The following is a 144,179-nucleotide window of genomic DNA, read 5'->3' as shown; positions in this document are numbered from 1 at the left end:
TACAGCGTCCAAGAATAATCTAGGTATCCACGCATTATGCTGATCTCATGCACTATCTTTTAATCAACTAGGAACCTAATGCATCATACTGATATGCACCATCATGAAATTTCATGCACCATCAAAGCTTTCCAAGCATCATATCAGCGTTTATTATATCATCTAGGCATCTGATGCACCATTATGTTGTGAGCATCACATAAAATACATTTATTTTGCATTCTATGCACCTTTTTTGCAATTCGTGCACCTAACCATGCAACATGTTGATAATTTTTGAATAACGGTGACAACTAATGCAGCTCACAAGCATCATACGCCTTCTCCCAAGCCTTCCATGCACCATTTCGGCATTCATTATACTATCTAGGTAGCTTATGCACCATTATTATGTGGTTTACATTTGAATTGATGCACCATTTTGGCATTTCGCATACAAAATAGTATTCCACGTACATGGAACATGTTGATTTCTGTGCCACATTGAGTTTCCTGCACCTTTGCACGAATTGCAAGTGCACCTTAATATGAAACATGACGAGTACAACAGAATCATGGTGAAGCTAATGCACCATACAGACATCATGCACCACCATGATGTTCACAGAATCATCTAGGCAACATCTCACGCACCATATTTGAATCAAATATGTGTCTAATTGCGAAATAATGCACCATCGTTAAATTTAATGCTTTAGTAATGCTTTTAATGCGTAATCGTGGCGTTCACTATATCATCTAGGCATCTATTGCACCATTATTATTGTATGAAGTTTCGTACATCGAAATAGCATTTCTTGTACGATGTCAACTCTAATGCATCATACTGACATCAAGCACCATCTTTGAATGACATGCTCCATATTAGCATTCAATGCACCATACCAATGAACTCAGTGTTATCAGAAGATCCTATACACCGCGGTGACATCATGCACCTTTATTGCCTCACGCAATTTGATTTTTATGCAGCACCAACATTTATATGTTTACACCATCTCCAAATCTCATGTTTTATCTTAGCATTCTATAAATCAAATTGCAATTACTTGCCACGCATGAATTATCTCGACGTTCCCTTGATCATTAAGGTATATAATGAACCATACTCACATCACACACCTTTTTAAAATTATATACACCTTCTTGGTGTTCATTGTATCATCCACAATTGAATTTATGTACCATTTTGTGATTCGCGCATCAAAATAGCATTCCGTGGATCATTTTGAAAATCACTTTACCAGCTGGAGAAATATCTGGAGTAATCCGTGGAGGCATTCTAAGAGAAATCCGTGGAGAAATTTCTGGGGGAATCCTTGAAGGACTTTCTGGAGGAATCCCTGAAGGCATTACTAAAGAAGTGCTTGAAAGCATTCTTGAAAGAAGCTCTCAAAAACTGGAAGAGTAGTCTAGAAATTCCTGTAGAATTTGCAGGAGGAACTACTAAAGGAATTGCTGGAAAAATTATTGAAAAAACTCCCTGGAGGCATTCCTAAAGGAATCCTTGAAGAATTTCCGGGGGGAATCCGTAGAGGAATTCGTGAAAGAATTCATAGAGGAATCTGTGGAGAAATATTTCGAAAAACTTCCGGACAAATTTCTTGAAGAGTTTCAGCAGGGGTAATTGACGAACCCCTGGAGGATTTCCTGGAGTAAACTCTGGAGGCATTCCTGGAAGAAACCCTGGAGGAATTCATGGAAGAATTTCTGGAGGAATCTCTGAAGGCATTCCTGAAGGAATCCTTGGAAGAATGCCTGGAGGTTTCCTTGTAAGAATTCCTGGAGGAAGCTATGAGAAATTCCTGGAGAAATCCCCGATGTAATCCCTGGAGGAATTCCTGATGGAATCCGTGAAGGAATTACAGGATGAAACACTGGAGGGGTAACAGAAGGAATCCATGAAATAATTCATGGAGGAATTCCAGGAGGAATTGCTGCAGGAACTCCTGAAAGATTTTTTGGAAAAACTCCTGCATGAATTTGTGGAAGAATTACTCGAGGAATTCAATGACGAATCCTTGCAGAAATAACTGGAGAAATCTCTGTAGGAATTTGTGGAGGCATTCTTTCGAGAATTATTGGAAGAATTTCTGGAGGATTTTCAGGAGGAATACTTGGCTGAATCCCTGGAGACATTCATAGAGGAAATCTTAGAGAATGCTTTGGAAAATTCCTGGAGAAATCGCTGCTGAAATCCTAGGAGGAATTCCTGAAGGAATCCTAGAGAAACTTCTGGAAGAATCCCTAGAGGTTTTTCTGGAGAAATTCCTAAAAAAATGTAGGAATTCCTGGAAGAATTTCTGGGGGATTTGCTAAAGGAATTCTTTGAAAAAATTCTATAAAAATATTTGCGGCTTCCTGGAATGATTAAACGAACTCCTCGAGCAAAAGAATTCCTAGAGGGATTTTTGAGAAATTCCTGAAAAATTCCTGGAGAAATTCCTGGCGAAATCCATGGAGGAATACCTGAAAAAATTTTTCGAGGAATTCCTGGAACAGTTCCAGGAGAAGTTTTTTTTTCTGAAGAAATTCATGGATAAATTCTAGAGAAATTCTTAAATTTTCTTAAGGAATCTTTGGAGAAATTCCTGGAGGAATCTATGTTTGCATTCCGGAAGGTATTTCAGGATGAATTCCTGAAGAATTTTTTGGTGGAATATCTAGAGAAATTCCTCGATGAATTCTTTAAGGAATTTTTGGACAAATATTTAAGGCTTTCTGGAGGAATGTCTAGAACAACTCCTCGAGGAATTTGTGAAAGATTTTTTTGAGTAATTTCTGAAGAAACTCATGGATGAACTCCTGGATGAATTCCCGAAGATATTCCTGGAGGAATGCATGGAGAAATCCCTAAAGGAATTCCTAGAGAAACACCCAGAAAAGATCCGGGAAAAAATTCATGCTGTAATCCTCGGAGGGATTCCTGAAGGAATCTGTGAAGGATTTCAAGGATGAATCCCTGGAGAATTCCTAGAGAAATTTCTGGAAGAATCCTTAAACATTTTTCTGGAGAAATTCCTGAAAAAATGAAGGAATTCCTGGAAAAATTTCTGCAGGATTTCCTGAAAGAATTCTTTGAAAAATTTCTGGAAAATATTTGCGGCTTCCTGGAGGAATGATTTAAGGAACTCCTCGAGAAATTTCTGAAATATTTACTAGAGGGATTTCTGAGGAATATCTGAAAAAAATCATTGATGGAATTCCTGGCGAAATCCAAGGAGGAATCCCAGGAGAAATTTTTAGAGGAATTCCTTGAGGAATTCCTGGAACAGTTCCGGGAGAAGTTTTTTCTGGAGAAATCCGTGGATAAACTCTTGGAGGAATACCTAGAGGAATTTTTGGCTGTATCCATGAAGAGTTTTTTTTTAGGATTTTCTGGAGCAAAAACTATAGAAATTTTGATAGTTGTCCCAGGAGAAGTTTCTGGAGCGATTCTTGGAAAAATTCCAGAAAAGAAAATTTTGTAGAAATCCCTGGAAAAAATTCTCGAGGAATTCCTGGAAGAGTTCCGGGAGAAATTTCTTCAGGATTTTCTGGAGAAATCCGAGCAGGAATTCCTTAAGGTATCCTTGCAGAAATTCCTGGAGGAATCCCTGTAGAAATTCAAGATGGAATCGCTGAAGAAATTTTTGAAGGAATGAATGGAGGAATTCTTTCTTTTAGGTATTTTTTGCGAAACATTCCTAGAGGAATTCCTGGAGAAATTCCAGGATGATTTTCTTCAGGAATCTCTGGAGAAATTTCTGGAAGAATCCATGTTTGCATTCCGGGAGGTATTTCTGGATAAATTCCTCCAGAATTTTTTGAAGGAATTCATTTATGAATTCTAAGAGGAATAACTAGAGAAATTCCTGGATGAATTCTTTAAGGTATTTCGGTACAAATATTTAAAGCTTCCTGGAGGAATGTCTGGAGGAACTCCTCGAGGAATTAATGAAGGATTTTTTTTTAGCAATTTCTGAAGAAACTCATGGATGAATTCCCGAAGAAATTTCGGAGGAATCCATGGAGAAATCTCTGGATGAATTCCTAGAGATTCTTTGAGGAATAAATAATAGAAAAAAAATAAAATATAAAATAAAAATAAATAATAATAGAAAAATTCTTTTAGGATTTTCTGGAGGAATAAGTCGAGGAATTTCTGGAAGAATCCCTGGAAACAATATTGGAGGAATTCTGGCAGAAATTCTTAGAGAATTTTCTGTAGGAATTCCGGCAGCAATCCCTGAAGGTATTTCATGAGGATTCCATGGAAGTATTCCTGGAGGAATTCCTAGAAGAGTTCTGGGAGAAATTGATTGAGTATTATGTGGAGGATTCCGTGAAGGATTTCCTGGGAAAATCCCTGGATGAATACCTTGAGAAATTTCTGGTGGAATCCATGGAGGGAGGAATTTCTGAAGGAATTGCTGAAAAAAATCCTGGAGAAATTCCTGGAGGAATCCATGGAGGTATCCCTGAAGGAATTCTTGGAAGGGTTCCGGGAGACATTCCTTTGAGATTGTCTGGAGGAATTCTGACAGAAATTCCTAGAGGATTTTCTGGAGTAATTCCTGGAGGTATTTCTGGATGAAATTTTGAAGAAATTCATGAATAAATCGTTGAAAGAATGAATCCCTGAAGAAGTCCTTGAGAATTTCCCGTAGATTTTCCTGGAGGAATCCATGGATGAATTGCTCGAAAAATTCCAGGAGGAAATCCTGGAAGAGTTCCGGTAGAAATTCCTTTAGGATTTTCTGGAGGAATCTGTAGAGCAATTCCTTGAAGAATCCCTGGAGGAAATATTGAAGAAATTCTGGCAGACATTCCTAGAGGATTTTCTCTAGAAGAAATTTCATGAGGAATCTCTGGAGGAATTCCTGGAGGTAATTCTGAAGAAATTTCTGGAGTATTTACTAGTCCTTGAGAATTTCCTGTAGAATTTCCTGGAGGAATCCATGGAAGAATTGCTCGAGAAATTCCTGGATGAATTCCTGGAAGAGTTACGGGAGAAATTCCTTTATGATTTTCAGGAGAAATCTCTAGAGCAATTCCTTGAAGAATCCCTGGAGGAAATATTGAAGAAATTCTGGTAGACATTCCTAGAGGATTTTTTCTAGAAGAAATTTCATGAGGAATCTCTGAAGGAATTCCTGGGGGTAATTCTGGAGGAATTCCTGGAGGTAATTCTGAAGAAATTTTTGGAGTATTTACTGGAGGAATTCCTGGAGGAATTATTTGGGAAAATTCAGGAGAAATATATGAGGCTTCATGTAGAAATTTCTGAAGGAACTCCTCGAGGAATTTCTGAAGGAATTTCTAGAGGAATTTCTGCAGGATTTTTTTTAAGAATTTCTGAAGAAATTTTTCAACGAATCCATGCAGGAACTACTTGAGAAACTCCTAGAAAAAGTTTTGGAGGAATTCTTTGAGGAATGCAATGAGAAATCCCTGTAGTTTTGGTGAAAATTCCCAGAGGATTTTTTAGAGGAATCCCTGGAGGAGTTCCTGGTAGAATTTCTGGGGCTCTTCCTTAAGAAATTTCTGAAAGAATTGCCGGAGAAATTTTTGCGGAATTTCTGAAGAAATTCATGGATGAATCCTCGGAGGAATTCCTGAAGAAATGCCTCGAGAATTTCCTGGAGGAATCAATGGGGGAATTTTTCGAGGAATTCTAGGAGAAATTCCTGGAACAGTTCCGTTAAAAATTCATCTAGGATTATCTGGAGAAATGCGAGGATCAATTCTTAGAGAAATCCCTAGAAGTTATATTGTAGGAATTCTGACAGTCATTCCAAAAAGAAAATTTCAGAAGGAATCTCTGGAGCAATTATTGTAGTATTTACCAGAGGAATTATTTGAGGAGTTTCTGGTGAAATATATGAGGCTTCCTGGGAAATTAATGGAGGAATGTCTGAAGGAACGTCTCGAGGAGTTTATGAAGGAATATCTGGAGGAATTTCTGAAGACATTCATTATTACATCCCTGGAGGAATTCCTGAAGAAATTTCAGGAAAAAATCCTGGAGAAATTCCTAGGGGGTTTCGTGGAGGATTCCCTGGTGGAATTTCTCGCGGAATCATTCGAGGAACTCCTGTAGGAATTCCTGGAAGAGTTTCGGGTGAATTCACTTTAGGATTTTCTGGTGGAGTTCATGGATGAATTTCGAGGAGAAATCCCTGGAGGCATCTCGGAGGAATTTCTGGAGGAATGTCTGAAGGAACTAATCGAGCAAATTATGAAGGAATACCTGGAGGAATTTTTTGAGGAATTTCTGAAGAAATTTATGAATGAATTCCTGCAAGAATTCTTAGATAAATTGCTGGAAAAAATTCCTGAAGAAATTCCTGAAGGAATCCGTGGAGGATTTCCTGGACAAATTTCTTGCGGAATTCCTCGATAAATTCTTGGAAGGGTTCCGGAAGACATTCTTGGGGAACTCAGACAGAAATTCCTAGAGGAGCTGCTGGAGGAATTTTAGGAGTTCTTCCTCGACAATTTTTTGAAATAATTCCTGGTGGGATTTCTGGAGGATTTTTTGTGGAATTTCTGAAGAAATCCATGGATGGATCCCTGGTGGGATTCCTGATGAAATTGTTTGAGAATTTCCTGGAGGAATCCATGGAAGAATTCTTGGAGAAATTTCTTGAGGAATACCTGGAAGAATTCCGTGAGAAATTCCTTTAGCATGTTATGGAGGCATCCGTGGAGAAAATATTGGGGGAATTCTGACAGACAGACATTCAGGATTTTTCCTTGAAAAATGTCAGGAGGGATCTCTGGAGGAATTTTAGGAGTATTTAGTGGAGGAATTCCTGGAGGATTTATTTGAGGAATTTCTGGAGAAATATATGAGTCTTCCTGGAGAAGGAATTCCTGAATGAATTTCTGGAAAAAGTTTCTGGGGAATTTCTGAAGAAATTCAGTTATGAATCCCTGGAGAAATTCCTGAAGAAATTTCTGGAAAAAATTCAATAGAAATTGCTGGAGGATTCCCTGGTGGTATTCCTGGAAGAGTTCTGGAAGAAATTCCTTTAGGATTTTCTGCAGGAATCCGTGGAGGAAATCCTGAAAGAAATCACTAATTGTTTATTGGAAGAATTTCTAAAGAAATGTCTGAAGGAACCCCTCGAGGATTTTCTAAAGGAATATCTGGAGGAATTTCTGAAGACATTCATTATTGAATCCCTGGAGGAATTCCTGAAAAAAAAATCCTGGAAAAAATCCTGGAGAAATTACTGGAGGAATCTGTGGAGATTCCTCGCAAAATTTTTGGAAGAGTTCCGGGAGACATTCTTTTAGGCATTTCTTTTCTCTGGAGAAATTCTGGCAGAAATTCCAAGAGGATTTTCTGGAGAAATCCCTGGAGGAATGTCATGATGAATTCTTGGAGGATTTTTTTGGGAGGAATTCCTGTAGGAATTTCTGGCGTTATTTTTCGAGAAATTGCTGAAGGAATTTGTAGAGTAATTTGTTGAGGAATTTAAGAAGGATTTTTTGAAATAATTCATGGATTCAGGAATTCCTGATGAAATTCGTTAAGAATTTCCTGGATAATTTTCTGAAGAAACTCCTGGAGGAATTTCTCGAGGAATTCCAGGAAGATATTCTTCAGAAATTCCTTTAGAATTTTCTGGGGAATTCCGTGGAGCAATTTCTAGAGGAATCCCTGGAGGAAATATTGGGGGAATTCTAGCAGACATTCCTAGAGGATTTTTCCTGAAAAAAAATTCAGGAGGAACTCCTGGAGGTAATTTTGGAAGAGTATTTACTGGAAGAATTCTTGGAGGAATTATTTAAGGAATTCCTGGAGAAATATTCGAGACTTCCTGGAGGAATTTCTGAAAGAATTATTGGAAGATTTTTTGGGGGAATTCCTGAAGGAATCATGCACGAATCTTTGGAGAAATCCTGGAGGAATCTCTGTAGATTGCAACAAGGATTCCGATCAAAATGTTCTATCTAGGAATTCTGACATTCTCCAATTCTAGCATCACTAATTGTCCAGGATCAAAATTCTTTCACAACGACAATATTTTTTTTTTCTATAATTGATATTTTTTTCGATATTCTCCATTGTAACTATTTGATACGTTTATAAAATTTTATAAGAGTCGAGATAATGACTTCATATTAAAGTTTCGTAATGCCTTGAAATCATCACCATCCGAAGCCTTCTCCAGAATCCCAATATGAAGTACTTGGCGATGTTAGCACCACAACATGTTGAAACCCCTACTTGGGAATTCATATTGGGTGTAACACCATAATTCTGTTTTGCACCATGATCATACATATGTTGCACCATTATTATGGTGCCCCCCCTAAGCAAGAACCCTGCGCACGCTAGTGCACGGCAGCTGCTGATGGAAAATCTGCAAATACCTAATGTGTTTTGTTTATTCTGCTCAACCGCTGCGCTCCGTTGCCTTGAAGGTTGTTGTTATCAGTCTGACCGTTCCCCAAACAGCATCAGCAGCCAAGCTGACTGGTAACGCAGTGGCACAGTGGATGGAAATCACTGTTTTCAGTAAGTTAGAGATTGAGAAAAAAAACTCAGTTAATCGATCATTGAAAGAAGTTTGTTTTCAAATGGTTGTCCTGTTTCGTGGCAGTAAGTAAAAAAATTTTGTTCGGAACGCAACGCAGGTCTTACGAGATATTTTTCCCGCCAGAAATACTGCTACCCAGTTGAGGACCTGCGGCGTCTCAAGACCTCTGATCTGATCACGATTCACTGAAGAAACCACAACTCTCAATAAATGACTCACTCAGACACACAGACATGGACGTAGGTGTGTGGGTGTCACATGTAATTCGGCAGCACTGCCAATTGTATCTGTCAGAATGCGTGCACCTATCCCACTCTACACCAGCGTTACCAGATCTACGGAAATTTCCGTAGATCTACGGAATTGAGCCTCTTCTAAAGATTTACGGATCCGTAGATTAAATATACGGAAAACCCGGTTTTTCAACGGAAACCTACGGAAAGCTACGAAAAATCTACGGATTTTTCACCTGCATCTGCGGAACGAAAATTCTGAAATTCTCCCCCCCTCCCCGCTCATCACTTTTCATCTACGGAACCACTCGCGAAAAAATCTGACATCACTGCTCTACACAAGTTCTACCTGCTAAAAAAAATCTGTTTTCCGATTCTTCAACGTTTTTCGAAGCGACTTTTGAAAAAAAAAATCAAGAAATTTTCTTAAATCCTGGAAATTCCGTACAAAAGAACATTTTCAAATTAACCAAAAATATCACATGATTTGCGAAATAAATCATTCTAGGTGATTGCCAAGAACTACCGAGTTTGGGCAAATATATATCAGACAGTGTCCGTCAGACACTTAATATATTTGAAAAAAGTCTCGCTGAGACCGGCCCACTATTTACACATTGTCTTAAAAATGCTTAAGGTGGCGATTTTCTGAAAGTCTTTGCCGAAAAAGTAAGGAAAACGCATTTGGTTACTCAAATTGATTTACAAAACTGCACTTAACTTTTGATAGGAGGAAAAGACATCTCTAATTTTATGATGTGTTATGTATAAATGTCTCAGCTTTCAATAGAATCAAAAATTTTGAAAATCGGTGGTTGCCAACACAGCAAAAAAAAAGGTTTTGGTATAAAAATCCAAGATGACGGCCAAAATCAATATGGCCGACCCAACTGTAAATAGTAGCTCTATCTTTCCTCTTTTCAGCAACGTTTCGTTTTAAAGGGGTTTTGGAGACATTTTCGAATTATAACGGTTTAAATGAGCCACCATTTGACCAAAATCGAGGGGTCTGCAAAAAATGTTGTGGCTCTAACTAACGAGAGGTCCATCAATTTGAGTAACCAAATGTATTTTCCTTACTTTTTCGGCAAGGACTTTCAGAAAATCGCCACCTTAAGCATTTTTAAAGACAAGGTGTAATCAGCGGGCCGGCCCGAGCAGAAGAGAATGTCAATAGCATAACCCGGCAAACTTTGTCTTGCCTACTGCGTTTTTTGACGTTTCATGTTTCTAGCCAAGACAAAGTCCTCGGTCAAAATGTGTGGAGAATCGATTTTCAAACTCTCAATTTCTCCATGTTTTTTGGCTCATAAACCTTCCTTGGGTGAAAACTTACAGAACAAAACTTAGTAGACGATCCAAATCGGACCACCCGTTCGCAAGTTATGCGCGGTCCCACGTATGCCACTGCATTTATATGCATTTATATATATATATATATATATATATATATATATATATATATATATATATATATATATATATATATATATATATATATATATATATATATATATATATATATATATATATATATATATATATATATATATATATATATATATATATATAGATTTCACGCCGTCTTCAGCCAGAGGCTGCACAGACTGAACGTATTACTTACACTAGACAACGGACAATACACAGAACACCCAGTGGCCCAGTGATGAATTTTTCGTTTGACGAAAAGTTTTCACCGACTGGAGTGGGAATCGAACCCACACCTCGAGGCTTACGATACGCTTAGACGACTGACGCCGCTAACCGCACGGCCACGAAGCTCACCATATGTTATTTTGGCAAAATAACTGTATAATGGAATTAGTATTTTTTATGTTATTAGCATATCTTATTATGTTATAAACTTGTCTGTCATAAGCGTCAAAATAAGAAAAACCATAACAAAAAATATTGGTTGATTTTCGACCGTCTTGATAATTTATGGGATTTTTTGGCGCTATATCGGTCTTCGGGTTTCTTTAAAAACAACCGGTTAGGTTAAAAGCCGACGTTTCGAATGTTTATTCATTCATCCTCAGGGCAAACTACAAATTTCACATTTAGTCACTTATTAACATATAACATACAGATTATACAAATTACTTACACCAAACAGTTATTTAAAGAAACCCGAAGACCGATATAGCGCCAAAAAATCCCATAAAAAAACATAACAAAAAATGTTCATGTAAGTCCAACTTAACTACATGTTTTGTTAGATTCAATAACAACCTAATAACAACCTAATTTGAGAACTTGTTATTATTGTGTTATAGTTCATCACATATTTGTACATTTTCAATAGTAGAATAATAACAAAACTTAGTCTACAACAAAGCATATTATTGAAATGTTATTTAGTGGATGAATTTCAATAAGGGGCTGTCCATTTATTACATAAGGGGGATTTTGCGATTATTCGACACCCCCTCTCCCCCTTGTAAGATTTTTTGTATGAGAACCCAAATATTTTTGTATGGCGCGTAAGATTTCTCGAACCCCTCCTCCTCCCATAAACCCTTAAGTAATTATTGGACAGCCCCTAACATAATTATAACATAATAAGATTCCCTAATAAAACATGTTTTAAAAAAGTGATACTTTGATAAGTTATTAATAACAAATTATGATATAAAAACAGGCAATGTGATTCTGCTGTTATGAATTTGATATACTCCTCTGCTCGGGGGTCTCAGCGAGAATTACTCATTTACAAAATTTCCCTGATGGATTCCGAAATTTCTTGAAAACTCCGACATTTTTCAAGATAAAATTAAACTCTCTGATCATTTTTTATTTCCTGAGGGTTTCCAAGTAGGGTAATTCGCTAATTGTTGAACATCACCCAAATGTTGAGCAGTTTCTGAAAATTTTATTATAAATCTGACTTAAGTAATTTTCGCTCAACGTAAACGTATGATGTAGATGCGTATACTTGTGTGTCACGATATTGCTCCAGATAAGTTACAAAGTTATACATATTTTACGTCAAAAATATTGACTGCAAATTTTGTACTACTGATGACACGAAAACTGCACAATTCTTAAGATTAATTTTAAGAAATTGCTCTCACGAAATAAGCTTTGCTGCCAAATCGACCACAAATATCAATGTCACACCATAGTTACAAGAAATGAAAGAATGTCCTTAACAGTTTAACATTGTTTAAAATCACATTTTCATAGGAATTTCATTTGTAAAAAATATTTTACTTATCCCACTATCATTATGCACCTAGGATCCAATTGTTGAACACTGACATCCCGAGCAAAGTCTGATAGCAAATTGAAAACTAATTTTGATGTTGTGATATTGCAAATTTTGATAACTCAGGTTGTTGTCATTTTGGTCGTTTTAACGGTTAAAACATCAAAAATGAGAGCAGAAAAATGTTCCTGTGACAGCAAATTGAAAACCATTCCTGCTATCGATGATAGCAAATTGATAACTGTTTTTGTAATCAGCGTAAGAAAATTGAAAAATCGTTAAATGTAGAGTTTTTCGGTTGATATCAAATCCTAAATGCAATAATACCTAAATACACTAATGATATATCCCTAAAATTACTTTAAATAGTTTGATAAAAGATTTAAAACTATTGTAACACTAAATATTTACATTATTTAAAAGGACAGCAAACCGAAAGCAAAATTTGAAATCAAATTAAGTAAAGATAAAATGATATCAGAATGTGATATCAACTTGTTGCTGAATACAAATCATGTTTTCGATTTGCTGTGATTTTGTTGTTGGACTTTGTTCGGGATAACCAACGATGTTAGCATGACTGCCAATTTTTTTCCACTTTACCTAATCGTGCATGTCATGGGGACCCCATGATGGGGTTTCAAGGGCGTTCCAGGGATGTTCCAGGGGTGTTGCAGAGGGCTTCAGGGTGGTTCCAGGGGTTTTCAATGGGTTTCAAGGGCGTACCAGAGGGATTCAGAGTGTTAAGGAGCATTTCAGGGCGATCCAGAAGAATTTAATAGCGATCCACGAGTTTGCTAGGGATTTCAGAGTCGTTGAAGAGGTGTTCTAGGGGGTTGAGTGGGTCCCATGGGTATCCAGGAGTGTTTCAGGGGCTTTCATAGACGTTCTTTTCTTCAATCGTTTTTGTATCTAGTGAAATCTTTTCAGACATTTTTTACATCTAGTCATGTTCAAAACGATTTCAGTCCACTAGAGCTCTTTTCAAATGACAAGCAATTCCCTGTCATTTTAATAAATTGTCAAACACAAATGACTTACTGGCTACAAAACACGAAAAACCCGGAAAAATTCCGCCAGAGTGAAAAATTATCGGATGTCGGGTCAAAGTTGGGTCAAATTTTATCAAATGTTGGACCACTGTTGGACTCACATCGGATAACTATAGGGGTTGGGTTTGGTAGCCAAAACAAAAACAGGTCAATGACAGGTTGATGTCGGGTTATACGTCATCAATTACGAACAAAGCTTGAACCGTTCAACAATTAGCGAGAATCGTCCAACATTAGGATGAGCTAGCTTAAGGAAGCGTTCAACATTTGGGTAACAGACTTCCCATACAAATGTTCTATTTTCTCTAAGAAAATGGAATTTAAGGGAATTTAAATTCAATGGGACGTACATATACGGAATGAGTGGTACTAGACGTTCACTGGATATTTTTCAACTAAAGTGGAATTATGCACGGAAAAATAAACGAAAACAAAAAAGCCAGTACTAACCGTTCAACAATTGGCGAATTACCCTAATCCTGTTTTTTTTTACACAGAAAAGGTACTAAAGATGTGCAAACATTGCTCTTCAATCATGTTTGAAAACAGCGGCATTTGGGTCCCACTTAACCCACTGTGCTGCGCCCTGTAGTCGGAATGTGCTACATTGTGCTTTGTGTGCGGTGCAAGATCTGGAATCCAGCGGAAAATTAATTGCCGGTGTTTACAACTGGAGCTTTCCGAGTTTACCTTATTGCTGCATACGTACATACATGTGCGTGCTCAAGCCAACCGAGATGGATTGGCGAGAAAAATATTTACAAATTCCTGAGGGCTGTGACGACGCGCGGATTGACGTGGCCTGCCGGTTGGTTATTCGGGTGGCGGTAGTGGCGAGCCAAGACAGAGAGATCAAATTCCGGATTTGGGGAGAGCGAGTCGAATGGAAACCAAATTCGGAGACATTTATCATCTAATTAAAGTTATTCTAAATCGTTGGGAACTACAGAGCAAACGTCTTCGTCGACCGGCAGCCGAATAAATCACTCGCAATGGTTGACATTTTCTCGGTTGGAGGGGCCCAAGGCTTCCGTTTTCGCTTTCATCCCGTATCTTGTAACAGTGGAAAACTATAAAGCGTATAAATTGGACGAAGGCAATAAATGCAAAGGGAACTGGCGGAGTAGCGGAAAATGCCTCAAAGGGAGGAGTCGCACATAAAATTAAAATATCATCCGAAACGACAAGTTCTGTAAAGCGGAAACTCTACTTTGCGCTGTCGAAATCGAAGAAGGGAGCTCGTAGAATTTATCTGTAGAATACATATAAAAAATTAAAAATAATGACGATTCTTGAGCATTATTTGCTCATTCTGAATACAACATGACAAATTTATTAAAAAAAATCTTTTCATAAATGTCCAGCATGAGCACTGTATGAGAGTAATTAACTATAAACGTTCAAAATGCTCTATCTCGAAGCATGGTTGGTCTTTTTTATTCCGGTTCTTCTATATAGTATATGGTTTAGTTTAGAAGAGTCTAAACAAATTTAGAAAATGTTTAGTAGTTGTGGAGCGGATCTGGTTGGATGGTTAGAACACTTGACTATCACGCCGAGGACCTGGGATCGAATCCCACTCCCGACAAACTCACAAAATGTGAGTTCTTCCTTCGGAAGGGAAGTAAAACGTGGGTCCCGAGATGAAATAGCCCAGGGCTAAACATCTCGTTAATACAGATAAAAAAAAAGTTTAGTATTATTGAAAATATGGTTCAATGGAATACATCACACAAAATAACAATCTGTCCAAAATGCTACTTTTTAATTTTTTTTTAACGTTACAATAATTTGTAGCGAAAAAAAATTTTACGAAAAAAAATCTGGAAAATAATTATTATTGATAGCAGATATGTACACATCACTCAATACCGACTTTTAAAATTCTTATTTTCGATTGAAAACCCCCCAACAATTAGAAAATAGTCTATCCAAAAAAAAAAACACTTTTTGGTCGAACTGAAAGCTTTGTTTTATATATCTTCAGAGGTCATGAAATTTCGTTCTCTGGTAAAACAACCTCTACAATAAATTTAATCACCATACCCAATGGAAAAAATACGGATTTTTAACTTCATGCATTCTATATTTGCGTAATCGTTCTTTGGAGACGCATAAAAAAGGGTTCCTCAAAAAACGGCCTATTCTTCATATTTAGGAATTGCGCTATAATGCGGAGGATTTTTTTCTTGAAAAAAAAAACATTTTTCCTGTATCATGAGCACTATGGTTAATAATATATTTGCGCAAAAATATGAAAAAAAAAATTAATGTTTTCCCATTGTTTTCGAAATATATTTTTTAGGAGGTGTACACAATTTTAAAAACATATGTGTAATTTTTGAGATAAAAGTCCAAGTTGAATGATTATTTTTGGACAATCGACGTACCCGTCGGGTTCGGGTTGGGTTTCGGGTCTGAAAACCCGAAACCCGATCATCTCTAATGCAAACTTTATGAACTGGTGAGCTCTTTCCATGTATTCTTTATTAGTTTCAATATTTGAAGTTTTATCGATTTGCATCGCCTGAATTAAAAAAAAACTATTGGTGAGCTCGTTCCAAGTACTAGAATAACACAGTTCTATTTCATCCGATTTCATTCAGAAATATAACGTATTTTATTTGGAATGTGCAAACCCAGTTTTTTAGTTGACACACAACCCTTTAGATCGAGGAAAATGCCAGTGCTGTTGGACCGGACTCCGGACCAGTCTCAACGCGCCACCACATGGAAAGCCACCCGAACGTATGGCAATGCTAGTGGTGAATGAAACTTTATGTAAACAGAATATAAATATGATCACTGACAACGGAAACGACGAAAACTGGTGGTGGTGGTGGTGATGGTGGCGGTGATGGTGGCGACCACCGAATCCGCGGTAGGTACGACAACGAGTCAAGAATAAAACCAACAAGGAAATACCAACCAAATGCCACATTTGCCGAGTGGCTGGCGTATACCACATACTCACACATAAGATTATTGTAAATTTATTGAAATTTATGTTTTTTAATTTGAAATGCTTTTCCTGGACGTGCAGTGTCTGTCGGATTCCTCGCTGGTGGCGCCCAGAACGAAGTGGTTTAAATGTTTTTTTTCCTATTCGATTCCGCTTTTTCTCCCGGACAGATAATGTCTTCTACGTTAAAGGGTTTGGAAATTTCTGTAGATTTGGATTGGGAGATGAAAGAGCGAAGAAAGTCATTTCACGTCAAATTTACTATACATAAATTCTGCGTGTGATCGTGTTTCAAAAATATGATGAATTTGAACAACAACAATTTTAATATTTTGTTAATTATACATGTTCGCGCCTTTCGTGAAACAACCAAAGACAAGCCATCTCGTTGATACCTCATTGCTGAAAATCGACTTTTTGGATGTTTAATGTAATAAATATCTTTGCAAGAAGTTTCGGCACAGTAAAGGATGGGTAATTCGCGCAGTACAGATCCCATTGAGATCACTAGCATCTGCCCAGTAACTCCTATCCCCCTACCTCCACGTGGCACTACTGGCCGGGCTGCGAGCAACCTTAGGGAAGATCGGGTAGCCGACCCCGGTGATAACTTTGGTCGTGGGCTGACAGGGAAAGGGGGGGGGGGTTTGCTTCTTCAAACCTGAGCGTCTGTTTTCCAGGAGGTGTGGCTCACAACACCGCCTGAACCTCATGTTAGGGGCGGCTGATCAACGTCCGAGTGCCAGGGAAGGACTCTAAGGTCAACTGTGATCTATGGTCCTCCGGAAAGTAGGGCGTTGGTGTCAGGCTCAGCTGTAAAAAAAAACATTTTAACGGAAAATCAGCAACAGAATAATACGAACCGAAACCAACGGCAACGACCCCGTGCGATCAAAAAGGACTTGGGATTGGAAACTCGGTACGTGGAACTGCCGATTAAAAAGTTCAACGCCCACCAGCTGACGAATGAAAACGGCCTACGATTCATTGAGATCTCCCGCTCCAAAAACATGGCCATACGTAGTACAACAGACGGAATCGCAAATCGACCACGTTCTGATTGACGGGCGGCACTTCTCAGACATTATCGACGTGAAGACCTTTCGTGGCGCCAGCATCGACTCCGACTACTATCTGGTGATGGTCAAACTGTGGCCAAAACATTCCGTCATCAATAATGTACGGTACCGGCAACCGCCATGGTACAACCTTGAGCTACTGAAGCAACCGGATGTTGCCTCAGCATATGCGCAAAATCTTGAGGCAGCGTTGCCAGACGAGGGTGAGCTGGATGTGGCCCCTCTAGAGGGCTGCTGGAGAACAGTAAAAGCAGCCATCATTATCGGGTACGGGGAACGCAGCCGAGAGCATTATCGGGTACGTGGAAAGGAGTCGACGAAACGAATGGTTCGACGAGGAGTGCAGAGCGATTTTGGAGGAGAAGAACGCATCACGGGCGGTAATGCTGCAGCAAGGAACCCGGTAGAACGTGGAACGTTATAAACAGAAGCGGAAACAGCAGAGCCTGGAAGAAGCGGAGTGCGAGGAAATGAAACTGCTGTGCCGTTCCCATGAAACACGGAAGTTTTACGAGTAGCTCAACTCATCCTACAATAGCTTCGTGACGCGAGCCGAAATATGCAGGGATAAGGACGGATTCCTCTTGATGGACGAACGTGAGGTGATCTAAAGGTGGAAGCAGCACTTCGACGAGCACCTGAATGGCGTGGAGAACGTAGGTACGGGAGATCACGACAACGGGGGGAACGACTACGACAATGCAGCAGAGGACGGAAATGAAACAACCCCCACGCTGAGGGATGTTAAGGATGCCATTCCCCAACTCCAAAGCAACAAACCAGCTGGTAAGGATGGTTCGCAGCTGAACTCATCAAGACGGGCCCAGAAAAGTTGGCCACCTGTCTACACCGATTGAAAGTCAGGATCTGCGAAGCCGAACAGCGACCGGAGGAGTGGAAGGAAGGGGTCATCTGCCCCATTCACACGAAATCACTATTTTGACTGCTGCACATAAAGTGCTATCCCAGATAATTTTCCGTCTTCTGTCACCTAAAACGAATGAGCTCGTGGAAAGTCATCAAGCCGGCTTCATCGACGGCAGGTCGACAACGGACCAGATCTTCACCGTACCGCAAATCCTCCAGAAATGCCGTGAATTCCAGGTCCCAACGCATCACCTGTTCATCGAATTCAAAGCGGCATATGACAGTATCGACCACACAAAGCTATGGAAAATCATGGACGAAAACGGCTTTTCTGGGAAGCTGACTAGACTGATCGAAGCAACGATGGACGGCATGCAAAGCTGCGTAAGGGTTTCAGGTGAACTATCCAGTTCATTCGAATCTCGCTGGGGACTGCGACCAGGTGACGAACTCTCATGCCTACTCCTCGACATTACTCTGGAAGGTGTAATTCAACGAGCCGGGCTCAACAGCCGGGGTACGATTTTCACAAAATCCGGTCAATTTGTGTGCTTTGCGGAAGACATGGATATTATCGCCAGAATGTTTGGAACGGAAACAGAACTGTGCACCCGCCTGAAACGGGAAGCAGCAAAGCTCGGACTGTTGGACAATGTGTCCAAAACAAAGTACATGCCGGCAGGTGGAACCGAACACGACTAGGTAGTAATGTGACGATAGACGCAGATGATGGTGGAGGAATTCGTCTACCTCGGATCCTTACTGAATCTTACTTAGAAGTAGCTGCGGTCTAAAAAAATCACCCACGCACCAAGTGCACCATGTACAAAACGCTAATAAGACCGGTGGTCCTCTACGGACACGAAACATGGACCTTGCTCGAAAAGGACCTGCAATTACTCGGAGTTTTCGAGCGGCGCGTGCTAAGGACGATCTTCGGCGGTGTGTGGCGGAGAAGGATGAACCATGAGCTCGCTGCACTCTACGGTGAACCCAACATCCTGAAAGTGGCTAAAGCTGGACGGATACGGTGGGCAGGGCATGTTGCAAGAGTGCCCGACAACATCCCTGCAAAGTTGGTGTTTGCGATTGATCCGGTTGGCACAAGAAGGCGGGGAGCGCAGAGAGCACGATGGGCGGACCAGATGGAGCGTGACTTGGCGAGCATTAGGCGTGACCGAGGATGGAGAGCGGCAGCCACAGACTGAGTATTGTGGCGTACTATTGTTGATTATGTCTTATCTTAAATGTGATGTTGAGCAAATAAATGTATATATGTATGTATTTATCTATGCAAAAAAGTTCCACAGTGAAAACTTCTACTTTGTTTTCCTAATATCAGCCAACGTTGTTCTAACTAATCTCAACATATAACTTTCTAACTGTCCCCGGTTTACTTCCAACATATTCAAACTAATTACTGGCAACAAGTTCCCCATCGATACACAAATTGATCTGCATCATCATCTCTTGGCATCGACCAGCACTCCCCAGTTGTAGCACACTATCTAATTAAGGCCATCAGTCACGGTGTAACATAATTGTACACCCCGTATGCATGTTCAGATGTCTATCTAACTATCGACCGCAGAAGTCGGCAATTAATGCATTATAGGCCCTGCCTGCCTGCACCATGGCACGACACACACCCGCTGGCTGGACGCAATTTGCATGACGGTTTTTTTTTTGCTTTTTCCGAACAATTTCACCACAGCCGCCGCGTGCACGGGGTTATCGGGATGGAGAACATGTTAATCGTGTCCACCGCATGCAACATTTGAAAGTAGCTCCCTACCAGTCAGTGCAAGTAGTGCAGTGCAGGGCAACCCACAAATGAGAGACGCAGTGCAGCAGAATGCAACTCTACGACAGTGCTGAAACCACTACCACCGATTGGCAAAGATCAGCTAGTGCCAGAAGGGAGAAGCGGCAGAGAATTGGAGTTAAACGATTTTCACTAATACTTCCATATTAATACAAATTCCATAATCAATGTACCATCTAAACACGGATCTAAACCTCACTGAATCTTACGAAATCCATTTTTTCAAACTCTGTAAATAAAGTATCCATAAATTAACGCAGAGTCTTTAGCAAATGATGCCTATTTCAGAACTTAACTTCATATGTACGCACATGGCCTTCGGACAGAAGTACATATTAGCACAATCTTATTGATCGACATAAACCTCACCTTACCATAGCTTACTTAAATCGTTGGTGCATTTAACCCACCCCTCCCCTACCAATCACTCGATCACAGTTGCAAGCCGATCTCCGGACATTTCTGATCCAAGTCGTGATCTAATGGTCGTTTAAATGATCATCGCATTAGCTTTCCAACGTTTGCATCTTGCATTGCACCGTTCGTTGGCCGCCATCGTCATCGCCGCCGATCCGTGGATGCAGTTTCTAATGTCGTCATTTGCGGTCCACCAGCAACAAGTTGTGCCCTTCTTGCACATGAACCGTATAAAACAGATACATGGCTAGCTTTGGGGCATTGGCTTTTACCGATCGGGTTCACTGCAAGTTGCACTGAGGATCGCTAAGTTTCATAAGACTTAGGCGCAGAGAAAGTATAACGGAGAAATTGATTGGCAGAAGTTCCCAAACGATCAACGGATTACTTAAGCTACATGGGGCTATTTACGTTGTACAGAAACTTTAATTGTAGCGCAGATTTAAGGCCACAAATTCACAGAAGAGAGGAAGGGGAAATTCACCCAACATGGCAGGTATCATTCTAATTAGTTTCGCAAGAAAACCATGTGTTCGTGCACCTCGAAAGTGCGTCATCTTTTCAAACGGTCGGAGGCCGACCTTTCGTCAAATGTGTGAGGGTATTCCCCCGACTGAACTACAGTCCGACAATGATGACTGATGATATCATCCGACCCTTCGGAAAAGGCAAAATGGAGAATGACGGACTTCCGATCCGTCGATTATAAAAGGCGTCGAGAAACGTTTTAATATCCCCGATCCTGGGGATCATGAAGAAATCTCTAGAAGAAAGCCTAGAAGTATCTTTAGAGCAATTCTTGAAAGAATTTCTCACGATTTTTCTGCAGGACACTGAGAAACTCATAGAGTCATAATGTTGTGAGATTCCTAGAAGAACATCTGGATGATTACCTAAAATAATTTCTAAAGTTCTTTTTGAATGCGCTCTTGTGAAGGACTTCCTGGTCAAACCTTTGGAGGAACTCCTGGAGTTCTCTTTGGTGAAATCTCCAGAGAAGTTTCTTGAAGATTTACTGTAGCAATATCAAAAGGAATTTTTTGAAGAATCTGTTGTAAAAAATTCAAGGTCTATCTGAAATAATTTCTTAAGGGATTATCAATAAAGTTCGAGAAAGAATATCTGAAGTAGTTCCTGGAAGAATTTCTGAAACAATTCGTTGATGAAATTGTGGATGAATCTATTGATAAATTGTGATGAAATTCTGTGAAGAATCTCTGAATGCCCTCCTGAAGAAGCTCCTTGTGAACTCGTTGAAGGAACTCCTGGATGATGTTGATGTGAAATCTCCTGGAGAATTGATGGAGGAAACTCTTGAAGAATCGAATTCCTAGTATTTCCGGAGAAATTCCTGGATTTCTTTTCAATAATTCATAGAGGCATCGTATAAGGAATTTCTATTGGAATCTTTGGAAGAACTCCTTGGTGAAATCTCTAGAGAAGTTCATTGAAGGATTCTTGAAGGAATTCTTTGATAAATCTCTGGAATAGTTCCCCAAGGGATATCTGCAAGATTTATGAAGCGAAGTCGTTGTGGAATTTCTAGATGAATTCCTGGAGGAACCTATGGAGATATTCCTGAATGAAACTCTGGAAAAATTTCTGATGTAGCCTTTAGAACTTTTCCTAGAAGAATCGTTTAAGAATTTTTTGGTGGAATCTCTGTAGGAAATGGAACAATCTCTGCAGCAGATCTTAGAAGGAATTAAGTAGAATTTCTAGCGGATTATCTGAAGAAGCTTTTGGAGGCATCTCTGAAGGATTTTCTGAGGGAATCTTCGGAGAAATTCCTTTATGGAATTCTTATAGAGGATCCTCTGGAAGAATAGTTTAGATTCCAGGTTCTAGACCAGGGCTGCCCACCCTTTTTTCATGTTTCTGGTATTTTCCATCGGCAGGCTCGCAAAAACAATCAAACATGGAATATTTTGGCCTTAAAAGAAAGCGTAGTGTTACATCTACGTCATCCAAATGAAAAAGTTTGAATTTGTTGACAATTTTGAGCTACCCGCGGGCCGGATCAGTTTTTCGACCAAATTGCCACGGTAGCTAAGTGAATAAGTTAACCCTCTAATACCAATTTTTTTTTAATTTGGTCAAAATATCATTTTTGGTCATCTAAAATCGATTTAAACATGTTTTGGTAGTAAAAAGAAAATCGCGTTAAGTACTGCTCCTTTGAATTCCACTAAGAATTTGCATCCTTTGACAGATTTTGACTCGACAGAAGTACAAGACACTGAAGACGACCTTACAGTTGAGGTCGAAATACGTATCTGTCAAAGGATGCAAATTCTTAGTGGAATTCAAAGGAACAGTACTTAACGCGATTTTCTTTTTACTTACACATATTCCCCTAACAAGCCCAGGTTAATCACCATCATGTTTTGGAAGTTTATTCTTTTTAATTTGCGATTTTGGGAATTTTGATTTTTTGATTTTTCTATTTTTCTATTTTTGAACATCCCTACACTTTAATATTTTTCCTTGAAGCATATTTGGTATACCGATTTTTTAAGACGAAACATTTTGAGGTTTTATGATTATTGTTAAAATATTTTTATTTAAAATTTTTGTCATGAAAAATTTTATTTTCCGTGTAACTTCAATTAAAATAACTTTAGATTGTATTCAACTCCCTTAAACTCTTTCATTACAATAGAATGATAGAGGAAAAAATAAAGATATGTTAATTTTTACGATTCTTTTTTTTAAATTTTGGTAATAATAACGTTAGATAGCTACATTCCATCAGCTTATACTCCGAAATGCCCTTGGCTAATTTTTGGTGATGAAAGGTGATTTTTTTTATGTTATTATGAAGAATCTTTTTCTTTCCTCAGCTATCTTAACGTTCTAGCGATCTTCGACTGAGATGGGTACTTTGGAATTACTTTATTTTGGCTTGCAGTCTTGATAAGTTGGCCTACGAATGTATTATCTTGGCTTCAACGTTTCGATCCTAATTTGGATCATCTTCAGGGATCTTATTTTATTTGATATACAGACAGAGACATAGAACATTAATTATCAATAGTGGTTTAACATATAACATAAACTTACATAGAATTATTCGTAGCTGTCCAAAAACATTCAGTCTGTAGTGTTGTCTATGGTTCGTTGTTGCAAGGTCCTATGAAAAGCGTTTGTTTTAAGTGTCATACTATGTGGTTTGCGTCCTACTTTAAATCTCAACTCTATGTCTCTGTCTGTATATCAAATAAAATTAGATCCCTGAAGAAGATCCAAATTGGGATCGAAACGTTGGAGCTAAGATTATACATTCGTAGGCCAACTTATTAAGACTGCAAGCCAGAATAAAGTAATTGCAAAATATCTTAACGTTCTTTTAGTCCAAGGCTAGTCAACCTAGGCCCCACAGTTGCTTCCCTTCCGAAGGTACACTTTGTAAGTTTGTCATGAGCAGGTTCGATCCCATGCCCTCGGCGAAAAAGGCATGCACTTAAAGCATCAAACCAGTTCCGCTCCACATTAAAAGTGGGCTCCAGACCAATCTGGTAGAATTCTTGGAGATGATTTTGTCCATATTTTTAATTAGAATATTTTTCGTATTAAAAGTATATGAATGTTTTGGAAGATTCATAAACAAAATATTGAAGATTACCCTGAAAAAATGTTGATCACAATAGTTTATATTTTTTGAAAAATGTTATAAGAACTTTAAGCAATTTCCAGAAGAGATACTTATCAAATTATCATACACTTTGTTGCTGGATTTCATCACAATTTTTGAAAACAGATTTATTAAAGTTAAGGAATGAAATTTCACTTAGTTTCTACACTCAGAGATCGTCATTCATTTTCTAATGAGATCCGCATACAAATTTTTGACATTCTGTACACTTTATATGAGAATTTTCCTGCATGTTCTCCTATCAATTCCATTAAAAAATCAATCAAAAAACTTTTGCATCTATTTCGTTAAAGGAATATTCCTTCTATTTTTGGAAAGCTTTTATTTGTCTTTTTACATAGTTTTTCATTTTCTTTCAGTTTCCGGCGTGTAAAATTGTTACAAACATAACACTGTGGCAAATGATGTCTAGGGGGAAGCGCCCTATGGAAACACAAGTCACATCGTCATCAGCCAGAGACTGTACAGACTGTGAATTACTAACAATAGACAACTGACAACACACAGGACATCCAGTAGCCCAGTAGAGAATTTTGCGGTATGCTTTTTCGTGTACTGGGAGTTCGTTCCTCTGGGGAGGACCGCAAATGGAGCTTGAGAATTTCCATGACAGGAAAGACACAAATCGATGCAGCGTTTGATGCAGAGTATTCTGTACCGAAGGAGACTGTAAATAAGAAACATTTCACATTTTTGTTTATTTTTTTTTCACTACACTAATGCACTGAGAAGTATATCTTAATTCCTTCCTTCTTTGCAAATAATTACCTGCTTTTTCCGTTTACTTTGTGCGCTTTTTTGGATCGCTTAAAGCCACCAAAATAATGTTTCAATAGAATCAACTAAACTTCAGCTGTGAGAACAAATAATTCGCGAAAACTTGAAGCGAACTGCTTTTGCGACCGATTCCGAAAAATGACGCTTGGAGATTTGCTACTTGTAAGCAAACCGTGGTTGTGTCTTTTCTCATGTAAATTTATGAGACAACGAACTGAATAACACGTTACTTGACAAAGTTTCGTAGGTGCTTGCCCTAAAATCTACTGATAATGTCTGAAATGACATAAAATTAGTTTTGTAGTATTTATTTTCATGAATAGATCATTCAAGCCACAAAAATAGGTCAGTTGGATATTTGTGTCTTTCTAAATTACGTCAGTTTATCCAAATGTGTCACTATGAAAATTGAGATTTTTTTATGTGTATCAATAAGTTTATTTAACGTATTCAGCATGACCATGCTGGGTGTGATGGGTTTGATTCCCAGTCGGTCCAGGAAATTTTCGTTATGGAAATTTCCTTGACTTCCTTAGACATAATGTATCTTCGTGCTTGCCATAGTTAATAACTGTGTATGTGTTCATAGAACACTAAGCTAAGAAGCAGGCTTTGTCTCAGAGGGGACGAAATAGAAACAAGTAGACCCAATGACCATTCGGTCGAATGGCCTGACACCGGCATTGTTAGCTGACTTTGCCTCGATGCCTAGAACACCCTGTATACTCCAAAAGGAATTATTCCCAAATGAATCCCAAATTGCTCCTCCTCTCTATGCGGAATTTTTACGAAAATTTCGTTTCGTTTCGAAAAATACCGTATAAATTCGAATTCCGTATCGATCTCACGAAACCTTTTTGAATTTCGTTTCGTTTCGTATCGCATCGTATCAAAAATTTTGCATATCGTTTCGTTTCGTTTCGCTTTGAAAAAATCCCATACTGCATACCCTTACATTTTTTACCCATTCTTACCTCCAACGACCGTAATGTATAGGCAGGCAATAAAAAGTTAAAAACTCACAATGTTTTGCCTTTCTCGTACACCAAGGTGTACCGAAAGGCTACGTTCACTCCAAAAATGAAATTTTGATAGAACCCCCGGAGGGCCAAGTCTTATATACCAATCGACTCAGCTCGACGAGTTGAGATGATGTCTGTGTGTATATGTTTGTGTGTGCGTGTGTATGTGTGTATGTGTACAAAAATGTCACCTCACTTTTGGATAGTAAATATCATCCGATTTCAACGCTTTTGGTTTCAATCGACGCGGAATATTGTCCAATTGTTTCCTATTGAAAATGGTTTGAATCGGTCCTGCCGTGCCGGAGTTATGGCCATTTAGGTGTTCCGGACCGGTACCCCAGGAAGGGGCCAGATATGAAATTGCAACAAATCCATGCATGCGACCCATCAAACCACAGCATTTTCGATTATCTGATAAAAGGTAAGCAGGAAAATAGTCGCAGACTACATCTGAACCGGTAGTGTTCCGGAACCGGTTCTGGGTGTCCCGCCGGAAGTGGCCAAATATAAAAGTTAACCAAACCCATGCATGCGACACATCAAATTGCAGCTTTTTGTATAACCTGATGAACGGTAGACAGGAAAATAGTCTCGGACCATATCTAAACCGGTAGCATACCGGAACCGGTTCCGCTTTTTCTGTAACCTGATGAATGGTTAACAGGAAAATAGTCTCAGACCATATCTGATCCGGTAGTGTTCCGGAACCGGTTCCGGGTATCCGTCGGACGTGGCCAAATATAAAAGTGAACCAAACCCATGCATGTGACACATAACATCGCAGCTTTTTCTATAACCTGATGAACGGTAAATAGGAAAATAGTCGCAGACTCTATCTAAACCGGTATTGTTGCAGAATTGGTTCCGGGTGTCTCACCGGAAGTGGCCAAATATAAAAGTGAACCAAACCCATGCATGCGACACATCAAATCGCCGCTTTTTCTATAACCTGAGGAACGGTAAGCAGAAAAATAGTCTCAGATCATATCTGAACCGGTAGCATCCCGGAACCGGTTCCTGGTGTCCCGCCGGAAGTGGCCTAATTCATACATGCGACACATCAAATCGTGGCCTTTTCGATAACTTGTACGATCAGCAAGAAAATAAGCTAAGCCCACATTAGAAACTACTGATAGTGTTCCGGAATCGGTTCGAGGTGTCACGCTGAAAGTGGCGAATGTAAAAGAGAACCAAAATAATATTCGCGACACATCAAATGGCTTTTAAGGTATCCTGATGAACGGTTACCAAGAAAAAAATATCTCAGATCATGCTTGGGAAAACTAGTAGTGTCCCGGAATCGGTTCCCGGTGTCCCTCTGGATGTGGTCAAATGTAAAAGGGAACCGAACTCCAAATCGCGGGTTTTTCGATAAGCTGATGAAAGGTTTTGAAGAAAATCAGCTCAGGTTACGTAAAAGACCACCGATAGTATTCCACAACCGGTTTCAGGTGTCCCGCCGGAATTGGTCAAATGTGGACATACATAAAAGTGAATCAACCCCATGCTTGCGGTACATCAAATCGCTTTTTTGTCAGTAACCTGATGCATGGATAATAAGAAAATAGGCATAGTCCACAGAAGTTACTACCGGTAGTGTTTTTAGTTCCGGGTAACCTGATTAACAGTTTTCATAAACTCAGATCACATTTAAATATACCAGTAGTGTTCCGGAATCATTTTCGGGGGTCTCGTAAGCAATACAAAATAGACTCAGACTACATAAGAGGCTACCGGTGGTGTTGCAGAAGCAGCGTTGGGTGCTTTAGTGGAATTACGAAAGTGAACTAAATGAATGCAAGCTATAGATATGTGTAAGAGAACAAAAAACCTAAAAAAAACTAAAGCGATCTCATCAAATCACACCATTTTAGATTCCTGAGACGTAAATTTACAGTAGGATGGATCAACGTTGTATGGAAAAATTAGCCCGGAACATTCTTTTAAATCTTTATTTGCGTCTAAAATTACTGCGCAAAATTGTGATGCGACTGGAGGGCGAGCTCTGTAATGTGGTTGATATTTGAATGTGATATAGCATTGGCAATTCAAATTACTACATTACAAATTCTACATGAATTTTGTAACCAATGATAATAAAGTGTGCAGATAAAACTTTGTCAAAGTGATCTGTGAAAAAAGTTTAATCCTGGCTAGGAATTGTCATTTTGGTATGAATCAGCCTCCAGTGAAGGTGGTCAAGCAGTCAACTGAAAGGACTGATACTTTCAGCTCTGCCCATACGTTGAACATAACGTCGGAATAAGTGCCCCAATTCGATGATGACCTTGATAAAATTCTTGATTTTCTAAATAAAGTATTCTCAGGATTCAGAAATTCTTAGGTGGTACAGTCCCAGATCGCTGTTATGAGCATTTCCTCCTTCCCGTCCGTTACCAAAGCACAGAGATTTAGGGCTGATCACTGACTATAATGCAAGATTGATTGCGTCGACGGAAAGATCATGAGTACATATTCGACGAGAAAGGCACTATCACCACTAGGTGGATAAATCTGGGTTTTTTTATATGTTTATGACAGCACAAAAATCTAACGGTGAAACATCAAGAAATCACATTGCAATTTTACATACAAACCAAGAGGCAAAAACCTGACGAACGAAGCATCGAACTAAGCCGCATTTGTTTATCCTGGCTTTGCTCACTTGCAAAAAGAGGCAGCTTTTCCAAATCGAGAGCATTTGTTTACGACTTTTCAAGATTGGTGCTCTTGAAAACGTGAGTGGGGGACCAAGTCGGTCATTGTGGCAGCCATATTTGTATTCTCAGATTTTTCTCCTTAAAGTTTGAGGAAAATTATGCATGGCCGAAAACAGAATTGAATAACTTTTTCAAAAATGTTGGAGTAACTTCCCGACTAGAAAATTGAATCAAGTTTATAACATATTGTGTTATGATGTTATAAAAAAATTGAATAACTTATTACTTTGTATGTTATAAACTATTATTATGTATGTTATACACTAGATGCAGGATGATGTTAAAATAACTAAAATTGTAACAAAAAGTATTCTTCTATAATCAAGAAAATTACTTGATTATGTGATGTTATAAACAGATCACAATTATAATCAAACGTGATATAAATCTTGGCCTCAAAATAACTAGTTTCTATCATAACTTGATACAATTTTGTAATACAAAATACTATCTGAATGCCAAAGAATCCAAACTAAAGTATTTTACAATGAGTTATTAACAGTTTTTATAACATATTGTGATATAATTGTGTTATAATATTTTATATTCAACAAATATTTCAAACAGAAGTATAATACAATGAGTTATAAATATTAGATTAAGTTGAAATTATGTTACGTTTATGTTAGAAACTTCTAGTCAGGTTGGAGTAACCTTGATGACACCACTGATAAACTGAGAGCTTCCTTTGACAATAGCCAATTTACATATGCATATCGTGTGGCAAGCACGAATATACTCTATGCCCGAGGAAGACAAGGAATTTTCATTTACGAACCGACCGGGAATCGAATCCGTCACCCTCAGCATGGTCATTCTGAATACCCCCGCCTTTACAGCTGTGGCTGTATGACCCCCAATCCTCTATATAAGGCAAAATGCGATTTTCGAACAATTTGAAAACCTTGGAATCAACACTATCATATGTTACAGTTTTCTAAGGTTCAGTCCGTTTTTGCTGTTACGGGGCCCAACCTAATACAGGCCGCCCCGCTAGTGGTACGATCTGGTTGTATAAGGTGTAAGTCAATTTCATGCTGCGGTCGCGCTCTATTGTGGTTGATCAGTCGTCTTTTTGATTAATGATGGCCTGATGCGGGATCACGTGCTATAATAGGCTCACTTGGGGCCACCTCTCAACTCCACTTTCGATAATTGCGTTCCTTTCGAGAGCTGACTGGCCGCGCTGCTGCATCGCCGCTGGTTGTGGTCACACCACTCAGCGGTACCGCCGCGATGCCATCGGTCGTAATTAATATATCTAATTTCGATCTTTCTAATCGATTTAAATTAATCATATTTTACAACATTGCCTTGCCACCATCTAACCTGGCGCTGCCGTTGGCACCATATTGATTAGGTTCGCATATAGGGTACTGTAAACAGGTTATGGCCACCATTTGGATCTCGAGTTCGTCGAACGGTCGAATGGTGGTAAGGTGCTTTGCGTAATCGCATCAGGCGCCTCGCTTTTCGCGCCTCAAGCAGATTACATTCGACGTTGCTTCCTCGTCGTCGTCGTCAACGCGAACAGGAAAAGGGTTTCTCATAAGCTTTCGAGTGCCGAAGGCAGTTTGGTGATGACCTAAGCCATGGTAATAAAAGTGTTTTATTTTTTCTTTTATTTTACAGGCTCCATTAGCTAACTAGTAAGTACGCGATAATCTTTCTCAGCTGCAGAAAAAGGAAAACTGAGTGTTGATGTACGTTATGACTCGAGCAGCAGTCACCATTGGCTGTATAGCTGTAAGTTATCCAGTTTTAAGTTTCATTTAGTCTGTGAAGTTTCTGTCTTGCACTGATGGCCTGATGGTTATGTCTTACTAATGCAATAATGCAACATTTGTTGGGAGAAATGTATTCAAACTTGTCTGAGTTCGTGCTTATTGAATCAAAAAATTAAAATAAACAGTTCAATGCTTTCTCAAGAATTGTACATCGAACGACGTAATAAACCTCCGGGTAAAGTCTCGAATGAATTTCCACTTGGTTTGCCATGATCTGTGTGGCAGGCCTGATAATTGCCTCCAATAAATCATTCCAGTTCATACCTACATAGGAAACCTTCGCACTATCACCCGCATTACGAGGCGCACCCATCCTTCGGAACCTTTAGGAACTAGCGGGCATAGGAATAGGCATCCAGTGTGCCCCGTCCCCACCGTGGTCCCCAGCCAATGACAAACTGTCACACACCGCAAACCAGTTCGAGCGAAACCATCATGAATGGGATTTCGAAAAAGCGGAGCGACCTTTTTATCAAAAACGTGCGGCCTAGCTATGGATGGTGGGGGAAAACGGTGTGAAATGCATCATTGAATCGGAGAAGATCTTCATAGTAATGGAATATACGTATCTCAAACGTTTGTGTGACCAAATACGTGTAACTTTGCATGAACATATTTATTTATTGTTTTTTCTCGAGGACTTCTTTCAAGCCATTCTCTCCTATCCGCATGTGGAGCCCCACCGCTCGAGTGCCACCCGAAAAATAACCTTAGCGTAAATTTTAACGGCTCATAACACCCGAACACAATAGGCCATTAGGAAACGATGGAGGTGACTGCGCGCGAGCCGTATCATCGTGGCTTAAATTATGACGACACGACTACGACCGACCGACCGACCAACCGATGCATTGGATGCTTCTACTTCCTTTCAGGAGTGGTGGGATCTCCCGGTTGCACGCTTGTTGAGGCCTAAATTCCTACCTAAATACAAGAGACCACCGCCGGATGGGAAGAAAGTGCGGGCGTGCCCACCAAGTCATGCATGCATGGGGGCGATGTTGTGGAAAAAATGACACACGTTTCAATGGATTCAGTGGGGGCTATGTGGTGTGCTCAGTTTTTCGATAAGAACTTTTTGAGTTTGGAAAGGGAAACTCAGGGATTGTTTTTGGTAAAAAAAAAACTCACAATTTCTCCTTGTATCACCCGAAAATGAAAGCTGAGATGGTAAAGATGAACACAAACGATACAAGTTAACCTTTCGTACTTTGTCAGTACACGACTTCGCAAAAATAGCCATCTGTTGATAAAATATTAGCACTGATGATGAGAAGAAGGAAGCATTCTACGTGTAGGCGATCTGTACGGTAACCATAAGGGGCTGTCCATAAACCACGTGGTCATGAGGGGGGGGGGGGGGGTCGGCCAATGATCATTTTGTATGGACAAATAAAAAATTTTGTATGGACTAATGACCACGCGGGGGGGGGGGGGGTGGGGTAGTTGAAAAGTCCCAAAAAATGACCACGTGGTTTATGGACAGCCCCTAACTGCGTAAAAATTTCAGGTGATTTTCCAGTTCATGCGAATCTCGCCGTGGACTGCGACAAGGTGAAGTACTCTCATGCTGTCTAGTGCCTAATCTTCAACATCACTCTAGAAGGTGTAATGCAACAAGACGGGCTCAACAGCAAATATCGGACTCGTGGTGAATGGATCAAACACAAAGTACATGAAGGGAACCGAACAGGAAGCAAGATTCATATCTGCATCAAATGTACCATGAACAAAAAGCTAACAAGACCGATGGCCCTATCCGGATACGTGACAGAAACCATGCTCGAAGAGGAGTTTCCGAGTGACGCGTGCAAAGGATGATCTTCGGTGCTGTGCAGGAAAACGTTGTATGGCAGCGAAGGATGAATTACGATCTCGCTGCTCTCTACGACATCCAGAAGATGGCAAATGACGGTAGGGTACGATCCCAAAGTCTCTCAAAGTACTCAGAGGTTCTCTGTGCTTGCTGCTGCCCTTTGTAGCAACTCTCCATGGATTTCTATTGAATAGTTTCCAGTATGTTTCTCAGTGGTCCCAGCATTTCTTCAAGAGTTCTTTCCTGAATAAATACCGAAACTCTTCTCAGGATTTCTCAAGGAGTCCCTTCTGCAATTTCTCCACGACTTTTTTGGGTTTCCTTGGAGTTCCTCTTGCGATTACTCCAGGATTTTTTCTTGCCATTCATGGGAAATTTATTTTAAGAATTTGCCCACAGTTCATCGCAGGATTTCGCACAAAGTTCTATTCGGAGCTGTTCTGGATTTTTTTCGTTAGTCATTGCCGTGAGTTTTCCGGAGTTTCTTTCGAGATATTTTCTGTGATTATATCCGGAATTTTTGGTAAGCAAACAGTGAATTCAAGCAGATTGAAAATAGTATAAATCCAGGAAGACTTTCCAGGTGAAATCGGATAAATCCCGAGGGGAAGAGGAATTCATAGAGAAATTTAATACAATTTTCAGAAAGAACTCTGTGGTGAATCCCCAACAGAGGAATCTGTTGAAAATCTCGGATGGAACAGGGATTCCTTTAGATAATCCACTAGAGACTCAACAGTTTGTCGATGGGGTTTAAAAAAAAACTCTACAGGCATTCCTTCAGCAATTCTTTCAGAGATTGCTTCAGAAATTTCACGACGGATGTAATTAGAAAAAAAACTTCAGATTTTTTTTAGAAAACCTTCTATAGATTTCTTCCTTCAGAAAATTCTACTTGGATTCTTTGAATATGTAATTGCTCCAAGGATTCTTCCAGAAAATCATCCAGCGGTTCCTTCAGAAACTTCATGGTATTCTTAAAGAAATTACTCTTAGTTAAATCCCTAGAATATTTTTTATTTAGATATCTCATCAAGAATTCTATAAGAAAGTTTCCCATGGATTCATTCAGATATTCCTTCAGGGATTCTCTCAACAAGTCTTAGAAGGATATCTTCAGAAAAATCATTCCAGCGGTTCCTTATGAAATTATTCTAAATATTTCCACAAAGTGGTACAAGAATTCTTCCAAAAGTTATCTTGAGAGGCTTTCAGAAAGTTTCACAGGGATTTCTACTGAAATTAGCCCGAACATTTCTCAAGAAATTCATCTATGGATTCCATTAGAATACCCTTAAAGTTTCTTTATGAGTTTTTCCACAAAATCTTTTAGGGATGTAACCGAAAATGTGCATCCTTCAGAAATGTTTACATGAGTTTCTGCAGAAACTCCTCTGAAGTTTCCATCAGAAAACCTTTAAGAGATTTTTCAGAAATGTTTCCACGTATTCTCTTTTATAACTAGTGGGCGATCCCTGCCCAGCACTGGTGAGACCGCCCTCCTTCAACTGCCTCAGGGTCGGCGTACGCGTTTGACTATCGCGGCCAAGGAAACACTTAAACACTTCGATTGAACACAAACCCACTTTATTTCGCTTTCTACACAAACTAGGTACCTTTATTGACTAATCTCACTTTCTTAATTGCCTATCTCCTACCTCACTTTTCCTTTTTCTACGCAGTCTTCGGGGCCCCTTCTTCTCGCTCCGCTACTTCACATTCTCCTTCGTATCTCCATCGGTGTCCTTCGCTGTCGCCTTCCGTTGGGTTGGACGGCCGTTCGACACAGTCCGAGTCGCGACTTATGACGTGGCGCGTGAACTCTGGACTTTACAAAATGGCCGCGCCTGGATATACGGCTTCTAGCCAACAGTGGTCTATTCGGTCGACGGAGCAGCGCTTTGGACGTCTGGGCCAACACCGGACCACGGTCGGTTCTTACAGGAACTTAGTTGCTCGGGTCCTTTTCGGCACTTCCAGGTAAGTACTGGGCTATTTTAAAAAGGTAAGCCCTAGGGGTCCTGTAGGGGGGATTTTAGCGGTCAATGATGGGCTTGGTCGTAATTTGGTAGGTCTTGGATTACCTGGATGATATTTTGCTATCGCTTCTTCCACTGCACGACTTATAACAAAGTCACTTCCTAAATCTTTGCTTAAGCACTATTTCACTTTTAAATTTGGCTTCGCTAATTCACGTCTTGACTACTCAAGATTATCAACGTAATTCCTGGTTAAGCGATGGCGGATCATGCTCCAAGCCTTCTAACGTGCTGTAATCCGCCCATCATATTTCGCCCCATCATGGCCCCCTTTACACCACCCATAATGGTCGCCCAACATATCCTTCTGCGACGCCTAGTGGTGAGTAGCGGAACTGATTACTGCGTTACATCACAGTGGGGGTTGGGTAGTGTACAAGTTCAGACATTTAAGGACTTCCTTGGTTTGACATAACAATACAACGAAACACAAAATCACGAAAATCTCACAAATCTTGGACACTTTAACACACCACTGGTTACAGTTTTTAAAATCTTCCTCGGATTTATCCTAAAATCGTCTCACGAATTCCTTTAAAACTCCTATGTGGATACTTTAAATAAAAATAAATAAATAAAAACATTCCTCGCATCCAGAGTGTAAAAAATTCGAAGATTCAAAATGAAAATTGACATTCTTAATTTTTCATTCGTGTTTCGCCACATTCATTGTCAGCTGAATGCCTCACTTTTTTCATTCAATTCCCTGCCATCAGTATTTTCTTGCATATCGTAAAATAATCAATTTCTGTTAACAAACACAAAATTCGACTTAATCAACAAATGGAACACATGGTTAGTATTAATTACTGTACCCAAGTTTTGTGGTGATCGGAAGTTTAATCGGGAGTTATGGTCTAGTGTTGTTTCTCAGTGCAAAATTGTCAGCGATAGAAAAACGAATGAATAAGTGAAAAATTCATTTACCAAAATGAATTTTATTTTGATTCCTCAGTTGAAAATTTTCAAAATTCACTTTGATTTTACTCATTGAAAATGAAAATTTTAAACTCTGCTCGCATTCCTCCAGAAATTATAAGATGTAACAGATTCCTTCAGATTTAAAAAAAAAAAATCCTAATGGATTCCATCAGAAAATTCACCAAATTTTCAAAAGGATGCGATAACCAGTCCTTCCGGAATTCCTCCTTCCAAGACAAATCTTATGGGGATATGTTTGAAAAATCCATTATAATTCGTTCAGATTTTTCTAGCGGTTTAGATATTTCCAGAAAATCCTCCAAGGATTCTTTCAAAAACCTATCATCAGAGGCTTTCAGAACGTTTTGTGGGGATTTTCCTCGGAATTAGTCTAAGCATTTCTTTAGAGACTTCTTTAAGGATTCCATTAGAATATCTCTCTGGCATTTCTTAAAAATTTCAGTTAAAAGTATTTCTAGGAAATCTTTCGGGAATGTAAGCGAACATTTTCTCCAGGGATTCCTTCTTCTGTGGGCTTCGTGGTCATGCGGTTAGCAGCGTCAGTCGTTTAGGCGTTTCGTAAGCCTCAGAGTGTGGGTTCGATTCCCGCTCCAGTCGAGGAAAACTTTTCGGCAAAGGGAAAATTCTCCACTGGACCACTGGGTGTTTTGTGTGTTATCCGTTGTCTCATGTTAGTGATCGTACAGTATGTGCAACCTCTGGTTGAATACTGTCTAGTGTTTTGATTTAGCTCCTCCAAGGATTCCTTCATAAACGTCTTCATGAATTTCTACAGAAATTCATCCGGTGTTTTCGTCCAAAAATATTCCAGAGATTTTTCAGAGATTTCTTCACGATTTTTTATTTGAAATCTCACAGGTTCTATCTAAAATAGCCCCAAAAACGCTTCTAGAATTTTTTCCAGGGATTCTTAAAAAAAAATCCACACATCTTTTCAGATATCGGTTTCATCAGGAATTCACCCAAGAAATCTTTTATATATTATTCTAAGGACTTCTCTGAAATTCCACCTGATTTCCCAAAGGACGAGATAACCAATCATTCGGAACTTTCTCCTGAGATTCCTTCTGAAATTTTTCCATTCATTCTTTTAGTATTTTGTTCAGAGTTTTCTTCGGAAACCTTTAGGATTTCCTTCAGGTATTTTAACAGATGTCTCTTACGAACTTTTTCAGGAATTTATGTAGGCACTACATTAAAAATTCATGCAGGAATATATCCAGAAATGTCTTCAGTGATTCTTCCATAAATTCCAGCTGGAGTTCCTCCATAGATTTTTTTATCATGATTTTTTCAATGATATCAACAGAAATTCCTGTAGAGTTCAGGATTAATCTCCAATATTTTTCTCAGAAATTTGTCAAGGATTTCATTCGAGGACACCTTTAGAATTTTTTTCAAAAAACCCTCGAGGAATGTTATTAAATAATTTCTTCAGGAATTTTTCTGAACACTTCCCAATCGATTTTTCTGGGAACTCTTCCGGGAGTTTTACAAAGAAGTTTCTTTGGTATTGCTCTAGAAATCAATAATGGTAACAACATAAATTCATCACACATGTGAGTTAAGATGGATTTGTATTGTTTTTTTATCACCTGTTTTAATCCTTTTCAAACTCGTTTGCTACTATTTTGTCGCTAAAAAGCGAACAAAATTGTTCGCTCGATCAGTTGCAACGTCATAAAAAATAAAATTGTTTTCCTATGATGAGAGAAAACTTATACTGATTTAATTTGATTGCTTATCGACTGTAGACTTGAACGGATACGTGGATTCTCTCGGCTTTTGCAGTCGGTGACAGCAGCGAAAACGAGTTTGCCTCAACTTTCGACGGTTTCGGTTTATTTTAAACCTTCTTCAGGGGATTCTAAAATAGAAGGGGGGGGGGGTCGTTTGTTTTCGAATAGTTTGGTAATGTTTTTGACGGTTTGTGACTCTAACCCTACTACTTACAAAGGCTTGTTTTCTTGTTAGAATCCATGGAAGCCCATGAAACATTGTCCAACGGAATTTGGATGGCGCCACCTTCAGCTATAGGTGCAATGCAATGAGTTAAAATTTTTCATTTTTGATTTCTACAGTCATACTACTCACGGATCAAATGTTTACCCTGCGGATGATCCTAGATAAATTCCGGGAATATAACTTGCAGACTTACCATCTGTTCATTGATTTTAAAGCAGCGTACGATTCAGTGAAAAGAAATGAACTTTGGCAGATAATGTCAGATCATGGTTTTCCGGCGAAACTAATTAGGCTGATACGCGCAACGCTGGATGGATCAAAATCAAGTATTCGGATCGTCTGAAGAACACCTAGAGCATACCTACCGATCAATACCATACATAAAACACCTGTCCGAAAGGGTGGACAGGGCGATATGACGAGAATATCCCAACATAAAACTCGCCAAATACAACATCAACACGGTCGGCAACTTCTTCTCAAGATTCAAAGATCCTATTGCACTCGATGATCAAAACAATGTTGTGTACCACATATCATGTTCCAACTGCCCAGCATGCTACATTGGAATGACTAAAAACCGTCTGAAAACCAGAATAAGCGGTCATCGAACACTGTACAACACTATGCACAGGCTTCTCGAGCAAGGCGCAGACAACACGGATCCACGAATGGCATCGCTTAGTGAGAGAACGGCGTTAATGCAGCACAGCATACAAGAAAAACACAGGTTCGATCTGAAACAGGTCAAAATTCTAGATTGAGTTTAAATAAGGGCGAAAGTAACATGAGAGAGTTCTCTTCATCGACTTTCTCTTCTTCAAATTAAAGTGACAAGAACGTGTGACGGTAGAAACTCTTCGAGAAGTCTTGTTAGAAATAGTAATAGAGATAATTATAATATCTATTTAGTATAATATTCAATTGTAGATAAAACTGAATCAAAAATATTTCTCAGCAGAGAGCGGCTGACACTACTCTCTTTTGAGCCTATAGTTCTAACGGACCCAGGAGTTTAGATATCGGCGAATCGCAACTCACAATGAACGATCCTCAATTGGACTGGAAAAGGAAGAACAGCCACACAACAACATCATCGTGCTCATCATTCTACCGTGGACAGGTTAGAAAATTGGAAGCAGCACAAAGGCACCAGTTCGATATAGTAGAATTAGAATAGAATACATTTAGGCGCTCTACAAAGTACAAGTGCAGCTGCCAATTGGAATCGCTCACGCAGTGCCCTAGTGGACAAAAAGAACTGTAAATTAAGTAAAATAGTTGAGGATAAAAAAAATATGTCTCCATAATACACGTAATCTCCAACCTCGGTCACACCCAACGCTTGCCAGATCTCTTTCAACTTGATCCGTCCATCTTAAACGCTGCCCTCCGGGACTTCTTGTATCGTCTGGATTTCTTTCAACCACTAGTTTCGCAGGGTTGTTGTCCGGCATTCTCACATCATGCCCTGCCCATCGTATCCTTCCAGCTTTTGCCACCTTCCGGATGCTAGGTTCGCCGTAGAGTGCAGCGAGCTAGTGGTTTTTTAAGGAGAATGTTGCTAATATCTTCTTATGAATTCAACCACTCTGAAAATTTGACAAAGTTTGCGGGGACAGCTAGTTATTATAATGCTTGGAAAAGAAAACTTCGACACTTCCAATTCTATATGCGTGTTCTGCTTTGCTTGGCATCCAATATGCTGGGTAATTTTTGCACGATTCGGAAACCCTTCTTCTAGCCGTGTAGGCGTTTACAATAGGTAGTAGGTATGCTGATGCGTGAGCGGGATCGAAGATCCGCATTGCCTGCCTGCATGAGTGCGGGGTGTGTGTAATTGAATTTTGATGTAAATACATTTCCTCGATGGGTTTTCACTCGGCTGGTTCTCCTGAAGGTGTGTACCAAGACCATACTACCTACCATCATATCCGTTGTGCGTGTTGCGTACGTTTAGCCTCATCCTCCTACAAGCCTTATGGAGAAGAATGCTGGCAACAACGCTACGCCACCACATTATATGGCATGAAGGAGTGTGAGAAACTCGCTGTGCGAACAATCATGAAAAGTGTTTTTTTTATGCATTTTCACTCACCAATTGATCGGACCAGGAGTGGAGGGGCCACACAAGTGTTTATGTTAAACGATGGGCTGTTCGAAAATAAACCCGATTCAAACCGAAAGGCGATAAGTTTTCGATTGGGTCGTGGGCTTTGGATAGGCGGTCGACCATAGGCAGCGTTAATTGAATTTCAGGGAAATTTTTTTCTTCATGGAAATCAATTTAAATTTTATTTTTCATTAGACGACTAACAGTTTTTCACCTGAATTTTGGGGGAAACGTTTAAGGAGGTAGCTTTTGCAATCTTTATACAGTGAAAAGACATTATCTAAGTTTGATTCCCGGTTTTTGTTACGGAAAGTTCATTGGATATCTTGAACAGCTCATAATTGGGCTCCGTTCCAGTTGGAATGTCACACGCCAGTAAGAAACTTTATAGTTTGAACTTCCTTGTATTTGAATCTGATGTGCATTTGTTCTTTTCCATATGCAAGGAATCGAATTGGTAGAACTGTTGAACTTACGCAGTGTCGGACAAAACAATAAGACCACCAGCCATTTTTCATACAACATTGCCAAGTTTGACGATGTGATGCTCGGTTTCAAGTGAACCGATTTGGCTGAAAATTTGACAGTCGCCATGGAGTTACGTGAATTTTAATCTGTTTTTATTTGATGGAGCTCTGTTCACTACATTAGAAGTTACAGATATATGAAACGTCAAAATAATGGGATTGTCATTACCAAAGGATACATCAGAGTATCTGATGCTTGATGATTGATATACTAGTACTAAACTTAAGGATGCCATTTGAACATGGGGACATTTTTATTGAAATGATCACAGATAACCACACAGATCGAAAAAACAATGTTATATTCTGTGCAATATAATGCACATAATTGGAGCGTGGGATATCACAGAAGTATACATGATATATCATGTAAATCTCATGAAATGTCATGTAAACTTCCATTATATGTCATGAAATTCAGCATGACTCAGAATGATTACATGACATATAACACAAATTTACATGATACATCATCTAAACCATCATAGCATGAAGTTTACATGACTAAAATAAAGTTTACACGACGTGTAAGCCTCATTACTTTTTCTGTGCATCATAAAAAATCTAGTGTTATTGTTTTGTCGCACCGTATATCTTTAACTTTGGAAGTAGTGAACAGAACTTAATAAATTTAATACAAATCAAAATTTCCGTAAATCCATGTCGGCTGCCAAAATTTCAGCCAAATCGGTTTACTAGAAACCGAGTACCATATCGTCAAACTTGGCCATTTTGTATGATTTTATTGTTTTGTCCGACACTGTAGTTTAAGGTTCGTAATCTTTATGATGCATACTGTTTCCAATGTCAAAACGTTTTCATCCTCACTAATGCAAAACTTTGATATTACGCTACCAAATGCCACCATATTTTCTCAAAGAAGATTTGTATGTTTCTATACGGTATCATTCAGTCAAAAAGCCAACTCTGGAAACATCGACCAATTCCTTGTAATCTACTTGCACCAATCATCAAACCATCTCCCCACTCCACATCACCTTCAAGCGAAACCCTGTGCACTTCAGTAGCCGTGGTCCATCGATCATCTTTGACTTTCTTTCCCCATCGTCATCATCACGATCATCTACCAACTCTTGGCCAAACAAAGCCGGTTTTGCATCTTCTTCGTCTCACCCCACACAGCACTTCCCTCCAGTCCCACGCAACTCCGAACAAACTGCGATCGCTTTTCTTCGCGTTGGTTCGAGTTCAATTTTCCCGTTTCTTCCTACACATATTCTGACCCCGCCACGCCGCGCCAGTCTTTTCCACCCATCACCCGCTGTGTGCCGGGGTATGGCCATATATTTTCAAGACCACGATCATGTGTTTATGTGCCAGACCAGACCTGGCTGCTGCTGTTGTCGTTGTTGTTGTTGCATGGAACCGGCTTTCTGTTTTGTTACCACCCGGCGGTTCTCCTCCGCTGCGCTGTCTCTAGTGCCTGCCTGCGAGGTTCATCACAACTCATCAGCTGATCTTAATTGCACACCCCTTCCCCTCTGCTGAGGCACTTTCCGACTTCTTCCACTTGCAGTGCACTACCGCTACAGATCTGGGACCACAATGTTTTCTTTTTTTCCTTTTGAATGTTGGTCAGCTGTTCCCAAATTAGCTTGGGAGAAGCAACCTAGATTATATCCTGAATTGGACGTTCATTGCAATCTTTTTGGTTGTTTCCAGGTGGGGCGCTTCAAGGGGTCTCAGGGATTTCCAGGCAGTTTCAGAGAGTCTCGGGTGCGTTTCAGACGCATTTCAGAGAGTTTCAAGGGGGTACCAGAAGTGCTCAATGTCGCTTCAAGGGGGTACCAGGGGTTTCCAAGTGTACGAAGAGGTCTCAGTAGCGTTTAGGGTGGTCTCAGGGTCGTATCAGAGGGTTTGAGGAGGTTCCAGGGGAATCCAGGGGTTCTCAGGGACGCTACTGGGTTGCAATAGGCCTCTGGAGGATTTTGGGGGGCCTCAGGGGGTTCCAGGGGACTTCAAGGGCCTCAAGGGGCGCTTCAGAGGGATCAGGGGTATATCGGAGGTTTCAAAGAGGGATTTGGAGGTCTCAGGGGCGTTTGAAGGGGGTCTCAGTGTCGTTTCAGGGAGTTTCAGAGGCCTTCAAGGGAGTCCCATGAGGACCCCCTTGAAATGCCCCTGAAATCTCCTGGTACCTTCTTGAAACTCCCTGAAATGCCCCTGAAACGCGCCTGTGACCTTCTGGAATTTCCCTGGAAACCCCTGAAACCTCTTAAAGCGCCCCAGAGCCCACCTGAAACCCCCTGAGACTCCCTGAAACGCCCCTGAGACCTCCTAGTATCTCCTTTGACGCCCTTGAGACCACCTGAAGCACACCTCTCACTCAAAACAGATTTGCTGGCTCGGCAAAAACGCGCACAGCTGTGTGCTCAGTAAAACTATCAACTGATATCTCAGCAAATAGTGATGTTTATTAGCTGACTCTCTACAAAAGCTTTGCTGATTGTCAACAATGAACTGTCAAAATTGCTGAGATCTCGACAAAATTGTTGTTTGATGATTACTCGGCTGTGCAAATCTTGGCAAAAGAATGGAAAAAGGCTGATATCTCGGCAATCTCAATTAAGTGTGTGAGTCCCTTTGGTACTTCCCGAGACCCTTTGAAGCATCTCTAAGGTCCCCAGTAATCACCCTGAGACCCCTTGAAGCGCATCCCCAGAGATCATCTGGTACCCTTTGTAACCCCTTGGGAACCCCTTGAAATAATCCTGAAACCTCTGATGAGCTTTTTTTAAACCCTGAGTTCTACTACCCGATCAGAAAGGCATAACAAAATTATAACCGAATAAGTTATTTATTTCAAAGATTTTTCATAACAGAATGAGTTATAAAATTCGCCGGTTAGGTGTTAAAATAACAAAAAATATAACTAAAATTGCTCTAGCCATAACATAATTATAACAGGTGTTGATACAATTTTATCAAATTTATAACAACGTGAGATATAATAAATATTGGAATGATCAAAAAGTTATAACACATGTTGTTATAAATTAGATATAAATATATTGGGTAAAAATTGAGTTGGGTAAATTTTAACTCATTTTTTGGGTAATTTTTATTAAGAGTGTTATTTATTTTTAGCGAAAAGTTTTTTGTATAAAAAACTTGCCCTACGTAGTATATAAAAAACCCTCACCCAGACGGGAATCGAACCAAGGACGCCAGCCTTTAACTGCAATCCGGCGCCTTTATCAATGAGACCATTGCAGCACTTGAAGTGAAGGGCGGTATATGATCAAGTGGTTCTTCGTTTTGGCGGCTGGTATATAAATAGACTCATTTGTCCAACGTACAGGGGAGAGAAAATATGACGTCACATAAAAGTGTTCTTGATACAGTTGATCGCAATTACGTCATCTTAGGATATAATAACAGAAGTGGATATAATTTGATTATAATTGTAACTCAATAATTTGCTCTGCATTTTGGCATGCTTTATCTCATGATTCATACCAGAAATAAATGTCGTATCTTCATCAAAGTTGTAGAGATAGTTAATGGCTAAACAGTGAAAAGAGTGGTACACCTAAACCTTATTTTACGTCCACTATTGGGGCTTAGCGAAAAAAATTTCTAGCGACAAAATAATAATTAAAATACACATTTTTATATTTTTGTACACTTCTCCTAATCACGAAGATGTTTTAAAAAATATAAAACTGTTGAGTTTGCTCATTGTCTTAGCAGTAGAATTTTTTGTCGCTCAGCCAAGCATGGACGTAAAAAAAGGACGAGGTGTATACAATTTCACCTTCTCTTGGTGCTAGCGAGCAATTAAATCAGAACATTTCGACATGTGTTATTAAATAATTATCAAGGAAGTTCCTGCCTATGGCAAAGTTATGCAGTAGTCTGTGGTTTCACCACATCGTGGCTTTAGTTTGCATTTCTGGAGATTGTCAGATTTAGATGGCTTGTAAAATAAAAAAATGCAGTGTTTAAAGCACAATTTCAACATTACATGGTACAAGAATTGACATACTAAAGCAATTCTGTGGCGTATGCTTTGCCTCGTGATATCATATAATGTTTTTATTTTCAGCAAAAATAGTTTAAATAAGAAATTCCCCCACTAGTTGAAAGCACGTGTTCGGCATTTGTTTCGGCATTTGCTCAAGATGCATGACGATGTCCATCAACACATCGGTAAAAAAGAAATAGCCTTCTGCTATTGATTGGTTTTTTAAAAGCTTTCAACAGTGTTTCTCATTTTGAACTACTGCACAGATTATCATAGGGTGCGGGCACCGGTTTTGGCCAGTCTAAGGGAAATCATTTTTATAAAAATAACCAATAATCCTATGAAAATAATCAATGCGTCAAAAGAAAGGTTTCAATCTATATTTTGAAGGAAAAATGCAGAAATCATGCCAATTCTTGATTTTTGTATTAAAAGTGGCACTGGCCAAAATATAAGCTCTGCCGCAGTTTTGGCCATATTCTTAAGTTTGGTTTCTATTTTGGCCAATCACGTGTATTTCTTATGGGAGTGGCCAAATTAGAAGCACCCTGGCCAAAATAGATATATGGGAGCAGATTTTTTAAGGAAATATATTTTTTTCTTCCAGTTTTTAATCAAAATGTGTGGTTTTCACAGCTGTAATCATCATATTGTATTAGGATCTACTAATAAAAAATAAATTTACGCCGATTTAGATCGCAACAGGCTCAATACCGCACTATGGCCAAAACTCCGGACTGGCCAAAACTGAAGCTTCTACCCTATCTATTTGTTTTCAGTTGAGATTCTGTTTCATTGAGTAAATCCTAATTGAATAACCGCTTTAAAATTGTGGAAGCTAAAGGAAATCATTGAAGCCCGATCGGTACTCTTTCGGGCGTGCCACAAGGATCGGTTTCAGGACCATTGATGTTAGCCTTATTTATCAACGACCTTCCTTCATCTTTGAGTATGTAATATCCACACCACATGTTTGCAGATAATAAGAAGCTGTATTTCTACTGAATTGATATGGACGTTAATTGCATGGCAATGAAACGTGACTAACGACATGGCGTGACCATATTAGATATAAATTTCAAAGCTCCACAAATTATTTTGTTATTAATCAATTCTTCAAAAACTAAGGTGATTTTCTTTTGCAGGCGACTAATTGTTTCAGTTGTATCATGTTAATTCAATAACAATGATAAAACTTCTTATTTCAGCATAATTTATTAAAATAATCTTGAATGGGACTACAAACTGCAAAACCTATGGAGGATTGTGAAACTTAAAACTTACTTCATGAGTGTTAACAGTTTCAATGAAAGTCATCCTTTTCATATCCATTTTGTTGCCTTACTTATCATAGCTTCAGGTGACCGTTTGAGAGTTGCATTAACCCTAGTAGGAAGTTGGGGTCAATATGACCCAGACAAGCACGCTGAACGTACGCTACGCCTTCGTGGTGCAAAAGCCTAACATATTAGGAGGGTTAAATCATTGCATACGTTGGGCATTAAATTTTACTAGATATGTACTCTGTGTGGCTCAACTACAATGACAACTGCTGGGATACTCATTTCTTATTTTTTTTAACTACGTTGCTGTGCGTTGCTATAGGGTCTGGGACCATTTGGGCAGGAGCACCTATTTTGGGCACTTGCTACTATAACTCAGTCAATTTTGAACCGGTTGACTTGATTTTTGAGACAGGATCAGATACGCACAGTATCCAGCCATATGCATTAATTTAAGTCAATCGGTTTGAAATCGACTGAGCTATAGTAGCAAGTGCCCAAAATAGGTGCTCCTGCCCAAATGGTCCCAGACCCTATATATAATAGCATGCAAAATGGTCATTGGCAGAGGAAGATCTCAGTTAATAACTGTGGAAGTGCTCATAGAACACTAAGCTGAGAAGCAGGCTTTGTCCCAATGAGGGCGTAACGCCAAGAAGAAGAAGAAGAATCATCAGGGTTATGACAGAAAGATCAAATTTCAAACTTCCTGCTCACATTATACACCACTCCTATTAACTGTTGTCCTACTTGTGCATCATTTTTTCATCAAATATGTGAAAACTTGAGTGCAAACTGTAGTTGGTTGTAGATTTTCCAAAAATCGTTCACTCAGACTGGACTAAGTACAGTCAATTACTTAGCAATTTCTCGGTTTCAAGCTTTATTTTACATGTTTTCACGATCAATACAGAGCGATGCTTTTATGAATAGTTAATAAGGTTTATGGCAAAAATTCAAGAACATTTGTTGAAAAACTCAAAACTTATAGAGTTGCAAACTTTAAACTCGTTTTTCTAGAAATATGGTTAAAGACACATGGTCCTCTCTGACTTAACGCCGACCAAATACAAGTATGTCAATAAATAAATTTATTGAATAACCTGAATTTTCTTAAAGGTCTGGATCATGATTCGAAATTGTCAAAAATCCTGTATTTCACAAGCGCAGTAGCACCACACAGCGGCGTAATTGCGTACCAAACATCACCTGTAAAATATTCATTTGACATAAACTGCATTTTCAAAACTATAACTGAGTTTGTTATAATGTTCATATAAAGCTGATCAAAATATTTTTTTTGTATTATAACTGACCTTGTTATAATTCTGATATAATTAAATCAGGTTTTCAAATCATTTTTGTCAAATATATCTAAATATAACAAACGTTGATATATCTATCAACCGCTGATATAATTCTGTTACATTTTTGTTATGCCTTTCTGATCGGGTAGTACCCCGGAAACCCCCTCAACGCTCCTGAGACCCTCTGGAACTTTATTGGAATCCCCTGAGACCCTTTAAAGCGAGCCCTTGGAACACCCCTGAAACCTCTTAAGCTCCTCGAAACTTCCTGGAATCCCCTTGAAACGCCTTTGGCATCTCCCGCAACTATCTCTCAAACCCCAAGAAACGCCCCAGAGGCCGCTGCAACCACACTGAGACCCTCTAAAGCACCATGAGAATTCTGAAGCCCCTCTGAAACATTTCTGAGACACCCTAAGCACCTATGAGACTTCCTGGTACCCCTTGAAACCCCTTTTGATCGCGTTGACACGCCCCTGACATTTCCAAGCAGCATACTGCCGTTCTAAGCATATCTGTACCATGTTGTTTGTCTACGCATACTGTCCCACTGCTCTAACTTAAGTTCTATCTAAAAGTCAATGTCTGAAAGATGCTTAACCGTTATGTGTCCGACAAACTTTTTGCTTTTTTCTACACCGTGCATTTTAAAAGGGTGCTGGGTACCCGGGTACCCTGTCGGCCACATAAGGGTTAACGTTATCGTGGAATATTTATTTGTGTTGCAAAATTGAAAAAATATCAAATTAACTTCAAATGGCTCTGTCACTGAGAAAAATACGGCTAGAATGCAGAACAACATGGGACAGATGTGCTTAGAAGGGCAGCATATATGTCACAAAAAGTGTATACTCTTCTCCCAGATACTTTCTTCAGCACAGATTTTTGTTTGCACTGGTGCTACAGTTATGCAATTCTAACCCAATGGTTAAATAACCGAAGACACAAATTTTCCAAATGGAGGAGAACGTGCCTCTGGAGACGACCTACTGATAGAATAACTTGACATTGGCTCGTATGCAGCCAGAAGCCTGCGCTGCCATGACTCGTTTGTGACATATGTGCTGCCTTGACTCCTAAGACACCTTTGAAATGCTCCTAAGATCTCCTGGTACCCCCTGAAATCCTCTGAAAGCCTCTGGAACTTTCAAGCCTCTGAGACACTCTGAAGCGTCCCTGAAACCCCGTGGAACCCTCCTAAACTCCATTAGATGACCCTGAGACGACCTTAAAATCCCTTAAAACGCCCTTGATACCACATGGTACCCCCTGAAATCCCCCGGGACCCCTTTAAACGCCATTAAAATCTCATGGTACCCTCCTGAAACACCCCTGAAACCCATGAGACGCCCTGAGACCCCCCAGAACAACCCAAAACTACCTAAGACGAAAATGGTACTCCTTTAATGTCCCTAAGTGCTCATGTTATTCCTTGAAACGCCCCTTAGATCCTCAGCAAGTTTCCTGGAACCCCCTGAGAAACGTCCCTGTGGACCTCTCGAAGCCTCCCGAAACGCCCCTGAGACCCCCTGAAGTGCACTTAGGACCTTCTGGAGCCTCCTTGACATGCCCCTGAGATCTTCTGAAACCCCCTTTAACTTCCCGAAACGCCCCTGAGACCCTCTAAAACTCCTCCTGAGATCCCCTGGAACACCCTTGAGACCCATACCGCGCCTATGAGACTCCATGGAACCCTCTTAAACCACCCGAGATGACTCTGAGACTCACCTAAACGCCCCTGAGTTCGCATGTAACCCCCTGAAATGCCCCTGAGATCTCTGCAACCGCCATAAACGCCCATGACACTCCCTGAAACGCCCCTGAATTCACTTGAAACTCCCTGAGACCCCGAGTAGACGAGAATATCTAAATCATATCTCAAATCGAACACTTTTTGCTGTCATAGCTCGATGTGATTTTGATGAGTTATTCAAAAATCTAATGAATATCCCGCGAACAGCTCAAAGTGATATGATATCAGTTTTTTTTCTTGTCGAAATAGCTGAAAATTTCTACATAAGAACAAGTTTAGCTCTTCTTCTCGAAATGTAACATATACACCCACAGAGATGGCACAATGTTAGTGAAATACCATTCGCCCCTTTCTGAGCTGTGGAAACGAAGAACCGCATGCTCTTATTCCCATGTTTATAACAGTGAGTCACAGCTGAGTGGTAGGCATCGCCGATTGTGAATCCTGAGGTCGTAGGTTCGGTGCTGCATGCTGACATTTTTTATATTTTTTTTTTTGTAGAAAAAAGTGACAAATCTTGTCTGCTATTATTTTGATCTTGTAATATCTTAACGAGCTATTATTGAGTAGTTTACCATATTAGATTTTGCTATTATTTCTGTTCTTTTACCTCTTATATCAATCAAACCAATATCAGTTTTTGCTCTTCAGTTATTCAATCAATCATAACTGAATATGCTATTCATCAGATTTTTCCACCTACTCGGGACCCCTTGAGATAGCTATGAGATCCTCTTAAAACAATCAACACCCAGGGTAAAATCTTCATGAAATTCTGACATTTGGTTTGCTCTGTGGACGGCATGATATCCACCAATTGAGAACCACTGAAATGGCTCCATGTACGCGGTGGGGGTACCTACGCTGCTGTTTTGCGTAGAGTTGCAACTACCGGGTAGTAGCAGGCCACCATACACACATCACACCACACCACAGTCGCGCTCCATCTGGGTTACGGTGTAAGCTTGCGGGGGCACACCAGAGCAAATTGAAAGAAACTGGCCCCGACCAGCTGAGTTCAAGATTGCCAGTCCAGTCTAGTGGAGTACGGGTTTGTTGTTGTGCCTATGCAGAACCCCGACCATACGGACCCAAACCTCCCGTACAGTACGAGTATACTCGAGAGTAGAAGGGAAATTTAATGAGCTCCCCTATGATCGTGCCCAACTCAGCAGACATTAATCGAAGGAGCTGTTACGGTTCATCGGCGAGACTAGCTGCTGGTTGTTGCTGTTTCTGTTTATCTTTTCGATCGAATCTCCCTCTGTATGGCTGGCTGTGTGTTTCAGGTAAACTGGCGATTATCTGCTGTTGTAGCCCTCCGCTAGACTAAGGCTAGGAGAGGGAGACCTTAGCAATCCCTTCTGGGATCTGCTGTTCCTCGAGATACACAGCTTCCGTCTTCGAGCGAGGCTACCGTGATTCGCTTAATTACCACGATGATCTGTGCGATTATTATTATTCTCCACAGAGACAGACACAGTATGATGCATCGCGATTGTTGTTGGTTGGTTGGTAGCAATCGCGCAAGGAGCATGAATCGGGAATTTTCGTACATATTCCGTTTGCGGTTGCGGTTGGATAGCAGCTGCGACTGGTGGTGGTGATGAGTCATGGGGCCATTGCCTAGCAGCGCGATGGAAATCTAATCCCGTATGGCTTATACAGGATGCCGTTGCGGGAGTGCCGGCCACTTCCACTGATTGTGGCACTCTGTCAGCTAGTCGTGGTTTCATTCGCCGGTGTTCGACTTGCACCGAATCATCACACCGTTATCGCGAGCTGCCCCGCAAGGAGTGGAATCAAGTTCGGTTCAGCTAGCTATACCTAGATGCATGGGGAAAGTTCATTGTGAAATCGGATTAGGCGGTTTAGAATTACAGTGTCACGCGGCTTAGAAAATATGCTGTGGGGAACCGTGTGGGAATAGATCGGAGAACGTTATTGTATAATCGTCTTATCAAGTTCAATTCGACTTTCAATCTCAGTTTACAAGAGTGGCTGTCCATTGGAATCCGAATTAGTTTAGTTTAGTTTATAGTGTTTCAAACTCTCTATGGATTTTCAACATTGGCCTAGCTGGGTAACACTAAAAGTTGAATTAAAACTCTCTTGGTTTTTCCATTACAGAAATTTTCAATTGAGTAATATAAGTAATAAGAACTTCTTAACATTTCCACTGCTATGCTATAAATCACTTAACAGTGGACCAAGATGTTTTTCAACTTCTATTATTTATCTCAGCCGTATTTCAACCGATATGCAAAATTTTGCAACCAATCAATTTTCCAAGCCTTCTAGATGAGTATGAAATGTTTAAGACATCGATTGGACCAAAGTTGTATTTTTGAGTACTCAAAAACTATGAGCAAGTACTTTAAGAAACGCAGTTTTACTGAAGTTGTTCCAAGTGTAAAGTGGTTTCAACCAGAGTGTAAAAAAATTCGAAGATCCAAAGTTAAGATTGACATTTTCATTTTTGCCTTTCTCGTACACCAAAGTGTACTGAAAGGCTATATATTCACTCAAAAAACGAATTTTCAATAGAAGGCTCGGAGGGTCAAGTCACATATACCAATCAACTCAGTTCGACGAATTGAGATGATGTCTGTATGTGTGTATGTGTGTATGTGTGTATGTATGTATGTGTGTATGTATGTCTGTGTACAAAAAGGTCACTCACTTTTAAGGCACTTCCCATTGGCCGGATTTTTCGGATTATAGCTCGAATCGAACCGGAATTTTACCGCATTGTTTGCTATTGAAAATGGTCCGGATCGGTCAAGGCGTTCCGGAGTTATGGTCATTTGAGTGATCCGGACCAGCACCGGAAGAACTGGCCACATATAAAACTGAACCAAGTCCCCGACCAAGCCCCATCATGCGACACATCAAACTGCGGCGATTTTTGTAACCTTCAGCATGGTTGACAAATTTTGTGCGGATATTAACAAAGGAGACTGAAAATTCTACGATGTCGGTCCAAAATTCAAGATGGCAGTCTAAAATTCAAAATGGCGGCTCCAAATTCAAGATGGCGGCTGTATAATGGAGTTTTAAGCCCTAAACCATGCAGTATGGGTATATTTTGTATGGGGAAGATATTTGGAGCCCAATAATGGCGACCATAATATCCAAGATGGCGGTTTAAAATCCAAGATGGCGCCTCCAATTGAAGATGGCGGTTGTTTAATGGAGTTTTAGGCACTAAAACCATGTAACATGGGTATATTTTGTATGGGGAAGATGTCTGGAGACCATAAATGGCGATCTGAGTATCCAAGATTGTGGTCTAAAATTCAAGATGGCGGCTCCAAATTCAATTTGGCGGCTGTATAACGGAGTTTTAGGTCCTAAACCATGCAATAAGGGTATATTTGGTATGGGGTAGATGTCCGGTGTCCAAAAATGGCGACCTGAACATTCAAGATGGCGTTCTAAAATTCAAGATGGCGGCTTCAAATTCAAGATGGAGGCTGTTTAAAGGAGTTTTAGACCCTTAAACCATGCAATATGGGTACATTTGGTATGGCGGTTTAAAATCCAAGATGGCGGCTCCAAATTCAAGATGGCGGTTGTTTAGTGGAATTTTTGGCTCTAAAACCATTTAATAAGAGTATAATTTGTATGGGCAAGATGTCCGGAGTACAAAAATAGCAACCTGAATACCCAAGATAGCGGTCCAAAATTCAAAATGGCAACCTGAATACCCAAGATAGCGGTCTAAAATTCAAAATGGCTTCAAATCAAGATGGAGGCTGTTTAATGGAATTTTAGGCCCTAAAACTATGAAAAATGGGTATATTTGGTATAAGGAAGATATCCGGAGTCCAAAAATGGCGACCACAATTTCCAAGAAGGCGATCTAAAATCCAAAATGGCGGCTCCAAATTCAAGACGGTGGCTGTTTGAAGCAATTTTAGACCCTAACTGCATATAATATGGGTATATTTGGTATAGGGAAGATGTCTGGACTGAAAAATGGCGACCGCAATATGCAAAATGGTGGCCCAAACACCAAGATGACGGCTCCAAATTCAAAATGGTGGCTGTTTAATGGTGTTTTAAGCTCTAAATCCGTGTCATATGGGCTTATAACCAGCTTTTTACGCTAGCTTACCATAAACTGTGAATCACCCCCTTATGACAATTCTTGCCGACACTATACATTTTATTATGGTAGAATCAAAGTAAGCCTCGTAGAAATGTTTCAATGTTTACAATACGAAAAGTCAAGAATTTTCATTCCTTCGGTAACAAGAGAAACTCATTTTCAATTTTTTTATGATTTCGGTTCTAACGTTTTAACTATTTTAGGTTGATAAAGATGCTGTCGATAATTAGTTGGCAAGAAATATGGAAACATTTTTTTATTTCGAATAAACACCTGTGTCTGCCATTAATTTGAGCCTGGTTTAGGCTGATTTTACTGAACAAGACCTAGCAGGATCGAGATCTGGCGATATTTGGCGGAGTCGATGATTTGCTTCTGCCCAGAATGATTTGTTTCCCTTAACCCGCTCTCGGTATAGCGTGATCGACCGAAGACTTTTTAAACGGAAGTTACTCAAAAAACAGAACCCGGCCTGCGACCTATGCACGGTTGGTTTGGCGTCGTTCATAAATTACTGAACACTATAGAAGGATGAGTGGAGTATGGTCAAGCGTTATGGTTCATACAAGAATTTTAGAATTTTCATACAGAAAAGCGTTACGGAGGGGGGAGGTTTACCTACTCTGGTCGATTTTAGTGTTACGTAATAAATGGATACTGCCCGTGATACTGCCTTAATACAAAAGAACCTCTACAATTTAATACATTGCCTTTTGGAGACATCCTGCCTTGTATCGTAGTTTTCCTTCACAACCCTTAATGAATTCCCAAACATGCCTGATAAAAACCAGGTTGTAGTTGATAATGGAGTCAATTATCACTTTATTGTACAGTCAGGTTTTTTTTTACGCGGGGGATACGTACCGCGTAAAAAAAACTCAGTTCAAAATTTGAAAAACCGCGTAAAAAATGTCTCACCATTCTCGACGAATCATGCAAAAATAAGACGATGAATTTTTTTTTTTGTATGGAGTTTTCATTTACGCGGCCGCGTAAATGAAAACCGCGTAAAAAAAGACCTGACTGTATATTGTTGCGCTAAAATTAATCAGTAGAATTTGGCTGGGCTGGTAGAGCGAGTCAACAAACGATCAATTATTCAGCACAAACCATCATTCAAGATTTGGCTTCGTCATTTCTTCACCGTACTGTTCGTTGTGAATTCAGTAGTCGGGCCTACAAAGATATCTGGGCTACGATGAACTTTGTTATATCTCTTCTCAACTCCATTTGACAAGGTCCTTTTTGATAGTTTTACAATCCTCTTCCTGTGCTTAAAATCGTAAAAAAAATATCAATTAAATCAAATGTGGTTTGCATCAAAGAGCCCAAAACTTTTTCGGCTTCCACACAATGAAAATTTTTGACAGATGAATTAACAAACCTCAACACCAAGCCTACTAAGATCAATCTATAAAAGTTGTCGGCAAGAATTGTCAAAAACGAATCACCCCCCCGTAGTTTTATAGCCAGCGTAAAAAGCTGGATAGGGACGAATTATGGACTCCAAAAAATGGTGACCAGATGGTGGCTGTTCAATGGAGTTCTGGGCTCTAAAACCATGCCATATGGGTATATCTGGTGGGGAAGAAATGTGGAGTCTAAAAATAAAGACCAGAATAGTCAAGATGGCGGACTTAAATCCAAAATTGCGGCTCAAAGTTCAAGATTGCGGCTTTTTGTTATAAGAAATATAGGCGCAAACATCAAAGCTACATAAACGATATGCTTTCTGGTGCCATGTATTGGATGTTTGTTTAACGTATGAAAGTGCGATATTCATCTACATGTCACTTGAGTTTTGTTGAAATGTGTTTTCGAAGGCACGAGGAAGGCGCCATCACCGCTAGGTGGATTAATTAGGGTTTTTCATTCGTGTTTCATTGTCATTGTCATTGTCATCTGAATGCCTTTTTTTTTCATTCAATTCTTTATCAAGATATTTTTCTTGCATATTGTAAAATGTCCAATTTCTGTCAACAGACGCACAATTCGACTAGATAAACAAATGGAGCAGATAGTTGCGAACAAAAAAGCAGTGTAGTTTTTCTGTTCGAGGAAATAAAATGTTTAGTTCACTCGCAAAACGAAGTGTTATATGTAGCGACCGACTTCCGGAACGCTCTATTTGCGAAAATAAATTTGCTCAAGAATTTATCCAAAGGGGACTTTACAAATTCCATCGAGAATTCCTTTTACTTTTCTTTTAAAAATTCATTCATGATTTTCTCCTTTCATGCAAGAATTTGCGGTGCATTTTCCTACCAAAATTAGGCATCATAAGGCTACTGAACAATTTGCTGAAGGCATAACATGATATGAAATAAAACATGTCAAACAAATGCATTAAACATTTAAATAAACGCTGGCGCAAAGTAGTGGTGACTTCCACGCTTTCCAGTATTTTAAATCGATTAGCTATCTGTACAACTTAGTTGAAGATACGACGATATAATTGTGATCAATTGCATGCGTGTAACTACAGCGATTTGGCTCCCCAGCACCGAGGTCGTGCGCGTTGGCTGTGGTGCATAACTGCTGTAGCTACGCGCGTGGTGACGTCATATTTTCCCTTTCATGTATGTTGGATCAGCAAGTCTATTTATAGAGGAGCTAGCAATACGAAGAACCATTTCAGCTTATATCGTCCTTCACTCTAAGTGCTGCGATGGCCTCACTGATAAAAACGACGAGTTCCTGTTTCAGGTTCTAGGCGTCCTAGGTTCGAATCCCTGGGTTTTATGTATACTATGTGGAGAAGTTTTTAGATGACAGTAATTTTTTACCAAATATAAAATTTCACTCAAAGAATGAGTTAATTTTTACACTTCCTAATTTTTACCAAATATATATATATGTTTATAACAACATGTGATATGATTTCCATTCTTGATTTTTTATATCGCACTTTGTTATAAGCTTGATATAATTGTGATTTTGATAAGCCAAATATTGTTATAATTTTTTGATATTTTAACACCTAACCGGCGATTTTATAACACATTATGTTAGAGAGAGCCTTCTGATCTCTTTAATTTTGTGAAGCCTGGTCATCCAATATCTTTAAAACATTAATAATCAGACAAATTAACCAATGGCCATACATTTCACGAACAAAGCTTCTAAGCATCAACAATCTGCAACGTCAATTTTGTATAGTTTTACTAGCAGTGCAGTGTTCACAGACGGAGAAATACATTACTGAGAGGAAGGAGACACAGTCGATTTACCTTTATGACGGGTCTCTTGCAATAACACTGTAGGTAATGCATTTCATGCATAGGAGACACGTCTCAATGCTATACCACTATCGTCGTCATCACCACTCTTCTGTTTGGTGTCATTCCGTAGCTTGCACCGCAAGGTTCACCTTTATCGTCACCTTCACAACTCAGTCACAGTATTTGTCGTCACCCCACAAGACCATTTCGTCGTCGTCGTCGTCGGGTACCAGCTAGCAGCACCCGAGTTGGCTGTGTTTGACTTGTTCCATTCGCATCCGGACTGGGCTTTGGGTTGGATTTGAGTGGTCGCTGTGCTCTTCTGGAGGACCGGGAGATGCGGCCTGGAAGCCCCTTAGTAATTTTGTCGAATTATTACTATTTATTGTTTACCCGGTTCTTCGTTCCACATATGGGCAAAACATACAAACTTCCCGAACAAAGCACAGAACAAACATACTTATGCCCTTGGTCGGCGGAAGAGATGCTCGCACTTTCCCCATTTTCATGGTATATTTTGAGCAGAGGTGCCAGCTTTTAATAAAATAATAAAACAATGGATTAATGACTTATGAAGTATGGCACCACTGCTTTGGAGAGAGGGGCCGTTCGTAAACCACATGAAAGTTTTGATGTGGGTGGGAGGAGGATGGGCGATTGTCTGGCCAAAGCCTACACTGCTTATACATTTCATGTGGTATAATTTTCAAGAAGGAGGGATCAAAGATTTCCAAATTTGATCTACGTGGTTCATGAACGACCCCAGAACAAAACAAACGGATGTAGGTGCGTGCTACAGGTCTATGTCAAGTTCAGCGGTGAGAGGAACCACGCTGATGCATTTGATGGACAAAACGATGTTGACTTTGTCCGTCGGACTCTGGGGGTCACCACGATTGCATACCATTCGCCTGATGCGAGAAGGGAGACTTCCACAAACTGGACACATAAATTATATTTATTTTGACGCCTGGATGTGTTTGGGTGCGACTCAGGGCTCATTTCCAGTATAATTGGATTCGTTGATGGATGGGAATACTAGGCTCATTGAATGCATGAGTGTCGTCTGTCCATGTACAAGGGCTCACTTTTTCATGACAATGAGCAATATGGTGCACCGTAAAGAGAGTATAGACCTTATTTTTCGATATATTATTGATAAGACGCTCATCTAGTGGAAAATTTGGAAAATATAGGAAACATTTTCATTTTCAAAAAAACAGTATACGAACTGTATTTTTTAATACTCAAAAGCTATCAACTTTTGAAAAGTTAATATGTACTGTCGTTTGTGGTGACATTGGGCTTATAGGGTAACATTGGTTCATTAATTCCACGGATTCAATATAATTCAGAGAATCCGACGGTGGATGCAAAGTATCTTAGAATTATGTATTCTAGTAGTTTGGCAAACAATATGCATTCCCGCCGTATTCTAAACGTGCGGTATAGTGGCCCAATGCCACCTCGCACGAGGATATGCGGTATACCGAAAAGTTTCGCCAAATACCCCTCGAAACGAAATTCCGCGGAATTCCACGGAATTCAACCAGGCGAAATGTATGATTTTGAATTTCGTTTCGTTTCGTCAAATTAAAAAAAAATCGCCTTCAAAACCTACACTTTGACGAAACAAAACGGAATTCCGCGAAATTGCCAAATAATTTCGAAAACAAATAGGGGAAATTGTGTATTTTCGGCAGTTTTGTTCTCTTCGTCACGGGGGGTTTTTTGAAACCTATTGAACTCAGAGTTGGTCCCAAATCCTTCGCAACCAAGCTGAGTTATTCAACCAAGTTTCAGGAAATTTGGACGACAAAAACCCCCCATGACGAAGAGAACAAACCTGCCGATAATACCCATCGTCACCCTATATAGTGTGAATGCTAATCGTTTAAAAATCTTCCTCATCTAAAGTTACTGATAAAAATTACAACAATATCTCGAAATATTTGAAGTGATAGGATAAAGTATAAAATATAGGATAGAAGATAGTTAATGTGCTAACCTAACTTCATGAATGCCATAAAGATTCCAACCACGTGGAAATGCACCTGGATTGTTCTAAGAAAAGCTAGATGACAATAGACAAAGGTCGCAAGGCTCAAGTTTGGGAAACGATGCTATTAGAAATCGAATCGCACTCAAGAGATATCTTTGGGAAAATATCTTTGAAAATACAAAAAAAAACGCAGTTGATATAGGGTAAAAACACTAGACTTCGCCCCCTAAAATTCTGCTCTAATCTTCGCCACTTCATACATAAACAATGGAATTTATATGGAGGGGGCGTAGACTAGAGCAGTGGCGAAGTCTAGTGCTTTCATCCTACAAGTTTTCGACTCTGGAAGGAACATTTTGACAAAATTGCAAAATCCCGAAAAACTTTATGAAGGGACTTTTAAAAGAACTGGAATCTCATTTTTACACATGGCTGGGGCTGCATAAATTGAAAGAAGCCATAAAAGAGGGAATTTCATGGATAAATTAAGTTTCGGCTTAAGAGGGAATCAAGTTCGCGAGAACAGGTCTTACTCCTGGGAATTTGAGGTGGGCTAAGGGAGTTTCCAGAAAGTTCCCTGAGAGCCCAAAAAAAGGAGCCCCAAGGGGTTTTAGTAACGTTTTAAGGGATCATTTTAGGGGATTTGAGTAGCCTTTCAAGGGCGTTCTGTCAATATTTGTTTGCGTTTTAATGGGATTATGGGGAATTCAGGGGCATTTTAATATAATTAACGGGCTTAAAGGGCAATTCAAGCGAGCTCAGGAGTCTTTAAAGGGCGTAGCAAGGGGTTTGAGGGGTGCTTCAAGGTATTTCAGAGTCATTTATGAGAGTTTCAGGGTGTTTCAGGATAATTTTAAGTACGTTCATAGAGGTTTGATTGCATTTCAGGGGCGTTTCGAGGCATTTGGGGGATAGGGGGGTTTCAAGAACACCTTTAAATCAAAGGGTATTTCAGGGGCGTTTCAAAAGATATTGTGATGGGGTCCTAAAACTTTCTGAAATTTCCTGAAATACCTCCAAGATCCCTTTGAAACCCCCTTGGACCCCATGTAATGCACCTGCGAGGCTCCGAAACCCCTGAAAATGCTTCCGTAACACATCTGAACCCCGCCGAAAATGCTCTGAAACATCCTGAAATGCCTCTAAAATTCCCCTGAAACCAACTCGAACCCCCTTGGGCTTCATGTGACGCACCTGAGAGGCTCCGAAACCCCCAAAAACACCTTCGCAACGCCTCTGAAACCAGCCTAATATGATCTGAGACTTCCTGAAATGCCTCCGAAACTCTCTTAAGACCCACTCGGACCCCATGTAACGCACGCGAGACCTTCGGAAACCATTTAAAACGTACCTATAACGCATACAAAACCCGTAGAAAATCCTCTGAAACTCTCTGCAATTCTTTCGAAAACCCCTTCAGACCCCCAAATACGCAACTAAAAACTCCTGATACCCCGTTGAAACCCCTTGGGCCCCCTGAAACGCCCCTTTAACCTTCCTTTGCTCTTTCCTAAAAACACCTCCTAGTCACCTTTGCAATAGTTCCCGTCATTATTAAATATTCCTATGCACAATATTGTTTCTGAGTAGCTTTCCCCAGGGCATAAAAAGGTGCATAAACCAAAAGTGCATAACAAGAGGTTATAGGGTATCGCGCCACTTGGGCGGTGGCTTCTATATTCATCTGTTTTCCACTGTAACTCAGTCAATTTTGAACCAATTGACTTGAAATGTTGTACACGGGTAGATACTATACCTATCTCACTGCATTCCAAAAATTGTGTCAATTGGTTCAAATTTGACTGAGTTATAGCGGGAAACAGACGAAAATAGATGCCACCGCCCAAGTGGCTCGATTCTCTAGTGTATATTTTGACAGGAAGCTCGAACCAAATACCAAAAACAATGTTCAGCGGACTTTCAGGAATATTTTATGTGTATTTAAGTAAGATTAAATGACTAACGTCGACAAATCTACTGAAATCGTAAGTTGATCGTAACCCAACTAACAATCGCAAGCCGCAAACACGCATGCATGCTGAACTGTTGCTTTATAATAGTAATGATAGCTGAACTAAAATTATGCTGTACAAATGATTTTTTCAATTGAAGTAGCTCATGTTCAACCTTTCATATTGGTATAACAATGATAATGTTAAACACTTTTCAAGCGTTTAATAAGATTTTTATTCGACTCGCAATATTTCCTTTACAAAATAATTTAACAAGACCTTTTTCTGCTTCTTGTTAAATTCATGTAAAATTTAGCACTTGTAACTGTATAATTTGTTTTGCGCAAGTCAAATAAGCGCTTTCGTTTCATCTTACTTCGACTCAGAGTACATAATGAAAAACACGTGTTTTTTCTTGAACAACAGCTGAATTAATGTGTTGCTCAGTTGTTAACCATAATGTTGTGCTAAATCACCACTGCTGAATAGGAGTCAAAGTTTGATCATTATTAAACCACGAGAAGTTTATGGTTTGATTTGAGCGCTGCAATTCATAATCTCTAGGATGGCGCAGATGGGAAGGCATGCGGCTGGCAATCGACGGGTCTCTAGTTCGAATCTTGATATAGGGAAATTTATGTGTAGTTATTATTTCACAAAAAGTTGTTTACAGCATAAGTGTCAATTATAAACTATCGTAGATATTGAAAAATTTTGCAATAAATTTACTTCTGTTCTTTTGATGGAGTTGAATAACAGCTCTACTATATACATAAGTGACCCGATTTTGTCAACCCCTTCTCGGGACACATTTGTTGCTCTCTTCAAATATTCAAATATTGAGTATTTACTCAAGCAGTTTTTCAAACTTTTTTTCCGTCTATGTTCTGCATCTCAGTTATAGTTTGATGAACAACCCTAAAAAATGGTTAAAATATTACCGTAAGATAATGAGAGCAAAAAGTTTGTCGCAGAATGGAGTTGAAAAAATCGGGTCCTTACTGTAGTTGTTAAACGATTTAACAACAAACAGTTCAGTTGGTACACAACACTATGCTTTATACTTTCTCCAAATTTGTGTGAACAAAACCCGTACAAATGTTGTGCCTGAAAAATATTCAAATGTTATTCAGCATTATACTGAATTAGTCCATCGTAACGGTGCTTGTGAAATGAGTGATTGTTAGTTGGGAAGTAGGTTAAAAAGTCGGTCATTTATAGGTTAACAGTGAGGTGACGGTAGATTGACAACTGATACCAAAAGGAATGGCTATATAACACAGCTGAGTACACTTTGCTCCATGAAGTATGGAGAATTAGCTTCAGTTAAAATTCATGAAAAAAAGAAATGAAAATAATTGCGCCATGAATACCATATTGCTCCTTTTCTGTAATCAATCATGTTTTAGAAAGCATCAATCTTACGGTTGTTACCGAATAGTAACATTTTGCCTGTAATATTTTGATGTGGGACGGTAGGGCTTCCTAATGTCCAGTTTATAAACGAACTATTTGAATGGTTTGGTGGTGCGGGCGAAAAACCGACATGTTGGTAGCCAATGAACTCATGCACACTGAAGTTATTTGCGATGGTGCGGAAACCAATAATGAGTGCTCTCTACTTCGGGCCATGAGCGGTGATCTAACGAAAGTAGGCCACGAAGCGTGATGGGGCAGTTAGTGAGCAGAGGTCGAAAGAGAAAAACCGAACAAGTGGTCCCGTCAATCTACGGGCGGGAGACCGCACGCCAGTTCTGGTCGGCCGCAGATGGGAGACCTTGACCAAGTCGTTAACCACCTACTTCTTTCGCCGAGAACGTCGGTGTCTTGCCGGAACCGACAAAATTCGTGAAGTGATCAGCCGGCAGACGACCCCCCCCCCCTGTAAACAACCTATACGATACGGATCGGTGGGCGGCCACGTGACGGAGTGGAACGAAGTCTCCTAACTCGGGGAAGAACCGGCATCTACGTTCAGACCATCGCATCGGATGTGTAACGGAAACGGAGACGTTTTAACCCCCCCCCCCCCTCCCTTTGCCATCGAAGACATAAGGGATATATCCGGATCCTGAAACCGATCCGGTCAGCTACGACCTCGATTTATATCGACGGACGAAGACTGGCAGGTTCCGCCTCCCCCGCTATCACTCGTTGTCGCAGACGACCGGCTTTTCGTATCGCTTTGAAAAAATCTCATACTGCATACCCTTACGCACGACTGTACACAGGTTCTAGCGGCATCCTCTTTGTTCATACAATCAAGAGTAAAATCAGCTTTGTACCTTCTAATTCCTCCTTCTTATGCTCATCCTTTGACAAATTCTCGTATTTTGACCACCACTTGTAATCGTCCTCAGTGTCAGTTATCCAATGGAAATCGGAAGCCCTAATGTGTAAAATGTGTTGGCGACGGGATCCACCGCTCTAAATTCACATTTACCAGATTTGGGCCATCAACAAGCAGTGCTGAAAAATTCATTTCGTCATATCTAAATTCAACCACCTACAGGTCATTTTCTTGGGTCATTTTAGAAGCTGAACCTGAGAATATGGTATATGGAAAACTTGTGCGGCTAGACCAGTTCTGCAAGAAAGTCACGGAAAACCGCTATTTTTCGAATATTTAAGGTAAATGTCACGGACTACCTACGAAAAATTCCAAATGATATTCACCGTGAATATCATTGGCATTTTTAAAAGGTAGTCCGTGACGCGCTGTTGTAAAAAGTACAACACTACCAAAATACCTCGCTTTTCGTATACAGCGCGAGCACGGTGCAGTTTCGGTTACTTGATGGCGCTCGTCCTGGAAGGTTAAATATTCGAAAAATAGCGGGTTTTCCGTGACTTTCTTGCAGAACTGGTCCAGCCGCACAAGTTTTCCATATACTCAGGTTCCGCTTCTAAACCGAACTGTATATGGTTGAATCAAGATATGACGAAATGAGTTTTTCAGCACTGCCAACAAGTTCACCACTTAAAGGCTCACTCGTCCAGGCTTATTAAAGATCCTGACTTCTTGGTGGACAGGCGCTCAGAACGTTTCTCCTCAATCTAGCAGAAGTTAGAAAGACAATAGTACCCAGGCTGCACTACCAGCTAAGCACACAACTCTTAGCTGGCGGTCTTTGTCTCGATTGATCCGTGGAAAGAACTCGATTACAGTCTTCAAAATTGTCATTCATGTATGGACTGATATTTGATTCGATTCCCGACGATTTGCAGCACGTGCATAAATTTCCCATAATTAGCTTCAATCAACAACGGCTTCAAGAAAACGGATTAGATGAAAAAGATGATAAGCGTACATATCACGTATCACACATAGGTACATAGACACACAAACAACGCAACGCTGCTGGATGGATCAGCTGATGTGATAGCGGTTGTTCGACAAGATTTATAGAGGCGAACAATCAACGTGCGTTTCGCGTTTGCCTCTTCCAAATCTTCTCCGCGGCCCAACCGGTCGATCCACTCGATGGTGCATAATGAACACAAGTCTCCATCAGGAGGGGAGGGTGGTTCAAATTGGTGTATGTTGGCAAAAGCTAGTGCGCGGGACTCAATTACATTCTAAATGAGGAGAACAAATTGCAACAATCATGCGTCTCTTTTTCAAGCTTTTTGGAAACACATGATTGATAACATAAACGTCTAAAAACTTAACAAGTGAACTAGATGGGGGGAAAATTGTCAGATACATAGGTGCATTTTAAGCCATGTTCCCCCTACACATATATCCAGCTTGTTTTATAGCCACAACAAAGAGCCGGTCCTACCTTTTCTGCATCGGTTTTATAGCTTTTTCTTCATTCGCTCGCCCACTTTCGCGAGGTTCACCTTTCCTCTTGCAAACTGCTTGTTGCATCCATCGTCGTATCGTTTTCGTTCGTCGTCATCAACTCAATCGATCACTCCATGACGAATTGTCACTCACGTCCCAACCACCATCACCACCAACGCCGAAATTGCCAGCAACAGACGACGAAACCAATGACCCCATATTCGCACCCTTAGCTGTTGTACCGGGCAACGGCACGTACCTACCTAAAGCAATCTGAGGAATGAATGGTATCCTTTATTTCGAATGGAAAATCGTAAAATTTCGCTTGTTGCTGGATTTATTGACTTTCGATTCAAAAGTGAGTATAAAACATATCGTGAAAGTCACGAGTGCTTTACATCTTTTTCGTCAAAATCCATTTCGAACTTACTCGTGGAGCGAACAACAGAGGTCAACCGAATGGGAAAGATTTTTTTTTGTTATGGCACACAAAGGGGTCCATTTCATTTATTCAGTAATACGTCATATCATGACTACTACTATATATGAATAATATTCGATTTGCAAATACAACACACTAACGTCGCTCAACGCTTGCCATATCACGCTCCTCCCGGTCCGTCCACCATTCTTGGGTCAACCGAATCCGCAGCAATCATCAACTTTACAGCGTTGTTGCAAGGAATTCTCGCAACATGTCATGCTCATAGTGTCACATGTAATACACTTGTCGCATAAAAGTCACGGTAGCGCTGGTTTAATTGCGCAGAAGCCACTGTGATTAACTTCCATCAAATAAATACTTACTTGCTAGAGGTAAGTCAAATTGACTTCTGCGAACCAAAACCTGCGCTGCCGTGACTCTTTTGTGACAAGTGTGTTACTTGGGGGTGATACACAAATTATGTCACGCAAAAATCGACCTTTTTGAAACCCCCCCCCCCCCCTTCCCCCTTAGGTCACACTTTTTGTATGGGACTTCAATATTTTTTGTAAGGGTCGTCACGTTTTGCAAAACCCCCCCCCCCCCCTAAAGGCGTGACGTAATTTGTGTACGACCCCTTGGGGTCCGTCCAGATTTTACCATTTTCAGGAAGTTGGACTAACCGCAGAGTGCAACGAACCCGTGGATCATCGTGCATCGTGGAATGCTGCCTTGAAGTCGATGAACAGGTTTGTTTGTACTGTGTGAGGTGTGAGGTGAAGATCTCGGAGTTCCTGGAGGTGTTTCTTATGGAATTCGTTCAGGAATTTCTCAAACAATTTCTTCGGGAATTTCTTCACAGTTTTCTCCAGGAACTCCATCAGGATTTTTTTTTTTTTTGGAATGCCTTGAACGATTTCTTCAGAGATTTCAGGGATTCCTGCGGTAGATTCTTCGGTGATTTATGCAGGAATTCCTCTAGGAATTTCGGGGGGGGGGGGATTCCTTCAGGAATTCCATTAGGATTTCTCCTGCAATTGATGAAGAAATTTCTACAGGATCTTTTTAAGGAATCCCTTCTCAAATTCCTTTAAATATTTTTCCAAGATCTCTTTCGTGGATTTCTGCTAGATGTCTTTCAGGAATTCCTTATGGAACTCCTCCAGAAATATCTTGAGGGATTTTTCATGGTATTCCTTCAGAAGTATTTACTGCAATTCTTCAAGGGAATACGTCTGGAGTTCTTTGAGGATTTTTTTCTGAAATTTTTTGAGAGACTTCCTCAAGAACTCCTTCAGTGATTTCTTCAAGGATTCACCAGGAAGACCTTCAGAAATTTCTCCAGATTTTTTTCAAGGGATTCTTTCAGAAACTTCTTTCTGGACAGATTTATCCTGGAGTGGCTGGAGGCTTTTCTTCTGAAATCGCTGAAGAGAATTTTTTGAACTTTTCAGGGGTTGCTTCAAGGATTCTTTCAGAAATTGTTTGGGGATTTCTCTGGGAAATCCCCAGAGAATCTTGCGAATAACATAGGAGAAAATACGACTCGATACAATCGGCAAAGACCCACGCGACGAAATAAGGACTACGATTGGAAACTTGGAACATGGAATTGTAAGTCACTAGGTTTCGCAGGATGTGACAGGATAATCTACGACGAAATACATCCCCGCAACTTCGACATCGTGGCGTTGCAGGAACTTTGTTGGACTGGACAGAAAGTGTGGAAAAGCGGGCATCGAGCGGCTACCTTCTACCAAAGCTGTGGCACCACCAATGAACTGGGAACAGGATTTATAGTGTTGGGCAAGATGCGACAACGTGTGATCGGCAGCCGATCAACGCAAGGATGTGCATGTTGAGAGTTAAGGGCCGTTTCTTCAACTACAGCATCATCAACGTCCACTGCCCACACGAAGGGAGACCCGATGACGAGAAAGAAGCGTTCTACGCGCAGTTAGAGCAAACATACGATGGTTGCTCGCCGCGTGACGTGAAAATCGTTGTCGGCGACATGAACGCGCAGGTAGGAAGGGAGGAAATGTACAGACCGGTAATCAGGCGAAACAGCCTGCACGCCGTATCGAATGATAACGGCCAGCGATGCGTTAACTTTGCAGCCTCCCGTGGTATGGTAGTCCGAAGCACCTTCTTCCCCCGCAAAGATATCCACAAAGCCACCTGGAGATCACCCGACCATCAAACAGAAAACCAAATCGACCACGTTCTAATCAACGGTAAATTCTTCTCAGATATAACCAACGTCCGCACATACCGCAGTGCGAATATAGATTCGGATCACTACTTAGTCGCTGTATGCATGCGCTCAAAACTTTCGACAGTTATCATCACCACGCGTCGAAGTCGAACGCCGCGGCTCAACATCGAGCAACTTCGTAACGTAGAAGTGGCTCAAGACTACGCGCAGCAGTTAGCAGTGGCCCTATCAACGGAAGAGCAGCTTGGCGCAGCTACACTTGAAGATGGCTGGAGGGACATCCGATCCGCCATAGGTAGTACCTCGGCTACAGCACTAGGTTTCGCGACTCCGAATCACAGAAACGACTGGTACGACGGCGAATGTGAACAGTTGAAAAACGAGAAGAATGCAGCATGGGCGAGAATGCTGCAACACCGTACGAGAGCGAATGAGGCACGTTACAAACAGGCGCGGAACAGGCAGAACTCAGTCTTCCGGATGAAGAAGCGCCAGCAGGAAGAACGAGATCGCGAAGCGATGGAAGAGCTGTACCGCGCTAAGGAAACACGAAAGTTCTACGAGAAGCTGAACCGCTCGCGCAGAGGCTTTGTACCACAAGCCGACATGTGCCGAGATAATCACGGGAATATTCTCACGAGCGAGCGTGAGGTGGTCGAGAGGTGGCGGCAGCATTACGATGAGCACCTCAATGGCGACGTTGCAAGTACCGAAGGTGGCGTGGTAACAGATCTAGGAGTACGTGCACAGGACGAAACACTTCCGGCCCCTGACCTTCAAGAGATTGAGGAGGAGGTTGGCCGGTTGAAAAACAACAAAGCCGCTGGAGCAGATCAACTACCAAGCGAGCTTCTAAAATACGGTGGAGAAGCACTGGTGAGAGCACTACACTGGGTCATTACCAAGATTTGGGAGGAGGAAGTATTACCGGAGGAATAGATGGAAGGTATCGTGTGTCCCATCTACAAAAAGGGCGACAACTTGGATTGCGGGAACTACCGCGCGATCACACTACTGAGCGCTGCCTACAAAATACTCTCTCAAATTTTATGCGTCTATCACCGATTGCAAGAGAGTTCGTGGGGCAATAGCTGGCTGGATTTATGGGTGAAACAACGGACCAGATGTTCGCCATCCGCCAGGTGTTGCAGAAATGCCGCGAATACAACGTGCCCACACATCACTTGTTTATCGATTTCAAATCGGCGTATGATACAATCGATCGAGAACAGCTATGGCAGATTATGCACGAATACGGATTCCCGGATAAACTGATACGGTTGATCAAGGCGACGATGGATCGAGTGATGTGCGTAGTTCGAGTATCAGGGACACTCTCGAGTCCCTTCGAATCTTGCAGAGGGCTACGGCAAGGTGATGGTCTTTCGTGCTTGCTGTTAAACATTGCTTTGGAGGGTGTAATAAGAAGAGCGGGGATAAACACGAGTGGGACGATTTTCACGAAGTCCGTTTAGCTGCTTGGTTTCGCCGATGAAATTGATATTATTGCTCGTAAATTTGAGACGATGGCGGAAACGTACATCCGACTAAAGAGTGAAGCCAAGCGAATCGGATTAGTCATTAATGTGTCGAAGACAAAGTACATGATGGCAAAGGGCTCCAGGGAGGAATCACCGCGCCCGCCACCCCGAATTCATATCGACGGTGATGAAATCGAGGCGGTTGAAGAATTCGTGTACTTGGGCTCACTGGTGACCGACGACAACGACACCAGCAGAGAAATTCAGAGGCGCATTGTGGCAGGAAATCGTGCCTACTTTGGACTCCGCAGAACTCTACGATCGAATAAAGTTCGCCGTAACACGAAGTTAACCATCTACAAAACGTTGATTAGACCGGTCGTCCTCTATGGGCACGAGACATGGACCCTACGTGCAGAGGACCAACGCGCCCTTGGAGTTTTCGAATGGAAGGTGTTGCGTACCATCTACGGCGGAGTGCAGATGGAAGACGGGACTTGGAGAAGGCGAATGAACCACGAGCTGCATCAGCTGCTGGGAGAACCAACCATCGTCCATACCGCGAAAATCGGGAGGCTACGGTGGGCGGGTCACGTCATCAGGATGTCGGATAGCAACCCGACTAAAATGGTTCTCGAGCGCAGCGAGCTAGGTGGGTCGACCAAGTGGAGGACGATCTGCGGACCCTACGCAGAGTGCGGAACTGGAGACAAACATCCATGGACCGAGTGGAATGGAGGCGGCTCCTATGTACAGCAGAGGCCACCCCGGCCTTAGCCTGACCGGTAAGTAAGCTGGGAATTCCTTAAGAACTCTCCCCAGAAATTTCTTCAAAGATTTCTCCCAGGTGTTTCTCCTGCAATTACTTCAGGATTTTTTCAAGATATTCGATTTGAGATTTCTATAGAAATTCTTCCAGGGCATACTACCAGAAACTAATCCAGGGATTGCTTGAGCAGATCTTTCAGGATTTTTCAGGAACTCCTCCAGGAATTTCTCAGAGGTTTTCGCTGGAGTTGATTCAATGATTCACGGATCTATTTCTTTAGGAATTCATACGGAAATACCTTCAGAGAAATTTCTTTTGGAATTGCTGGAAAGATTTCTCCTGTAATTGCTTAAGAGATTTTTCCAGAGGGCCGGATCACAACGTCCGAGACCATATTGTTCTGGTCGTTAAGTCGCGTTTTTTGCGAAATAACGTCCAAAAGATTGGATGCGGCGTAATATCCTATGTGCCTTCTTTCCTTGGACATCGTGGCGAATCTGCATGTTCGGACGTTATGCCCAAAAACAAAAGCGCTATAAAGTCCTGGACCTTATGGCAACGGACATTATGATACTGCGCTTTTTTCCAGGACCACCTCCAGGGACTCCTCCGGTAACTTTTTCAGAGATTCCATAAGGAACTCACTTCTGGAACTTTTTCAGGGATTCTTTATGAATTTTATCCAGCGATTCCTCCTGATTTTGTTTCATTTTATGAGTTCAATTAGGGATTCCCCAGGGATTCTCCTCGGATTTCAGAAATTTCCGTATGATAATTCTTCCAGTGACTCTTCTCGAAAGTTTACTAGAAATCCATCAAAAAATTGTTAGGAGTATTGTCGATTTTTTTTTCAAGAAACACTTAAAAAATCAATGGATTCCTTTTGAAATTGTTCCATGGAACTTTTCTAGTCCAAATCGAAGGGTAAGGTTTTTTGAAAAATTGAATATTATAAGACATTCAACATAAATCCGCAATACTTACAGTGTATTTTTTTTTTTTTCTAAAAGTTCTTTAAATATCCTCAAACATCTTTGAAGACATCATTTCAGTACAAGTAACCGTTTTCTAGTTATAGTTTTTTTTAAAGAAGCCAATTAGTATTTCTACACGCCATTTTCAAACGTTAGGTGAAGAATATAGCAAAACAGAGAAAAAATCATTTTCAGATAGAAGCTCATACATGAGCACAATTTCATTTGATTTGAAATAGGTCGCGTCTGCGCGATTTCTTCTTTGAGCTGCAAATGCTTCATGGATGCTTTAATAATCCTCTTAGGATTTCATACCATCCATGGAAATAACCTTCAACATTTTTCCAAGTTTTTTTTTTTCAAATCATCCCAGGGATTACTTTAAAAATAATGTTTTCGTCTGGATTTTTCTTCAGGAATTTCTCCAAAGATTGCACTTGAATTCTTTTTGTTGGTTTTGCTTGAAAATCCTTCATCTTAGAAATTTCTTTAGGGATTCTTTTGAAAATACCTCCAGCGATTCCTTCAGCAAATAATAATTTTGATTTTTTTTTTCAACAATTTCTTTAAGAAGATTCTTGTAAAAAAATCTTCCAAATATTTCTTCAGAGATTGAACCACATTTTCCTTGAAGGATTCCTTAAAAACTCTATTTGAGGATTTATTGAAATATTCCTTATTGTATTCCTCAATGAAGTCCTCCAGACTTTTTTTCAAAAAATCTTCAAGAGATTGATCCGGAAATTTCTATACCCTGAGAAAACCTCCAATGGATTTTCTCAACATTTCGAAAAATCTTCCATGTATTCAATTGAAATTTCTCTCATCGATTCAATCAGAATATTTAAAAACTGATTTTTAGTTAAATAAAAAAAAAAGAATCTTTATAAAATGTCTTATAAAAATTCCTCTGGAGATTTCCCATGATGTTACTTAAGAAATTCCTTGAAACAATCCTTCTGGAATCGCCCCATAAATTCATTCAGAATTTCATTTGGGATTTTTTTTCGGAAATTTTTCTACGAATATCTGCAGAATTTTGAAAAATCTAGCATTGACTGAATTTCCTCAGGGGATCCTTTATGGATTCCTACCGAAATTACCTCATGAATGCCTACATAGCATCCACAAGAAATCCCATACAAAAAATCTTAAACAAATTCCATCAGTAAATCTTCAATGATTTTTTTCCGAAATTGCTCCATAAAAAAATCCACTATCTCAAAATTTGTTTTCAGAATATCATGCACGGTTTTCCATAGACGAATATTTCCTAATTTTTTCCTGACGTTTCCTCAAGAATTCAGGATGTAAATCTTTCTTCAATTTCAAAATTGCCCTGCGATTTATTTTTGTTAAAAAAAAAAAGATTCTTTGAAAAAAAAAATCGTTAAAGATTTATTTCGGCAATTCCTTCAGGAATTTATGGATTAAATCTTCCAATAATTCTTTAAAAACAAATCCTCAGTAGTTTGTTCAGGAAATCCTCTTGGGATTCGTGTAGAAAATCTCTGCTTTCAGAATTTTGCTCAGGGATTCATGTAGAAATTTCTCGAATAATTTTTTTCGATATGCTTCCATAGTCTTCTTCGGAAATCCTTACATGGATTCTTCTAAAAAAAGACAATTCACACCGTCTTCAGCCAGAGGCTGCACAGACTGAACACATTACTTACACTAGACAACGGACAACACACAGAGCACCCAGTGGCCCAGTGATGTATTTTTCGTTTGACGAAAAGTTTCCACCGACTGGAGCGGGAATCGAACCCACACTCCGAGGCTTACGATACGCCTAGACGACTGCCACCGCTAACCGCACGGCCACGAAGATATAAAAGCTACACCCAAGATACCCAAGAATTCTTTCAGAGTAGCTTCCAAAAAGGTTTCAAGAGATTGGTTCATAAAATAGTCTAAGGAATCTTCCATAAATGTCCCCAAAGGCTCATAAAAATTATTTCAGGCATAATTCGAAAATTTTCCCTGAGAATCCTACAGAATATTTTCAAGAGCTACCTGCAGAAATATCTCATGGGATTCTACATGAAGAGGTTTAAAAATTTCTCCAGGAATTGCTTCATACTCCAACATAAAAATTCTACAGGAATTATTATAGATTTTTTTTCAAGAACTCCTTATTAAAATCCTCAATGAATTCATCCAGATTTTCTATGGATTTACTGAAAATTACTAGAATTTCAAAAAAAACTCCTAGATGAACTCCTGCAGAAAAAAAAATTTCATAGATTTCTATCGAAATGAACTCACTGATGCCCACATAGATTACTTAAGAGATCCCATACGAAAATCCTTACGCATATTCCTTCAGTAAATCTTCCATAAATTTCCACCAAACCTTTTTCATGGAAACCTTTAAAACTTCTCCAATTTCAGAATTTTTTTCACTGATTTCTACAAAAGTTTCTCCAGATGTTGTTTTAGGAAATCTTCCATGGAGTATTCAAGTAAAGCCATAAATTCTTCAAGAAATTTCTCCTGAAATTTATTCAACGAGCACCTTTCGTGGATTTCCTTAAAAATTCCGAAACTTTAAGAAATTCCTTCAAAATTTCTTAATTCCTTCAGAAATTTCATCAAGTTTTTCTTCAGAAATTCCTCCAAAGCATTCTTTAAAAAAAGGTATGTATTTTTTTGGACATTCATGCACCAGTACTACCTGAAATTTCTCCTGACATTACCTCAAAGATCCATGATGATTCTTTTAAAAATCTTCAAAGGGATCTTTTAAAAAAATCTTCAGTGCTTTATTTCACGAAATCTTCCTGGGATTTCCTTTCAGAGTTTTTTTATGGATTCATATATAAATCTTTCCAAGAATTTCTTTTGAAATCCTTCCATGGATTTCTTCAGATAACCCTATAAAGGTTCCTCTATAATTTTTTTGGGGATGTACCCAAAAATTCAATCCAAGTGGCTTTCATAAAGTTTCAAGTGATTTCTTCAAAAATTATTATAAGGATTTTTCCAGAAGATTTCCCAAAGAATATATTAGAACTCTTTCATAAGTTCAGGGATTCCATCATAAATTCCTCTCATGTGTTTTATTAAGGATACACCGAGAACATCTTCCGTCAGAATGCGTAAATATCTGGTTTTAGGGAAATAAAAAAAATCGTTTGAAAATTCTTTTAAAGATTATTTTAGAAAATCTTTCTAGGATTTCCTCAACAAAATACTCCATAAAATTTTAAAGGATTCACATTTTTTTTTCAGTAATTAAATAATAATTAAGTAAGTGGGCTCAAGACCTCAATGGGATCTATTTTATTGTTCCAGGTACTCAGCCATTACCAATCGTGTTTCCGGATTATTTTTTCAAAATAAAAAAATCGGCAATATGAATACATTCTTCCAAATTACCAAAGAGTCTCTATGACTGAATTATGCCGCGAACATTGCGTTCCAGAATTTCCAATCCATCCCTATCTGCCGTGATTCTTCGATTTCCTGTCAGACGAAAAAATAAATAGATAATCCCTGCGCCCACCAGTCCTTTCACACAAATGAAAGGAAATGACTCCAATCAATTTTATGTCCTTAATTTTATTGCTTCGCTTTCTCTTGTCCTCGTCTCTTCACATCCATCGCCTCCACCGGACCACGGATCGATACTGTTGCACAAGGAACCAGTAGGTATCTACCAGTAAATAATCTGCCTCCCGTTTTCTGCCCACCCACAATCCGGCGGTGGGGGTGAGAGTTCCGAAAAAAAAAGTTGTATCTTCCCTTCGCGTGATTTTCCCTTTTCGTGTTTGGTGCGAAATTTAATTAAGAAATCAATCATTTTGCAGAGCAGGTCGCTCGGTTCTCAAATTGGGAAACTTTTTTCTCCCTTTTTCCCTGGTAAGCGCCATCGAGTCGTTGCGTTTGACCTGGTGGTGCACTCGAACAAATTTTAACTTTATTTTCATAACATACAGCAATGTTAGTTTTCAAAACATTACACTAACCTGAGCAGGAACTAAAAGCTGACACATAACTGGAGCATACCAAAATCAGGTATCATAACAAGACGAAGTATTGGTCGGTTACCCGAGCAAGAGAAAATAGCTGAAGAATACCAAACTCAGGTATGGAAAACCGAATACCTACAACCTCAATGAGGTGTTATAAGAGGCCTTGCATAAGAGGTAAAATACCTCAAATAATAACTGGTGTATATTCTGGGCATAACACGTGAATAATGGCCTCAGGTATACTTACCTTACCGGTCAGGCTAAGGCCGGGGTGGCCTCTGCTGTACATAGTAGCCGTCTCCATTCCACTCGGTCCATGGCTGTTTGCCTCCAGTTCCGCACTCTGCGTAGGGTCCGCAGATCGTCCTCCACTTGGTCGACCTACCTAGCTCGCTGCGCGGCCTCAGGTATGGCAATACCTAAATAATAATCGGCCATTTTTTCATACACCCGAGCAGGAATAAATAACTGCCACATAACTGGAGCACCCCAAAACCAGGTATCATTCCAAGACAAGGTATTGATCGGTTATCCAGGTATTGAAAATAACTTATTTTGGTATTTGGTGGGTATTGATACAATACCTCAACGAGTTTTTGGTTTGGTGTTGAGGATGGTTTGAGGTATTATTCAATTATGGAAAAATCGGTATTTCTATGGAAAAATCGCCGATTATTATTTAAGTATTGCCATATCTGATGTCATTATTCACGCGTTATGCACAGAATACACACCAGTTATTATTTTAGGTACTTTACCTCTTATGCAGGGCTTCTTAATACCTCATTCAGGTTGTAGGTATTCGGTTTTCCATACTTGAGTTTGTTATTCTTCAGCAATTTTCTCCTGCTCAGGCAAATAGCGATTTTTCCATAACTGAATAATACTTCAAGCAGTCCTCAATACCAAACCAATAACTCGTTGAGGTATTTCACAAATACCTACAAAATACCAAAATAAGTTATTTTCAAGACCTGGGTGACCGACCAATACCTTGTCTTGGTATGACACCTGACTTTGGTATGATGTAGTTTTGTGTCAGTTATTCGTTCCTGCTCGGGTACCCAGGTATTGAAAATTACTTATTTTGGTATTTTCCAGGTATTGATAAAATACCTCGACGAGTTATTGGTTTGGTGTTGAGGACTGCTTCAGGTATTGTTCAATTATGGAAAAATCGCTATTTGTATGAAAAAATCGCCGATTATTATTTAGCTATTGCCATGCCTGCTGTCATTATTCACATATTATGCACAAAATACACACCAGTTTTTATTTTTGGTATTTTACCTCCTATGCAGGGCTACTTAATACCTCATTGAGGTTGTAGGTATTCGGTTTTCCATACCTGAGTTAGGTATTCTTCAGATATTTTCTCCTGCTCGGGAATAGTGCATAGATTCAAATAAATATCATTTGAGTTTTTTCAATTCAATTACCCAGCGAAACAGTAGATATGTGCTTAGGTGTCCTGCTTGTTTCATAAATATTTGTTTATGAAAAACTTCATAACGATATACATTGTATTCAAACAAGACTTGAGTAATAAAACATATAGTATCTTGTAGAAAGATGCTTCGTTCTACAATCATGTATAGAATCCAAGTGTGATGTCCAGTAGAATCCAAGAGGCCATTTCTCTCAGTGACTGTCGGACTGTGGATAAAAGTAGATTGAAGGCTAGCCCATTTTTCAACAACAAAAATTTAAGCAAAATCTTGCCGGAGGGTAAGGGAGCGATGCTGACTGGTACGGCAATGTGCGTTGGCAGGTTTCGCCTGGTAATCAATACCTCGGTCACCAAACCAGCAGTAGTAGCGGAGCGGGGGGTATTGCGGAATCTTCGGAAGTTGGTGGCAGTCTTTCAGCTACTGATTAAACTGATAAATTATCTATCTCTCTCCATCCCCGCCGCACGCGCTGGGTCGTTGATGATCGCGAGAACAAAGCTGGAAGAAACAATTTCTCGAGAACAACGATGGGCAGATTTCTGAAGGGGGTGCAGGCGGAGGGAATTGATTTCTGTCGCAGATTTCTACTGGATTGGTCTCGGCTGTCAAAATCAGGAAAACTTATGGCGGGGATTAAATCGTAATCGGCCGTTTCTATTCCATGGAGCGGCATTTAGCTAAGAGGGAAAATCTGCTTTGTTTTGGTTTTCAGTCGAGCCTGATACATCCTGACGTAATCGTGGAAATTGGGTTTTCAGAAAAAGTTGTGTGAGAGACGTTGACTGATATATGGCACAGGTCGTAAAACTGCTAGAACGGTTGATAGACTACGTTAACAGGAACCTTTGTCTTGCTTCCAAAGGTGTATGGCATGACAGCCCGAAAAAAATTGAACTGCAAAGCTTGATTACAAACAATCTGGCGATACCATCCTTCTTTCTTCTTATTCATCTTCTTGTATATTAATTGAAGGACTTTCTTTGCCTGCCATTGCATGAAATTGTATATTGTGAGGCAAGTACAATGATACACGAGAAATTTTTTCCGACCGGAACGGGATTGGCAGCGATTATTTGGCGTATCCAGTGTTATAGTAATTTGGCGGCAAGAGACATATTAAAAAAGCTTAAATCATGGGAAAGTTAGTTAGTTAGGTAATTTATTTTCGACACTTTACATATTAGTGTGCATTCGTGTCGGTAAATCATGGGAAAGGAATTCGGTTCATAATTCGACGGCGGCACAATGTTGGTCATAGTCATAAGTTGGTACAAATTGTGCTTTTTTAAATACTATCGCATCACGGTTTATTTTAGAAAAAAATCCTCCATAAACTTCATCAGAATTCCTTCAGATTTTTTTCGAGAGCTTTCTCCAAAAATTTATTGAAGGATTCATTTAGAAAACCATTCACGAATTTCTTCAAAAATTCCTCCAGTGATTTCTTTAGAAAGTATTCCATGAAATCATAGGAAATTATTTCAGGGATTCCTTTAGTAAATCCATAAATTCATTCAGAAATGTCTCTGAAATTCCCAAAAGATTCATCCAAAACTTAAGAACTAAAAAAACAAAGAACTCTGCCATAAATCCTTCCATGGTTTCCATTCGGAATTTTTCCATGGATTGCGTTAGAAAATCCTCTAATGATTTCTTTCAAAAAATCTTGCACGGATTCTTTCAGAAGGTTCTCCGGGGATTCTTTTAAAAATCATCCATGAACTGCTACAGAAATTCCTCCAGAGCTCCCTAAGCTTCCGAAAAAAAATGATCCATGGATTCTTTCAAAAATCTCTCCTGAGATTTTTTCGGACAATCATCCACGGATTACTTGAAACATAGTTCAAGTAATTTCTTTCAGAAATTTCACGAAGAATTTCTTCAGAACATCCTTCTGAGTTCTCTTTATTTTTTTTCGAGATTCATAATTCATTTCCACCAAAGTTTCCTCTAGTAATTTTTCCAGTTATTCTTTCGGAAATCTCTCCAGAGATTTTTTGGAAACCCTTCTATGTAAAGTAGTAAAGTAAAGCCTCCAGAAATTACTTCAGGGGTTCATCCAGAAAAACGAACAAGAATTCCTGCAGAGATTCTTGCATTATTAACTCCAGTGATTCTAGCGGGAATTGATCCAGGGATTCCTGCAGAAATTCATACAGAGCTTCTTGCGTTCTAGAATTCCTCTGTATATTTCTTCTGAAGTTCTTCCAGCGTTTCCTCCAAGGATACCTTTAGACAATTTTCCACGGATTCAGAAAATTTCCAGAAATATTTACTTACCATTTCAACAGAAATTCAATTGGAAATTTTTCATGAGATTTTTCGGCTTTCTCCAGGAATATAAAAAAATCCTCCTGGTACTCTATTGAAGGATTTCTTCAAGAACTCTTCTAGAGTTTCTCAATAAATTCTTCTTGGAGTTCCACCAAGCGTTTTCCAGGAAGTTTTCCTTGTTATTCCTTAAGAATTTTTTTCAGATATTCTTCCTGAGATTCATTCAGGACTTTTCCTGGAATTTCTTCAAAAATACCTTCGGGATTTTTACTGGAATTAGACTGGATATTTTTTCAAAAATTACTTCATGCATTCTCTTAGTAATTCCTCCATGGATTCCTTTTGAAATTTCTTCAGGGACTTTTTTCGGAAATATCTCCAGAGACTCTTTTAGTGTTTTAAGGATTTCTTCAGGAATATCAGTAAAAGTTGTTCCTTGGATTTTTCTTCGTAAAATTCTCCTAGAAATACCTTTAGAAATCCTGCGGAAATTCCTCCAAGAGTTCCTCCAGCATATCCTTGAGAAATTCCTTCAGGGATTCTTGAAAAAATCCCTACAATGGTTCTTTTTAAAATTGTTCCTGCGATTACATAAGAAATATCTTCTGTGACTCATACAAAAATTCCTCCAGTCATTTTTTTTTTCAGCAGTTCATCCAGAAATTTCACAAAAAAATACAGGAGGAGTTCTAGAATTTCTTAAGGAATCCCGCTTAAGGATTTCTGAATCCATGAAAGAACTCCAGAAGATACTTGTGGAGATTCCTAGAAAAAGTTTAAGAAAAAAATATGAAAGGACAAAAATTCCTGAAATAATCGTTGGGCGACCTGAAGGAATTCCCTGAGATATTTTTGTAGGAATTCCTAAAAAAAAACTTGATAAACTACTGGAGGAATTCTGGAATTTCTGAAGATATTTCTTAAGGAATTTCTAGAGGAGTTTCCTCCAAAAAGGACATTTTTGATGGATTTCTGAAGAAATCCCTGGAGAAATTTCTGAAGTAATTCCTGAAAGAACTTGTAAAAATACCTCAGGAGAAATGCTTTGAAGAATTTTTTGTACAATTTCTCTAGATATGAGTGAAAATCCTGCTGAAATTTTTAAAAATAAAAGCCCTGGTGGAATTGTTCAAGGAATCGCTTTGAAAATTTCTGAAGGAAGAATATTTTGAAGGAAACTCTAAAAAATGTCTGGAAGAACTGAAGAACCCTCTGCAGGTACTCCTAGAAATATTCCTTGAACAAATGCCAAGAAATAAAGCTCTGTAAAAACTCCTGAAGATTTCCTGAAGAAAGGTCTGAATAAATCCTAAAATGAATTTATGAAGCAGTCTTTGTATGAATACCTAAAGAAACTTTGGAGAAATCCCTCGAGGAACTGCTAGAAAAATAACTGACATTTTTTGGCGTATCTATTGAAATTTGCTGGCGCCAAATTTATTTTGTTAATTTTTCTGAAACATTTTTTGGCGTATCTAATAAACTTTGCTGGCGCCAAATTGATTCTATTTATTTGATTAGTTTTTCTGAAACATTTTTTGGCGTATATAAACGGAAATTTAGAGTTAGGGGGGTCAAGTGCCCTCCCTTGCCCCCCTTTGCCTCCGCCAATGTCTATGGGTACCTCCAGAATACCTGTACCGGTTCTTCCAGGGACTTCTCTAGATATCCAGATATATTTTTAAGAATTTTTCCTTGGATGTCTTCAGCAATTCTTGATGCGGCTTCTTTAGAAAGTCCTGCATAGTTTCTTTCAGCAGCTCCTCCTTAAACTTCTGCTGAAATTTATACAATGATAAATAGCAGAATCCTTCTAAGAATTCCTTCAGAGATTTTTCTTAAGATTCTTCCTGAAGTTCCTCCAGAAATTCCTCCAGGTATTTTTCTCCAAGAGATTTTAACCGAAGATTCCCCCCTAAATTTTTCATGGGATTCCTCCAGGAGTTCCTCTTGGCCTTCCTGAAGAAGTTCCAGCTGGATTCCTCAAAGCAATTCATGCTGTGGTTCTCCCAGCAATTCCTTCCAGAACTTATCAAGAAATTCTTACTGTAATATCTCTCGGAATTCTTCTTATAATTTCTCCTGGGGTTCCTTCAAAAACTCTTGGGATGATTCAAGGCAATCAATTCCTCGAGGAATTACACCAGAAACTTTATCCTGGGATTTTTCTGAAAATTTCTCATGGATTTCCTCCTGCAGCTTCAGCTAGGATTCAACAAGCAATTACTACTGTGATTCTTTCAGGAATACCTGCTAGGACTCCTCCAGAAAGTTTTACTGTGATACCTGCATTCTTGCTGGATTTCTACCGAGTAGTCTTCCTAGGATACTTTCAGAAATGTCTCTGGTGATTCTTCTAGGTATTTTTCTTAAGACTAATAGGTATTATTAGAAAAATCTCTTGTGAAATCCCATAAGCAATGCTTAGAGGAACACTAAAAGATGTTCCTTGAATATATACTAGGAGAAATGCCTACAGAAACCCCTGGAAGAATCGGTAGATATATTTTGGAGAAGTTCATGGAAGAGCCCCTGAAGGAATCGCAGACAATCAATTCTTGGAGGTAGGCCGAATTGAGTTCTTGGAGGACTCCCATGAGGATTTTTTTTTGGAAAAAATCCCAGGCTAAAATCTCTGAAGGAATTCTTGGAGGAATCGCCAGAGAGCTTCTGAAAGAATCACAGAAAGATTGTCTTGAATAACCTCACCAAGAATTCCTGATAAAATCCCAATAGAAATCTCGAAAGAAATCCTTGGAAGAATTCCGTGAAGCATCATAGCAGGAATTTCTAGAATAATCCTAGGAGGGATTGCTGGAGGGGTCAGTGCAGGAATTTATAGTGAATCTTCATCAGGAATGCCTGAAAAATCCCAAGAGCAGTTCATAAGAGAAATATCGGGAGGAATCCATAAAGGAATACCTAAAGAATTCACTGGAAGAATCGATAGATGTACTCCTTGAGAATTGCATGGAGAAGTCTTTGAAGAAAACACAAGAACTGCTCAGAATGATGTATCTTGAAAAACCATGAAATTCGAGGTGTTGCATGATGCTGTTTCGTTCACATTCGAAAAAAGCAACCACTGGAATCAATTTCCGGTAATCAGTTTTTCGGTTCCAAAATGGCCAGAAGTATTCCATTCAACGCAAAACTAGCACACAATGATGTATTTTGGAAACCGCGATGTTTGAAATACCACATAACAGCATTGAACCATCTCCAAAACTTTGCCCCGGAACTGCATTACGAAAAATCGGTAAACCGATTCCAAAATGGCCAAATGTATACTGAATGACCAATCATAGTGATAATATGCTGTAACTTTCAAAATCATGAAGTTTTATATGTCGCATGATGGTGTTTATTCATCTAAGAAAAATGGACCCCGGAACCACCGGAACCGATTCCCGTGAAATCCGCCTATCGGTTCCAAAATGGCCAAAAGTATTTTGAATAACACAAAAACAGTTCAGAATGATGTATCTTGAAAAATCTTGAAGTTTGAGGTGTCGCATGATGGCATTGAATCATATACAAAACTTGACCCTGGAACCGGTTCCCCGTAACATCCGTAAAACTGATTCCAAGGCACTTAGTGACCGGGATGGACTTCCAGACATATTTTTCTATCATTCTTATTTATTTAGATCTAATAACTAAACTGTTCTCATACCGAAAATTCACTTTTTCCAATATGGCCAATTCCAATGACCCATTTTGATTCCGGAATAACTCCGGAATCAGGTGGCCATTCCGAAAAGCCCTAGAAAATCTATAAACTAGAAGCATATGCCCTTCTTGTGTCAAAATTTGGATAAAGATATCGAAAAACAAAAAAGTTGGAATGTTTTGGCAATTGAAACGGCTACTTTGGCATAGCCCGACGTTTCGGTCCCATGTATTGGACCTTTTTCAAGGGATAAGCAGTCAACCTTCTCTCGTTATGCGGTTTTTAAATGCAGTTTGAGAGTTGGAGCTTCTTGTAATGCCATTTAACATAAAACACATAATTTTTTCTAGTACTTTTTGGGACAACTTGCACTGCACACTACAGATCACAGCGAGCGACATACATCTATCTAACATTAACTGAGTTTTATTGTCACCCATGTATGCAGCCTGATATTGCCCAGCGAACTCTCTTGCAATCGGTGATAGACGGCTTTAGGGTTTCTTCCGCCAACTTCTTCAACGCGTGCAAGAATTTTTCAGGAATTTGCTTTATAAACATTGAGATGAATTCGTCAAGGGCTTCTCCCAAGGATTTTCCCGAGAAAGCTTCAATCATTTTGTTATGTGAAATCAAATACAAAAAAAAATGGCATCTAGTATATAAATTTCCACAAAAAGCTTCAGTCTTTTTAATCCTCTTTGGATTTTTCCAGAAAATTCTCCAGGAATATTTCCTCAAAATGTTCCTCTACGAATTTCTTTAAGAATTCCCCCACCCTCGTAACTATATAAAAGGTGTTAGGTTTCGTGATGGTTTTAAAAACCTTTTCATGACTAATTGACCATAAAAATTTTCCTTGTGCCAGAAATTATTCCAATAACTTATTGGGGGTTTTATTCTATGAATTTTTTCAATTTTCATCTAGGATTCCAGAAACAATTCAACGAATACCTCAAAGATTTATCCTGAAAATTCTCCAACGACTCTTTCAAAGGATCTCTCTAAGAATTCCTAAAATAATCCATAGAAGGATACTTCCGAAGATTCCTCCATAAGTTTACCCAAGAAAACTTCTAGGAGTTCTTATAAAAAAAAAATACCTAGTTACTTCTGCAGAAAATTTTTTGGGTTAATCCTTGTGAGAATTTAAAAAAAAAATGCTAAAGAAATTCCAGAAATGAGAATTCTTTTATAGAATCCGCGTAACAATTTCAGAAAAAAAATTGGAAGAATCCCTGATAAATACGTTGAAAGAATTTTCGAAAAGGTCCTTGCAAGAATTCCAGCATACATGTTTAAAAGATTGCCTACAAGAATCCGTGGAAGAATTTCTGAGAAAATCCTAGAGAGAAATTCTGGAGAAAATACTTTGGAAGAATACCCGTAGAGATCATCACTGGAAAGAAAACATGATCATTCAGATCATAGGAAGAATTACTAGAAGAAGACCTGAAAAAAAGCTTGAAGAATTCTTTGGAAAACTCCTGGCGAAATCTTTGAAAAAAATATTTAAAAAATCCTCTACTGGATCCTTGGTTGTTTTTATAGAGGAATCAATTAAAGGTACTCATTCCTTGGAAGAATATTTAGAGCAATATTTGTAATATTTTCTGCTGGAATTTTCAAAATAGTTTTCGAAAAAAACACCTTTGATCATTTCTCGACTGCCTCTCTTTGTATGTCAGTCCCATATTGGTTCTAATGCGAAACATATTTTTGTCACTCATGAGAAAAATTAAATCAAATATGGTATCTTTTCCTCCTCATTTCACAGCACAATATGTCACGAAAAAGATATGCACGAATTGAATACATTATTTTGCAAATAATTGAAGTTATTGTACAAAATGTAGGCACAAGGGCAGTTGATGAATAAGCAAATTTATTTCCGGAGGAATTCTTGGGTGAATTTCCAGGGAAGCACTGAAGGATTTTCTAGAAGCATTCCTGGAGAAATGTCTGACGAAAATATTTTGAAAATTCGAGGACGAGACCTCGAAAGATTTCCTGGAGAAGTTGTTGGAAGAATTCTTGGGAAAAGTCTTGGTCAGATTTACAGAGGAATCTCTGAACGAATTCTCGAAAGAACTGCCGAACATTTGATCGCATCAATTTCTTGAGAATTATCCAGAAGCATGTCTGAAGAAATGCAGGGATAGAAATGTCAAAAATTCTTAAAAAACCTGAAAACTACTCACTAAGTCTCTGGAAAAATTTTTGGAGAAATTGTTGAAAGAATTATTGAATGTTCATTTGAGAGAATTGAATGAAGATTACAGCAGAAATTTTTGGAAAAACTCTCAAATCCTTATAAAAGCTCCTAAATGAATCCTTAGAAGCATAAGTAGAGAAATCCTTGAAAAAAATGCTTAGAGAAGTCCTCGAAAGAATATTTGGAAAAATTCTCGGAATGAGGAATACTGGGAAGAATCACAAAAGTACCCTGGAAAAATCTTTGAAAAAAATCCAGAAAAATAGAAAAAGGGATTGAGAGATCCTTGGACCGAAATGTTCGAAGGAAATCATTAGCACCACGCTGATGTTGTGTACAGCAAGCAAATTCCAAAGAATCTAGGCAGAATTCTGGGAAGAAATCTTGAAGCATTCCCGAGGGATTTTTGAAAGAATTTCTCGAGGAATTATTGGAAAACTCTTGGAGGACTTTAACTATAAGTCCATTATTGAAGGAATTCCTGCAAGAACTCTAAGAAGAATTCCTGAAGATCTTTTGAAAACATTTCCAGCAGGAATGATGGCAAAAGGAACTAAAAAAAGGATTCTAATGCTAATGAGTTCCCGTAAGAATTCTTGGCGGAACCCTGAGGAAAATTAATGCTAGAAGTTCAGAAAAATCTGGGTAGTTCTTGAAAGAATTTCTCGAGAAATCCATAGAAGAAAGAGGCCTTGTAATTTAGTGTGTCTATACCAATATAGACAATTTTGCAAATATTTGAAATATTGTCCATTTACTAAAACCGTAATATCTCGGCTTCTAGACTAAATATTTCAAATAATAGTACTATTAGATAAAATTTTCGTGGTTGAAAAAATATATGCATGTATTTTTGGCAAGCTTTGATAAAAAATGCTTAAAAAACTAACCTCTTATCACCATAAAAATATTTCGAAAACTATTATCGTTTCGAGAATGCCTATGCAGTCCAGAGAAAAAAAATCAAAAATTATGAAAAAAAATCAAACAATGCAAAAATATTAGAAAAAATGATTTTTTGAAAATTTTCATGAAAAATGTTAATTTAAAAAAAAAATTCCCTGGCGGAACCTCCAAATGATTATTATATAAAAATGCTTCAAATTAGCAGATCTTTATTTGGGGTTGAGCACCTTGAGTTTTGTTTTTTTTTATTACCGCACGGGTTTGACCTGAGGGGTCTCAGATTCTCATGACACTTTTTCCATAGCCAGGGCTTATGGATATGAAAACAAAAACAAATTGAAAAAAATCAGGGTCGCCAATTTTCCCGGAAAACTCAGGTGATTTTTTTTTGTTTTCCCCTGACACTACTTACTTGAAAAAATCATAACTCAAGAACAAAGCATCGTAGAACTTTTTTTTTTTGAACATGAATGGAAATTTTCTTAGAAATCAAAAAAAATATGAACTGGAAAAAGCTTTCCACAAAATTTCCAAAAAATATTTTTGAGAAGATTATTTTATAAACTTTTTGAAATTTTTGAAATGCACTGTTTGTTCGCTTTTGAGTTATGGTCAATTTATTTGAAAATGTCCAAATGTGCCATAGAAGCCTTTTTTTTTTTTGAAAAATCATAACTCAAGAACGAAGCATCATAGAAATAAAGCTTTTCAATGAAAGTGAAAGCAAATTTTCTCAGGATTTCATAAAAAATATGAAATGGAAAAAGATTTTAACAAAAATTTATACCGTTGAGAAAATTCATAAAGAAAAGCCGGAAAAACTATGCCCGAACTTACGGAAAATTTTCAAAAAAAAAACAAATAATTTTGAGAAGGTAATTACATAAGCTTTGATCGCTGAAATGCACTTTTTATTCGTTTCTGATTTTTGGCCAATTTTGTGAAAAATGACCATATAATATATGCGTAAATTTGGCACAGAGGTGGAGGCTGATCTAATCGTACACAAAAATATGTAAATATGTAGCACATTCCAGTGCACTTTGCTTCCATGGTGTAGTCACAAGATCTCTTCGAAATTCTCTTGTTTTCTTCTTCTTGGTGCTACGTCCCCACTCATGCAAAGCCTACCTCTCAACTTCTACGAGCACTACTATAGTTATTAGCTGAGAGCTTTCAGCTATGTTCCTGGAGAGGTCATCTATATATATCTATATCTATCTATATATATATAAAAATGTAGCGGCATACGTGGGACCGCGCATAACTTGCGAACGGAAGATCCGATTTTGGTCGTCTAAGTTTTGTTCTGTTAGTTTTCGCCCAACGAAGGTTTATGAGGCATAAAACATGGAAAAATTGATAGTTTTTGAAAATCGATCTTCCATACCGGGGACCGGGGATTTGGTCTTGGCTAGAAAATTAAAACGTCAAAAAACGCAGTAGGCAAGACAAAGTTTGCCGGGTACAGCTAGTATTTTAATAAATCTAGCTTTTTCATCCAGACAATGAATCTAAATATTTGGGCGTTTTTCTATTTTTAAAACAAACGTATCATGTAATCACCTTGCCCAGCGTACATTTAGTCAATATTTGCGCTTGTGCACGCCCCTCAGATAGGGCGCGCGCAGTGTAAACAGGACAATATTTTGCCAGACATTCGACGACTCGTCTATCATGCAGGGCAGCCAACAGGCAACCTCCATTTGTGATGCTTATCAGCCGTTTTATTTGCGGCACAGACAACACACTCCACCACCAAATTGATAATGATAATAATCAAAGTGACTGGAAACGATAGACTAGACAGTAAGGTGACAAAGGATTGTCTAATTGTACAAAATGTTTGTTTCACGTGTGTTTTATGGCCGTTAGCTAGACTCAGTGGGACGAAACAGGTTGATTATGCTCTCCGAAGTAATCGATAATAGACAAAATTGGCACTTTTATGGGATGTCTCGAAACAGCCGGAACGCAATTTGGATTTTCGTTAGATAAATCAACTGCATCAGCCTTGGAATGACACATTCACTATAATTGAGAAAAATAGGAAACTTGACAAATCACAGAACAAATCAGATCAGAGCATCAGATATGGATGGGAAGGCACACAAATCCTAGTTTTTTAGGAGTGATCGATGCGTTTTTGCTTCTGTATTGTTCGAATCCGATTCGGGCGAGGGGTCCCTCAATGGCTCAGTATCGGCTGCCCTAGTTCCGTCTCAGTTGAGATTTATTGAACAGAATTCCAGTTTGTTCGCATAAAATTTTAATTTGTTTCCATCGCCGGACCCCCCGGCGGAAACTAAATTTATGCACTTGGCAAAAATAGCGTTTTCTACCTGCACCGAAACCGAACTACCTCCCGGCAACCCACAAACATAAATCAAGATTTGTTTTTCCTCTGATTGTCTGCGTCCTGTGCAGCACCACTACTGGTCCGGTTTCGTCCTTTACTATGGTATCGACCTTCTTGGTTGGATCGGCCTTCCCACCATCGCCGCATCGTTCGTTCCCGTTCAAAATTTTGTGGCACAGGTGTGAACAATATTTTTTATTGAGAGCGAAAATTAAAACCTTTTTGTGAACCCTCTCCACTTCGGTTCGTCCGGACTCTCCGGTTCGCCCAACGAAGGTTAGTTACCTTGGAATTGTGTGTAGGGGATGGGTGTGAAATGCGTTATCTGGGATGGAAGGATATCTGAACAAATCCTGCAGAAATGTTTGAGGAAATTCCCAAGGGATATTTTTGATGGAATTGGAATTTGTTTCTAAAAATAATTCTTGTAGAAAACTCTGAAAAAAAATTCTAACAGAATCCTTGGAAGAAGCTTTGGAAGAGTTTTCCAAAAAAAAAATACTTGCGGGGTTTGCTGAAATTCCTGAAGAAATTCCAACAATTTTTAAGATATTTTTTTTAAAGATATTTCAGAAGTTATTCGAAAATATGGGAAGAATCCCATAAATTTTCAGTGAAATACATGTAAATATTTCAGAAGTGTTCTTGAATGAATATCTAGAGAAATAACTGAATCTTCCAACTGAAAATTTGTACTGATATTTCAACTAGAGATTTGGTCAAGTAATTCTTGAAAGAATCCAAAAGATAAAAAAAATCTGAAGAAAAATTTGAAGAAACTCCTTGATAAACCCCTGGTGGAATTCGTAGAAAAGTTTATTCTGGAATTTAAAGGAAAATTTTTGGAGGAATTCTTTAATAAAACTCTTGGGGGATTTCCTCAAATTTTTCATGGACCGTTCTAAAAACAAATTTTTGAAAAAAATCCCTAAAGATCCCTTGAAAAACACTCTTAAAATATTTCTAAAAAAATGCATGTAAATGTGCCTCGTAAATATTTCTGAATTAATTTCTTGGACAAAGTCTTATATATATATATGCTCGGAGGAAATGCCGAAGAAAAATTCGGGAAAAACTTTGAGGCATATCTGGAGAAAGTTCTGCCGAAATTTCTTGATGGATTCCTGCATATTCCTGCGGGAATTTTCCATGGAATCCATAGAGTAATTTCTGAACAAATCTCTAGTTGACTTCTTTATTGAAATACCTGTACAAATGCTCTAAGCAGTCTCTGGGAGTTTTTCTAAATGAACAACTGGAAGAATTAATGGAAGAATCTTTGAAAAAAATTCTCGAGCAATACAGATATAAACTCAGAACATTCCCTGAAAAATTCTTGAAGAGTTTTCAAAACGATTCTCCAGCGAAATTTCTAAAATTATCCCTGTTTGAGTTTCAGAAGATACCCATCAAAATTTACCTTCAAGAGTTCTTGGAGACAAGGCCTGGAGAAATTACCTGAAGTATCCTTGAATGAATTTCTGATGAAATCTATGGAGTAGTTTCTAAAGAAAATCTTTGGAGATTTTAAGACCGAAGTAATTTCTGAAGGTATCTGTAGAGCAATTTTGGAAGGAATTCATCTTAAAGGATCTTGAAGATTTTTTCCACTTGCTTCATAAATTCTTTCATAAATTCTTGCAGTTGTCTATTCAGAAAAGCTCCCAGAGACTACAGGTATTTATTAAACAAATCAACCACAGATATTTTCACGAATTGCTCAATGGATTCCATGGAATCTTTCTGCAGGAGTTAGCTCAGGAATCAACTCAAGGATGCAATCAGAAAATCCGGCAAGCCTTCTTCCAAATATGCTGACATTTCCTCCGGGTTTGTCTACGAGCTCTATAAGGAATTAATTAGGAAATATTTCTCAGGCGCTTTTACAGGATATCTTTTTTTATCTGTATTAACGAGATTTTAAGCCCTGGGCTTTACTTCCCTTCCGAAGGAAGAACTCACATTTTGTGAGTTTGACGGGAGTGAGATTCGTTCCCAGGTCCTCGGCGTGATACAAGATATCTTTTAGAAATATTTTAAAAATGTTTTTAAAAGAATCTATAGGGAATTCTTCTGAAATATGTCCAAAGAACCCTCCAGGACTACTTTAAGAAACACTTCAAGAATTTTAGAAATTTTCCTTTGAATTCACGAATAGACTTTTTTGGGAATTCTACCACGGGTTTCTCTAGCAGTTTCTCCAAATTTTATTTTCAGGATTTTTTTCGGAAAATCCTATTGAGATTCCTTCAAAAATTTCCCCAGGGCTTCTTCAGTTCTCTAGAGATTTATACTAGAATACTTCTCGGATTTACATGGACTTTACTGGAAATTTTTGCGAAAAATCCTTCCAGGACTCATTAAAAGATTCTGCTTGGATTCTTTATGAAATTCTTACAAAAACATCTCCAGTGATTTTTTTAGAATTGTGGGAGTTTCTTCAGAAATTTAAGCGAAAGATTTCTTCAAAAATCTTTCTGCCAAATTTTCCAGAATTTTCTCTAAAAAATGGCTAAATTACTCAAAAAATAAATAAATAAATAAATAAATAAATAAAAATTTCTCAACTAAGATTTTTTTCGGAAATTTTTCCAAGAGTTCTTCCAAGATTTATTTGAGATTACCTGCAAAAATAATTATTTAAAAAAAAAACTTCCCCTGCAGTTCCGCCAGGAATATTTCCAGCGGTTTCTTCAGAGATTTCCATTCTTATTTCAGACATTCCTTCAAGGACTTTTACGAAAGTCTTCCGAGAAATTGAACAAGAAATACTGAAAGAATTTTTGAAAATATTCCTTAGAGATTATCCTTATCTATATATTCCTTAGAAGATTATCTGTAGGAATCTCTTTAAAATTCCTGGGCCCCAGAAAGGTTTTCCCTGGAGCTTCTTCAGTTGTTCCTCTAGAAAATCATTCAAGAATACTTTTTTTTACATGGGTATTATTTGAAATTTCTGCAAAACATCCTTCAGGGACTCTTTCAGAAATGTATGCTTGGATTCCTTCTGAAATTTCTTCAAAAACATTTCTAGAGACTTTATCTATAGAGTGATTTCTTCAGGAATTTCAGTGAGGGATTTTTTCAAAAGTCCTTTAAGGGAAAGATTATTTCATGAATATTTCCAAAGATTTTCCAAAATTTCCTTGAGGAATTTCACCAGGAATTCTACAAGAATTCTTTTTAGAAATTGCTACTATGGTTCCGACACAAGTATCTCCAGAAGTTTCTTCAGATAGTTCTGAACAGTTTCTTATGGTTTTCTAGAAGTTTTTCAAGAAATTGAAAAAAGTTACTGGAAGAATTCTCGTAACAATATAGTCATAAGAAGCTTCTTGAGGAACTCTGGAAGTACAGGGTGCGGCAGGAAAAAATGCGAAAAGTTCAAGGCACTATTACACGCTAAATATGGGATATATATGACTATTTTTTCATGACAGTGTATCAGTCAATGTCTATATTCTAGCACTGAAAAATAAAAATGAACACATTTGATGTTTAACATGTGATAATGTAGGCCTAATTAGCGGATATCAATAAACTGCGCGCCCAATGGTCATTAAACAAAATGACTATAACAGTAACAAAATTAGCTCAAATTCGATGAACAACCAGACCACACTGATCCAGAGCCATGTAGTTTCACATAGCAGATGAAATAAGTACATATATTTGATGATATTGTAGAGAAAATCAAAAATTTTGTTTTATCAGATGCGAAATTTAGCGACCTGTGCGATTTTCTGCGGTTTGAAAATTCTGGTTGTCTTCATCTTCAGGCGCCGCCCTGTAAAGGTTAGTGACCAAAATGGGAAATTTTTTAATTAGCTTTTCAGAAAACTAGCCTATTATAGATCATGGAACGTTGAAACATAGATTGGTTAATTTCAAATGGACGAAAATGAGGTTTAAAGTTGAAAAACACTTTCGCATTTTTTCCTGCCGCATACTGTAATTCAAAGGACACAGTACTTGAGAAAATTTCTAGAGAGATTTATGGAGAAATCCGTAGAGGGATTTCTGAAAAAATATCTTGAAAAATGTCTGCAAAAGCCCTGCTGTATTTACAGATAAAGGTATTGAGGAAATTCTTTCACTTGGTGACGAGAAAGAAATCCCATTATAAATTTTTGATGGATCCCTGAAGGCAAGCCCGTGCACAAGGGAGGGGGGGTTTTTGGTTGTTAACCCCCCCCCTTCCATTACCGACGCTTCATGCACTGGGTGCCCCTCCGCCTTTTGCCGAAATTGAGAAAAAAAACCCTGCCTTGGCGCAACTTCTGTGCACGGGCCTGCCTGAAGGAATCATCAGAAGACATTCTGGATGTTCCCCTGAAAAATTCCAAAAAAAAAAATCTTTGAAAAACATTTTGATGAATTTCCGAGAAAATTCATGACAAAAAAATCCCTGCATAAAGGTCTGAAAGTATTCTGGGTGAGGAACTTCTGGAGAAAGCTTTGGAAGATCTTACAGAAAAATCTTTTGAGAATTTATCAGAGGGTTTTCTAAATGAATGCCTGAGAGAATCCCTGAATAAATGGAGCCATACGTGGGCACGGTAAAGGCTGGGTATGCTGCGCAATTCAGATCCCATTGTGATCCACTAGCCTCTGCCCAGCAACTCCTATCCCTACCTCCACGCAGTACCGGCCGGAAACTATGAGCAACCTTAGGGAAGTGTGGTATTTAAGTAAGTTATAAATAATAGTAGGCATGACTTTTAGGACAGACAATATGAAAATTGTAATTGACTGACATTGAATAAACAACCTTCAAACTGGAAAGAGGTAGTTAAGTAAGTTATAAATCATAGTAGGCATGACTTTTAGGACAGACAATATGAAAATTGTAATTGACTGACATTGAATAAACAACCTTCAAACTGGAAAGAGGTGTTTCCTTCAATGTCAGTCAATTACAATTTTCATATTGTCTGTCCTAAAAGTCATGCCTACTATGATTTATAACTTACTTAACTACCACAGGAAGATCGGGTAACCAACCCCGGTGGGAACTTTGGTCGTAGGCTGACAGGGAAGGGGGGGTTTGCTTCGGCAATCCTGAGCGTCTGTTCTCCTGGAGGAGCGGCTCACAACAGCGTCTGATCCCCATGTTAGGGGCGGCTGATCAACGTCCGAGTGCCAGTGAAGGACTCTAAGCTCAACTGTGCACTATGGTCCTCCGGAAAGTAGGGGGTTGGTGTCAGGCCCTACGAGCCAGCCGTAAAAAAACCATTGTAACGGAAAATCAGCAACAGAATAATACGAACCGAGACCAACGGCAACGACCCCAGCGAACAAAAAGGACTTGTGATTGGAAACTCGGTACGTGGAACTGCCGATCTCTCAACTTCATTGGGAGCACCCGCATACACGCCGATCTACTGAAGGACCGCGGGTTCGGCATCGTAGCGCTGCAGGAGGTGTGTTGGACAGGATCCATGGTGCGAACGTTTAGAGGTAATCGAACCATCTACCAGAGCTGCGGCAGCACACGCGAGCTGGGAACAGCTTTCATCGTGATGGGTGATATGCAGAGGCGCGTGATCGGTTGGTGGCCGATCGACGAAAGAATGTGCAGGTTGAGGATCAAGGGCCGATTCTTCAACTTCAGCATAATAAACGTGCACAGCCCACACTCCGGAAGTACTGATGATGACAAGGACGCATTTTATGCGCAGCTCGAACGCGAGTACGACCGCTGCCCAAGCCACGACGTCAAGATCATCATAGGAGATTTGAACGCTCAGGTAGGCCAGGAGGAGGAATTCAGACCGACGATTGATAAGTTGAGCGCCCACCAGCAAACGAACGAAAACGGCCTACGACTCATTGATTTCGCCGCCTCCAAAAATATGGCCATACGTAGCACCTTTTTCCAACACAGCCTCCCTTATCGTTACACCTGGAGATCACCACAGCAGACGGAATCTCAAATCGACCACGTTCTGATTGACGGACGGCACTTTTCCGACATTATCGACGTCAGGACCTATCGTGACGCCAACATCGACTCCGACCACTATCTGGTGATGGTCAAACTGCGCCCAAAACTCTCCGTCATCAACAATATACGGTACCGACCACCGCCACGGTACAACCTAGATCGACTGAAGCAACCGGATGTCGCCTCAGCATACGCGCAGAATCTCGAAGCCGCGTTGCCAGACGAGGGCGAGCTCGATGAGGCCCCTCTAGAGGATTGCTGGAGTACAGTGAAAGCAGCCATCAACGACGCAGCCGAGAGCACCATCGGGTACCTGGAACGGAATCGACGGAACGAATGGTTCGACGAAGAGTGCAGAACGGTTCTGGAGGAGAAGAACGCAGCTAGGGCGGTAATGCTGCAGCAAGGGACTCGACAGAACGTGGAACGTTACAAACAGAAGCGGAAACAGCAGACCCGCCTCTTTCAGGAGAAAAAGCGCCGCCTGGAAGAAGCGGAGTGTGAAGAAATGGAACTGCTGTGCCGTTCCCAAGAAACACGGAAGTTCTATCAGAAGCTCAACGCATCCCGTAACGGCTTCGTGCCGCGAGCCGAAATATGCAGGGATAAAGACGGAGGCCTCTTGACGGACGGACGTGAGGTGATCGAAAGGTGGAAGCAGCACTTCGATCAGCACCTGAACGGCGTGGAGAACGTAGGCACGGGAGCCCATGGCAACGGAAGAAACGACGACGCCAGTGCAGCGGAGGACGGAAATGAACCAACTCCCACGCTGAGGGAAGTTAAGGATGCCATTCACCAGCTCAAAACCAACAAAGCAGCTGGTAAGGATGGTATCGCAGCTGAACTCATCAAGATGGGCCCAGAAAAGTTGGCCACCTGTCTGCATCGGCTGATAGTCAGGATCTGGGAAACCGAACAGCTACCGGAGGAGTGGAAGGAAGGAGTAATCTGCCCCATTCACAAGAAAGGCGACCATTTGGAATGTGAGAACTTCAGGGCGATCACTATTTTGAATGCTGCCTACAAAGTGCTATCCCAGATCATCTTCCGTCGTCTGTCACCTAAAACGAATGAGTTCGTGGGAAGTTATCAAGCCGGCTTCATCGACGGCCGGTCGACAACGGACCAGATCTTTACCGTACGGCAAATCCTCCAGAAATGCCGTGAATACCAGGTCCCAACGCACCACCTGTTCATCGACTTCAAAGCGGCATACGATAGTATCGACCGCGCAGAGCTATGGAGAATCATGGACGAAAACGGCTTTCCTGGGAAGCTGACTAGACTGATTAAAGCAACGATGGACGTTGTGCAAAACTGCGTAAGGGTTTCGGGTGAACTATCCAGTTCATTCGTATCTCGCCGGGGACTGCGACAATGTGACGGACTCTCATGTCTGCTCTTCAACATCGCTCTGGAAGGTGTGATGCGACGAGCCGGGCTCAACAGCCGGGGAACGATTTTCACAAAATCCGGTCAATTTGTGTGCTTTGGGGACGACATGGACATTATCGCTAGAACATTTGGAACGGTGGCAGAACTGTACACCCGCCTGAAACGCGAAGCAGCAAAGGTCGGACTGGTGGTGAATGCCTCAAAAACAAAGTACATGCTGGTAGGCGGAGCCGAACACGATCGGATCCGTCTGGGTAGTAATGTTACGATAGACGGGGATACTTTCGAGGTGGTGGAGGAATTCGTCTACCTCGGATCCTTACTGACGGCTGACAACAACGTGAGCCGTGAAATTCGGAGGCGCATCATCAGCGGAAGTCGGGCCTACTACGGGCTTCAGAAGAAACTGCGGTCGAAAAAGATTCACCCACGCACCAAATGCACCATGTACAAAACGCTAATAAGACCGGTGATCCTCTACGGGCACGAGACATGGACCATGCTCGAGGAGGACCTACAAGCACTCGGAGTTTTCGAGCGATGCGTGCTAAGAACGATCTTCGGCGGTGTGCAGGAGAACGGTGTGTGGCGGAGAAGGATGAACCACGAGCTCGCTGCACTTTACGGCGAACCCAGCATCCAGAAGGTGGCCAAAGCCGGAAGGATACGGTGGGCAGGGCATGTTGCAAGAATGCCGGACAACAACCCTGCAAAGCTGGTGTTTGCAACGGATCCGGTTGGCACAAGAAGGCGTGGAGCGCAGAGAGCACGATGGGCGGACCAGGTGGAGCGTGACTTGGCGAGCATTGGGCGCGACCGAGGATGGAGAGCGGCAGCCACAAACCGAGTATTGTGGCGTACTATTGTTGATTATGTCTTGTCTTAATGATGTTGAACAAATAAATATATGTATGTATGTATACGTGAAGGAACCTCTGCAGAATTTCCAACAATAATTTTCGAAATAGTTAGTGAAACATTCCCGAATTCCTAACGGAAAAAAACACCTTTTTGTATGTAATTTTCTAGGAATTCCACCAATAGTTTCTCGAGGATTTTTACCAAATTTTTCTTCAAGAAATTTTTCAGAGATTTCTTTTGGGATTTTTTCAAGAATTTCTCCGGGGCTTCTTCAGTTGTTCCTCTAGAGATGTATTTGAAAATACATCAGAGATATTTACATGGATTTTTTTCAAATTTTTTGCAGAAACATTCTTCTGTGATTTTTTAGAAATTTCTGCTCTGATTTCTACAAAACTCCTGCAATTCAATTTTTCTTTTTCCAAAAAAAAATCTTTAAAAATCGCACTGAGATTGTTTCGGGAATTATTCCATGGGTTCTTCCAATTTTTTATGAGAACTTTCTTGAGGAGTTTCTACAGAAATCCCTTCAAAAATTCTTTTTCGAAATTGCACCTACGGTTCCGTCGTGTCTCCGGTTTTTTTTTTCAGAAAATCCTGCAGAAATTGTTTCAGGTATTCCTCCAAGGATTTTTACAGAAGTTCTCGCAGAAATGCAACAAAAAATACTGGAAGAATACTTAAAAGAATCCCATAGAGATTTTATAGAAAATACCTTAAGAATTATCTGAAGAAATCTCTTAAAAATTCCTGGTGTTACCTTTGAAGATTTCTGGGAGAAATTTTTGAAAATTGTTTGAAGGGATTCCTGGATAAAAGTTTCTGAAGCAATTTCTAACGCTATCTCTAAAGGAATTCCTGGATGAATGCTTGAGAGTATACCTGTAGAAATTCCTTTAGAAGCCTTCTCAATTCTTAGAAAAAATCTTAAAAAGATTCATAAGGAGCTTTGGTAGTAGGATTCCTGGAGAAATCCGAAGAGAAATTTCAAAAGGATTAACTTTTAAAAAATGTCTGCAAAACTCGTTACAGAAATTACAGACAAAGGTACTGGGGAAATTCTTTCACTTGGTGAGCTGAAAGAAATCCATGATTAAATTTCTGATGGATTATTGGAGGATTTTCTAAAGTTATCCTCAGAAAACACCCTGCAGATACTTTTGATGAAATGCTTAGAAGATTTTTTTGCATAACTACTGTAGCACAAAACACAAAACTTTCTGGAGAAATTTCCGAAGGAAACCCTGAGAAAAAATATTTAAGAAAAATATATTTTTGGAAAAAATACCTGGTAGAACTGAAGAACGCTTTGCAAGTATGTATTTATAGAAGAATTTGTTGAGAAATTCCTTGAAACATGCCAAGGTATTCTGGAGTAGTATTTGCAAAATTGCTGAGATAATTTTTGGGAAAATCCCGAAGCATTGCCGGGAAAATTTATGAAAAAATCCCTGAATAATGGTCTGAAAGTATTCTTAGTAATACCTGAAGGAACTTCTGGTGAAACCCCTGGAGGATCTTCCAGAAAAATGTCTTCAGAGTTTTTAATAGGGCTTTCTAAATAAATGCCTAAGAGATTCCCTGAATATATTAAGGAACCTCTGTAGAATTTCCAACAATAATTTCTAAAAGAGATAGAGAAAAATTTTTGAATTTCAATATTGCAGGAATTCTGATGAAATCATTCCAGAAAATCCTAACAGATTATTCTCATAAAAATTCCTGGGAAAATGAAAGAATCCAAAAGGATTTTCTGGCGTTACCCATGGAGAAAATTAAAAAAAAAATATTGTGAAGGAATATATTCTGACTGAAAGGATTCTCGAAAGCATCTTTAGCATAATTCTAGCCAAACTCATAGCTCCTGCAAAAATAGCCCTTTCGTGATATTTACAGAAAAATCTCATGAAAAAGTAATTCATGGAGGTACTGCTCTAGAATAATTCTTAATTAGGCACAAAATAGAAGTAATTTCCAGAGAGGCTCAACAGTATAAGGAGCGCAGCAATTTGGAAACCTTGAGGAACCAGCTTTGAATTTACCATGACAGCATAGATTCACAGTTATGTCAAGAATGCAGGCAATTCCTGTTGAAATCAATCAGAACTGCTTCCATTTTTTTCTAGACAATTTTATTCTCTGACAATACCTTCTCCATGAAATCTTTAATTAAAATCCCAGGAAAACACAATTTGTACTATTGCTACTGCTACTGCTGTAGAAAAACTTGTAGTTAGAAGGCACAGAATGCTGCTAATGGATAAATTGAGAGATAAATTTGTAAAAAAAAAAATCACGTTCCGGTGGGATTCGAACCTATGACTCCGTATTCGCTAGACCGGCGCTTTAACCAGCTAAGCCATAGAACAGGTAATGATGTGGCCACCAGAACGCAATGTTTTTCTCAAATTCATCTCTCAGTTTGTTAATTAGCAACATTCTGTGCCTTCTAACTATAAGTTTTTTTTTGTATGCATATGGCATACCAGAAAATTTGGTAAATACCAGTAAAGGGCAACACATATAAGTGTGCTACTGAAATAAATCCCACAATAAATTACTGATAGGTTCCTGTAGGAATTTCTTGAAGGAATGCTCAAGATACCTCTGAATAAATGCTTCTTGCATAATTTCTGAAGGGATTAGTGGACGATCATCCCTGGAGTACCTTGGAGTACCTTGGTACCCTGGGGTACCTTGTGTACCTCTGAAGGAAACCCTGCAGACACAAAAGAAAATCCTGGATTATTTTTTGGAGAATATCTGGTAGAACTGGAGAACGATTCACAGGTATTTTTGGAAGAATTTCTTGAGAAATTTCTTGAAAAATGCCAAAGCAGCTGCTACTGCTACTGTCATACACTCTCATTGGTTAGGGGAAATCTTCACTCCATAAAATCAGTTGAAATTTTGGTGGAGATCATCTCATAAACACAAAGAAACTAAAAAGACATATCCCAAGACGGATCCCAAGTAACACAAAAAACATCTTGAGAAATCAAATTTTCAATAAATGTATTATAAATGAATTATAGGCGTATCAGAATACATCTTGAGTTATTTTTGAGTTCTAATTAAGTTGACCAAAAACAAACAGCAAAAATTTGCATTCATAGCACATCGTTTTAACTATGTATGACATACGTTGATTATACAAAGATACGACAAATATGAAGCTTCAAATACTCAAGCAGGCTAAAACAGCGACTAACATTTTCGTCATAAATACATTACCTTACATTCCACGATTCCCATGATCAAATCGTAGTAGGCCATAGCACTAAATTGGAATGAGACGTGTAAGTTCGCCTATTTATCTCTGATGTTATACTTTCAACACCCGGCATTATAATCTCTGTTGGCAAGTCCAAAAAGATGCTAATGCCTAATCTGTCGGACCCGTATCAACCTACATCAAGAACCTGAACGTTCGAACTACGCATTTTAGCTTAATTGTTGTTTTAAATGTTTAATCGCTATGTAATATTGAAACTGTAAACTCTAAAACTGTAGCACTGTATACGCACCTTGTATTTTAAACCATTTCAGTGGAAAAGAAATCGGAACTCTAGCATGGCCACTTCTTCGATCCGAGAAATTGCGTAGCATGAACAACAGATGGTTGAGAATAAAATCAACAATTTTTCCGGCAAAAAGTGAATTCCGTCCGTCTCTCACTTTATTTCCTCTTCTCAAATCGTTCACGGATAATTCCGAACACTAAACACAGATTACTGATTGATTTTTGACGGCTGCGCTTCGAAATCTCGCGGAAACTATTGAAAAATTTGACGCGTACGTGCAACATTAACAAAAACAACATCACAATTCAAAACAAATGTTTTGACATTTCGACAGATTTGGTTCTGCTAAGATATAGTTGTGAGTTATATTAAAGTTATTTTGGTGTGTTTTTTATGTTCGCTAAACACAAAAAATAAGTATGTTGAAAATAAGCTATTTTGACGTATTTTTGAAGTATATAAGAAGTTCCTCCATAATTCGTTATTGAGTTGCTCTAAAGATGTAATTTCTAAGTAATTCTGACTTCAAAGGGTAACATGTAAAGAAATATTTATGTTCCTTAGAAAAATCATTCTGATTACAGTACCGGCTAAAACAATGAAGCCATGAGACAAGCTGACATTATTATTTCCCTCTAATTGTGATGATCATACAAACAAAGATTAGTTCAAAAGATTACCAATTTCACTTTAAGAACAATGAGGAACGTGTCTTGGGCTTATTTGTAAATTTGTTCAAAATTCAAGTAGTTCTCGGATTTTTTTGTACGGTACTGTAAGATTCATTGAGAATCTGCCATATTGTGTCATCGTGTGGTTTTGAAAAATATATCCAAAAAGAAGCATTATTGGGATTGTTTTTGGTACATTTTTTTTATCTCGATGCATTACAATGGCGCTTGAAATGTGGAGAAGTAAAATCAGCAGTTTCACCACAAATCTTAAACCGCAAGAAAAACACGACTACCATTACTCAGAAAGTCCCATTTAATAATTTGTTATCCGTGTGCATAATTTAACTTCATCATTCGGAGTTCATTTTCCTAGTTGAAAAGTTCAATGTTAATATGTAGGTATTGACACAAATTTTATTTTGTTTTTTTACTGATGATTTTTACGTCCCACGTATTTGGGTGCCATATTTGCATGTTATAAAAATGCTTTATGGAAGTTAAATAACTCTCGTATAACTTAATTACGTCCTATGCAAGTGCTATGTAATGTATATGTTTTCTATCAGTCGTATCACCTCAAAATAGCTTGATTATAACTAATGGATGCGATTATATTATTATAGTATTCTGGAAGTTACTCTGATTGACAAATAACAGAATTGCAACTAATGATTACTTGAAAGCTAGTTGGCACGTACCATGACTAAAATTATTAGTACTATAAGTGAATTACAAAACATGTTATACAACTTATAAGATGTTCTATAAGCCGCCATTTTTTGCGCTGTTTTGATTATATAGGTGTCGAATATTCAATCCATATTACTAGAAAAATACTACCCACTTAGTATGAAACATGAATTTTTAACTCTTATATAACAACATGTGTTACTTGGGATACTGAGTCTTTCACTAAGAAACGCATTACACCCCTCTTTCCCAATTATCCTTCTTCTGCAATAGAAATGGAATAGTGCACGGTTCATCGATAACTGAAGAGTGCAAGAATGCTGTCGTCCCAGGCAGGTAGGTAGCCGTGGGCAAAGAGTGACCGAGGAAAGACGAACGGACACAAAAGGTTTGATTCCGTCGACTTGTATTCCGAGAAATAAATTTTCTCACATCGACTTCATTGTTGGGCGGCTGTTGTGCCCCAGGGGTGATACGAAATCGTTTTTTTTTTCCTCGGACTTTTTGTACAATTTTCTGTTCCAGTTTTTTTTTATTCTTGCTTTACCGTTTCTATTCGACCCAATCGATCCAAAACAAGAGAATTAAATTTAGATCCTTCTTTTATTATGCACTCGCGCACACAGGCCTGAGGATTTGCTCGGGTTCGATGGGTCCTTGTTTGCTCACGACGACGACGACGGTACCGAATTCATACCCCGAGAGGAGGGATTTGACAATTGTTTGACCCAGAAAGCGAAGAAGAACGCCGGGAACCTGTCTCGTTATTATTGTGTGTCGATGAATGCCAATACGTCTTGGCTCTCGAATTCATCACGGGGGACAATAAGGAACATGTGTGTGCATTTACCGGCCGTGAAGAATAGGTTCTTTTTTCGTCTCTAAAATAGGAATATCGGGTATTCAGAAAAGGTAAAATCTCTAATCTGTCTTTTATTACGGTTAGCGAAATTCAATTGAAGCATGGAAAGAATTGATTCCTTTCAGGACAATGCTGTCATGCTTGATAGAATTAATTCATCGATCTTTGAAGGAAGGTTGAATGGAAATGATATTACATTCCATCAAAATTGCCTGAAGGCTTTCAATTTGCGTTTTCTGCACTTGTAGAGGAGTAATAGAATTTGTTATATTAGCCTTGTCGCTCGGCCAAGTAGGATGCAAAGTTCTGGAATATGTTTGGAATCGACTTTTCTGCATGGTCTTGCAGAATACACCAGTGTTTACGGCTTCGGCTGTATGAGCAGTACGGACGTTCAACGTGTTTATGGTCTCCCGAATTTCTTATCGAACACTCGAGACCCATGAACTCGTTCGTCATCCATCATCCGAATTTACAACCTCGCCATATATATTCCACAGACGCAATGCAATCACGCTGTCATTCGATTAGCCCAATCAAATATTCACTGCAATCGGTCGTAAACTCTTTCGCTCGTAAATCGCAACTCTAAATCGGACTCTCTATACAAAGAATCAACCTATTTGATCTTTACAACCCGGCCCGGCTCCTCTCAGGCCAGGCCAGACCCCTGCTAGGTTTGCAACTCTTGTTGAAGTTGTTATACGGTCGGGTGAAGAGCGGCAGATCATAAAATCGACGCAAACTGCAGCCGCGAAGGTGCCAAGTACACCTATACAGTACCTACATACATATTCGCCAATGTTCCACTTTTTCCAGTTGGAACCGGTTCGGCCGCAGCAATCGGTGTTGTCGGTGGATGGCCCCATGCATGATAGCCGAGCCTTGTTTAGGGGAGTGTTGTTCAAAGTAAACCTTTGAACATTTGTATGTTCTTTCAATGATTTGTAACCCATCAAACATGAGCATGTTTCTACGATCTACGCTGTCTATTCAGTATTTCATATTTCACCAGAGTTTGACAGCTCGCGAACTATGCCGTATCATCTTCACAGTAATATCCACATACAGTATTTCACCAAACGCCTACCTAACGGCATCAATAAACCAGCGTGAACCTCTTGTTCAACAGGCATTAGAACAGCTAACACTCCGACATCCGCATGACCTTACGCAGACGCAGTGAGCTCCACGGTCTTCGCGGTGTAAATATCGCTTTCTTTCTCATTTCCACGTTCATCTGAAATCTGACGTAGGAGGCGTCATTCTCTGCTTAAAGAAGAAGATTATCACATTAGAGTACATGGTAGTCATAAGCAGTTAGTTAAATTAGTTACTTGTGTAAGTATCATTGCTCTGCCTATACTGATAATTTCAAGTTCATCAGAGACTACGTTTGCATTACTCAACATGTAGTGAGTTGGGTTTGTTGAATGCACATAATTTGACCTATCGGCTTTAATGAGATCCGGTGAATCTGTTTGCTCCGCGGAAGCCTTGAAACTATTGACAGCAGACTCTTTCGCAACAAGTATCATGAGAACACCTTTACCCCACGATCCCTTACACCTTTTCTCCGCTGATTCCGGGGCGGACTTCCACACTGACTGTCTCGCGCAAATAGGTAGATCGTTATCATTTCTATTTTATGGATGGATGGATGGCTGACTGGGTTGCCCCCGCGAGCAAGAAAAAGAGTGACAAACAACAACAGGCAGGCAACCCAATGGCACCTCGGTACCTAGTTCAGGAAAACAATCTTCATACGTCAAATTTAACACGGTCGTCGTCGTCGTTGTTGTTGTCGTCGAGGTAGTCGTTGATGTCGTCCTCGTCCTCTACGGCAGCAATAAATGTCTCCGTCAGACATGGGTTCCACTATCTCACGATTGGATCTGCGGTGGTGGTGGCGGCGATGATGACGATGATTTGGGGCCTTGCGCTGATTACGACGACTTGTGTGTTTTGACCGCTCCAATGGACGGAGAGTGCTCTCTCCGAGGTGATGATCATGGACGAAATAACCGATAAGCATTGTATATAGGTACGATGGCGATTGTGACAACAGTTATTGTGTATTGAATCAAAGTAGTTTGATTACATAGTAATCCTGGCTGTTACTGAAATGTATTTTTCTTCTTCTTGCTGTTACGTCTCAACTGGGACAAGGCCTGCTCCTCAGGTTAGTGTTCTATGAACACTTCCATCTATTACACAGCGCAACATTTTTTTTTTGTCTCAAGAACAAACTTATGTGTCTCTGACATATTTTGAGCCGCTGAATCCGAATCCGGGTTCAGATTTGCTCCAGCACGTCTCAATTTTGAGTTATACCTCAATTTATAGGGCAAAATATGCGATTTTGGGCTTTTTAGACTGCAAGCCATTAAGCGTGAAAATATATTTTTTAAGCAATTAAAGGATAAATTGGTCAATTAACATCTAAATTAATGACACATACTAAAAAATCGTTTTACCAAACCAAATTTGATAGATTTAAGCATTTTATGTCAGTATGTAAACTTGCATGCAACTTTTGGAGGGTAGCTTGTATGGGGAACATCGTACCTAACAAATCGCTTAAAACTATCAAATTAATAATAAGCCCAATAACGCATATTTTGCCCCATAAATTGAGGTATAGCTCAAAATTGTGACGTAGACTCTTATGCTCCAGGAAGCCAAAGAAATTTCCTGCACGATAAGCTCATGGACCGACCGGGAGTTGAACCCGTAACCCTCAGCGTAGTCATGCTGAGTACCTGCACGTTTGCCGCTTCGGCTTGTATGATGAAAGAATATGTCTGATATATGATAAAGGTTATGATAAATCGGCTTGATCGGCTTGTATAATGAAAGAATATGTCTGATGTATGATAAAGGTTATGATAAAAAAAGGTACGACTTCTATCAGAAATGTATGCATAAATGTTTTTAACAACTAATCAGCTCGGCTATTTATTCAGTAAACTGACGTCTTGTAGATAGAGGTGTGCGCCTCCGCGCCACGCCGGCGCCGCCTCCGATTTTTGGTTCACGCCGCCGCCGCCGATTATTTTTCGGCGCGCTGCCGCTTTCGCCGCCGAACTCCAATTTTCTACGCCGATCTCAAAAACGCATGGAAAAACTATATTATTTCTTGATTCATTCCATTACAATATTTCAAGCAATTCATTGGAGTCATCTGCATACACAGCATTTGTATGGTCGTTTTCAGTGGTGGTCCATTTTTATGGTCCAAATTTATTACAGTTCTAAAAATTTGGAACGCTAAAAATAGATCAAATTACGCTCAGTTTCACTGGTAGTTGTTTTAAATTCTAGACTTCGCATGTCGCATCAACGATGTTTTGAAAGTGAAAAAGTTTGTGCTTTGAGTTAAATCGAGTATACAAAGTTATCGGGGTTCCTGAAGATAACTGATGGCTGTAGAAATAATCTACGGACTCCGAAGATTGAAGAAAATGCCAGTGATTCTAAAAAAACATGTTTTTGTCGTGTTCATCTCCAGAAGAGATAAATTTTCTCCAGTAACTCTTTTGAGGATTCTTCCAGCAGTTTCGCCAAGAATTGAGCTAGGAGTTCCTCCTGGAACTGTAGAAGGTTCTTCTGGAATTCCGAGAGTTTCCTCCGAGACGACCCCTAGGAGTTTCTCCGGGCATTGTAACAAAAGTTTCACTGGGACCTTTTCCAGTACTTCATCTACAAATTCCTCTAAAAGTTACTCCGGGTAGTCTTTTAGAAGATCCCCCGGCAATTCCTCTAGAAGTTCTTACTGGGAATTCCTCAAGGAGCACCCCCGGGAATTCTTCCTCGAGTTCATCAACGAGTTTATCAGGGAATTTCTTTAGGGGCCGTTCATTAACCACGTAGACTTTTTGGGGGGAGGGGGGGGGGGGGGTTGGGGTTCTGGCCAAAGTCTACGCTCCATACAAATTTAAAATTTTTGTATGGACAAAAGTCTACAAGGGAAGGGAAGGGGTCTGAGATGGCCAAATTTTGGTCTACGTGGTTTATGAACAGTCCCTTACGAATTTCTACGGGAATTCCTTTAGGAGTTCATAGAAATTGCGCTGGTAATACCAGAAGTTTACTCCGATAATTCCTCTAGAAGTTCTTCCGGGAATTCTTCTGGGAGTTCTTCCTGTAATTTCCGTAGCAGTTCCTCCTGGATTTTTTCCAGAAGTTTCTTTAAGATTTCTTCCTGAAATTCTTCCAGAGGTTTCCAGAGTTCCTGTGGGAATTTCTCTAGCATTTCCTCCAGGAATTCCTCCGTTAATTCCTCCACGAGTTCCTTCGGGGATTCCTTACCGTTTTTTCTCGGGAATTACACAAAGAGTTTCACCGTAACTGTCTCTAGAAGTTCTTCCGGGAATTCGTCTGGGAGTACTTCTGGGAATTCGAACATCTTCGGGAACATCTTTACGAGTTTCACCGGGAAGAAGTTCCCCAGGCAAGTTCACTACGAGTTGCTCTATAAGTTTTTTCTAGTAGTTGCACTGGGTATGCCGAAGTTTCCTCCGAGAATTCCTTTAAGAATTCCCCGGAAGTTCCTCTAGAAGTTCTTCTGGAAGTTCCTGTAAAGTTTCTTCAGTAATTCTTTTCGGAGTTCCTCCGAGAATTCTTCTAAGGAGATCCTGCAAGATATCTTCCAGGAATACATCCAGGAGTTTCCTCAAACGCTTTCCAGCTCTTCTTGCAGCAATTTCTTCAAATGTATCTCGGGGAATTTCTCTAGAAGTTCTTCCGGGAATCCCTTTATGAGTTCATCCGGGAGTTCCTCTGCGAGTTCTTCTGGGAATTTCTTCACGAATTTCCTGGGAATTCTTCTAGGCGTTTCATCGAGAATTTCTTTACAACTTCTCTCAGGAATTTATGTGGGAATTCATCCGGGAATTTTTTTGGGAATACGTCCGGGAACTCCTCTACGAGTTCCTCTACGACCTCCTCTATGAGTTCCTCAGGAAATTTCTTTACGAATTTCTTCGGAAATTTCTCAATGAATTCTTCAGAGAATTCTTTTAAGAGTTCGTCCGGGAACTCATCTGGGAATACCTCTGCTAGTTTTTCTACGAGTTCTTCCTTGAATTCCTGTCCGAATATCTTCGGCAATTTCTCTAGGAGTACCTCTGAAAATTCCTCCGAAAGCTCCTCCGGCAATTTATTTACTAGTTGCTCTAAAAGTATTTCTGAGAGTTGCACAAGGAATGACCAGAGTTTCCTTTGAAAATTCCTCTATGAGTTCCTCCGATAATTCCTCTAAGAATTCCTCAGGAAATTCCTCTAGGAGTTCTTCCGTGAATTCCACAGAAAGTTCCTCCGTCTATTTCTCTAAGAGTTCTTCTAAAATTTGTTTCCGGAATTCTTCCAGGAGTTTATCCAAACGTTCCATTAGGATGTTTTTTTTTTTTTTTGGAAATTCATTTAGGAGTTCATCCGGGAATTCCTCTAAGTGTATCTACGGGAATGCCTGTACGAGTTCTTCCGGGATATTTTTTTTAAGTCTATGCGGAAAATCCTCTAGAAGTTCTACCGGCAATTGCTCTAAAATTTCTTCAGGGAATTTCTTTAGAAGGCCATTCTGGATTAATTTTTGCGCAGATGATAGATGATTCACCATAACAATTTCTTCAAAAAATTAAAAAAAATGTGAAACTAAAAAATATATTGCTAAACCGTTACTATAAACATGTCATTGCATCTTCAATATGATGAGTTACTGAAAAATAAAACACTGACATTGATTAACGGAATTAACAAAAAAAAAAAAAACTAAGGCCACACTGTTTCACGCCGCCGCCGCCGCCAAAAAAAAAATGCAAAACGCCGCCGCCGACCGATTTAAAATCGGCGCACACCTCTATTGTAGAAGTTTTCGTTCTCAACAATCTATACCTCCTGAACTGGACATCATTCTACTAGATACGGATTTTTCTTTATCAGATTGTGTTATCTTTCTAATGATATATCAAATAGGCAATCAAGACTGAAATTCGTAAGAAAAAAAATTTGAGCACTTAAGTTATATTGGCGCAGGGAATGCTCCTTCCTAATTAGCAAATGTTCTTGGGAATCGCTTGGACATTCCCCCAAGCTTTACTTAAAAAATGTTCTAAAGATTCATACAGAAATTTCTTCCCCATGTATTCTCTCGGAAAGTTCTCCAGGTTTATGAAGATTCTTTAAGAAATGTTTACGGGGGATTCTTAAAAAAATTTCCAGTATAACTTCAGCCTTTTTTTTCAAGGATTTATAAATCTTTTAATTTCCATGAATTTCTTTAGAAATTTCGCTACAGTTTCAATCTGCAATTTTACTAAGGATTCCTCTAGAAATTGATTAAAAATTATTCACGGATTCTTTTAGAAATTCCTCCAGCAATTCCTGGACTTAACGCCTAACCGCCATGAAAAAAGAAATGCAGCAATTATTTAAACAAAATAATTCTTTGAAGTTTCTTCGGAAGATCCTCAAGGGAATCATTCAGATGTTTGTCCAAAGATTTCTTCAAAAAAATTACCTCTAGAAACTTCTACAAGGATTCTCAAAAATCAGAACCTCCAAAGAATGCCCTTGGAAATTTCTCTACGGATTTTTCGGAAGACTTTCCACGGATTTCATCAGAAAATCGTTGATTCCATTTGATAATCAAACACACAGAATTGTTTCCAAAACGTCACCAAAGATTTCTCCACAAAGCCCTGCAGATATTCAGACAGTTATGTACCTTTCAAGATCTAAGTTTGGTAAACTTTTTATATGTGTTATATTTGAATTTGTACTGCTAATGAACATTTTATTTCAGGAGGAGTCAGGTAAATGTTATGTATGAATAAATGCTAACCAAATATAATCATAGCCTTTTAGTTTTCAGATAATAAAAGGTTAGAATGTTCTACAATATAATAAAAATATACAATTACACATATGAACACACATCATATCATATATTGAGAAAGGGAGGGACCCAATTGAAACGATTTGGACAGGAGCTTGGAACTGCTTCCTCCTTGTTGTTAACATTTAGTGGATTGAGGGCGAGCTCTTCGACCCCATTTATTGGGAGTATTCTGTCAATCGAGGGCTTGATTTTGCAGTTGTTCGTCGATCGTGAGAACTTTCTTTTGGAAGGAGATTCTTCCCCCTGACGCAGCACAGTGGGAAGAAATATGTATAAAACACGAATAAATTCTATATCTCTGCCCGGAGTGGATGTATTCGAATGAATTTTTGATACGTACTGCCAAAATCTCTACAGTTTCAGATAAGAAGGGTGTCATCCGCCGCACGATGCTGGAAATCGGTGTATAGGGCCCATTTTACCCCACTATCTCTCTTTTTCACCTTTTTCGAAAAATCCTGGAGTGCAAAATAAATTATTTATTTAATTCGTGTTTCCGTAGTTTCGAATGGAGCTGATTTGGCTCAACGCACGGCCTTAAATATTAAAATATCTTCAAATAATCCTGATATCCCCTACTTATTTGCAATTTCACATCCATCTCCGCCCGCAGTTGAACGCAATCCTTAAGAGCAGGACCAACCCTATGTCAAATTGCCGATACTATGAAAGTTTTTACACAAATACGAGTTAAATAAGTAATTTGTTTTGTACGCCAGTCGGGAATAGATGAGGATTTTCTCAAAATGATGTGTTTGAGAGAGAGTGGGGTAAAACCAGCTAATTATACTGATTTCCAGCATCGTGCGGCGAATGACACCCTCCTTGTCTGAAACTGTAGAGATTTTGGCAGTTCATGTCAAAAATTCATTCGAATCCATCCACTCCGAGCAGAGATATAGAATTTATTCGCGTTTTATACATATTTTTTCCCACTGTGCGCTGGTTTCGCGAAAGTGTTTCTGCTTGCGGGTCCGTACAACCCTTTTTAGCCCTTCATACAGGAGAATGACTGATCACTAACAACAGCACAATCTCGATCAAATCGCTTATTTCAGATTATTCCAGTGCTACAGGCAGATGCCGATGGTATAACAATATCATCATTATTATCAAATGGATTCAGTTCATTACCTGAACGGATTTGAAGTTTGCAAAAATGTTTAGGAAGGGTTGGTGACCTGGAGATTTGCCGGTCTTCAGAGGGATTTCATGGGAATTTCAGGAGGGCGGGGGCTTCAGGGGTATTTTTGGGGAGTTTCGGAGGGACTCAGTTACGTTACATGGGATCCGATGGGGTTTTAAGGGGATTTCGGGTATATTTCAGACAGCTTCAAATGATTGCGAGCTTCAGAGGCGTTACTCAGGCTATACATAGGCGTTTTTGGGTGGTTTCAGAAGGTATCAGGTGCGTTACAGGGCGATTTCAAAGGCTCCACTTGCAACTAAATTTCCTTAAACCAACCTTATCCCTTATCTAATATACCCCAACTGCTCTGAACACAATCAGATTCCATTTAGGTAACATTACCTAAAGGAAGGAGGGACCTGAATAGATTTTACCTAAATGGATTCGACCTAAATGGAGGTTTGAGTGTACATAATCCACTACAAATGACACACAAAATCTACCGCTTGGCATGTCATCCGCAAATAAGGATTTTTGACATCCTTGAGGCAGTGCAATGCATGTGAGTCGTAAGTAAAACCATCAAAACTAGCAACATTCACAGCTTTTCATTGATAAGATTTTCTAAGAAACTTGCTTGTTATGCAATTTTCATTGAAAGTTTTATATTGAATCGTTTTTGTTATTGGTACTTCAAACAAGAACAAGTTTATTCGAACAAGTTCGACTTCAAAAGGGCACCATTTCTCTTCTATCAGAAATTTTCCATCTAAACATTTTCTGCCAGACAAGCGAGAAATGATATTTTTAAAGTGTGCCAAATTCGTTATCGCCATTACAAATGTATCGCCAACAAAACAATCCTCAAACAGAAAACGTACATTACCATCTCCCATCCAAACAATTTCAAACAAAGTTATGCTTCAACATGTCTACAACTCTTACTGCAATCCCAAACTTTTTTTATCCTATCCATACTTTTACCACTCACTACCCATCGCATCCCTTTCCTATCATCACTCAAGCAAATATTCACCCCAAAAAATAATGAACCCAAAACCCCAACAGCGCAGCAGTCAGTGCTGCCAAAAAGTACAACGATCACAAAACTGGAGACAAGTTCCACAAAACACTTTTCAAACTAACGCCAACTGCATCTGTTCCCCATCCGACGGCCGCGCCGTGCGGGAACCCGCCTTGTCCTTTATCATTGCCGACGGAATTCTGCCACCCAGCATGCTGAACTGAACTCCCGCAGTTGCTCGACCAAAAAGAAAAAAAGAAAAAGAAAAACGAACAAATCAGCATGAACCGGAAAAAATGCCAACTAACCGATTCCGGAAACGGCACACTTCAGCTTTGGCTTCTGCCGCCGCCGCCGCCACAGACGAGGGAAATAATAGAAATCACACACAAGCATGTCTGTGGAAAATGCTGCACGTCTCATCTGGGTAGAAGGGATAGAGAGGCTTTCCGCCAAGCTGATGCCTTGGCTGATGCAATCAGAATATGTGACAAGAGATCGGGTGGGATGCGGCATTCTATTCCTCTAAGAAATCGCAATACATGGGCATTGAAGTGCATTAAAATACGCGTTCTTCATACCTTCAAAAAATGTCTCACACACTTTCTTAGAGAAACATCTTCTTGTTTATTTCCATCTTGCTGGTGTTCTCGGACAGAGTGAAATGATATCTATATGTACCCCAAAAATTAACGCAATGAAATGCATGAAAAACTAAATGCGGTGGGCGGTAAACAGGTAGCAAATCTTTAAGGAGAGATCAGTGCACTTTAAATCAACTTCACAAAACGGTGGGAAATTTTGCAAGGAAGTTTGAAAAGTTGTGCGAAAAAATAAAATTTTAGTCCCATCCAAAAATTAAAAATGTTGACACCATATCGGTACAAATGTAGTATTCATTCGATAATGTTAGTTCAAGGGATTGTAGAAGCACAAGGTTGAAATAAGGTTCCACAATGACAACACATCGATTAAATACATTTCTTCTTACCACACTTGAACTTCCACTTTGTGAAGAATCTATTTAGGTGTATTTTATTAAGTTACCTTCATTAAATGGGCATTACCTAAAGGGAATTTCATTTGAATACAACGAAAAAGTTGACTTAAAATGAGAGAAGATAAGGGAAGTTTACGGAAAAGGATTTCTGTCTCATCTCTGTCTCATCTCTGTCTTATTTCTGTCTTATTTCTGTCTTATCTCTGTATCATCTCTGTCTCATCTGTGTCTCATCTCTGTCTCATCTCTGTCTCATATCTGTCTCAACTCTGTCTCATCCCTGTCTCATCTCTGTCTCATCTCTGTCTCATCTCTGTCTCATCTCTGTCTCATCTCTGTCTCATCTCTGTCTCATCTCTGTCTCATCTCTGTCTCATCTCTGTCTCATCTCTGTCTCATCTCTGTCTCATCTCTGTCTCAACTCTGACTCATCTCTGTCTCATCTCTGTCTCATCTCTGTCTCATCTCTGTCTCATCTCTGTCTCATCTCTGTCTCATCTCTGTCTCATCTCTGTCTCATCTCTGTCTCATCTCTGTCTCATCTCTGTCTCATCTCTGTCTCATCTCTGTCTCATCTCTGTCTCATCTCTGTCTCATCTCTGTCTCATCTCTGTCTCATCTCTGTCTCATCTCTGTCTCATCTCTGTCTCATCTCTGTCTCATCTCTGTCTCATCTCTGTCTCATCTCTGTCTCATCTCTGTCTCATCTCTGTCTCATCTCTGTCTCATCTCTGTCTCATCTCTGTCTCATCTCTGTCTCATCTCTGTCTCATCTCTGTCTCATCTCTGTCTCATCTCTGTCTCATCTCTGTCTCATCTCTGTCTCATCTCTGTCTCATCTCTGTCTCATCTCTGTCTCATCTCTGTCTCATCTCTGTCTCATCTCTGTCTCATCTCTGTCTCATCTCTGACTCATCTCTGTCTCATCTCTGTCTCATCTCTGTCTCATCTCTGTCTCATCTCTGTCTCATCTGTGTCTCATCTCTGTCTCATCTCTGTCTCATTTCTGTCTCATCTCTGTCTCATCTCTGTCTCATCTCTGTCTCATCTCTGTCTCATCTCTGTCTCATCTCTGTCTCATCTCTGTCTCATCTCTGTCTCATCTCTGTCTCATCTCTGTCTCATCTCTGTCTCATCTCTGTCTCATCTCTGTCTCATCTCTGACTCATCTCTGTCTCATCTCTGTCTCATCTCTGTCTCATCTCTGTCTCATCTCTGTCTCATCTCTGTCTCATCTCTGTCTCATCTGTGTCTCATCTCTGTCTCATCTCTGTCTCATCTCTGTCTCATCTCTGTCTCATCTCTGTCTCATCTCTGTCTCATATCTGTCTCAACTCTGTCTCATCCCTGTCTCATCTCTGTCTCATCTCTGTCTCATCTCTGTCTCATCTCTGTCTCATCTCTGTCTCATCTCTGTCTCATCTCTGTCTCATCTCTGTCTCATCTCTGTCTCATCTCTGTCTCATCTCTGTCTCATCTCTGTCTCATCTCTGTCTCATCTCTGTCTCATCTCTGTCTCATCTCTGTCTCAACTCTGACTCATCTCTGTCTCATCTCTGTCTCATCTCTGTCTCATCTCTGTCTCATCTCTGTCTCATCTCTGTCTCATCTCTGTCTCATCTCTGTCTCATCTCTGTCTCATCTCTGTCTCATCTCTGTCTCATCTCTGTCTCATCTCTGTCTCATCTCTGTCTCATCTCTGTCTCATCTCTGTCTCATCTCTGTCTCATCTCTGTCTCATCTCTGTCTCATCTCTGTCTCATCTCTGTCTCATCTCTGTCTCATCTCTGTCTCATCTCTGTCTCATCTCTGTCTCATCTCTGTCTCATCTCTGTCTCATCTCTGTCTCATCTCTGTCTCATCTCTGTCTCATCTCTGTCTCATCTCTGTCTCATCTCTGTCTCATCTCTGTCTCATCTCTGTCTCATCTCTGTCTCATCTCTGTCTCATCTCTGTCTCATCTCTGTCTCATCTCTGTCTCATCTCTGTCTCATCTCTGTCTCATCTCTGTCTCATCTCTGTCTCATCTCTGTCTCATCTCTGTCTCATCTCTGTCTCATCTCTGTCTCATCTCTGTCTCATCTCTGTCTCATCTCTGTCTCATCTCTGTCTCATCTCTGTCTCATCTCTGTCTCATCTCTGTCTCATCTCTGTCTCATCTCTGTCTCATCTCTGTCTCATCTCTGTCTCATCTCTGTCTCATCTCTGTCTCATCTCTGTCTCATCTCTGTCTCATCTCTGTCTCATCTCTGTCTCATCTCTGTCTCATCTCTGTCTCATCTCTGTCTCATCTCTGTCTCATCTCTGTCTCATCTCTGTCTCATCTCTGTCTCATCTCTGTCTCATCTCTGTCTCATCTCTGTCTCATCTCTGTCTCATCTCTGTCTCATCTCTGTCTCATCTCTGTCTCATCTCTGTCTCATCTCTGTCTCATCTCTGTCTCATCTCTGTCTCATCTCTGTCTCATCTCTGTCTCATCTCTGTCTCATCTCTGTCTCATCTCTGTCTCATCTCTGTCTCATCTCTGTCTCAACTCTGACTCATCTCTGTCTCATCTCTGTCTCATCTCTGTCTCATCTCTGTCTCATCTCTGTCTCATCTCTGTCTCATCTCTGTCTCATCTCTGTCTCATCTCTGTCTCATCTCTGTCTCATCTCTGTCTCATCTCTGTCTCATCTCTGTCTCATCTCTGTCTCATCTCTGTCTCATCTCTGTCTCATCTCTGTCTCATCTCTGTCTCATCTCTGTCTCATCTCTGTCTCATCTCTGTCTCATCTCTGTCTCATCTCTGTCTCATCTCTGTCTCATCTCTGTCTCATCTCTGTCTCATCTCTGTCTCATCTCTGTCTCATCTCTGTCTCATCTCTGTCTCATCTCTGTCTCATCTCTGTCTCATCTCTGTCTCATCTCTGTCTCATCTCTGTCTCATCTCTGTCTCATCTCTGTCTCATCTCTGTCTCATCTCTGTCTCATCTCTGTCTCATCTCTGTCTCATCTCTGTCTCATCTCTGTCTCATCTCTGTCTCAACTCTGTCTCATCTCTGTCTCATCTCTGTCTCATCTCTGTCTCATCTCTGTCTCATCTCTGTCTCATCTCTGTCTCATCTCTGTCTCATCTCTGTCTCATCTCTGTCTCATCTCTGTCTCATCTCTGTCTCATCTCTGTCTCATCTCTGTCTCATCTCTGTCTCATCTCTGTCTCATCTGTGTCTCATCTCTGTCTCATCTCTGTCTCATTTCTGTCTCATCTCTGTCTCATCTCTGTCTCATCTCTGTCTCATCTCTGTCTCATCTCTGTCTCATCTCTGTCTCATCTCTGTCTCATCTCTGTCTCATCTCTGTCTCATCTCTGTCTCATCTCTGTCTCATCTCTGTCTCATCTCTGTCTCATCTCTGTCTCATCTCTGTCTCATCTCTGACTCATCTCTGTCTCATCTCTGTCTCATCTCTGTCTCATCTCTGTCTCATCTCTGTCTCATCTCTGTCTCATCTGTGTCTCATCTCTGTCTCATCTCTGTCTCATCTCTGTCTCATCTCTGTCTCATCTCTGTCTTCTCTGCCTTTTCTGTATCCTGGAAGCCCTTGTAGCCACCTTGAAATCCTCTTGATGCCATGAAATACCCCGAAATGCAATGGAACGCATTTCAATGTGGGATTCAAATATGACCTCTGCTACCCAAGAGGTTTAAAGAGCTCAATAATACATTGTACGTTAACAACACAAATTGGTTTACTAGTATATATATAAACCCAATCTTAATTCATATTAATTACACGAGTATTGCATTTCATCATTATTTTTGTAAAACATACAGTTTGAACATTTATCTATATAAGTATTTGTGTACCTGACGTAGCTGAACTACATCCCTGTTAGCTGGGAGGCAGTTGAAAAAGTGCAATGATATCTGAAAAACTATTATTTATTGCTCACTCCCGTCAAAAACTTCGCCCTAAGCCATGGGAGAACGGGAAGGCAAGCTGTGACGATCCGTCAGCAACTTTGGCTTACGTCCGAAAGCCAACCGAAAATTTAGAGACCTTCCAGGGCGAGTGGTGGCTCCACATCCCGGCCCTAAAGGTGCAAGAACGGCAAGGGCAGCGTGCAAAGCGAATCGTCGACACAACCTGTTTTTTTTGCCCGAAAACGAAGCGTACCAAAAATTTAATTTACTTTTAATAAACATGCTAAAAAGTTCGCAGAACAGAATGCTCGCACGTCAAATGGAGTTTATTTTTTAGCTGCCCTGGCCACTGCCACACCACTTTCTCTATGCTCCAGCTTTTTGCCATCCAGTCTCCTGGGACCGCAGCCAGCGCTTCTAGGGGATGTTCATGAAAAAAAAGTGCAACTGATTTTTATTAGAATTTCTTAGAACCTTGGCATATGTTCAAACCAATCTATGAAACTTGATATTTTTGTTTTTCTATTTAGAGTAGAGTAGAGTAGAGTAGAGTAGAGTAGAGTAGAGTAGAGTAGAGTAGAGTAGAGTAGAGTAGAGTAGAGTAGAGTAGAGTAGAGTAGAGTAGAGTAGAGTAGAGTAGAGTAGAGTAGAGTAGAGTAGAGTAGAGTAGAGTAGAGTAGAGTAGAGTAGAGTAGAGTAGAGTAGAGTAGAGTAGAGTAGAGTAGAGTAGAGTAGAGTAGAGTAGAGTAGAGTAGAGTAGAGTAGAGTAGAGTAGAGTAGAGTAGAGTAGAGTAGAGTAGAGTAGAGTAGAGTAGAGTAGAGTAGAGTAGAGTAGAGTAGAGTAGAGTAGAGTAGAGTAGAGTAGAGTAGAGTAGAGTAGAGTAGAGTAGAGTAGAGTAGAGTAGAGTAGAGTAGAGTAGAGTAGAGTAGAGTAGAGTAGAGTAGAGTAGAGTAGAGTAGAGTAGAGTAGAGTAGAGTAGAGTAGAGTAGAGTAGAGTAGAGTAGAGTAGAGTAGAGTAGAGTAGAGTAGAGTAGAGTAGAGTAGAGTAGAGTAGAGTAGAGTAGAGTAGAGTAGAGTAGAGTAGAGTAGAGTAGAGTAGAGTAGAGTAGAGTAGAGTAGAGTAGAGTAGAGTAGAGTAGAGTAGAGTAGAGTAGAGTAGAGTAGAGTAGAGTAGAGTAGAGTAGAGTAGAGTAGAGTAGAGTAGAGTAGAGTAGAGTAGAGTAGAGTAGAGTAGAGTAGAGTAGAGTAGAGTAGAGTAGAGTAGAGTAGAGTAGAGTAGAGTAGAGTAGAGTAGAGTAGAGTAGAGTAGAGTAGAGTAGAGTAGAGTAGAGTAGAGTAGAGTAGAGTAGAGTAGAGTAGAGTAGAGTAGAGTAGAGTAGAGTAGAGTAGAGTAGAGTAGAGTAGAGTAGAGTAGAGTAGAGTAGAGTAGAGTAGAGTAGAGTAGAGTAGAGTAGAGTAGAGTAGAGTAGAGTAGAGTAGAGTAGAGTAGAGTAGAGTAGAGTAGAGTAGAGTAGAGTAGAGTAGAGTAGAGTAGAGTAGAGTAGAGTAGAGTAGAGTAGAGTAGAGTAGAGTAGAGTAGAGTAGAGTAGAGTAGAGTAGAGTAGAGTAGAGTAGAGTAGAGTAGAGTAGAGTAGAGTAGAGTAGAGTAGAGTAGAGTAGAGTAGAGTAGAGTAGAGTAGAGTAGAGTAGAGTAGAGTAGAGTAGAGTAGAGTAGAGTAGAGTAGAGTAGAGTAGAGTAGAGTAGAGTAGAGTAGAGTAGAGTAGAGTAGAGTAGAGTAGAGTAGAGTAGAGTAGAGTAGAGTAGAGTAGAGTAGAGTAGAGTAGAGTAGAGTAGAGTAGAGTAGAGTAGAGTAGAGTAGAGTAGAGTAGAGTAGAGTAGAGTAGAGTAGAGTAGAGTAGAGTAGAGTAGAGTAGAGTAGAGTAGAGTAGAGTAGAGTAGAGTAGAGTAGAGTAGAGTAGAGTAGAGTAGAGTAGAGTAGAGTAGAGTAGAGTAGAGTAGAGTAGAGTAGAGTAGAGTAGAGTAGAGTAGAGTAGAGTAGAGTAGAGTAGAGTAGAGTAGAGTAGAGTAGAGTAGAGTAGAGTAGAGTAGAGTAGAGTAGAGTAGAGTAGAGTAGAGTAGAGTAGAGTAGAGTAGAGTAGAGTAGAGTAGAGTAGAGTAGAGTAGAGTAGAGTAGAGTAGAGTAGAGTAGAGTAGAGTAGAGTAGAGTAGAGTAGAGTAGAGTAGAGTAGAGTAGAGTAGAGTAGAGTAGAGTAGAGTAGAGTAGAGTAGAGTAGAGTAGAGTAGAGTAGAGTAGAGTAGAGTAGAGTAGAGTAGAGTAGAGTAGAGTAGAGTAGAGTAGAGTAGAGTAGAGTAGAGTAGAGTAGAGTAGAGTAGAGTAGAGTAGAGTAGAGTAGAGTAGAGTAGAGTAGAGTAGAGTAGAGTAGAGTAGAGTAGAGTAGAGTAGAGTAGAGTAGAGTAGAGTAGAGTAGAGTAGAGTAGAGTAGAGTAGAGTAGAGTAGAGTAGAGTAGAGTAGAGTAGAGTAGAGTAGAGTAGATTTACTGTTCTGTTTTTCCGTCAACACCCTCTTCCGCACATTTCGGAAAGTTTGAGACAAAAGTTTTCTTTGTGTGCATGTTTGGAATGTTCTCTCTGCACTGTCCGCGCGTCGTGCCGGATGGAAATAAATTGGCTTCCCAGAAAAGTTTAATTGAGGCACATGTTCGGTTGGTTTCCACCACTTGGGCCATGTGACCAAGCATGTGACGTATATATATGAAGTACATGAAAAACGAAACCACTTTTTTTGTACACTTTCTCCATATTGTAGCAGTTCTAGAATGTGATTATACTGATACTGCTCTTAATGCATGAAGTATTTTAATTTGACTGTACACACTCTGAACTCTCATCATCGCAGCACCACGACGGATGCACTCATCTCCGTCAAACTCCGAGCAAAGATGAATAACAGAGCTTAAATACAGTTTTATTTAGTTATCATGTTGATATACATACCTTGACGCATGGCATTTTCATTTTGTGGAGCAGCTTCGTGCAAAGAAAAGGCGACAAGGGAGGGGTTTTTTCCAAATTTTGGAAAAGTGCCGAGGGGCGCCTAGTGTATGGAACATCGGTAATGGGAGGAGTTTAACCCCCAAAAGCCCCCCTTTATGCACGGGCTTGTTGGGGAGTAAGCTATCCATCTATTCACACCGAGCTCTACCGGGACTTTTTCACTAAACCGTTCTCACCGGAGCAATTTTATTTGTTGGGAAGTCTTCTAGAAATTCGAACCGCATTATTAAAAAAAAAACATTTTTCAGCATTTTTTCCGGATTTTTATCTTTTCAGGACTTTTTCCGGCTAATTATTTTGGAACTTATCCTGAAATTACTCAAGGAATTTCTCATTATTATTTTAAAGAGTTTTAATGATAAATTTATTTTGGAAATTTCCGAGACAACTTCTTAAGGAAATCCTCCTACAATTTCATTTGAAATTCTTCCTGTAATTTATTTAGGAACTTTTTCGACAATGTTTTAAGGATTTTTTTTTTCAATTCAATAAGGAGTTCTGCTGAAAATTTTCTTAGAAATTCTTCTAGTGAATTTATTAGAGATCGTTTTAGGATTCTCCCAAAGAACTGCCCGCACAATTTCCTGCAGAAATTTCAAGGGTAATTCTTTAGGGAATTCCTGAATAAGAATTCTTCGAGTGTCAATTTCTTGATTATGTTTTGGCTGACCAAGCCAATAACACCGTTGAAAATGCTTTGGCATCCATGTGCACAACAGAAACATGTATTTGATGAACAAATTGAGATTTAAACTATGAAAAGAAATCTACGTACTCCGGCGAGACTCGAACTCACGACTTCCAATTCGCTAGATGGGCGCTTCTATTCCTTCAAGCTACGAGTCACTCGACTATCTCCGTCGCCAGTAGGCATAGAACTGAATTCGATTCCACAGTCGCACATGATTATCTTCTTTTCACAATCCAACTCTCCTTTGGATTGGATTAGATGAACATGGAACACATACACTGTTATGCACATATATGTTAAATTTGCAGAAGGTTTTTTTCTGGAAATTTCTTTTTAAAATCCTCTGAAGCTTTCTGAAATGTCTTCGAAATCCTCCAAAATATTAAGTGTAGAATTAGCTTTAAGTTAAAAGACTTAAAACACACTCGGACCCCATGTAAGGCACTTGAAACCCTCCGAAACGTCTACAGCAGGGGTTTTCAGTTCTTTTGTCTCGCAGTGCACTTTTTTGGAACAAACTGCTACGCGATGCACTTGATCAAAAGTTTTGAAAGATGTGATTTTAAGATTGTTAAAAAACGACAGAAATTTGATGTTCTTCGCACGTCGAAATGATTTTGTCACAAGTCAATTTTATGATTTTTTTGGATTAAATTATTATCTGGTTTCTGGCGAAATTTGTGTTTGGGTAATTGCGAAATTTTGTGAATTTCTTTCTAGACCCTCGACAAAGCTTTATATTGATCTCTGGATAGCTGGTATGATTTTTCAGTAAATATTCTTTTTGAAAGATTTCTAGAGAGGTTCGAAAAAATAACTTTAGAATAGTTGTCTGCTTTCAAAAGTTAAAATACCTCTTGAAATATATGAGGAAAATTCCCAGAAAAATCACAATATACTTTCTGTACAATTCGAGGTAAATTAATTTAAAGGTAAATAAAAGATACCATCTTAGATTCTCGAAAATATTAGTAAAATTCTTGAAAATACGTTCGACCTTATAAGTTTTTTGTGTTTGGAAATATCCTTGATGGGCCCTCTATGAGCCCTTTGGATTTTTTAGGAGATTCATGGAAGATTATACTTGACTACCTGGCGCAGACGCGCTTTACTTTCATTTCGCAAGGCTTCCCAAACTTAATATTTCAGATAAAGTACCGTGATTTCGGGTGAAATTGATCAGTGGGGTGAAATTGATCGACGAGAGGACTCTTTTTGTTTACTAAAAAACGCTTTAAACTTAAAACAATTTGTAAAAAATGTTCATCATCTGAGCTCAAGAGTTAGTGAATGAAGAGTTTACATGTTTTACAGCCTATTAGTCACATATTTCTGTATAAAATTCAATATTTTCCGAAACTGCCTGTCAGCGAACTTCAAAGACACTATCAAACTTTTGTTACCACAGCTGTATCGCTAATGTAATGAACATTCGAATGAATGTCAATTTCTTGATTTTGCTTTGGCTGACCAAGCCATGTGGGAAATGACACTGTTGAAAATGCTTTGACATCCATGTGCACAACAGAACATGTGTTCGATGAACAAATTGAGATTTGAAATTATGAAAAGAAATCCACGTACTCCGGTGAGACTCGAACTCACGACTCCCAATTCGCTAGAAGCGCCCGTCTAGCGAATTGGGAGTCGTGAGTTCGAGTCTCACCGGAGTACGTGGATTTCTTTTCATAATTTCAAATCTCAATTTGTTCATCGAGCACATGTTCTGTTGTGCACATGGATGTCAAAGCATTTTCAACAGTGTAATTCGAATGAATGTTTCTAGCTGTCAAGTATTCGCTAAACCTGATTTTGTCATCAAATGTTCTATAAATATTGAAATTTATGCGAGAATTGTACTTTTTCGGAAGTTATAACATATTTAGTACGGAAATTGCATACTTTCAGGCGTTTTCTTAAGATTTATTAAACTTAAAACTTAAATAATTAAAAATTTCGACTTATAGAAATTTGACATAGTTTTTCGCATTCCGGGGCGGTTAATTCAGAAGGAAAAAAAATATCTTCAACACATACAAAAACATTTTACTGACTGATCAATTTCACCCCGAAATTAATTTTTTTGATTTTTTATTTCAAATGATATTTTTTGTAATAAAATGATTAGCAGTAGAATTTTTAACCTCGTTAACTGATGAAAATCATGGTCGTACTTGTTTTAAAGCATTCAATTTAACCATATCGATAAGTGTTCAAAAATTATTCGCCAAAAACTACGAAAAGTGACCAATTTCACCCGAAATCACGATAATTATGTATGTAACATTGCTATCAGTCAAGGACGTTGTTAATCTATTTATTAATTGAATGTTTTTTTTTTATAAAACTTGTAGCACGCTCAGAACTGTCCCCATTCTGGTCACGGTGCACTTGGCAAGACTTCGTGGTGCACCAAGTGCACCGCGGTGCACGATCTGAAAACCCCTGGTCTACAGAGTTCATCAAGCTATTCTTTTGGTGATTAGTTCAAGTCTTTTGAGAATTCTGAAAGCCATTTTTATACAAGTTCCTCCGTCAGATTTGTTTGAAATTCCGTGATTTTGTTAGGACAGTATTCAGGACTTTCTTTAGAAATTTCTATATGGAGTACGTTATCCCGATTGTTAAGGAATTTGACCCACAATTTATGTACACATTTATTTGGGAATGTTCATAGGAATGCCTCTGGAAACTCCTACGGTTATCTTTAAACATTTTTCATAATCTGAAGAAATTCAAGGATTATTTCTTAAATTTGCTCGGAAGATATTGAATTGATCTCTTCAATTTTTTTCAGAAATTCCCTCAGAAATAACCGAAGAATTTCTCAGTTTCCTTAATAATTGTTTTTTTTTAATTTCTTTGGATATTTCAAAGGTAGCTTTTTCATAAATTTCTCTAAACATAACTTATATTTTTCTTAAGAAATTCCTATGAATTCTTCTTTAATTTCCTTCGGCATTTCTTCGGAATGTTTTTCGTAATTTCTTGATGAAGTAACCAGGAAACTTCTTCAAAGATTTGTCCACGAATTTGTTCAGTATTTTTTTTTTCAAAATTTCCTTTACGAACTCTTCAGGTGTTTTTTTTATGTATTGAGGAATTCAACAACTGCTTTGAAAACTTCTTCGGAAATTTCTTAAACCAATTTCCTACTACAATTTTCCAAAAATTCCTCTAAGCATTTTTCAAGATATTGTCGGAGAAATAGGTAAAACAACTCACAATAAAAATATCGGATGAACACCGAAAACAATTGCCGGCGATTTCTCAAATGAAATTGCCGAAAAAAAATTCAAAATAATTGGATTTCGAAGGAATATATGGTGGATTTTATAGTATTAAATTTATAAATTTACTGATTCACAAGTAAGCCGAAGGAATACCTAAAGAATTATTTGAAGGATTTACTCAAGAATTTATGATTATTATTATTAAGTTTTATTTGCGACACTTTGCACTGTGGGTGCATTCGTGTCGCCTCAAGAATTGTTTTGAGTTTTTTTTTTCTGGAATTCAATGAATTTTTAGAAAACGTTTTCACAATTTCATAATAAATTTGCTTGGTGATATTTTCAGAAACTTTTCCGAAAAGTTGTTCGTAATATTTTCCGGATATTCCTCATTTAATTCCTTTTCTATGGCATTTTTTTTAAATAAGTATACAAATATAACAATTTCATTACGAATTTCCTTTGAAATTTCTAAAGAGATTATTGGCAATAATTCCTAGAAAATTAATTCATGAATTCTTTTAAGAAACCTTTAAGGTAATGTCGGAGGAAATCCTACAAAAATTTCTTTAGAAATTCTAATGAAACCTTCGGTTGAATTTTTTAAAAAATCCAATTGACTAGTAGGAAGAAATTCTAGTACAATTGACAGAGGGATCGAAGAAATTAATCATGAAAGAGTTTCCTTGATAATTTGTAAAGAAAGATAAAAAATAGCCGGAAGAGTTGTCAAATAATTTTTTGGATGAATTTTTGACAAAGGAGACTGGGCGAATCTGGGCCCGGAATGTACACCAATGACCCATAGCTCTTTCGAAAGGTCTAATTGAGACAAGAAAAAGTTGCTATGGGGCCAAAAATATTCATCATGGGAGAAAAAAGTTATTTGACATTGTATGGGACGGATTTTAGTTGTTTTTGTTGTAATTATTTGCATTATTTTTTACAAGCAACCTATCTCAAATAAACCAATTATCTCATCTGTTAGTGTTATACACAATAATAAGTCGATCTATTACAAAAAGCAGACAATAATGATTTCAGGAACATGCCAGTGCATAGAAAAGCATGGGGTTTCTGCAAGTTTTTTGGAAAAAAAGTGGAGGGGAACGTAGTGTATTAATCCATGTATTATAGTGGAATGGGTATAACCAAAGGTATTATACCTAAAAACCCTTCCCTTGAGCAAGTGCTTGTGCAATGTTCGGATTCTAATGTTGAAAAACAGTGAAACAAATCAAAATATAAGGGGAGTATACAAAATAAACATTTTATGTCATGTGAAACTTAGCATTTAATTAAGGTGTTTTATTATGTATGTGATGCACTAGGTTCTATGGATAATATTCATTGTTGTAGCTTGAGGATACCAGAAATATTGTGACTTTAAGTAGACGACAATGCTTTCAATAAGAAGCTCGATTACTTGGGATGTTTGATCTCAGCAAAAACATTGTAACCTTGGGAATAGTAAGTGAATTCAATATACATATAATGGATCTAAGAAGATTCGGATACCGATAGAAATACCTAAGGCGATTCCAAAAATAAAACGGGATTAAAAAAAAGCTGGCGATTTATGGAGCAAGATGCTAGTAAAAAGCAAAGAGTTAGTGGAAAAAGCTGACGATTTGAGCAAAAAGCTTATATTAGAGCATGAAGTTGAAGATTCTGGGAAGAAGCAGATGCATCATAGAGAAGTCGAGAAAAATCTCAAGAAACTTAAAAAACTGGATATTCTGGAAAGCAACCGAGGGCTCTAGAAACATGCTCGTGGTTCTGAGGAGGAAGTGGTGATTTCAAGGGAACTAGAAAAAATAATGGAGTTCAAAGATAGAAGCCTTGGATTCTAGCTAGGATTGGATAAGACTGAAGGGAACAAGGGTTTCTTAGGGACAGTTGCTTGTGTTTGAATAAACTGTCAATTAATTGTGATATGATATCACTGATTTCGAGAGGCACAATAGCAAGCTTTGTAGGCAATGTGGTGACGAATATCATAAGGCGCAAGGCAGTTCAAACCATCCCAAGTGCTTGATTCGTTGCGGGAAATACGCGAACAACATGTACAGCGGTCCTAGTCTTCAAAAGAACTTTGTTGATAAGTCACAGTTGAAACCTGACCAACTGTGACGCAAACCAGCAACTGCTGATTCAGACAGTCGCTGAGTGGGAGATGGATATCGCCGTCATAACGGACCCCCCATACCGAGTACCCACCGATATCGGCGGCAACTGGATCGGCGATATGAACAACGGGTGAATACCCCGTCCAGGAGTAGGTGTTGGAACAGTTCACTCAGATACTGGACTGTATGACCGCTCAGTTGATAGGTCAAAGACCGGGTGACAGGTGATTCCAATGCCTGGATTGTGTAAAGCGGATGCCGTTTCACGAACCAGCTAGGTCAGACTCTGCTAAAGGCTCTGATCAAGCTAGGTTTCGCGCTGGTTAATGTCGGTACTGAAATGCCTTTAGCCGGAAAGGAGACGAGCATTGACTATAAAGATTCATCCATGTCAATGAGTACTTGTAGGCCGCGCCTTTGCAGATTTTGTCGTGCTTTAGCACGAGGATATTTTTTTTTCGAGTACGGCGGCTTCAGAGTCCGTGAACTTGGCATTGCTCATCATCGCCTTCAAAATCTCTTGGTGTCTTAGACTCGTTTGTCTGGATGACGAGGATGTCTTCCTTCTTGCCCTTGGCATTTGCCCTTATACTTCTTCTTGCCTTAGCGTCCCTATGCTCATGTTCCACATTCTTCTTTCTTTTCTTCTTCTGCGTGTCCAGAAAGCGTTCTCCCCCTTACCCTACTCTGTGGTCGCTGAGGACCTGCACATAGTCGCAAGCCCCTGCTCCCTTCGATCTGGGACGAGCCGGCCGATCAAGGCCCACTCTTCCAAGCTTGCAAGTATTACTGCTCTTCACTCTTCGGGTTAAAAACCGGCCTTACGAACGCCGTCTGGTAGCACCTCTCCTGTCGGCTGCGCAGCCACCTTCATTTTTCTGTACTCTACTTATCCCTATTTTTTATGGCCTTCATCAAACATGATTCATTCATGACCTCTCCCGCCACGCTAGTCAGGAAGAAAATGGGGTTCCCTATACTAGCACTTCGCACACAGCTACCTCATACTGTCCCTACACTGCTTAAAGAATAACCTAGCTTACCCGCTTCTTGCAAAGAGGTTAAACCACAGACAACCAAGAGTCGCATAAGGATGCATGCAGTACACCGTAAAAGGTACTACATATTTTAAGCATCTATCGCATATATGTATGGCGGAGGAATAACTTTCATCGCATATGATGTTATTTTTGTACTTATTGCGATCCAGAAAAGTCGCATAAGAGTACAAAAAAACTTTTATATTTTTTATATTTATCAAAAGTGTGCGAACGAGCTCGCAACGTATCAAATAAATTCGCTTAATAGCTAAACCGCGATGATTACATATACGACTTCTCTTGGTACTTGTCATATTATGCCAGTTTAACTCGTATTGGTGTACGAATGAAATCGCATGAATAAAAAAATAAACTCGTTAAAGGGTGCATAACAACTCGCATAAGCTAGAAACGTTTACGTTGACATAATGCGATTTGATATGTGAAAATATTGAAAGAGGTGCTGTTGGACTGTCCATGCAGTGCCAAATAACTACAAAACAGTGAATAGCCATCGTTATGGTTACAAACTCATTAGTTTTACATTCACGAAACGCGACGCGAGACAAGACACGACACTTATGGTTCTTACAATCGTCAAAATAATTAAAAAATTACCTTAATGCCGACCGGTTTCGGGCTCGATGCAGCCCATCTACGGGACAATTAGTTTTGTTTTGTGGCTCCAAATAATCAACAATAGATGACGCTAGCCAGAAAGGGGAAGTGGAAACAGTGCGGGAAATCACGCTTAGTCAGTTTTATCTCCAGATAGTCTGGCGAACACGCACGTAAAGTGGGGCTCGATAATTCAAAGGTCATTAGTTTGACACTGAGATGACACTATTTTTTTTCGAATATTATAAGGTCGCCTAAGGTGTTATGTTACGTCGCAATAAGGCACACCGTACTTCACATAAGATGTAGCTTCAAGTCTTATGGCGTTATTGTTGCCCCGCCAATGCACGTATATTGGCTCCACTTCTGCACACATAAGGCACTTTTGCTGCATCGTATGCGATGTAGCTTAACTGCATAAAAGTACGTATAACACGGTCATAAACTTCATTATACGTGCCAACTGGTTGTCTGGGGCTCGGCACTACCGCTACTAACTTATTTTTGATTGTTGTTGTTCTCAGTTTGCAATCCCACGAGTGGCAGTGGAAAATCGTCCACCAGGCCATGCATTGACGCGTGAGGGACAAGCTACTGTGACGGGTGCATTGCATAGGTACCCCACAGGCTTCGTTAACGATGGAGCACTTTCTTCACCACTTCGATCATTTTTTTTTAATTTCAAGATATCCAAGATATTAAAAGTTTTGGACCTTCTCTTCTACTCTTCCAGCTACTGTTAAGTTGGAGGGGTAGTCCGTGTTGACATCTAATGATTTGGTCTTGCTGACATTGATAGTTAGACCTGCCGCAAAGAAACGTTCGGCTAGGTCATTGTGCTTACTCTGCTTGACAATGTACCATTGGTCTAGTAGGGCTACATCAATAGCCAAATGGAAGTCGTTCAGATGCTCCATAGTGATGGGCTGCTAACGTAGCCTAGCCTACAATTCGATGCACGATCAAATGCTCCTACAAATATCTCGTTGATTACGATAAGGAACAGTTGCGGTGATAGTACATCCTTGCCTCACAACCCTTGCGACATCCCGGTAGGTCGAATAAAGCTTGACTCTAATCAAAGCGATTTTTTTCATACTCCCCTTATATTTTGACATGTTCCACTGTGTTTCAACATTAGAATCTGTAAATTCCACAAATAACTTGCTCAAGAGAAGGGTTTTTAGGTATAATACCTTTGGTTGTATCCATTCCACTATAATAATATTAATACATAGATTAATACACTACGTGCCCCTCCACTTTTTCCCAAAAAACTTGCAGAAACCCCAACCTTTTCTATGCACCGGCCTGTTCCTGAAACCATTATTATCTGCTTTTTGTAATAGAATGACTTATAATTGAGTATAACACTGACAGATGACACATTTGGTTTATTTGAGATTAGTTGCTTATAAAGAATAATGCAAATAATTACAACAAAAACAACTAAAATCCGTCCCATACAATGTCAAATAACTTTTTTCTCCCATGATGAATATTTTTGGCCCCATATCAACTTTTTCTTGTCTCAATTAGACCTTTCGAAAGAGCTATGGGTCATTGGTGTACATTCCGGGCCCAGACTCAATACATTTTTGCCCAGTCTCCTTTACTCAAATTTGCTTCTAAAGAAATTGTAGGAGAAATTTTCAAAGAAATTTTCGTAGAAATTTTCAAAGAAATTTTCGTAGAAATTTTTGAATAAATTTCCATAAAAAAAATAATGTGAAAAAAATAAGAAGAGTTCGACCAAAAAAAAAATATGTTGATGAAATTCTTGAATGATTGTCGTTAAATTACCGAACAAATTTCTGAACAAATTCCTCGGTGAATTGTCAGAAATTTATAGAAAAAAAAATACTGAATAATTTCTACAATACTTGCCCTAGAGATACCTGAAAGAATAGCTTTGGGAATATTTGACTGTCGACGAAATAGTTTAGAGAGTTTCCGAAGGAAAACCTCAAAAAATCCTAAACATTTCTTAAAAGAAGTTGCCAGAGAAGTTTTAAAAGAAATTGCTAATGAAATTACATAAGAAACTTTTAAAAATGCTCTCAACAGATTTTTATGATATTATTTTTTGCAGAAAATACTGTTGGAATTAAAAAAAAAGGAGGCATTACCGTAGACATTATTTTTGTTTTATTATTTCCAACACTAATAGTAGTTATTCACTCAATTGAAAGAATAAGAAATTTCTTTAGAAAAATGCGCAGATGCGGTTTGCTAATGATTTTTTTTTGCAGAATTATGTCCGTATTTAGAAAATGAGAAGAAAAAAAAAAATAACAGTGAAGTTTGCATTTTCCGACTTTCCATACATGGCCAATTCTTTGAAATTTCAAATCTTCTTCGAAATTTGTTCTAGTTCTAGGTAAGGTGCTCGCTTGTTACATCTTATTCTCCATAACTAATGCTCCGTTTACTATAACTCGCTTCCTTATTATTGTAATGTTTTCAAATTTTCATTTTTTTTATGAATTTTGCCAAAAATTCATTGAGAGATTGTCCAATATACTCACCAATATCTGAACTTCCATCAATCTGATGCCAAAATTGATCCAAGAGATATTCTTGAAACAATTCGATCCAGAAAATCTAGGAGAATTTTCTTAAGGAATTCCTGGACTAGATTCCATTGTAATTCCGAAGGATCAGCTGTGGGAATTCCTGAAAGAATACCTGTAGAAATGTCTGAAATTATCCTAGGAAGACATTTCTGGAACAAAGATACGCCTGGAAATACACCTAGCAAGAAATTTTGAACAAAGTCATCTGAAGCTGGAGAAAGAAATTTGTTAAAAGGATTTGATAGAAAATGATCCCTGGAGAAGTTTATGAATCCCTGGAAGATATTTTGTACGCAATCCCAGAAGAAATCCATAAAAAAAGTTGAAGATACTCCTGGGTGAAACACTTAAAAAAATTAGAACAAAATTTCGAAACTGCTAAAAACGTTTATTGAGAATTTTTTGGAGAGATTCCTAAAAAAATGTTATAGAATACTTTCAGAGAAATCTCTGAAAGATTCACGAAGAAATTTCTTGGAAAAAGCTGAAGAAATGTCTCGATTACTTCCAGAGGAATTTAACGAAGAATTCATGAGAAACCCCCACGAAAAAAAAATTGAAAAATATCTCTGAAATAATTCTTGAAGAAGGGGAAAATTTGGAACTATCCCTTAGGATTTCTATGGCGAATCTCCCGGAAAAAAATTCTAGAATAATATATTTTTAGAGCAATAGAGTAATTCCTGGGGAAAGTATCCCTGGAGATACTACTGAAGATACCCCTGGAAACATGACGAAGTAAAATTTTCTTGTGTATGTAACATTGCTCTGCTTGAAGAATATAAGAATATAAGTGTAAATTTCCGGATTCATTTCCGGAGACATAACTAGGTGTTCCTGGAGAAACCTCTGAATGATTCTCCGAAGAAATTTGAAAAGAATATTCAGGATGAATGTCTATGGAAATCTCAGGAAGAAATTCTAAAGAAATTCCGTGAAGAATATGTTGAGACATTCCTTGGGAAAACTTCGAAGAAATTAACAAAATATGCTTTTGAAATTTCGGGGAAAATTTCAAAAAGAATTCATTATTAAATATCTAAAGGATCGTCTTAATAATTTAGATAGAAATGCTTTCAGCGATTTCTAAAAAAATCAAAAGTTCACAAATCCTCCAAAAATGTTTCCAAGAATTTCCACACACTCCTTCAGATATTTATAGCTAGTTTCGTTCAGTAATTCATACAGATATTTCATTTAAAATTACCCTGGAGATTCCTGAAAAAAAAAAATCTTTAAGAAATTCAGCCATAAATTTGTTCGAGGATCCTATATGGATTCTTAGACGTCTTATATGGATTCTTTCCAAAATAGCTCTATGTAGGCTGACCAGATTTGTCCCGTTTAAATACGGGACACATTCCGGAAATTCAACAAAAAGAAAATCAATGTCCAAAAACAGAACTGCATGATGTAAATAATGCTATTTCAACTAGAAAGAACGAATAATTAAGTTAAAAACGTTAACTATGCTCCAGAGACGAGCGTTTGAAAATTTTGTTGTCCCGTTAAATACGGGACGGATGGTCAGCCTAGCTCTATGAATTCAGAAATTGCGCCAGGAAATCTGTTTTACAATCTACCAAAGTTTCGTTCGGAATCGTCCTGCGTTTTTTCAGATATTCTGCAATGGTTTCTTAAAGAAATTTCTTCAAAACTTCTTTCAGATATTCCTTTAAGAATCTCCCAGTAATTTCTATAAGAATTCCTTTAGGTCGATTTTCATGAATTTCCCAGAAACTCTGCAAAGGATTACTTCAAAAATTCAAGAGATATATACCTATGGCCAAAAAATCAATCAGATGTTTATCTAGGTATTCCTTCAAAAATACTTTTTCCAGAAGTTTCTTCAGACAATCTTCCAGAGATGCTCTAGGGATTCCATGGAAAATTCTCGCAGGAATTTGTGCTGAAATTTCTTCAGGGATGCATCCAAAAACTTCAGAGATTCCTGCATTATTCCATTTAGTGATTCAGGCAGGCATTAATCCACAGATTCGTTCATGGTTAGCGTCAGACATCTCTCCATGTGTGTCTACAAACATTTCTCTGATTTAAAAAAAAAACACGGACACGTTTATTGCTTCCAGTAAGCAATTCTCTCTTTGTAGGAAGCACGTCATGCAACTAGGACCACGAAGCCACATATTTCCCTTAAGGGTTATCCTATGAATTTCTTCCAGGATTTTTTTGGAAATTTATTCAGAAGTACAATGATGCAAATAATCACCTCACGAATGCTCAATCAACTTATCAATTGTATTTTCATCGCTTGCGATTGAACTGTACACTGTTCAGCGATGATCATAAGCAAAGATGTGGCAAAACGACCATGATGCAACTCACAAACGATTTTGCACACATCTGTCAATGCCGGCACATGCTCACCCGAACAGCCGAACAACACCGAATGGGTTGGCTTTAGAAGCTACGGCACGAACGCTCGACACGCACACAAAAGCATCATTCGCATGTACCGACACCACATCAATAACGTTGTTAGCCTAAGATGCTTCGCGATAAGTTGATCGAAAAGCATTGAAAGCGATGAAATGACTGGCTTGGCTGGAACGCTACAGCTCAACGACGAAAAGGAGCAGCCAACAATGCTGATCAGCGTCGAGTCGGTTCGTGTGCTACTCGTACGGGTGGTTGGTTTGATAGAGCGAGGAAGGATGAAAACGTACTCGTTGTCAAAAGCGAATCGCATCATTTTGCGAATGTTTTTTTTATCAAATAGCAAGCTTGCAGAAGTATTTCCTAGGAATTTCTGCAGGAATTCTTCGAGAAATGTGCCATGATACTTTTCTTTGAATCTAAATTCAAAACTGTGGAAATTTAAATACTTCTCTACTCTGAAGTTTTTGAAGTACTGTATCGAAATCAGCACGCTATCCTTTTTTGTCACAGTGCTTGTAGATGTGTTGTGACAACAAACCCCCCCCCCCCCCTCCCCCCACCCACAGACGATTAATCAGAATAATCATTGAATGAAGTGAAGAAATACTCGAACGTTCATGCAATATCATAAAGCTCATTAGTTTCGTTAAGACATTTTCTGGACGACGCATATTCAAACTTCATCAATAAATTATAGGGTATTGGTTCCTTTATTAAGCATGTGGCTCCCGTTTTCATCCTACGAAAAACAAAGGATTGAAACGCTGTTTGTTTTGTTACTTATCTTTGTATTTTTTGTTAGATGTGAGCACGCATGAAAGCTTAAAGAACGGAATCAATCGGTGCCCTATTCGCTTGTTTCCGAAGAGGATGAATATGGGAGTGTGAGATTACTGATGGCACACGTACCCTCTTTGACCTCCCTCAAAATGATTAAAGTGCCCGGGGGTGACATAAGAGAAAATGGAAATTTGTTGGTGTCTCATACATCATCAATTTTGGTTGACCCTCTAATACTCAGCCGCGGGGTATAGTTTTGGGATGTTTGTATTTTTCCTTTCCTAGGTTATCAAAAGTTTTATATTTTTGGTTAATAATAAGGACTGTTCTATACATTTCAAAGTATTTTTTCGTATCTATTAAAGCGTATTTACACCTATGACATGTCTTTGCCTCTAACATAAGGAACACAACAATCAACATATTTTAAATTTTTCATTATTTTATAGTAAAATAGTTTAGGGGAGTTGATAACACTCTTCATGTTCCTTAAGGTATACGGAAAATTGAATTTAAAATAAAAATCTTCTAACCCTCTAATTTTCGACATTTAAAATTGATTTAAACATATTTTGAAGGTGATACTTTTCAATTTGCGATTTTTTATGCTTTAATATTCGATTTTTCAATTTTTTATTTTCATTTTGTTAAAACCTATTTGGGGTATACTTATTTTTTTTAGAATGAAAACATTTTGAGTTTTTATAATAATTTTCTGAGAGGTATCCAAAACATCATTTTTTCTATGAATCAAAAATTGTAAATACGCTTCAAAAGACACCAAAAACATATAGGGTGACGATGGGTATTATTGGCAGGTTTGGTTTCTTCGTCATGGGGGGTTTTTGTCGGCCAAATTTCTTGAAACTTGTTCGTATAACTCAGCTTGGTTGGGAAGGATTTTGGGCCAACTCCGAGTTCACAAGCTTTTGAAAAAAAAAACCCCTCATGACGAAGAGAAAACAAATGCCGAAAATACATAATTTCCCCTACATAACAATCCTGAGTCAGCAAAAAAAAAAGTTTTGACATCCCACGAAGAAAAAAAAATATATAAAAAAGCTAATACTTCAGAGGGTTAGAGGGTTAACAATAATCATTAAATTTAAAAATGTTTTCGTCTTAAAAAATCGCTACCCCAAATAGATTTCCATGAAAAATCCTCGGCGTGATAGTCAAGTGTTCTAACCATCACACCAGGTCCGCTCCATTAATTAATATTTATATTTATTTATCAAAATGAAAAAAATGGTATAAGAGGTTTAATAGAATTCTCGACTTTTCTTTTATTTTGTAAACTAGTGCGTAGTATCAAGCAATTGATTTACATGTCCATCAGTTCTTTTGGGGCCCAAATCATTTTGTGCAATGCACAGTGGTGTAAGTGACCATTTTTTTTTATTTTGAGCTGACCATATCAAACAATTATTTAGATTTCAAGCTTTTAGAAAACTTTTTACTAAAGTTTAACAATGATTACAAAAATAACAATAACTCGGAGAAAAGTAGGTCGATTTTGAAACTCCATATATTTTGTATGGGATGTATAATTGGTAAAAACCATTAAACCTCATTTACTCGAAAGTGGGTTTTTGTTACTTACGCCCTCTTTGCTTCTAAACCCCTCATGTATGAACATAATGTGATATTTCACGAACTTTTAACCTGTTTATTTAGAATGTCAATCTCCATATCGGCACCATCCCTGCTAGATTTATCAGCATTTCTACAAGCTTCAATGGCGAGATGGGGTGTGATCTATTGGTGCTAGTACACTGCAGTGCACTGTCTTAGTAATAATTTCAATCCTTTTAAGTTTCGTCAGTAAACCATGTTCTCACTTCATCGGCCACAGTCCATCCATGTATCTCTGATTCTCCAACCAATAACACAAACCTTAAAATCACTTCACATACGAAAGTATACATTTCAAATCCACAATATTTACCTGGGATTACCCGCAAGGCAAAAGACCCAACCTTTTATCAAAGCGCGAAAATCAAGCTGTTATCCACCCCCGCTCGGGATGCAACCAACCACTTGAGGTCTCTCGGTCGCTCACGGTTTCGCAGTTAATAACCGCTTATTTTAACGCTTCCATAAATTAAAATCAAACATTTAAATTCCGTGGGCAGCCAAATATTTGCTCTCGTGTTTGGTGGTGGACTTGGTGGAAAATTGTGGATCTGGATCTGGAAGGGGTAAGCCAAAAACGCTGCTCTTGCTTCATCATCCGGACGCTTCATAAATAACCCATTAAGCAGGTCAAGTGAGTGAGTGAGTTTTTTTGGCCACTCGCACTCATCCAACCACCGCATCGCCGGATGACGACGATCGCCGGGTTGAGAGGGTATTTTTCATTTATTTTACATTATCTGAAATCAAATATCGTCAGTAGCAGAAACAGCAGCAGCAGCAACCCTTTCAATTGTGGATTACGTTTGAAGTGGTTCTCGATGCCATTATGGTTGATTGACAGTCCAATGATGAAGTTTTGTGTTTTCACTCAACCGGTCACTGTTTCGGGAATAAATATGATGTAAAGTGCATTCGAGTATATGAGATTTTTTTTTCTATTTTATGTTGATGAATCAGATTTCGTGGTTCAATTGGGTTTGGGATCAATTTCCGCTGAAATCGGATCCATGATTGATTGAGAAGTAAAGAGAAGGATCCATTTTCAATCATTGTTTGATCCTTCACAAGGATTATATTTAATTAAGCATTGGAAGCCTTTGTCCATGATTTGCACAGGATATAAATTTGATGAGTTTGCATTGCTGTGATTCCAGGATAGTGTAGCAATTCTTCCACAGAAATTTATTGCCAAAAGTGTGATACACTCAGAGCCTTGTTACTTTTTGGCATATGATTTTGTGAAATTTTGTGAAATTCACTTAAGGTTCTCGGAAATTCGAAAAAAAAAAACAGAAAAATAATATTATAAAAGTTGTACATCATTTTATCATTTTTTTTTTCAATTTTTAATCTCAAAGTGTGTATGACATTTGAATCGGAATTGGAAGAAAGAAAATGATTTTTTATTGAATTCAAATTTAAGCACATAAAACGAGGAGTGGAATTTTCCCTTATCTGCAAATTGTATGACCACCTCGTTTCAAAACTATCATTTAGATGATGAATGCACTCATTAAATTTAATTTCTCATCTCATTCACTATACTCGGGAAACCGTATAACATCGAACCAATCCACTGATGGAATAAATTATTATTTCATCAGTTCCAAGAACATGGTCCTCTCATCGGTAAATCATCAACCAAGTGATCCCAATCAATCAAATCCCCATGATAAGCTCTCCCGGACTATATCCATTAGACTGGGTCAACAAAGTCGATTTTTCGGAACAAAGCTTTTTAGATTCATTTTAGCGTCCAAAGTAACTGTGCAAAATTTGGGAGCGATTGGTTGCTTCCCCGTATTCCGCATTGCGATTGAAATTTGTATGAAATTTAGTATGGGAAAACGTGATTTTTTGCTTTTTTCTCATAAATTGAAATTTTTCGTCTAAAACAGTGTAACCAATGATGGTAAAGTATAGCCTAGGATATGCTGAAAAACTTTGCCGAAGACCACAAAGTGATCCGACACTTACAACTTATGAGTAAAATGCAAAAAAGTATGTTTTCCCATACTAACTTCCATACAAATTTCAATCGCAATGCGGAATACGGGGACGCAATCAATCGCTCCCAAATTTTGCACAGTTGTTTTGGACGCTAATATAGATTGAAAAAGCTTTGTTCCGGGTTGATACAATCAAATTTAAAGTTTCTCCATACAACGTTGACCCACTCTAATATCCATCCATCTGTCCACACGGAAGCTCTCGGAGCCACCACCGGCTGTTGCTTTCAGATAAATTACATCAAAAATTTAGATTACATTCCCTGCGCCGGCCGTGTGTCCTCGCCACATCCTGGGCACTGGTTTGTTAGGTACCCTGTACCTATCAAGTTAGCAGCCCACATGTGGGTGTTTGCGTCTATATGCGGATACCGAGCAAATTTTGTTGCCGACCTCATCGTCATCATCATCGTCGTATAATCGCTGGCCGTCCTCGTAGTGGGCTGTCAACAAGCAGTCAGCAGTCTTAAATCAAATAAAGCATAGTAATTTTGCCTCTTCGGATTCGGAGTGCATTGGATGGATGTATAAATTGTGGATATGATGTATGTTATCTCTGGTTTCTTCGAGACCTCCTTTGGTTTTGAGCAGTAAGCTGGATTGTGGGATCTTCATTTTGCTCTTCTTGATGTAACGTCCCAAATGAGACAGAATCTGCTTCTAAGCTAAGTGTTCTATGACCGCCTTCATTTTTATTTTTTTCCAATAGGTCACTTGAGTTCATGTATTGTGTGTCCGATGATTTTAGTCCAAGGAAGTCGCAGAAAATTCTACATTTCAAAAAAGACTATGCTGTGAATTACATCCAGATACACTTATCATATGATTGTAGAATCTTCCACGTTTATCGCAGCGGCTTTAAGGGCACCTGAATCATGTAACGTAAATTCATCAGAATAAAATGAGAATTTCACAAAACACAGAGCTGAACTTTATAAAAAAGAAGATGAGCATATTGACTTTTTCTATGATACAGTATTCAAGGAACCTTGTTTCAGAAATTATGAATACACTCGCGATCGATTATTGAAGGACTTTTAACAAAATCAATGTTTTTGTAAACTCATAATATTTAAGAAATACTCAATACCCTTGCGCTCAATTTTGCTGCCCCCAATTGTGAGATTTCTACTTTCATTCTGAAAGATATTTTTCGAATTTTTTAGTCAAATCTCATCACACATTGCCGGACCCCGTCCCTCTCAAAACGTGACGTAATGATTGGCCGATCCCTTTTCTGCCCTCATGAATGCAATAATACATTTATTTATCACCGTCTTCGACAATTCAGTCATACAGACTGCATTAAGTCTAGATTATTCTAAAATTAAGGGGCTGTCCATAAACCACGTGGTCATGAGGGGGGGGGGGGGGGGGGTGGGGTTTCGGCCAATGAGCATTTTGTATGGACGAATAAAAAATTTTGTATGGACTAATGACCACGCGGGGGGGGGGGGGGGGGGTTGAGAAGTCCCAAAAAAATGACCACGTGGTTTATGGACAGCCCCTTAAACAGATCTAATAATAATAAAACTCTTTTTGTGCCTTTGTGAGCATTTTTATTTTACCTGAGAAATCAAATTTCTCCTCCCAAACAAAAAAAAAAAAATATGCAATTTCTTCGAATTTTTAGCATTCTCATATATGTCGATATGAAAATGTATGCGTCCTCATACAGGCACGTTGATGGTACTGCTTTCAGGGATTCCTTAAAAAAATCCTGAAAAAAAGTCCTGGATTGTTTTAGCAAATTTTATTTCAAAAATTCCATCATGAATTTCACAATGAAGTTTTTTTAGAAATTTTTCATAAGTTCTGTCGATATCCCTTCAGAAATGTGTCCAGTGAAATGTGTCCAGTCCTTCTGAAAATACTTAAAAGATTACTTTGGATTTTTTCCGTGGGTTTTTTGGAAAATTTTTAGAACATTTTATCAGAAATTTTAATAGGAATGCGTCAGGTTATCTCCAAGATTTTTCGAAGAATTCCTTCACGGATTAGAATTTTTTTCTGGACTTATTGAGTTTTTAGAGATTAATATAAAATCGGCCAAAGAAGTTCTCCAGAATTTTTTAAAAGAACTTGAAAATCTAGCAAGGACGGTTTCAGAAGTTCTTCCATGAATTCTCTCAGAAATGTCTCCCTGGAAACAATATCAAGATGATCAAACCTCCAAAAATTGTCTTATAACTTCGGCCAAGGATTCCTTTCCAAAATTCTCAAAAATTTTCTCCAGATATTCTCCCATTTTTTTTTTTTCAAAAACCTTCCAAGATTGCATTTGGAAATTTTCTTCAGTGATCCGTTCACGAATTCCACTTGGTTTTAAAAATAAATCTTTTGTAGATTCTTGCATTGATTGCTGCAAAATCCTCTATGATTTTTTTTGTTCAAAGATAAAAACCCTCCAGGGAATCTTCCATTTTTTCCAGGGAATCTATTAATCATTTCTCTAAAATTGTCTCTCTATATTCCAAAATTCCTTCAGATATCCCCTTAAAAATTCAAAAATCTTTCAGTGTTTTGGCCGATGCAAATATTGTTTTACTTTTATGTCCGAGACCTCTCATTCGGTTCGATGGGGGATAAAAATGAAAAAAAATAAGAAAAAAAACAGTTGAAAAACTAAAAAATATACCCACATAGAAAACACATTTTTCAACTATTGAAAATTTTTTGCTTGCAAACATTTTTCCTATTGGAAACGGAGTCATGGGATGCCTTTTTATTTCGCCCCTTCAATAGTTTGTGATTTTTTAAGGAAAGGGGAAAAGAGCGTGACAGAAACAAATAAAATGTTTACATCGGCCTTATTGAAGATTTTCCCGCAGATTTTTCAGAACATTTAAAAGAAATCCTTCCGAAAATTTCCTATTGATAATTTTGCAGAATGCAAAATGCAGAAATTCCCCCGAAAATTAAAAAAATCTTCAAAAATTCCTTCAGAAATTTTGCATTTTCTTAGAAAATTTTCCCTAATTTCTTCAGAAATTCTTCCACGGAATATTCTTCAAAAAAAAATCCATGGATTGCTCTGAAAATTCCTCCAAGATTTCTTTTCAGAAATTCTTCCAGAGTTTCCTTTAAAAAATCTGCTATGTATTCCTTCTATTTTTTTTTTTTGTAGGATTCCTACAAATAAGCATTCCATAGAATTCCTGAGCAATAAGTTCTTGGATCCCTAAAGAAAATCCACCTGGATTCATTCAAAAATACTTCCAGAGATTCTCCTGGAGAATCTTCCACGGATTTCTGTAGAGATTTCTCCACAAATCATAATGGTTTATTGGCCTATTATCTCGCTCTTAATTAATAGCTTGTAGGATCGAGCAGATAGAGGAATGGTGTGCTCGGGGCAAAGTTGATGGGCATGATCAGCGCCATATTTTGAAGGTTACAGTTTTCAGATCAATCCATTTCAGATACTCTAATGATGTACTTTCTGGAAAAGAAATCATCATCTGCACTTTTTTGCCCATATGAAAAAATATTCGTTCCAAAAAGTCGATGAATAAAACAAAAATTTACCGAAAACTCGCCTCATTTGATGTTTCCGACAAAGATGCATATTTAAATGAAACATACAAAATTTCAAAACATTGTATAGGTCCTAAAATTGGATTAATGCATATTTTGCTTGAAAACCTTGTTTTTGGGGTTAACTCTCAAACACAGGCCTCTATCTCCATTGGTGTGAGCATTACACCTAGCAAACACAAAGTCGTAGATGATGTAGAATAGGATGCTAATGTGGAGGTCATTTCCATTTAACCGCGTGTAAAGTGTACGCATATCGCCTCTACATTAGCATTCTATTCAACAGCAACGTTTACGCCCTCAGCAAAGTGGTTTGAAAAAAAAGTGCTACAACTTTGCTGAAGACGTCAATCCTCTTTCTCCAATATGTTAAAAAAAAAACAAAAATACGAAAATGGGAAAATAAACCACTGTGAAATGCGTTTCCTAAAAAAAAACTTTCCGGAATTTCTTTTAAGAATGTCGTCTAAGAAACACTCTATAAATTTATTTAAGAATTTCTGCTGAAACTCCTCCAGGGATTTCTCTATTAAAATGTCTGTGTAGTTAGCAACTATTCCAAGTAGAAGGAATCCCATCTCTTTTTATAGGTTTCTTTAGAAAATCTCCCGTGGACTCTTTCGCAAAATCTTCTACGGAATCTTTCAGGAATTCCTCTAGGGATTTTTTAAAAGTTCCTTTTTCACAAATGTCTCCAATTATTCTTTTAGAATTACTTAGTATGATTGCAACATGGATACCTTTAGAAATTCCTCCAGGTAGTGCCTAAGAAAATCTTGCATATATTGGTTCAGGAATTGAATGAATATGTCCAGACATTTTTCCAGAGTTTCTTTTCAGAAATGTCTTCAGCAATTCCCTGAGAAATTCAGAAGCTTAAAATTTCTTCCAAAATTCTTCCAACGATTACTTGGGAAAATCCTTCATGAACTTCATGAAATTCCTCAAAAGTTTCCTTCACAACTTCACCAGGAATTTCTTCATTAATTCTGCCGAAGGATTGCTTCAGAAATCTTTCACAAGAATTTCTTTGAAAATGAACAGTGCTTAACCGCTTTCATTAGAAACTCCTCCATATATTCTTTTACCAAATTTTCCACAGATTTCTTCAGAAACTATTTATATTTTCTTCAAATATCCTTCTAGGAATTTCTTCAGAAATTCCTTTTAAATTTTTCAGGAATTTGCCTTCAATTTTTTCAGGTATTCCATCATGGATTGTTTCAAAATTTCCATAAGAGTTAATCTAGAGAATTGTGCATTTATGTATCTTAGAAATCATTAAGAAATCCTTTTTCAAATACACGCAAAATAATTCTGTGATTATAACTGAAACTTTTTTTGATTTCTCCTTCACATACTCCTTTAGTATTCCAAGGATTTTTTCAGGAATTTCAGCATGGATTTCTTTAGAATTTCTCGTATAAACATTCTCAGAGAAAACATTAAGAAATCTCTTCAGAGATTCTTTCAGAAACTACTAGTAGGTTTTTTTTCAGATATTGCATTAGCGGTTACTTCAGAAATATCTCTGGAGATTCCATTCCAGACTCTCCAGGGGCTGCGTAATGAATTCCTACTGCCACGTTTGTTGCTTTGACAATTTGACATTCATGCACAGAACAGAAACATATGCTTGATGAAAAAAATAAAGACTTGAATTGCGAAAATGAATCAACGCCATGTGGAGACGAACAAGCTGAGGGCTTAAGGTCTCTCTGATAAAGATTTTTAAAAATCCACACCGAGGACCACCCCTTTCGCGTCTGACCGCACACTTACTGTCATACCGATATCATCAACCAATAGCCCGAAGTTCACGACAATCTCAAAATAATTCCCCTCCAACTCTGATATGCATGCACATTGCACACAACAGAAACGTGTAGATGTTCATCTAATTCCATCCGAATGAGATTTGGATTGTGAAAAGGAACAAACCGTGTGCCTGTACCTTCATAGGACTGAATATATGGTCAAGTGATTCCGTAGCTTGGAGGAAAGAAGCGCCCGCCTTGTAAATGCGAGTCTTGGGTTCGATTCCCACCGGAGCACGTGGATTTCCTTTCGCAATTCAAGTCAGATTTTTTTTGTCGGGGCCGTGGCGCAGTGGCTACAAGTTCGCTTCATAAGCGGATGGTCATTCGATCCCAGTCCTGGCACTTCATCAGTTGCTCTTCCCCCCCGAGAGCGGCTGGCACTGACCCTCTTCTGAGCTCTCATAGCTCAAACGGACCCGGATAATTGGATAACGGCGAACGGCAACCCATAATGGAAGACCCTCAATCGGCCTGGAAAAGGAACAACAGCCACACATCATTTCATCATCGTGCTCATCATTCTACCAAGGACAGGGTAGAAAAGTGAAAGCAGCACAGAGGCAAACCAGTTAGATATAGTAGAATAAGAATATAATAGAATACATTTAGGCGCTGTACAAAGTGTAAGTGCAGCCACCAATTGGAATCGCTCACGTAGTGCCCTAGTGGACAAAAGAGCTGTAAAATAGGTTAAGTGGTTACCCAAGCAACACACATGTTATATAAGAGTTACGACAGCGCAACTTTTGGTTGTATAGAAGTTAATTTTACGTAATTCTAACCTTGTGTTGAAATTACGTCAAATAAACTTCTATACAACCAAAACTGGCGCTGTCGTAACTAATATAGAACATTTGTGTTGCTTGGGTACGAATAAAAAAGCCTGATTTTTTTTATCATACACTTGTTTCTGCATGCACATCAAAGCAATTAAACGTTACAATTTTCCCTTTGCTGGGTTAGCCTTAGAAAAAATCAAGAAATTGAGACATATTTCTACTGACTTACTGTACGTAGAAAACATAACGCTTCATCGTGGAGATCTAGAACTTGAACATGAACAGGTATTCTTTACAAAATGTCTTAGAGGTTAGGGAAAAAATATTAACAAATTGAGACGAAAATCAGTGATTCCAGAGCAACCGGAGGACTCTTTTATTCCTTTTATCGAACGGGATTCGAACCGACACGCTCCATAACCATTTGACCACACCAACTGCTCGAAAAGGAGACGAAATTTAAGACATCAAGCCTACCTTCGGCGGCGATGGCTCCACAGAAAGGCGAACAAAGAGCAGAAAGTCGACTTCTTGTTGCTGGTGCACATTTTTGGGTCGGATCGTCGGGACTGAATGTATCGCTATTTTTTTAGGAATTTTATAAGGAGTCTCATAGGGTCTCAAAAGATTTCAGTAGTAATATGATGATATGTCAGGGGACTGCTCAGGGACGCTTCAGTTTGAGACTCATTATAGTCGGAGGTACAAGGTGGTATAAGAGGGTCTCAGGGGCGTTTCAGGTGCGTTTCAAGGAGTCTCAGGTTTTAGGTACTGCCTTGGAGCTCCCAGAAGTCTCAGAGGATTCCAGGGGATTCTCTGGATACTCAGCAGCCTTTCATTGGACTCATGGGGAGTTTCAGAAGGTCTCAGGAAGCTGCAGAGGGTCTGAGGGATATTTCAGGGGATATTTCCTGAGGTTCCAGGGGATTTCATGGGATTTCATGATGTCTGAGGGGCGTTTCAGGGCATCTCATGGGGCATTTCGGAGAGCAAAGGGCAGATGGTCTTAAAGGCGTTTCAGGATGTTTCAGAAACGATTCAGGGTGGTCTCAGGTTTTCAGGGGGGTTTCAAGGGGTTTCAGGTACGGTCTTAGTTTCTCTGAAATGCCTTATAATCTTCTTGGGCTGTCATTCCTCTAAAAATTGTTTTCCGGAAAACCATTTTCGTGGCCTTGCGGTTAAGGCCAGTCGCTTAGGCACAGTATAGACTCGATTCCCTCTTCAGTCGGAGGAACGGGCATTTTTTTTTCAACTGGGTCACTGGGTGTTCTGTGCGTTGTCCGTTGTCTAGTGTTTTAACCTTCAGTCTGTGTAGTCTCTGTCAAAAGCGGTAACCACTGATTCACCGACCCAACTTCAGCCGACTCTGGCAATATGGTACACTTGAAGGCCCACAAAGCTGTGAATCTCCACACTTGATAAGGATATGTGAGTGAACACCATGCAGGAGGCTCTTGTGCAACAGAGAAATCAGATTCCCATTTTCGGGCACCGCAACTCAATTTGTGATTTAAATTTTCAATTCCGTACAGAGTCACAGCGCGCAGGCATAAGTTCCATTTCCGTCGGTCGGTGGCCCTCGCATGGACATGCTTCGATGATACATCCAAGCCAGTCCGAGTGTGTGTAGTCTGGTGGCGGCAGCACATGCACTTGCCAGAACGAGATATCTACCGAAAGTTATGACTGCAAAGTAAATGCATACATTGTTGTGTATGAGCGATTCTCGAACCATCGATGGAGCTGTTGGTGACTTTCGAGGTTCAGCTTGAGGACAAGGGGCTGATCGGGCGAAAAATTGCAACGGGTGGTGTTACTGCAATGCAAAAATATATTTATTTGATACGGTGACTACTGTGTGTGACTGTCTGATTGTCGGTTGCCTACATAGGTACGACCAGAACATGCTGGGTTTGGGGGATGCTCGCTCAGCACCATTTCCGACCCGAGTCACACATGTGCGGGGGAGGAGGAGATTACCTCGTCGGTGAAGTAGATTGCAACAATGTTGCTGCTGGCTGTGGAAAATATGGGAATCGAATTTATTGCTCCCGATTGGATGAATATTTTTTTCGTTCGCAATCGATCGCCCACGTTGCCACGGGTGACCTGAGCTGGACCTGGTCGTCGTTACATCGGGAATCGATTTAACATCGGCGCTGACGGAAGACCGGTTTCAAATTTCACCCCTTTTCAATAAATTTGGGCACGAATCGATGCACTTTTATTGCAGTCAATTGATCAATTTGGAGAATGTCTTTCGCTTGTGAGTATGTACTCAATCTGTTCTCGAACAGCATTCATATCACTTTATCATTCATGAAGATTAGTAGTAATCTTATGAGCTTAAATGTGATTGATTTCAAACTGTAACTCCAGCATAAACCAAGTACCCAAGCAACACACATGTTATAATAGAGTTACGACAGCGCAAGTTTTGGTTGTTTAGCAGTTTATTTTACGTAATTCCAACATTGTGTTGAAATAGCGTAAAATAAACTTCTATACAACCAAAACTTGCGCTGTCGTAACTTTTATGTAACATGTGTGTTGCTTGGGTAACGATCATGAAGTTAAGAGATCATTGAATTTTGATTATGTGAAAGTTTTAAGAACTTTTACGAAAATTAAATATGTAGATTGGAAAACACCACAAGAAAAAAATTCTCGAAGTTAACATAAGTAAAGTTAACTTCGCAGTTCACGAAGTAAACATAAGTTCGAGCAAACTGAAATGTGTTGATCTAGTGGTACTCAACTCCTATGACTTCCTTCCTGTTTTGGCGGAACTTATTCCAGATACCAAATGTTTAACGGACATTTGAAAAGTATGCCTGACATAGTCTTTCAATATTGACGATAGACCTTTGTTGGTGTAACGTCCCATTTGGGACAACTCCTGCTTCCAAGCTTTTAGCACTTCCACAGTTTTAAGCTGAAAGGTTCCTCTGCGAATGACCATATTGCATGCGAATATCGTGTGGCAAACACGACGATACTTTCTACCGACCGGGGATCGAACCCATTACCCTCAGCATAGTCATGCTGAATACCCTTGCGCTTCCCGCATTGGCTCTATGGGCCCGAAGACGAACCAGATAGACCTATATACATCTGGGACACCTTCCCAAGGGAGAAGACATCAACTTTTATACAACGGCACAGATATTAGGTTTTAATTTAAAATTATGTTTATTTATGATTTCTTTTCATCTTCCACAAACGATGCAGAATGGGCCAGCCATACGGTTTGTGGTTCCTTCCTCACGCTCTTATTGCTGCCACCAGAACGCACATGGGGGAGTCAAATTTGAAACATCTTTATTGGTTTATAAATTCAGTTCCTGCCTCCGGTCGTCGGTGTATTAATATCACACAAAACTGTCCCTACTGGCTGTCGGCAAGTGGATTTCCTTTTTTCTTATTGTAAAATCGGTGACCGGAAAGGAAAAAAACCTGAGCCTACCCCCTGCTCTTTCATCTTTGTGCTTTGATATTAGCTGTATAAAACAGATTCCTCCCACGCGGTGAATTTTCGGTCTGGCAATTTATTGGGTACGATCAGTTATTGCAAACTGGGTATTTAGTATTGAAACTCGATATGATTAATATCGTTTTATTTATACACTCTAGTGCATAAGTTTAGGGCTGCTTCATTAAATACCATTCAAAGACGTTCCAAACATTCTTCGTTGATTGCTTCACATAGTCTTATTCTAGAAGTTTATCATGCAGATCCCTATTGCAAAAAAACCTTTTGATTTATTTCGGAATTATTTCCAATAATCGTTCAATTCTTTGGGAAACCACTTCCAGAATCATCAATAATGGCGTCGGTCAAGAAAATCTAGTGAGATATCATGTGTAAAAAGTTTTAAGCGAGTGAAACGGATTTTTGTGTTGTTTGGTAATGTTGGATTTTGTCGGTAGTGATCACGGAAAGGAAAAATAATGAACGGCGTGAAATATTGAGTAGAAAAATGAAGATTTTCATAAAATAAAAAAAGGGTTTCTAAGTCAAATATACAGATCCATAGATGCGTATGAAGAAGCAACTCCGGAGAAAATTCATTTTTATTTAGTATCGCTGGTTGTTCTCCATTGCACAAACTGCCAATATTTTCTGAAGATTCAAATGCGCCTGTCGAAAACACTTCGTGAGCCGTCGTATGTCGTGGCCTTCCATCCTAGTCATACACATTTCTGTTCGAAACTTGGAACGCAAGGATCAAAAACAGGTTATTCTCGAATTGATCCGCACCGCAAATGAGCTTACTAGATTT

The sequence above is a fragment of the Aedes albopictus genome, chromosome 3, assembly GCF_035046485.1.
Source record: "Aedes albopictus strain Foshan chromosome 3, AalbF5, whole genome shotgun sequence".
NCBI lineage: Eukaryota > Metazoa > Arthropoda > Insecta > Diptera > Culicidae > Aedes > Aedes albopictus.
Note: the sequence above shows the minus strand (reverse complement) of the source record.